We start from the raw sequence: 134,292 nt of genomic DNA, 5'->3' as shown, positions 1-134,292 counted from the left end.
TGTATTTTAAAGCAAAGGCATCACTTTGCCAACGAAGGTCCCTAATGTCAAAGGTGTTGTTTTTCCACTAGCAGGTAGAGATGTGAGAGCTGGTGCATAAACAAGGCTGACCATGGAAGAATTGATGCTTTTGGATTGTGGTGATAGAGAAGAATCTTGAGAGTCCCTTGGACAACAAGTCAATCTTAAAGGAAATCAACCCTGAATATTCATTGGAAGAATTGATGCTGATGCTGAAGCTCCAATACTTTGGCCAATTGATGCAAATATCGGACTCATTGGAAAAGACCTTGATGCTGGAAAGATTGAGGGCAAGAGAAGAAGGGGGTGACATATGATGACATGGTTACATAGCATCACCGACTCAATGGACATGAATTTGGGCAAACTCCAGGAGACAGCGAAGGACAGGGAAGCCTGGCATGCCACAGTCCATCAGGGTGCAAACAGGTGGACACCACGAGCGAGGGAACAGCAGAATACATATACATATATCCATTCTTTTTAAGTTTTACTTTCCCCATATAGCTCATTAGAGAGTATTTAGTAGAATTCCCTGTGCTATATAGTAAGTCCTCATTACTTACTGACTTTATATATAGTAGTGACATGAAGTGAAAGGTATGTTAATCCACATCTCCCAGTTTATTCCACCTCCTCTCACACCCTGATAACCATACCTTGTTTTCTATGTCAGCACCTCTATTCCTATTTGTAGAGAAGTTCATATGTACCCTTTGTTTAGATTCCACAGATAAGCGATACCATAATGTATTTGTCTTTCTCTTCTGTCTCTTGTTGGTAGAAAAGCTGAAGTCTCCCAGCCTCCCGTGAAACACAAGAGAAAGGCTCAAGCACCTATTGGTTAGGAAAAAGAACCACAGACTCAGTGTCTGATGCACATTTCTGAGTTCTTTTTTAAAAACATTTGTTGATTTGACTGCTTTAGGTCCCATGACTTCATGGCAAATAGATGGGGAAACAGTGCAAACACTGACAGACTTTATTTTCTTGGCTCCAAAATCACTGTAGATGGTGACCACAACCATGAAATTCAAAGATGCTTGCTCGCTGGAAGAAAAGCTATGATAAACCTAGACAGAGTATTAAAAAGCAGAGACATTACACTGCCGACAAAGATCTGTATAGTTAAAGAAATAGTTTTTCCAGTAGTCATATATGGATGTGAAAGTTGAAGTATATAGAAAGATGAGAGCCAAAGAATTGATGCTTTTGAACTGTGCCGTTGGAGAAGACTCTTGAGAGTTCCTTGGACAGCAAGGAGATCAAACCAGTCAATCCTAAAGGAAGTCAACCCTGAACATTCATTGGAAGGATTGATGCTGAACCTGAAGCTCCAATACTTTAGCCACTTGATGTGAAGAGCTGACTCATTAGGAAAGACCCTGATGCTGGAAAAGACTAAAGGCAGGAGGAGAAGGGGACGATAGAGTACGAGATGGTTGGATGCCAAAGCTGACTCAATAGACAAGAGATGGAGCAAGTTCTGGCTGGTGGTGGAGGACAGGGAAACCTGGCTTGTTGCAGTCCATGGGGCTGCAAAGTGTGGGCCATGACTGAGCAACTGAACAATAGCATCATAAGCAACCACCTAATGCTACCATTGCAGTAGGAATTTTCTCTGTCTTAGGGCTATAAAACTTGGCTGCAAGCCTGGGAAAGCATTCTACTCTCCCTTGAGCCGACCCACTGTGCTAACACTGTCATCCAGTCTAATAAACTTTATTCTCCTCCCTTTGGCCTCACGTCTGGAAGTCCTTTTTCAAGCTGTGCATGGACCACGACAGTCACTCTGAAGCACTGGCCTGTCTTATGGGGGACAGAGTGAGCTTGAACTCGACCACACCACTAAACTTAAAACACACCCATACACCACGCTTGGGGCTCAACCAGAGGCTCCCACCTGCTTCTTCCCACAACTCTCCTGCAGACCTCAACCCTTATCCAATGAGCCCATATGTTTCACACTAAGACCTGAGCCTATTAATAACCCTGTCTCTACATCCCACACATCTGTGTACAGCACTCCTGTTATCCTCTACCCAATTCTAGGACAACCTCCCTTCTCCAATTAATTTTAATTAAGACAACCCATTCCTACTCAACTACATCAAAGCTCCATTAGTTGGAAGCATTTTCAACCGATTTCTTATCTCTGACAATATTCCACTTAACAACAGTCCCACAAATAACTGGGCCTCATTACTTGAAGATAACTGCTCTTTGCCCCCTGCCCCACGTAATCATATCAGGCTTGAGTCTAGCACTGGCAGTCAACCTCAATGCACAAAGTCTAAAATTATCCTTCAAATGTCTTCGAATTCTCCAGTCGGTTAGGATATTCTCTTATTATTACATACCACTTTCCATCGCACTTGTCAGCAATGCAAAGTCAGCCACTGGGCTTCATATCACTGGAAAATATGCAACCAAAACCCACTTCTTTAATTCAAAGAAAATTGCCAACACTAGTATCAGACCAAAGGGGCTCCCCAGGTGGCTCAGTGGTAAAAAATCCGCCTGCCAATGAAGGAGATGCAAGAAAAGGGGGATCCATGCCCGAGTCGGAACATCCCCACGATTAGGAAATGGCAACCTACTCCAGTATTCTTGCCTGGGAAATCCCATGGATCGAGGAGCCTGGCCGGCTACACTCCATGGGATCCCAAAGAGTCAGACAAGACTGACCACAGAGAAGATTCCTATTTCTCTTTGAGTCTAGTGCTCATACCAGTAAGTAGCAGCACTGAAAATAATTTACTAAAATGAAGGGCCGTTGTAGTCGATTTAGTACCCTGGTCATATAAACCAGAAAGAGACAGTAAATGGCTCCCTAACATTGAGAAAAAATTCCAGCTCCACCAGCAGTCCCAAAGCTGAAATTATAAACTAGTTCCTGAACACGTGTTTTCGGATATTTAAAAAATTATCAAGTGCCATGTCATAAATAAAATGACTTTTTCCCTATAAATTACTAGGTATTTCGTACACTATATGCGTTACCTCAGGATTTTACACCAAAAGGAAATCAGACCCCCGGGCCTCTCACGACCACATCAGAACTGACTTGGGGTGGAGGAACGGGCTGGGGAACAGGAAGGCCCGAGGTGACCCGAGACCACAGATATGGAGGAGAGCGGGTACCCCAGGCGCACGTTAAGAAAAATACAACATAAAACTACCTCACGATTCCCAGGGCAACCGCACCTACCAAGAGTCGGCTTCGGAATTTGCTGTAAACTCTCCTGCGTCGTTTAGAGCCGCGATAGACTTCTCAGCCAGAGGTCGGAGACTAAAGCCACAGCGAGGGGCCGAGCATACACCTTTCGCCAGCGTCTGGGCGTGTGAGGGGCGGGGCGTAGGACGACACCAACGTCTAGGCCTGTGAGGGGCGGAGCCGAGCGGGGCCGGGCGGAGCCGAGCGGGGCCGGGCGGAGCCGAGCGAGACCGAACTGGGCCGAAATGGACCCAGCCGGGACTACCCGGACCGAGCGGAGCCAGGAGGACACTCGCACACGTCCACGTTTATTTCCCAAGGCATCTTGTCAGTGTTGAGAAGTACTTGAGGGCTTCCTGGTGGCTCAGACGGGAAAAGAATCCGGCTGCAATGCGAGAGACCTGGGTACCATCGCCGGGTTGGGAAGATCCCCTGAAGGAGGGCATAGTCATCCACTTCCTGTTCTTGCCTGGAGCATCCGGATAGACAGGAGCCTGGCGGGTAAGAGTCCATAGGGTTCCAAGGAGTCGGGCACGACTGAGCGACTAAGCACTCACACACGCACAGAGACGGTTTTACACGGCTTGGGTTGCACCATAGATTCTTCATTAGTTTAAATAACTGTAACAGTTTTAAGATAAAAGCGTAAAATTCTGTGGGATAATTACGTTGGAAACCAAGAAAGCTGCCTCTTAACAATAGAATTTCTGCGGATGAGGCTGAAGAGATTCAGAGGTCTGGAAGCTGAAACCTGGTGTGGCCGCAGGGCTGGGGGGTGCGTGAGGGTTGATGTGAGGCGGTCGTTGGTGGTGGGGGGTTGATGTGGGATGGTGGCTGGACCCAGGAATATTCCTGCGATTAGAATTAAGTACTTTTAAATAAACAAGAACTGGATTTGTGTAGGAAAGACAAGCTAGAATGTGAAACACACAACTCTTCGAACTATTTCCTACTAACACCTATAAGGAGAAAAATGTCTTGACATTCCGCTTCTTCAAGGATCAAGTTTAGTAGTCACTGCAGTGGCCCACCTACAGTGCACCCTGAGGGGAATGCAGGACGGAGTAAAGCAGGCAGCGTTCTGTGGTTTGGACATTCTAGCCTTGTTAGACCAGGAAGGGCCGCTTGGGCCCATCCTCCTCCTCAGCAGGTATCGATGTTTGGGGGAAATGGCAACCCACTCCAGTATTCTTGCCTGGAGAATCCCATGGACGGAGGAGCCTGGTGGGCTACAGTCCACCGGGTCGCAAAGAGTCGGACGCGACTGAGAGACTTCACTTTCACTCCTGGTTTCAGATCACCCAGTTATTTGTTGAGGACACCAAATTTTATTTGGCACTATATTTACATAGCTCCCCCACCCCCGCCCCGTTAAAAGATACACGAGGATCCTGGTTGAAAGACACGGATTTCCTCAGTTGAAAGACACTTAGTGGCACCTCCCTGGTGGTCCAGTGGTAAAGAATCCACCCGCCAATGCACTGGACACGGGTTTGATCCCTGGTCTGGGAGGATACCACGTCTCTCGGAGCAACAAGCCAGTGCAACACAAGTACTGAGCCTGTGCTCTAAAGCTTGCGTTCTGCAACAAGAGTAGCTACAGCAGTGAGAAGCCTGCACACAGCAACTAGAGAGTAGCTCCTGCTGGCTGCAATGAGAGAAAGTCCACGTGCAGCAAAAGCAAATCAGCACAGCCCGAAACAGAAAAGACATTGAGTACTGTGCACTGACCAAAACAAGGAGGGTCAGGACTCCTGTCTGCAAGCAAGCCCCTGCCAAGTTTATGTATTTTATGTACAGAATTCATAGCCCCTGGTACAGCCAAAAAGAAATTTAAAAACTTATTAGAGAAAAAAATTTTCTGTAAAAAGAACTACATTCTTTTTTATAAAAAGTGTTTCTGTTCCATGCTTGTAATGACTTAGCTTCAAATATGTTTGAGATAAACTTGTTTACATCAAAATATATAATACTTAAGTCAATACGTCTCAGTGGAATGGAATGTCAAAATTACTAGATGATCATTTGATGGTAATTAGGCAGTTTACTTTTTAAAAATCTGGATGTATTTTCTTCCTTTTCTTTGTTGTTTCAGAAAGCTCTGTCAGATGTGGACAACAAAGCAGAATGTAAAATAGAAAGTCTTGAGAAGACAAAGTTTATTTTCACCAAAATCATCAACTTTGCACCACTTATAAATATTTCTATAAATATTAACGTACGGAGCTCAAGTCCTAAAGGAAATTTCTTCATTTTCTTATGTGCATTTTAATCTTACACATCTCAAAATAACCCACAAACTAATGTATTTGATAGTGTAAGGCAGGGAATACATGTAAATTAGACATTAAGTCACAACATGTGGACAGAAAAAAAAAAAAGGTAAGGAAAACCTATTGAAGAAACAAAATAGCATGGCATGATTTGAGAGGCAAGCATTGAAACATATATATTACCATGTATAAGATAGCCAATGGGAGTTTGATGTATGATACAGCACCCAGACCCACTGCTCTGTGAAGAACTGGAGGAATAGGGTAGGGAGGGAAGCGGGTTCAGGAGGGAGGGAATATATGTATGCTTATAGCCTATTCATGTTGGTGTACTGCAAAAACCATCACAATATTGTTAAAAAACAAAGAAATTTTACTACAGCTGACACTGAACTATGGATCACATTACTTATTTCTATAATGTGACATCAACAGTTTAATATCCTCTGGGTAACTGGACTTCTATTTAGTATTTATTACCTAATATTTCCAAACATATAATGTTCATTCAGTTCAGTTCAGTTCAGTCACTCAATTGTGTCTGACTCTTTGTGACCCATGGACTGCAGCACAGGAGGCCTCCCTGCCATCCGTCACCAACTCCCAGAGCTTATTCAAACTCAGGTCCATTGATCGGTGATGCCATCCAACCATCTCATCCTCTGTCGTCCCCTTCTCCTCCAGCCTTCAATCTTTCCCAGCGTCAGGGACTTTTCCAGTGAGGTGCTTCTTCGCATCAGGTAGCCAAACTACTGGAGTTTCAGCTTCAGCATTAGTCCTTCCAATGACTATTCAGGACTGATCTCCTTTAGGATGGACTGGTTGGATTTCCTTGCAGTCCAAGGGACTCTCAAGAGTCCTCTCCACCACCACAGTTCACAACAATCAATTCTTTGGCGCTCAGCTTTCTTTATAGTCCAACTCTCACATCCATGTATGAGTACTAGGGAAACCATATGTTTGATTAGACGGACCTTTGTTGGCAAAGTAACGTCTCTGCTTTTTAATATGCTGTCTAGGGTGGTCATAGCTTTTCTTCCAAAGAACAAACGTCTTTTAATTTCATGGCTACAGTCACCATCTGCAGTGATTTGGGAGCCTAAGAAAATAAAGTCTGTCATCGTTTCCATAGTTTCCCCATCTACCTACCCTGAAGTGATGGGAACAGATGCCATGATCCTAGTATTCTGAATGTTGAGTTTTAAGCCAACTTTTTCACTCTCCTCTTTCATTTTCATCAAGAGGCTCTTCAGTTCTCCTTCACTTTCTGCCATAAGGTTGGTGTCATCTGCGTATCCGAGATAATTGATATTTCTCCAGGCAATCTTGATTCCAGCTGGTGCACCATGATCGGCAAGTCTCATGATGTACTCTGCATATCCTTTAAATAAGCAGGATGACAATATACAGCCTTACGTACTCCATTCCCGATTTGGAACCAGTCTGTTTTTAAATGTCCATTTCTAACTGTTGCCTCTTGAATAGAGATTTCTCAGGAGGCAGGTTAGGAGGCCTGGTATTCCCATCTCTTGAAGAATTTTCCAGTTTGTTGTGATCAACACAGTCAAAGGCTTTGGCATAGTCAATAAAGCAGATGTTTTTCTGGAACTCTTGCTTTTTCAGTGATCCATTTGATGTTGACAATTTGATCTATGGCTCCTCTGCCTTTACTAAATCCAGCTCGAACATGTGGAAGTTCATGGTTCACGTACTGTTGAAGCCTGGGTTGGAGAATTTCAAGCATTCTTTCACGAGTATGTGAGATGAGTGCAAATGTGTGGTAGTTTGAAGATTATTTCGCATTGCTTTTCTTTGGGATTGGAATGAAAACTCACCTTTTCCAGTCCTGTGGCCACCGCTGAGTTTTCCTAATTTGCTGGAATGTTGAGTGTAGCACTTTTAGGATTTGCAATAGCTCAACTAGGTGAGTGATTACACCATCGTGGTTATCTGGGTATTGAAGATCTTTTTGTATAGATATATAATGTTCACTAGGCTACTGTAAAAATACCTTAGGCAAAAGATAGTAAATAGTAATTTATCTGTTTAGTAACATAGATAAATAGTAAGCTACTACCGTCTTCAACAACCATATGAACAATGGAACATATGTGTATCATGCAAGAATGTTATAAATTCATAGCATGTGTAAACATTCATTGTTTTCTTAAACAGTCTCACTGTGGTTTTTCGATGTTTGACTACTGACTCCTTTAGACTTTAAAAACAACTGCTTCCTGTGCTGCCTATGTAAAGAACTATATAAAAAAGATCTTCACAACCCAGATAATCACAATGGTGTGACACCAACCTACAGCCAGACATTCTGGAATGTGAAATTAAGTGGGCATTAGGAAGCATCACTATGAACAAAGCCAGTGGAGGTGACAGAATTCCAGTTGAGCTATTTCAAATCCTAAACGATGATGCTGTGAAAGTGATGCACTCAATAGGCAAATTTGGAAAACTCAGCAGTGGCCACAGGACTGAAAAAGGTCTGTTTTCATTTCAATCCCAAAGAAAGGCCATGCCAAAGATGCACAATGCACTCATCTCACATGCTAGTAAAGTAATGCTCAAAATTCTCCAAGCCAGGCTTCAACAGAATGTGAACTGTGAACTTCCAGATGTTCAAGCTGGTTTTAGAAAAGGCAGAGCACCCAGAGATCAAATTTCCCACATCCATTGACTCACCAAAAAAGCAAGATACTTCCAGAAAAATATCTATTCTGCTTTATTGACTATGCCAAAGCCTTTGATTGTATGGACCACAACAAACTCTGGAAAATTCTTCAGGAGATGGTTATACCAGACCACCTGACCTGCCTCTTGAGAAATCTGTATGCAGGTCAGGAAGCAACAGTTAGAACTGGACATGGAACAACAGACTGGTTCCAAATAGGGAAAGGAGTACGTGAAGACTGTGTATTGTCACCCTGCTTATTTAACTTATATGCAGAGTACATCATGAGAAATGCTGGGCTGGATGAAGCACAAGCTGGAATCAAAATTGCCAGGAGAAATATCAATAACCTCAGATATGGAGATGACACCACCCTTATGGAAGAAAGCAAAGAACTAAAGAGCCTCTTGATGAAAATCAAAGAGGATAGTGAAAAAGTTGGCTTGAAACTCTACATTCAGAAAACTAAGATCATGGCATCTGGTCCCATCACTTCATGGACAATTAATGGGGAAACAGTGACAGACTATTTTCTTGGGCTCCCAAATCACTGCAGATGGTGACTGCATCCACAAAACTAAAAGACACTTGCTTCTTGGAAGAAAAGTTATGACCTGTCTAGACAGCATTTTAAAAAGGAGAGACATTATTTTCCAATAAAGATCCATCTGGTCAAAGGTATGGTTTTTCCAGTAGTCATGTATGGATGTGAGAGTTGGAATAAAGAAAGCTGAGGGCCAAAGAATTGATTGTTTTGAACTGTGGTGTTGGAGAAGACCCTTGAGAGCCCTTTTGACTGCAAGGAGATCCAACCAGTCCATCCTAAAGGAGATCAGTCCTGGGTGTTCATTGGAAGAACTGATGTTGAAGTCGAAACTCCAACACTTTGGCCTCCTGATGTGAAGAATTGACTCACTGCAAAAGACCCAGATATGGGAAAGATTCAAGGCTGGAGGAAAAGGGGATGACAGAGAATGAGATGGTTGGATGGCATCACCGAATCAATGGACATGAGTTTGACAAGCTCCAAGAGTTGGTGATGGACAGGGAAGCCTGGCATGCTGCAGTCCATGAGGGTCACAAAGAGTCGGACACGACTGAGTGACAACTGAAGTGAACAGCTTGGAAGGCTACCATGCTTCGATTCGAAAGCTTCAGCAGTTAACAAACATTTTCATAAGAGTTCAACGTATGGCTTCATTTGTCTCAAAATCGAAACCAAACTTTGGGTTTGGTTCCATCTTGTTCTTTCAGTGACTGCAAAGTAACAAGAACCAACATTTTGGGGACTGAATATATGAAATTTCTAGTTTATCAAACAAAAAAAGTTCCCATCATATAGTGTGGATTCTAAACTATTTCCAGGTCTTCCCTGGTGCTCAGTGGTAAGGAATCTGCCTGCCAAAGAGGAGACATGGGACAGATCCCTGATCTGGGAAATTCCTACATACTTTGGAGATATGACTATATGACCAATAACAAGTGAGTAACAAAAAATAATTTATTTCAGAATGCTCCCAGCTCAAAAAGAGCTATCACTTTTAACCTATTTCCAAAGTTTTTTATTTCCTAATTTTTGCACATTTATTATTCCTATTTTCACTTCATGTAAATTAGGCACATGCTATTAGTTTCATTTTGGCACAAGAGGACAATTGTTTCGTTATGGACAGAGTGTGGTGTAATAACTCAAGTGCAAAGTATTAGTATATAATCCCAAAATTGTCTATTGTGTGATGTCAGTAGGAAAAGAAATTCTACATTCTTTCTACCTGGAGAGCCTTTGGTGCATTCCTCATTTCTGTTATGAAGTTATTGAGGTGGCAAAAAACTGTGTTGTTGGAAGAAACATGATCTATTCAGGGTTATGGGAAAAACGATACAAATTTCATTAGATCACAAGACTTAGGATACATTCTGAAGAAAACAGAGGTACAACATAAATGGCAGCAATCAATGATGAAACAGATACACACGCCACCCTCTGGTTCATTTGATTCCATTTTCTTCAATTTCCAAGAATTATATGCAATGGCAATCGCCTGTTAAGGGAGAAAATGACCAGCATCTCCCTGCTATAATTTCTCCCACGTAATCAGTCTCCAGTAAACTGTCAACTCTCCTCCCATGAAAAGCTGAAGTTCCTTAATGTCCAGCCTGCTCTTTCATGGTCAGATGGTACAGCATTCAGTCCTATAACCATGGTGGCCTGTATACAGAAGGGCATCCTGGACATAATGAGCATGCTGAGTCATGTCATGGTTTGACATGGTTCACAGTCCCTCACTGATCCTAATTCACACACCATTGAATTCGATATTTTAGTGTCCCTGTTTACCCATGAAAGATGGATATTAATGAACCACACCTAATGAAGTCTGCCCCTTCATCTTACTGCTTTCTTTGCAGAAGCCATCATGAAAGTCCCTAAGAAAGCTATAAAAGCTTTCAAACCTTGCAGACATGCCATAAAAAATAACGTCACCTTCTCAAGAAAACTTAAGTAATTAAATACATACTGAAGATTAGTGATCATTTCCACAGGTCATGAAGTTTCAACATACTTAAAATAATTATACTGCCATAACACAGGTTAATTGTTGGAAAACTAAAGATTTATTTATTCCTAAAATGAGTCATCTCGTGTGATCTGTTGTAAGAACTGTCCCAAAATTTTACGAAAGTCATTACAATTCTAAGAATTCTCCCCAATATGAATTTTGGGGGGAATCTTGAGGAAATATGTTTTCTTAAATGTATTTCCAAATTCAGTGTATCTGTAGTTTCTGACCTGCATAAATCACACCCAAGGTGTGAATATCTCATGAAAAAATTCATTACTTCTGTAAGCTTGCCCTCTGAGGTTCCATCGTTTTGATCTTTGGGTTAAGGCTTTAGTGTGCAAATTGCTTCTATGTGGTTTCTCTGAAACATATATTCTAAAGTCTAGTGCACTCTGAAGCCTGCAGAAAGGCATTCCCCATCCAATTCCAAGACTCCTCTTTACTATGGAGCCTTGTCTAATACTTCATCTCAAGCTGAAACTTTCTCCACCTCCATTGCATTTGTAAAGCATTGCTCCAGAATGTTTCCCAACTTGGATGTTTGGGTGAAATTCTTTCAAAAAATATTGTATTTGTGTGGTTTATATACAGGATCTATGTTCTTAGATACCTAAAGAGGGAGCAGTGACAACTGACAGAAAGTTACATTTCTAAGTATAAAGTATTTGCTGAACACTGAGTTGTGCCCCTAAAAGCCTTGCCACATATTCTGCACTAGTAAGCTTCTCTGTAGTATGGATGATCCGATGGTTGGTGAGATGTGACCTCGAGTAAACGTTTTACATACTCATGTCACTTGTAAGCTTTCTCTCCAAAATGACTTCTTTACTGAAGCCTGAATTCAGATTGTTGCTGAAAAACCCGACATACTTATTCCATTGACACAGTTTTTACCTACTGTGAATATTCTCAAGAAGCCTAAGGTGTAAACAAAATGCCTGGCCACACTGATTATCTTTGGAAGTCCTCTTGAGTATGGGTCACCTGATGTATTTTTAGGCCTGTATGCCACCTAAAGGATTTGTCACACTCATATTTGTAAGATTTCTTTGCATTATGAATTCTCTGATGATGGGAATGATCAGCCCGTTATTGAAATCCTGGCTGCACATGATTTCCTCCACTGGAGATTGACTGTGCTCTGAATGCATGGAATCTCGCCAGTAGGCATTTTCTCATGTTTTGTAAAAAACTGAATGCCATCCAAAAGACAGCACATACACTACCTGGGTAAGATTTAAATTCAGAATTAATTACCTGAGGATTAGTTAGATCTGAATACAGAATCAAGCCTTTGCCACATCAACCACATTTGTGCAGTTTCCTCCAATTTGACTTTTCGGAAGGTCAAAAACTTCACATACTTTACTGCAGTCACTACATTTGTATGTTTCCACTGCAGTATTGATTCTCAGATGATCTGGAAAGTCATGCCTTGTGACTGCAGGCTTTTTCATATAAATTCCATTTATGTGGCTTCTCTCCTGTATGAACTGCCAAATGGTCAGTTAAGGCTGAACATGAACTAGAAGCTTTGCCACATTCATTTGTACGCTTTCTATACAGTATGAATTCTCTGGTGAATTATAAGTCCTGAACTCAGATTAAAGGCTTTGCCACACTTATTACAGTTGCACTAAATTGCTTTTCACAATTGTTCCATTTGTAATAGTTTTCTCCACTATGAATTATCTGATGCTTCCTATGATGGTCATTTTAAGTAAAACACTGGCCACATTTCTATGCTTTCTCTCCTGTATGAACTACCTGATGGTGAGTTAAGGCTGACTAAGCACTAAAGTTTGTAACCATTGTTTCAATTGCAAGGTTTCTCTCTAATATGAATTCTCTGATGAAACACAAGGTTTGTATTTAGATTACAAGCCTCAACATTGAGATTACATTTATGTTATCTCTCCAGTATTAATTCTCTGATGAATTCCATGTTGTGCACTTCAAGTAAAGGATCAGCTACACACAACACATTTATATGGTTTCTCTCCAGTATGATTTTGGATAAACTGCAAGCTTACCAATATGACTAAAGGCCTTGCCACAGACAACACATTCATATGCTTACTCTCCAGTAAGAATTCTCCGATGAACTGCAAGTTTTGCAGTTTGACTAAAGGCCTTGCCACAAACATCTCTCGAATATGAGTTCTCCAGTGAACTGCAAAGTAACAGCTGGAATTGAAGACTTTGCCCCATAGGTACATTTCTACGCTTTCTCTCCTGTATGAACTGCCTGATGGAGAGTTAAGGATGACTGTGCACTAAAACCTTTGTCACTCTTGTTAATTTGTAAGGTTTCTCTGCACTATTTCTTTGATGAACTGCAAGGGCTGATTTGAAACTAAAGACCTTGCCACATACATCACATTGATATGCTTTCTATCCAGTATGAGTTTTCTCATGAGATGTAAGGCTTCCTTTTACTCTAAAGGCCTTGCCACATATATCACATTTATATGGTTTCTCTCCAGTATGAAGTCTCCAATGAATTGCAAGTTGTCTGTTTCGAGTATAGCCACGGCCACATATATTACATTTATACGGTTTTTCTCCAGTATGAAGGATCTGATGAACTGTGTGGCTTTCTTTGCGAGTAAAGGCCTGTCCACAGAGATCACACTTATATGGCTTCTCTCCAGTATGAACTCTCTGATGAATTCCAAGTTGTGATTTTTGAGTATAGCCACGGCCACACACATCACATTTATATGGTTTCTCTCCAGTATGAAGTCTCCAATGATGTGCCAGCTGTCTGCTTCGAGTATAGCCACGGCCACATATATTACATTTATACGGTTTTTCTCCAGTATGAAGGATCTGATGAACTGTGTGGCTTTCTTTGCGAGTAAAGGCCTGTCCACAGAGATCACACTTATATGGCTTCTCTCCAGTATGAACTCTCTGATGAATTCCAAGGTCTGACTTTCGAGTATAGCCACGGCCACACACATCACATTTATATGGTTTCTCTCTAGTATGAAGTCTCCAATGAATTGCAAGTTGTCTGCTTCGAGTATAGCCACGGCCACATACATCACATTTATAAGGTTTTTCTCCAGTATGAAGGATCTGATGAACTGTGTGGCTGTCCCTGCGAGTAAAGGCCTGTCCACAGAAATCACACTTATATGGCTTCTCTCCAGTATGAACTCTCTGATGAGTTCCAAGGTCTGACTTTCGAGTATAGCCACGGCCACATATATCACATTTATATGGTTTCTCTCCAGTATGAGTTCTTTGATGAACTGAAAGGTAACACCTGGAAGTGAACATTTTGCCACACAAATTACATTTAGATGCTTTCTCATCTGTTTGAACTGCCTGATGTTTATTTAAGGATGACAGTGCAAAAAAAAGTTTGCCACAGTTGTTACATTTGTAAGATTTCACTTCAGTATGAATACTCTGATGAATTCTAAGTTGTCTCTTTCCAGTAAAGCCACAGCCACATACATCACATTTATAAGGAGTCTCTCCAGTATGAATTCTCTGATGAATTACAAGTTGTGACTTTCGAGGATAGCCATGGCCGCACACATCACATTTATATGGTTTCTCTCCAGTATGAAGTCTCCAGTGAACTGCGAGTTGTCTGTTTCGAGTATAGCCACGGCCACATATATTACATTTATACGGTTTTTCTCCAGTATGAAGGATCTGATGAACTGTGTGGCTTTCTTTGCGAGTAAAGGCCTGTCCACAGAGATCACACTTATATGGCTTCTCTCCAGTATGAACTCTCTGATGAATTCCAAGTTGTGATTTTTGAGTATAGCCACGGCCACACACATCACATTTATATGGTTTCTCTCCAGTATGAAGTCTCCAATGATGTGCCAGCTGTCTGCTTCGAGTATAGCCACGGCCACATACATCACATTTATAAGGTTTCTCTCCAGAATGAAGGATCTGATGAACTGTGTGGCTTTCTTTGCGAGTAAAGGCCTGTCCACAGAGATCACACTTATATGGCTTCTCTCCAGTATGAACTCTCTGATGAATTCCAAGGTCTGACTTTCGAGTATAGCCACGGCCACACACATCACATGTATATGGCTTCTCTCCAGTATGAACTTTCTGATGAATTCCAAGTTGTGACTTTCGAGTATAGCCACAGCCACATATATCACATTTATATAGTTTCTCTCCAGTATGAAGGATTGGATGAAGTGCCCGGCTTTCTTTGTAAGTAAAGGCCTTTCCACACACATCACATTTATATGGTTTCTCTCCAGTATGAGTTCTCCCATGCTTTTGAAGGTGTGCATTGTGCTTAAAGCAGTGGCCAAATACATCACAGTTATATGTTCTCTCTCCAGCATGAACTCTCAGATGAATTTGAAGTGCTGTGTTCTGTTTAAAGCTGTGGCTACATACATCACATTTATACGGTTTCTCTCCAGTATGATTTCTCTGATGAACTACAAGGCTCATATTATCACTAAACCCCTTGCAACATAGGTCCGCTTTATATGGTTTTCTTCCTGTATGGATTCTTTGATGTCTAGTGAGTTCTGAGTGCTGAAGAAAGGTTATGCCACACTCACTACTTTTGTAAGATTTTTTCTTATGTCCTTCCTGGTCTGGGGCCTGTTCTGAGGGATGCCTAACAGCACACTCATTTTTATGAGAAATGCCTTTGCAGACATTATGAGTTCTCTGAGGTGGCAAAACTGAGGCATTACTGTTGATATTCATCACAACTTGACTACATTCACAAATTGTCCCTTCAGACTGAAGCATCTGCAATTCATGATGAAAGTTTGATCCCTGCTTTTCAACATGCTTTTTTCCTGCATCATTTCTACTCTGATGATCTTTTCCATCAGTGAGATTTTTGTTATGGGATATAGATATTCTGTTGTCTCTTCTTTCATTATCTGTCCACACACTCTCGAAACCATCCACAGTTTCCTGTATCTTCCTGAGGGAAAAATCTTTACTTTCATGAGTTTTGGCTCTCCCAAATATCACTCTTTGAAAAATTTCTCCTTTTCCACTGTTTCCTTTTGCTTGTAATTTCATGGTCATATCTATACAAGACACATCTACAAGATATAAAGAACCATAGGTATCCTATTAATCACAATTCATAAATAAATTTTTTCCTGTTGAACACATGATATTATACCAAAAGTCCTACCCATACTAAACTGTATTATGAATCTAATGATGAACTTAAAAACATAAGGAACATTATCAGAATATAACTCTTTAAAAAAAGAAAAGAGCGATCACACAGAATTCAAATTAATTTTAGGGTACCCAAGTTTGAAAGACACAATCAGGAAAACATTCATTTTATGCAAACCCATGTCAGTTCTCAAAGAAAAAGATCTTTTCTCACCACGATCTCAAAGCTTGTTCTACTTGGTAGTAAACACACTTCTGTCTCATAATTGAGGATAAAAAAATAGTAAAAATTCCACGGATGGGGAGATTGGCGGGCTACAGTCCATGACACCACAAAGTGTCAGATAGGACTGAGCGATCAGCAAGAAAGGATCAACAAGGCAATACACTGTAATGGTAAATAATCTGAGGGAAGCATTCTAACGAATACTGTAAAACATAAATGGCAGTTGACAACTGTTCAACAAATACTGCATAGTGAAAATAAAGAATTTGTTAAAACAGCCCCCCTCTCCATCAGGGCTTACGAGATTTTAGTTCCCTAACCATGGATTAAACCCAGGATCACTGCAGTGAAAGTGCTGAATCCTATCCACTGGACTGTCAGGGAATTCCCTAAAATAATTTTTACAAAAAAGAACACTTTTCTAAATACTTCCTATAAATCTATAAGGAAACAGACGTATAGACATTTTATAACAAGAAGTGGTTCATGTCATACTGTGTAAAACATGAAGACTGTCATCTTTAAATGACAAAGAATTAATAAATGAAACAATCTGTACTTAAATAACAGCCACTCAATATAGCAATTGCCCATCTATATAGTATCATTTACTTACTCGGTTCATCGGCTCTAAGATACATGTAAAGGAACAAGCTTTAGGGCGTTTCTTATGGCTAAGAGGTAAAGAATCCACTATAAAAGAGTAAAATTATTTGAAAATTTATTAACTAGAGTCAGAAACAAACTCTTGGGAAGGAAATGTAAACTAACAATATATAGGATGTAATGCAGAGAACAGACATGTCATAATAACCATGCTGCTGCTGCTGCTAAGTCACTTCAGTCGTGTCCGACTCTGTGTGACCCCATAGACGGCAGCCCACCAGGCTCCCCCGTCCCTGGGATTCTCCAGGCAAGAACACTGGAGTGGGTTGCCATTTCCTTCTCCAGCGCATGAAAGTGAGAAGTGAAAGTGAAGTTGCTCAGTCGTGTCCAACTCTCAGCGACCCCGTGGACTGCAGCCTACCAGGCTCCTTTGTCCATGGGATTTTCCAGGCAAGAGTACTGGAATAGGGTGCCATTGCCTTCTCACATGAAGTAAATATACATTTTAAGCAAAAGTAACCTTTGAGGCCAGACATCCTGGAATATGAAGTCAAGTGGGCCTTAAAAAGCATCATTACGAACAAAGCTAATGGAGGTGATGGAATTCCAGCTGAGCCAGTTCAAATCCTGAAAGATGATGCTCTGAAAGTGCTGCACTCAATATGCCAGCAAATTTGGAAAACTCAGCAGTGGCCACAAGACTGGAAAATGTCAGTTTTCTTTCCAATGTCTCTGACTTTACTAGAGTTGGTATCATTCCCTCCTCCAGGGGATCTGCCCAAGCCAGCAATTGAACCCACATCTCCTGCATCTCCCACACTGGCAGGCACTTCTTAACCACTAGAGTCATCTGGGATCCCTGGTAAAGGTTAACTTGAAGATTTTCTGTAAGCAGGGCTTTTTAAGAAGCTAGCTGTTTTTATTCCATATGCAAAAAGAAATGGTTTTGTACTTTAAAAAAAAAAAGGAAAAATCATTTTAACCAGTTTTCTCCAGAGTCTAAATAATATCACAGCAATCCCTGTGTGAAAAAAACTTATCTTCCCTTTCTATAGTCACAGTTTTATATCTAAAATACAGAGCAAACAGTGCTCAAATTGACTGTGATTAACAGGGGCAGACGGATGATAAAAATCATAGATTGTCCATCTGGGGAGATGGGGGTCTTCATTTGATCAGAAGAATCTGAAGGGGTAAAGAAACTTGCTAGAGTGGGGGCAGGAGTGGGGGAAGCTGGGCTCCCCCTCCCCACTGAGAGACAGGGGAAGTTAGAAGAGGACTAGCTGATGGGGAGGGAGACAGAGGGGTGGGAGGGGTGAAATGCCACAACAGCAAAGAGATAACGGAGACAGAAAGGGCAGTGGGGGACACTGTTAAGAGATGTGGGCCAGCTCAGGAGACAGCCCACTTAAAAAATGAGAATTTGATCAGCTAATAGATAATTTGACATTGTAATATGGACAACCATCGTCACTAACCGCATAATTCTGTTTCCAGTTGTGACTTCTCTTCAGACAATTTTAAGATCGTTTTATGTACCTCATGTACTTCCTTGGTGGCTCAGCTGGTAAAGAATCCTCCAGCAATGAAGGGGAGACCTGCATTCAGTCCCTGGGTTGGGAAGATCCCCTGAAGAAGGGAAAGGCTACTCACTGCAGAATTCTGGCCTGGAGAATTCCATGGACTCTATCGTCTAGGGGGTCGCAAAGACTTCGAAACGACTGAGCGAGTTTCCCTTTCATTTTATGTACCTCATGGTAGGAGAGAGAAGGATCCAGCCTCTCATCCAGCATGGCAGATTCTTATCCTTTCTCAATAGGCGAGAGTCACAAACATTCAGTAACTTCTAAAGGTACAGCCCTCTTTAATTTAAGGTTCCAATTCTCACACCATCCAGTGAAGACGTCCCATGTATCAGCTAACTAGTAGTAAGGCAAATCTTCCTATTAGGGAATAAAAACTTCCTCAACCTTAACCTCTTTCTTCTTATAGAGTGGCATTTTTGTCTCACAAATACTGCTCACAGGGCCAATTAAAGTTTTGCCAAATGTTGTCACTTTCGTCTCAAAGATGTGTTAACAAAATAAGCCACTGGTTCTGTAGAAATAAATAATACAAATACTTATTATAGAATTATCAAGCTGACTTTCAATATGCTAACATTAAAAGAAAAAAGAAGTAGAAACACAGCAGAAGATATATCACCAAATTGGGTTCTGACCAACATCCAGACTCAAACAGTGCTGGAAAATCCCAGGACACAGCCCATCTGGAGACTCAGTGGGGAAAAAGTCCCAGCCAGCATGTTACGGTCATGGGTGAGACTAAAAGATTGCAGTTTGGGGTTCCCGCTTATAATCCCAGGATGCTAACTATATTCATCAGCAATCTGTGAGCAAATAGCAGCCTTGGTTGCATGTTAATGCTATTTGTTTGTCTTACAAAACTTACAATGCTGCTAAGCCTGTGGCTGAGTAGGCTAGGGCCCCTCCAAGGGCTCAACAATCTCAAGATTTGTCCCCTATCTTATCTCTGGTGCTGCAAGCCTTGCACTCACAGCAGGCAGTCAGGGCAGTGTCCAGGCAGGTTAGAAGCAAGCTCAGAGGCCTGCTTTAGAGAGGACCTAGGCCCTGTGTCTCCTGCATTGCCAGGTGTAGAATTCTACATCTTTTGTCATCCAAGAAGTGATGGACATTTTGGACAGACAGAAAAATATTCACAAGTTAATTTACTACAGGAAACAGTATAATATACAGTATAATATGCAGATACCTGGGCTTCCCCGGGGCTCAAAGGTAAAGTATCCACCTGCCACCCAGGAGATGTGGGTTCAACCCCTGTGGGGGAAGATCCCTCTGGACAAGGGCATGGCAACCCACTCCAGTACTCTTGCTGGGAGAATCCCATGGATAGAGGAGCCTGGAGGGCTACAGTCCACTGGGTTGCAAAGAGTCAGGCACTACTGTACCAACTGAGCACACAGGCATGCATGCATAGTTCCTTTCCAAGAACTAGTGAACCAAGAACACAGGGGTAGAAAACTGGGAATTGGATATTTTAAACTTCGAAATCAGCTTTATAAATACTCAAGCTGTGGAGAAACTTGTGTTATCACACAGTAGGCAGATCACCTGAAGAAAGGACAAGGCTATGAACTCAGTCAAGCACAACAGGAGCTCCCAAGAGACACAGAGGGAAAACGCAGAGATACCCCCAAACCAGATTCCAACTTCTCAGGGAGGTGATCCTCACCCACAGACAGTAGGTTCCTATAGGTCTCCTCCATCACGTCCCGGTACAAGGCCCTCTGAGCAGGGTCGAGGCATTCCCACTCCTCTGGAGTGAACTTGATGTCCACATCCTCGACAGTCAACTGTGTCTGAAATGAAAGTACATTTCACTAACAGGCACTGAGGAGGATTCTTATTTTCACATGAAATGAGAAGAGGTTAGAGGGGTAATGATCAATTCAGGTAATTTCCCTGTTGTTTCATAAGGCTATGACATCTTCCAATCAACATGAATTTGTCACTTTTATGGATAATTCATGCAGAATATACAAATAAAATTCATTCAGTGAGTTGTCTATACAGAAGTGTTACACTCTACACACTGAGGGACATTCACTATCTAGATGAGTTACAAGACTGGTGTCTTCAGAGACGACAAAGTTCACACCAGCTTTAAAGAACACATATTGTGATGATTATGACATCATCACACTGATGACAGGTGTTTCAACACTTCCTACACACTAAGCATTACTCTAAAGACTCTGCACCGATGAACTTATCATCAACATAATAGCACGTTAGAGAAAGATCTGTGTCCATCTGACTAGGGAGAAAACTCTGTCATTCTAAGAAATCGCTCAGATCAAAAAGTTAAGAAATGAGGCAACAACACCTGAGGTCAGGTGGTTGGGACTGACAACTGAACCTAAGGAATCAACAAGTTAAGTATCAGAGCAGGAAAGTGCATCCAGAGAGAGTTCCCTGAGAATACCTGAAATAAGTTCAAGAAAGCTTAAGTGCAATGGAGCTGTAGAATCCCAGATCTTTTGTCAACCAAGAAAAGATAGACATGATAGATGGACAGAAAAATATTCACAAATCAATTTACTATCTACCTCCTTCTGAATGCACAGGGAACATTATAATATACAGTATCTTAAGTAGGTATCTGGGTTGCCCTGAGGCTCAGTGTAAAGAAACCACCAGCAATGCAGGTGACGTGGTGTTGATATCTCCGGTGGGGAAGATCCCCCTGGAGGAGGGCAGGGCAACCCATTCCCGTATTCTTGCCTGGAGAATTCCAGGGACAGAGGAGCCTGAAGGGCTATGGCCCACTGGGTCACAAAGAGTCAGACACGACTATAGGATAAATGGTCACTGTACAGGGTCACCCCCTCTTCCCTCCAACCACACAATGTCAATACTCTTACTACTATTTCCATCATTCACATGATGAAGTAGAAAAAACTTAAGGAAATGGAAACCACTTAAGATACAAGTGCAACTGCTACAAAGCATAAAACATGTTTATGAGATGATGTTCTGTAATAAAAGCATGGAATTACAGACCCATGCACTCATGCATGCAAATGTAAACACACAACTGGTTGAAACAAGGAAGAATTGTGTTTACTTTTTCTTTCAATCCAAATTTACTGAGTTTCAACGTGGGCCCCAAACTGGGAATACAGCAGTGAACATAATAGAGCTTATGGTCTAGCAGCCAGCCACCCAATTACATCCATAATTTTAACATTACTATTGCAACATGTGCTCTGAAACAGGCCTGGTGCTAAAAGAAGATTTATCAGAAAGTCTTGACGTACATCAAGAAATCAGACAAGGTCTCCGTGAGGAGGAAACACTTGGATTGGCAAGGTGGGAAATGGAAGAGTGTTGCAAGCAGAAAGAACAGGCTGAGTGCCAGCTCTGAGGCAGGAAGATATTTAGTGAACAGAAAGCCAGCCAGTCTGACTGGGACACGGGGAACACAGAGGAGTGATGCCAGGTAGAGACTGCTTTCTACAAGGTCTTTGGATTTAGGACTTTATTCCAAAAGTAACTGGAAGTCACTGAAGAATCTGTAGGAGGTCAATCAGAGATTTAAATTTGTTTTTCAGAGCTCACTCTGCTGTGTGTGGAGGTTGCTGCTCCTTAGTCACTCAGTCGTGTCAGATCTTTGCGACCTCATGGTAGCCCACCATGCTCCTCTGTTCATGGGATTTTCAGGCAAGAATACTGGAGTGAGTGGCCATTTCCTACTCCAAGGAGATGCCTTTTGACACATTCTGGGATGATACTCCCATTTTCTTTTATTCACGTGTATTTCCGCATCTTTGGGAAATTAAAAATGCATCAATTTGTACTTCAGTAATCTGTCCCCATTCTTTGTCTTTTCTAAGTTATTTATTTTAGTTTTGCGGGGTTTGTTGCTATGAGTGGGCTTTCTGTATTTGCAGCTGCAGTGCACGGGCTTCTCACTGCAGTGGCTTCTCTTGTTTTGGAGGACAGGGTCTAGAGTATGTGAGTTTCAGTAGTTATGGCTCCCAGGCTCCAGAGCTCATGCTCAGTATTTGTGGCACATGGGCTTAGTTGCTCTGAGGCATCTTCCGGGACCTGGGATGGGACCCGTGCACTGTACATTAGCAGGCACATTCTTAGTCACTGTACCACCAGGGAAGTCGTCAACATTATCTTACACTAGCTCAAAAAAATGAAAATACAAGCAGAAAATAATATACAGAAGATTTATTCTAACCTCTATAAAATAGCTGTATGTAAAAATAATATGAGGGCTTCCCTGGTGGCTCAGTGGTAAAGAATCCACTGGCAGTGCGAGGCACAGGTTTGATCCCTGGTTCGGTAAGATCCCACATGCCAAGGGGCATCTAAGCCAGTGAGCCTCAATTTCTGAGCCAGAGCTCTAGAGCCCAGCAGGTGAAACTACTGAAGCCAGCGCGCTCTAGAGCCTGGGCTGCAAGAAAAGAGAAGCCACCATAATGAGGAGCCCACACACCTCAACTACAGAGTGGCCACCACTCACCAGAACTAGATAAAAGCCACTGAAGCAATGAAGAGCCAGTACAGCAGAAAAGTATATTTAAATATAGTAATATTATCTTTTTCTTAATGTTATGTATGTAGTTATTAACAAAATCCAAATTTTATCTTTTCATTCCATGACCAAATATTGCATCAAGATTAGGAAAGTTGGGGGAATTCCCTGTCGGTCCAGGGTTTAAGATCGCGCACTTCCACCACACAGTTTCAGGTTCAATGCCTCCTCAAGGAACTAAGACCCTGCAAGCTGCATCGTGTGGCCAAAAAGGAAGAATAAATAATTAGCAAACTATATTTCATAGTTTAAATTAGATGCTGTAATGAAACACTCTCTAGCCCAGAGGTCTCTTTCTGAACTTTTCATTTCACTCCCAAACATTTAAGATTTTCAAGGAGGTCCTCATTTAGTTTTAAATGTACTATAAAAAGTAGGATTGATTCCCCTTCATTGGACTCATTTCCAGATTTTGGCACGTATTATGCATTTTAATACCTTACATCTATGTGGAGCTTCATTACCCTGGTTGACAGAGAGCAGACAGGGCATCCAGATGGGCCCTAAGCAATCCCTGCTGCCCAACAGCACTGAGACCCCATCTCTAACCTGTGGGTGAGAAGCCCTGCCCAGGACGGTGCCCAGGGGAGCCTCCTCACAAGGGCCAGGTCACCGGGTCATGGAGACACGGGATCTAAGTGGAGACGACAGGCCCTGAGGGAAGGCTCTGGGTGAGTGCGCTTGTACAGGAGTCAGACAGGACACTCCAGAGTCAGACACGATTAGCAAGTCTGACTTAGCAGAGAAGGGCATTTCAGAAAGGACAGACTGAGTATCCACTGAGAATATGAACTTACCTGAGAAAGAGCCATTCCTGACACGTTTTCTTTCACCTTCCTCCTCTTCTGGGCTTCTTCCTCAGCTAACACGAGTCTTCAGAGGAGTGTCAAGAAGGTGGAAAACATGCTATTTAATGCTTAGAGTCAACACATCCCCTTCCTGAGCCCCAAGCACACACACAGGGAAGCCCTCACCATGAGGATCAGACAGTCCCCTAGGCCCACTGTCTCAGGAGGGACTCAGGACAGTCAACTCCTGCACAGAGTCCAACACGGGACTTTCCCACACTTGCCCTCGGATCACACTCCCCTCCTCGTGAGGCCTCATGCACACAGCAGCAGGGGCACCTCCGCTGACCCTATGATGCCCTTCAGGTCACACAGCAGGCCCTGGTCCAGCCCCACTCAGAGCTGAGCACCCTCCCCTCCCCCAGGGCCTGATCTCAGTCTCAGAAGTGGAGGCTAAGAGCCCTGGTGCTCAATGCAGGATTCAGATCGGAATCATCTGCGGCCTGTGAACATTCCTGGGGCAAGGCCCAACACGAGATCCTGAGGAGCATGTCTGATGGGGGAGGGGTACAAAACATGCCCTGGCAAAATGCCTCACGATCTCATGTGAAGCCTGTGTTGAACACCACTCAAGAAGTCAAGTCCAGCCTACCTCCCACTTTCTTCTTTTCCAGCCTGACTGACACAGAACGGACTAACAAGAAGGGATGTGTATACATACCATGCACGATGTGACCATGTGACACATGTCTACACTGTGAAATATTTATCACAATCCACGAACCAACACATCCATCACCTCCAAATTCCCATGTTCTGTGTGTGGTGACAACACTGACGATGTACTCTCCTGACAAATTCCCAGCATGCAGTAACAGAATAGGATTAACTACGGTCAGCGTGCTGCACACACCTCCCCAGGATGCCCTCATTTTACAACTCAAAGTCTCTGCCTTTTGACCAACATCTCCCCATCTTCCCCACCTCCCAGCCCGATAACCACCATCCCAGTGTCTGCTACTAGTGGTTTCACTTTTTTACATTCCACATATAAGCGATATAAGCGAGACCATACAATCAAGTCTTTTCCTATCTGCCTTAATTCACTTAGCATAATATTTTCTACATTAATCCAAGTGGTCCCAAGTGACAAAAATCACCTTTATGGGTGCTTGTCATTATATACGTGTTTGTGTTTCTCTGAGTGTATGCTACTGTTAGGGGATTGCACTGATTGAAACCTCCCACCCTGGCCAGGGACCATAGTAACTATTCGCATGAGTTGTTTTACAACAGGCAGTCCTGGTAAGGAACAGGGAACTAATAAGCCTCTACCAACCAAAAGAGTTCGAGAAAGGTCAAAAGGAGACACCACCTGTCCAACCACCTCCCAGAATCCTTCTCTCTGGCATCCATCTTGGCTGAACAAGGCGTGCACCACCAGGAAGGACTCTGAGTCAAAATGATTGGCTAAAGACAACCTGGAAGCTAACCCCATCACCATAAAACCCAAGACTGCAAGCCATGTGACAGAGCAGTTCTCCTGGGTTCCCTTACCGTATTGCTCCTCCACCCGGGTGCCCTTTCCCAATAAAATCTCTTGCTTTGTCAGCACGTGTCTCCTCGGACAATTCATTTCTGACTGTTAGACAAGAACCCAGTTTCGGGCCCTGGAAGGGGTCCCCCTTCCTGCAACACTACCAACCAGGACTTCTCTGGTAGCTCAGATGGTAAAGAATCCGCTGCCAATGTTGGAGACCTGGGTTTGATCCCTTGGCTGGGAAGACGCCCTGGAGAAGAGAATGGCAGCTCACTCCAGTATTCCTGCCTAGAGAAAGCCATGGAGAGGAGCCTCGCAGGCTACAGTCCATGGGATTGCAAGAGTCAGACACGAGTGACCCCAGCCAGTCCCCAAACTGTTATCTCCAAACTCTAATAATAAAAGACAGATGTGTAGGCTGATGCACATATCTGAATTTGACTTCAATATCTTCCACAGAAACACTCCAAGTTTTGTTTAACTTCCAAATGCATCTGAAACCTTCTTCATGGTCAACTCAAATATAACAGAAAATACCAAAGGTAACCCACAAAGTGATCTCTAGGGTTTTACTGACAGTTATTCTATGGGTTGCATACTTAATTCTCGCCCTCCCTAAAGACCACAAAAAATCCACTGTGTGGAGGGGGTGCTGTGGGGCACCTCCTGGATCCCGCCCCCCTTCTCTGGGACCACTGTGCGCATCCTCCTGCACCCAGACCTCCCTGTGGGCTCAGCTCAGGCCTTGCTTCTAACACACTGCAGGGTAACATTCTTCTTCCCAATCCCACATCCTTCCTTCCTCCAAAGGTGTGATCACGAGATTCCCAATTAAACCCAGGCACGCAAACCTCAGTCACAGCATCTGTGTCCCAGGAAAACTGAGCAAAGACACTGGCACACCCACCATTCCACACAGCCCACAATTAGCCGTGAGCCCACGTCCAGGGCCTCCAACTAGAACCGAGACCACCTTTGTCAACAGGTCCACATGCCCCGTGATCCCACAACTATGCTTGTCTCTCTCTCTCACACACACACACCACTCATCAGGTTCATTAAAAGGTGCACTCCTGCTCTCACAACCCTCCTCGAGACCCCGACGAGCTCTCCCTCACTTTCTCCCATTTTTCTACCTCTTCTCCGTGCACAGCTGAACAAGAGCAGAGACCTCTAGGCGTGGGCATTGCAACAGAAATGTGCCCTAGCTGCAAATCCAAGGACACTGGGCACTCAGTATGGAGACCAAGAAGCTGGTCCTCTTGGGGAAACCACTCAGCAACAAGGACATTATGTAGTTGAGGGATGGCTGGACTGAGTTCAGTAAAGAAGTCACAAGGAGAGAGAGGCCCCAGTCTCACTGGCTCCTGTTCTCCCTGCTCATAGCTAACTGGAAGATACCCCAGCTCATTAAAGGGGGGAGGGTGGTTTGGGGATACGGAGGGATCTTAAGGGATACTCCCTTAAGATACTGACCTGTCTAATCACAGGAAACTCAGCATCTACTGCTGAGCAGATGAACTGCTAGAAGGCAAAGCTGCTGTTCAAGATGGCAACTGGTCCCTGGATGGACAGAGCCTAGAAGACCTGGGGACTGCAGTGAGCAGTGACACAGTGGACTAAAACATGGGGATACCTCAAGACACTAGATCTGCCAGGCTCTTTAGGATTCCAACATCTGTTTTCTTTTGAGTAATTAAGTCTCTACACTGGGTAAGGATCAATCAGAGTTGAAATGTCCAGCACAAATATGGGGGCCATCATCACCAAGTCTATAATCTCCATCATCCCTGAGGATTCTTCAGCCCAACCCACAGTCCCAGTCCTCTCCCCTAGAGTGAGATGCTGCAAGCATCCTGGGAGCAAGAGGAGTATGGTGAACACTTCAATGAGGGGTAAAGAGGAAAGACTGCAAATAATTAAAGGAGAAGGGCATATCTGATGAGGGTAGCTAATACAGAAGCAGTAAACCTGGTTAACATGACAGAGAATATCAGAAGTAGATGGGGAGACCTCTCTGGCCTAGACCTGAAGGAACAGAAAGAGCAAGGGCAACAGTGATATAATGACCAAAGGCAGACGTAGTAACTAATATCTGAGACAGAGAAGGTTTTGGTGTTTACGAACAAGGACTAAGTGACTTTGACCAGGACAGACTGACCATGAGAACAGGGTCGGCTCCCAGAATGAGGCTGGAGACCCCGGCAAGAGGTGGGAGGCCTCCCTACAGATTGGCCTTTATTCACAGAAGATGAAGAAGGAATTCACAGGGCCTGGACTCCATCTTAGCCCTGTCTGTGCTGGTCCTGCTCAGCTGCCTCTCCAATGGACTCTGAACTCTCTGCTTAGTGCCTATGGGAACAACAATGGAAGGATAAGACCCCCTCCGAACAGGGGAACCTTGAAGATCTTATCCAGGTTACCTCTCACCTAAGAGAAAACATACTCTAATCACCCCTGCCTCCGGACAGTATCTATCGGAATGTAACCACAGGCTTATCGGTTATTAACTGGTTGGAATGTAACCGTGGGCTTATTGATTATTTACTGTTTGAACACATAACACGTGAATGATGGGGTTACTGTGATTGTATTTACCCTTCCTTTCTAAGTGTCAAGAAATTTCGGGTGGTGGGTTCGGACATGTACACATAGGGTATAAAAGATTTTCACAAATGCTGGTCGGGTTCCTTGGCTAAGAGCAGACTCTGTCTTGGGCCCACGGGTGTAAGAAACTGCACGCCACTATCTGCATTGTCCTTCTGAGTGAGTCTGTTTCCCAGAACGCGTGGCTCTAACAAAGACAGCTCATGATTTCCTCTCAGGCTCTGAACCGATGTTCCTGCCGCCATCCTACTGTTGTCCTTTTTCATTTTGGAAGACTGGGACCCATTTCAAGTTCTAATAACAAGTGGGCTCTCCCTCCAAGAAGAACTGCCACAGAGTCACACATCCAATTTGGCCAATCACTTCAGGGGTTACTGTTGCTCAGCTTCTGGACCTGAGGAAGCATCATCAGATCAAATCATAGCTTACTAGTTACTAGATCACATAAAAGAGAGGAAAATGGAGTATCAGACTAACTGCTTAAATTAGGTCGTGACTCTTAATATAAAAGATCACTGACACCTTTATGAAATATTCATGAAAATGGTCTACAACTATTTATTAGTTACCAAAAAATGTTTTCAAGATATAAACAAGAAACATCAAATGGGCCTCTAATAAATGTGAAACAAACCTAAAGTGAATCAGCTTATTAAAATTTTTTTCATTGAAGAAATCTGGTATAAAGTATAAAAATAAACTCAGAATATAGAATATTTAGAAAAGAATGACATGAATTAATTACAGGAGTCCACCAAATCTTATTTCAGAAGTGGATAATTGTTTACAAGAAGGTAGGTATTCAATGAACTAATCTTTATCCCAAGATACAAAATAATGAAATATAAAGAAAGGAGAAAGTAAAAGTAAAACCATCACAAAGAATATTTTTAATGTGCCTGGAAAAGGCATCATATAATAAGACATGTAGTAAGTCAGTTCTTGCCCCACTTCGCTTCATAACCTCTACTCTGCACCAGGAAAAGCGAAGGGGTTGACTCACCTCTGAGAGAATCAAGTCACTGCCACAGACCCCACCTCTATAGCCTCTGCACAGGATGTTATCTTTTAATACAGAAAATTACCACACACACAAGCCTTACAAACAGTTTTGCAATTCTCATTTTCATCTGTGTAATTTAAAAAAGTGTTTTAAACTAAGTAGATTTTAAAGCCAAAAATCAATGTATCACGACTTAATAATCCTTATCCAATCGATGCAGCACTCGTCTGGATCTAGTCCCCTCCCCCACCTGCACACTAGTTGTTTCCCCCTCATTTTGTTTATGTTTCCCTACTTCTTTCTCCGTCTCCCTTCCTCTTCCCCTCTGCTCTCCTGCTATGCCTGTCCTCTACTTCTTCCCTGCCTCCCATCCAGCCTCTCTCTGCCATCTGTTCCCCGTCAAGATGCTTTATCTCAACCTCCCTGGTGATCCTCAATCTCCATATTTCTGCCTTTCTTCCTCCATCTCTGCCCGCCCTTCCTCCCAACTCTCTGGCACCCCCACGTGGCTACGCTTCCTCTCAGTTTCCTTTCTCAGCTCCTCCAATCACTAGGCGTCCCCTTTCTCTCCCAGCAGGATATTGCTCTGTAAGCCAAGGTCCCAACTCTTGTATCCCCTTTGCGGGCTCTTTGTGTGAACTGCCTCTCCACTGTTGCCCTCTTTGGGACCCCTGATTTACAGTCCCTTTCCCTTGAAGGCTATAGAAGGGGGCGGCAGAGGATGAGATGGTTAGATAACATCTCTGGACTCAACGGACACAAATCTGACCAAACTCGGAAAGACAGGGGTCGTAAAGACTCGGATTGAACACCACCACCTCCCTACCTTGCTCACCTTTAACTCTCAGGAAATTCTGCTTTTCTGTAAACTTTTCCCCTAACCGCTACCTTCAAGGCCGATTCTTTCTCATGCTGTTGTCTCTTCACAAGTTCCTCACCAATCCTCTTCATTGCCATCGCTTCTCCCTCATGCTTTTCTCAATTAAATATTTCTCTAGGAGTCGCTGCTTCTACTGCTTCTGACCACCCCCCAGCCTCCTATTTGCAGGGATGGCGACTGAATAAGAAGCCCCACTCCCGTAAGAGCCAAACTGAATCGGAGGGAATTTGGGACGTAAGAACCTCGGGTGTCACGTGGCTGGCGCAGGTCACCTCCCCCGACACGGCTCAGGGCAACGTCCTTATGAAGGCAAGGCCTGTGGGGCGGAAGGACCCGCCTGAGGAGACTTGAGGTGAGAAGGTCTGGGAGGGAAGGGGTCTCAGCATATAGGCGGGCTCTCCAGAATCCCAGGACCGAGGAAGGGGGTGGTCGGCGCAGCTAGGGGCCGAGAGGACGAGGCTGGGGTCCGCGGAGCTAATAAACCCACCTCGCCGAAGAGAGTTGTATGCGGTGTAGGAAGGCAGAATGGTCAGTGAGGTCAGTACATGGTTTAAAGCAGGAAAGAGGTGCGAAACGCAGCGTCTCTGTGGACAAAAAGCTGGAAGCGACTTCAGAGCGACTTTAAAGCAAAATGGAGGCGCCCCTTTGCCGGGCACCAAGACGTCTGAACTTGCTGGGGATGGTGGGACGGGCGCAGGGATTTAGAGTCACTAGCGAAGCTGAGGCTTGGGGTACTGAGGAAAGCAGACTGCAGGCCGGAGGTTTGATTAGAAAGAGAGAAACTCACGCTGAGCTGAGAGACCTCCACTTGCCGCGCTTTGCTTCCGGATTTGGGGGACGCCGCGCGCACGCGCAGTGAAAGGGCGGAGCGGCCTGGGGGCGGGGACTCAGAGCCTGGTCGTCGGGGGGCGGGGCGTTGAGCGAAGCCGAACGCGCGTGGGGACTGCGGGAGCGTGGGGAGGGGCTTCGAGGCGTGGGGAAGGGCTCCGCGCGCAGTGGGCGGGGCGGGGCGGGACGGCGAGGAGAAACAATTCATTCTTGTAGTCACCTCTGAAGGTGACTGCAGCCGCAGTATTAAAACAGGCCTACACCTTGCAAGGAAAGTTATGATAAAACCAGACATTGTATTAAAAAGAAAAGGTATATATAATTCCAGAATACCTAAAGAGTGAGACGCAATTTTGAAACCTATCATAGTCATTGCATTTCTAAGTATAAAGTGTTTGGTGAACCCTGAGTTTGAAGCAGTACCTAAAGGCCTTGCCACATTCTGTACACTAGCAAGGTTCTCGTTGGGATGGATCCTCTGATGGTTGGTAAGGTGTGACCCTGAGGTAAAGGTTCTACACACTCATGTCACTTGTAAGCTTTCTCTCCAGAATGAGTTCTTGACTGAATCCTGACTTCAGATTGTTGTCTAAAACCCCTGATGCAGTCATTTCCTTGATGTAGCTTCTACCGAGGGAGTATTCTCAGAAAGCCGAAGGTGTAAACAGCTGAAAAGCCTGGCCACGTTGATTGCATTCGGATGGTCTCTCCAGTATGGATCAGCTGATGTCTTTTTAGGCCTGAATGCCACGTAAAGGATTTGCCATACTCTCACATTTGTAACGTGTCTCTATATTAAATAATCTGATGATGGGAATGATCAGCCCATTACTGAAGCTCTGACGACACACAGTATATTTATGATTCCCTCCAATCTAGACTGGAGGGATTGACTGAGCTCTTTATGTATGGCTTCTCACCAGTACGGATTTTGTAAAAACACATAACACATGCACTATGTGGGTAAGACTTCAATTCTAATTAATTATCTAATGGTTAGTTACGTCTGAACACAGAATCAAAGCTTTGTCACACCTAGCACATTTCATGTGGTTTTCTTCAAGTTTGACTTTTCTGAGTGTCAAAAAGTGGATATACTTTACTGCATTTACTACACTTGTAAGTTTTCATTGCCATATGGATTCTCAGATGATCTGCAAAGTTATTCCTTGTGACTGAAGGGTTTGTCACATAAATTAGATTTATGTGGTTTCTCTACTCTAGGAACCACCTAACGGTCAGTTAAGGCTGAGCAAGCACTAGAAGCTTTGCCACATTTGAATGCTTTCTATACAGTATGAATTCTCTGATGACTTATAAGGTCTGAACTCAGATTAAAAGCTTTGCCATACTCATTACACTTGCACTAAATGTGTCTCACAATTGTTCTATTTGTAATATTTTTCTCCACTATGAATTATCTATGATTTCTAACATGGTCATTTCAAATATAGTGCTGGCCACATATATCACATTTCTACGCTTTCTCTCCTACATGAACTGCATGGCAGTGAGTTAAAGTTGACTGTTCACTAATATGTTTGGCACAATTGTTACATTTCTAAGGTTTCTCCCCAGTATAAATTCTACAATGAACTACAAGGTTTGCATTTAGATTAAAGGACTTGCCACTGAGATCACATTTACATGGTTTCTCTCCAATATGACTTCCTCAATGAACTGCAAGTTTTCCAATATGACTAAAACCCTTGCAACAGATATCACATTTATATGGTTTCTCTCCGGTATGAATTCTCTGATGAACTGTAAAGTGAGAGCTGGAACTGAAGACTCTTCCACAAAACTACATTTCTATGCTTTCTCTCCTATAGGAACTGCCTAATGGTGAGTTAAGGATGACTGTGCAATAAAACATTTGTCACAATTGTTACATTTGTAAGGTTTCTGTCCAGTATGAATTCATCCATGAACTGCACAGCTTGATGTTTGACTGAAGTCCTTTCCACACACACCACATTTACACAGTTTCTCCCCAGTATGATATCTCTGATGAACTGCAAGCTTTGCAGTTTGATTAAAGCCCTTGCCATACAGAACACATTTATATGGTTTCTCTCCAGTATGAATTTTCTGATGAAGTGTAAGGTTTCCATTTACACTAAAGGGCTTGCCACATACATCATATGTATGTGATTTCTCTCCAGCGTGAACCCTCTGAAGAACTGCAAGTTTTGTGCTTCGACTACAACCATGGCCACACACATCACATTTATATGGTTTATCTCCAGAATGAGCTCTCTGATCAACTGCAGAGTAATACCTGCAACTTAAGAATTTGCCACATAAATTACATTTACATGCTTTCGCTCCTGTATGAACTGCCTGATGTTTAGTTAGGATGACCGTGTACTCAAACTTTTGTCACAATCGTTACATTTGTAAGGTTCCTCTCCAGTATGAACTCCTGATGAATTCTAACATATTCCTTTCGAGTAAAGCCATGGCCACATACTTCACATTTATAAGGATTCTCTCCAATATGAATTCTTTGATGAACTGAAAGGCTTGCATTTACACTAAAGGCCTTGCCGCACACATCAGTTGTATATGGCATCTGTCTAGTATGAATTTTCTGATGAACTGAAAGGCTTGCATTTATACTAAATGCCTTTCCACACACATCACATTTATATGGCTTCTCTCCAGTATGAAATCTCCGATGAATTCCAAGTTGTGACTTTCAAGTATAGCCACGGCCACATACTTCACATTTATATGGTTTCTCTCCAGTATGAATTCTCTGATGATTTTGAAGGTGTGTATTCTGTTTAAAGCAGTGGCCACATACATCACATTTATATGGTTTCTCTCCTGTATTTCTCTGATGAACTGCATGGGTTGCATTATCATTAAAGGCCTTGCCACATATGTCACTTTTATATGGTTTCCTTCCTGTATGGATTCTTTCCTGTCTAGGGAGTTTTGAGTCTTGAAGAAAGGTTGGGTCACACTCATTAGGGTTTTTATTGTGTGCTTCCTGGTCTGGTGCCTGTTCTGAGGGATGCGTGACAGCACTCTCATGTTTATGAGAAATGCCTCTGTGGACACGAGTTCTCTGAGGTGGCAAACCTAAGGTTGATACTCGTCACAACTTGACTATATTCAAATATTGTTCCTTCAGATTGAACTATCTGCAATTCATCTTGAAAGCTTGATTCATGCCTTTCAATGGGCTTATTTCCTGTACCATTTCTACTCTGATGATCTCTTCCATCAGTGAGATTTTTGTTATGGGATATAGACATTCCTTTGTCATTTCTTTCATTATCTGTCCACAGACTCTCAAAATCATGCATAGCTTCCTGTATCTTCCTGAGGAAAACATCTTTGGTTTCATGGCTTTTGGCTCTTCCAAACATCAGTTTTTGAATAATTTCCCTTTTCCACTGTTTCCTTCTGCTTGTAATTTCTTAATCATATATATTTGAGACATATCTGCAAGATACAAAGAACCATAAGTATCCTAATAATTAAATTCATAAATAAGCTGTCTCATGTTGAACACATGATATGATACTGAACTCATACCCATCCTGAAAAGAATTATGAATATTCCCAAAGATCTTAAAAACATAAGGAACAATAAAGGGATTGATCTCTGTTCGTTTCCAAGGCAAATCATTCAATATCACTGTAATCCAAGTCTATGCCCCAACCACTAATGCCAAAGAAGCTGAAGTAGAATGGTTCTAAGAAGACTTACAAGACCTTCTATACCTAACAGCAAAGAAACAATGTCCTTTTCATCATAGGGGACTACAATGCAAAAGTAGGAAGTCAAGAGATACATGGATAACATGCAAGTTTGGACTTGGAGTACAAAACGAAGCATGGCAAAGGTTAACAGAGTTTTGCCAGTAGAAAGCACTGGTCATAGCAAACACCCTCTTCCAACAACACAAGAGAGGACTTTACACATGTACATCACCAGATGTCAATACCAAAATCAGATAGATTATATCCTTTGCAGTCAAGGATGGGGAAGCTCTATGTGGTCAGGAAAAACAAGACTGGGAGTGAACTGTGGCTCAGATCATGAACTCCTTATTGCCAAATTCAAACTTAAATTGAAGGAAGTAGGGAAAACCACGAGACCATGCAGGTATGACTTAAATCAAATCCCTCACGATTATACAGTGGAAGTGACAAACAGATTCAAGGGATTAGATCTGATAGAGTGCAAACTAATTAAGGACTGAGGTTCATTACATTGTACAGGAGGCAGTGATCAAGACCATCCCCAATTTAGACAGCATATTAAAAAGAGACATTACTTTTCCAATAAAGGTCTGAGTATAGCTTTGACTAGACGGACCTTTCTTGGCAAAGCCATGGTTTTTCCAGTAGTCGCGTATCGATGTGAGATTTGGACCATAAAGAAAGCTGAGTGCCGAAGAATTCATGCTTTTGAACTGTGGTGTTGGAGAAGACTCTTTGAGATTCCCTTGGACAGAGAATCAAACCAGACAATCCTAAAGGAAATCAGTCCTGAATATTCATGAGAAGGACTGATGCTGAAGCTGAAGCTCCAATAGTCTGGCCACCTGACACAAAGAGGTGACTCATTGGAACAGACACTGATGCTGGGAAAGATTGAAGGCAGGAGGAGAAGGGGAAAACAGAGGATAAGATGGATGGGAGGTATCACCAAATGGGTGGACGTGAGTTTGAGAAAACATTGGGAGTTGGTGATGGACAGGCTAGAGCCAGTGCTTCACAACAAGAGAAGCCACTGCAATGAGAAGCTGTGTGCCCCGCAACTAGAGAGTAGCTGCTGCTCACCTCAAATTGAGAAAATGATGCAAAGCAATAAAGACCCAGTACAGCCAAAAAGAAAAGACCCTGCCTTTGGGTCTTTGAGTGACACAGCACCACTGGAAGGTGGTATACATTTCACACGTTAAAGAATGTAGGAGGAAGCTGGGGAGAAGAATAATATCCTGTGAGAGTTCACAAACACTGAACACGTGTTTTCCCACAGAACATCCCATTTGGAGTTTCCCAAACACTATGAATGGTGTGGCTTCCTCTCTCTCTTTGTGAGATCTGACCTTTGATCACACTGTTGATACCTTACAACTCATCAGGTTTCCGGACATTTGCACCTCATTCTCCACAATCCAGGGATCTTCCTCTGCTACAAAAATAGAGGTGAGATTCAGATCAGATACAGAAATTCTTGCTCAGAAGAAATGCCATGAACTGTGGCTTCTTCCAAAATCCAACCTCTCCTTTTTAACTAAATGTATGTTACTTTCAATACTTCCGTTTATTCATTTATTTATATTGGTTATGGTGAGTGTTCATTGCTGCTTGGCCTTTACTCAAGGTTTGGCAAGTGGGGGTTACTCTCCAGTTACAGCACTCCACTTCTCATTTGCTGTGGCTTCTCTTGGGTGCATGGGCTTTGGAAGTTGTCCCCTGTGGACTCAGTAGTTGCAGATTCCGGTCTCTAGAGTGCTGGTTCAGTAGCTGTGGTACACTAGCTTAGCTGCTCTGTGACATGTGGGATCTTCCCAGACAAGGGATTGAACCCATCTCCTGAAATGGCAGGGGTAGAATCGCAGCTCTTTTATCAGCCAAGAAGTGAGGACATTATAGACAGAAAAACTCTTCACAAATTAATTTACTATCAGCCTTCTTCTGAATGCACAGGGTACAGCATAATATACATGAATATGCAGTCATTCCCTGCATGGGGAAGAACCCCGTGGACGAGGGGATGGCAACCCACTCCAGTATTCTTGCCTGGAGAATTCCACAGACAAAAGAGCCTGGAGAGCTATGGTCATTGGGTCCCAAAGAGTCAGATATGACTGGAGTGACTGAGCACACACACATGCAGATATGTAATTACTTTCAAAGAACTAGTGAACCAAGAACACAGGGGAAGGAAAAGGGATTTGGATATTTCAAAGTTTGAAATCAGGGTTACTTACAAATGCTCAAGCTGTGGAAAAACTCCTTGTATATCACACAGTGGGCAGATCACCAGAAGGAAAGACAAGCTTATACTGATGCCAATCATGAGCTTTTTCACCTCTGAATCAACAAGGCTGTGAACTCAGTCAAGCAAAACAGGAGCTCACAAGAAGCACAGAGGGAAAATGCAGAGATGCCCCAAACCAGATTCCAACTTCACAGGGAAGTGATCCTCACCCACAGACAGCAGGTTCCTATAGGTCTCCACCATCATGTCCCGGTATAAGGCCCTCTGAGCAGGATCAAGGCACTCCCACTTTTCTGGAATGAATTGGATGTCCACATCCTCGATGGTCAACTATATCTGAAATGAAAACACATCTCACCAACCAGCCGTGAGGACGGTTCTTATTTTCACACAAAAGTAGAAGTAAGAGGTGTAAGGATCAATTCAGTGGAAGTAATATTCTGATAGATCTATTAAAAGCTATTTGGAACACACTGTTGGTCTCTAATTTCCTGCTTTTTCATAAGACTATAATATACTCCAATCGACATGAACTTGTCACTTGTGTGGACAATACATGAAAATGTATTATGCATTATGCCCAATGTCCGAATCCCCGAGCGGGAAGAGAGAAGTCCTCCAAGACAATGCAACTCGCAAAAAGGGAAGTTTATTGCTGACTTGAGTCAGGGCTCCTGCCGCATCCAACGCAGTGGTGCGGGGTCAGAGAGCCCCAAGCCCAAGCTGTTACACAAATTTATAGGGTGAGCACACGCCGTTGGTAGTTGGTTTAAGCGGATTGGTCAAACACACTCAAAACTTTCGTGCACGTGGGACTTTCCCGGGGGTTTCTGCCCCGTTCCTAATTGGCAAACAGTGGTCAGTGTTAAGCTGATTGGTTGTATCCAGTTGGCCTGATAATCTTACCACCCAGAAGTAGGAAGGCCTACTCCTAATCTAAGCTGCCTGCCATGGCGTTACTTCTGCTCGCCTCACATTACCCCCTGTCTGTTGTTCAAGTAGAGGAATCTTCCTCTTTTCCATCTTGGGCCACTGGCTGATATTGTCGTCTCAACACCATAATCTGAATGGTTTAATGGTTTACTAGTCAGTTTAAAATACATGGGCCAAATGTGAGTATCAATAATAGCACTATAAGTGGACCCAGGAGGGTGGAAATTAAGGTAGTCAGCCAAGGGGAGCATTGAAACCAAGACTCAAACCATCTCTGCTGGGCTTCCTGTTCTCTCTTTCATTGCGCCAGTCCCTCTCTCACTTTTGCCATAGATTCTCTTACCACTCCTGTATGGTCTGCATAGAAACAACATTCTTCTCCCAGAGCCACGCAGACCCCACCCTGTTGGAGAAAAATCAAGTCTAATCCTCTCTTATTCTGCAAGACCACCTCAGACAAGGAAGTCAAAGACTTCTCTAAGTGACTGATTGATTCTTTTATGTGAGTTATATCTTCATCTACAGTGGCTCGTAGGGAGGAAAGCCCTTGGCCTTGCAGAGATAGTGAAGCTTGGTTAAATTGCACCCGTATCTGAGGTACTTGGCCGTGGGGATTGCGCCACACTCAGGGCTACCAAATCTCTGTTTCCTACGTCCCATTCCCGGGGCCCATCACAAGAGGTTACACAGCTCCAGCTCCTGCAATAATAGCTTTCCATGCCACCGTAGGTTTTCCAGTTATTTCTTATGTTGCCCGAGCATGCGAAGAACCCCTCTTGGCCGAGTTTTCTACTGGTCCCTATGGCCCCCCATGGCCCGAATTGTGGGTGTTTCCCCCGGGGTCCTTCCCCAGGGAAGACTCCCCTCAGATCAAAGTAAAGGTCTGGCCACCAGGTGTTCTGAGGGTGGACTCCTGAGGTTTCGTTGAGCAGCTCATGGGTCTGCCCGTCGCTGAGTTTCCAGGTGATCGACTAGTCGCTCCTGGGTCGATAAGGGCAGCCATCAACAGGAGAATTAGGAGGGCTCTCGGTGGACGAGTTTCAGCTTCAAAGGATTTGACGGGTGAGGACTCGCCTTCCATTCTGCTCGCGCTTTTTCTTGTTCTTCCAGTGTGGCTTGTCGCACGTGATTGCAGTGAACCCAGGGTCCAATCCCGTCGACCTTGACAGCGGTAGGAGTGGTAAGGAGAACAACATAAGGGCCTTTCCATCTAGGTTCTAATACTTCAGATTGGTGCCGTTTTACCCAAACCCAATCACCTGGGCCAATATTATGTGAGGGGATGGCCCCCTTATTTTGACCCTCGTGTATCTCTCGAATCAATTTCCAAACATGGTTATGCACCTTACTTAATGCCATCAGAGTTTGCTGGAATTGTCCCAAAGTCCTGCTCCTGCCAGCCCAAGACTGAACAAGGTTGCTATGGTGATCGCACTGATTGGCTCTCTCTTTTGTCTTAGCATTTCCCGGTCCCAATGTGAGTACATAACCTCTTCAGAGTGGTATAAGATTTTTGGCCTTACAGCAACCAAGACACAGAGGGAGTGGCAGGCATTTTCCTTTGAAAATAGGACACACAGGAGGAGGTCTTCCATACAGAATCTCAAAAGGGGTAAGATTCAGCTTATAAGGGGTGTTGTGTGCCCGAAAGAGTGCGAAGAGAAGGAGGGTCACCCAGTCCCCGCCAGTCTCTATTGCCAACTTTGTCAAAGTTCCTTTTAGGATCCAATTCATTCTCTCAACCTGTCCTGAGCTCTGGGGATTATATTCACAATGTAACTTCCATTTTGTCCCCAGAGCTTGGGCCAGCCCTTGTACAATCTGGCTCACAAAGGCAGGTCTGTTATCAGAGCCCATAGTCACTGGCAGCCCGTACCTAGGCACTATCTCCTCTAAGATCTTTTTATCAACCACTATTGCTGTCTCTCCCTTAGTGGGGAAGGCCTCCACCCACCCGGAGAAGGTATCTACCAGAACCAACAGATAGCAGTACCCGTACTTGCCTGGCCTTACCTCAGTGAAATCTATTTCCCAGTGTTGCCCTGGCTTTTCCCCTCAGTACCTCGTTCCCGTGTGCTGCTTCTTCTCTGCCCTCATTAGCTGGCACGCTTTGCAAGCCTGAATTATCTCTCATACAGTTGCATTTTGTCGAGGGAACCTCAGGCAGGCCGTCTGGAGAAGTGTTAGGGTCCAAGTCCATCCGTGACTGTCATTCTCCCAGGGTCAAAATGAATCTGAACATTAACTTTAGTCAACAAGTCTCTTCCAAGTAGAGGGGCTGGGCATTCTGGTATCACCAAAAATGAATGGGATACCTGGTGGGTCCCCAGATCTACTTTTCTTTCTGTGGTCCAACAATATCTTTTTGTCCCCGTGGCTTCTTGCACCAAGCTGGTTTTCTTAGACATTGGTCCCAGTTTTTGATTTAAAACAGTGTTGGGCACCAGTATCTACCATGAAGCCAACAGGTTTCCCCTCCACATGTATGGATACCCAGGACTCGGGGAGGGGTGCCAAGTCTTGAATCCCCTAGTCACTGTCTTCCCCCTCATATAGAACTCAAGTTCCAGGGGAGATTCTCTCTCTCTGGGTCGTTCCTCTCCTCGGGTCCCTCTTGGGCACTCGTTTTTCCAGTGCCCCTGTTCTTTGCAGTAGGCGCACTGATCTTTCTTTAAGGCCTGCCTTTTTGGTTTCTCTTTTTCTCCCATCCAGGGGTCTCGAGGTTCCCTCAATTCTGTTCCAGCCTTTATCCCCGCAAAAAGAATCTGGGCTAGCTCCCTCTGGTTCTTCCAGTTTTCCCTCGCTCTATATTCTCTATCTTCCTTCCTGATCTTCTCAGCTAATTCCCTTTCCTCCCGTCGAATTCGTTCTTCCCTTTCTTCTGGGGTCTCCCTATTATTAAATACCTTTTCAGCTGCTTTCAGTAAATCCTGTATCGTCTGTTCTCCCAATCCCATCTATCTTTTGTAATTTCCTCCTAATATCTGGGGCTGCCTGATTTACAAACGCTAACAGAACTGCAGCGTGTGACTCCTCAGCCTGAGGGTCCATAGGTGTATATCACTTGAAAGCTTCCATCAGCCTCTCTAGGAAGGCTGCCGGGCTCTCAGTGGGCTCTTGCCTTACTAAATTTACCTTTGCCAAATTTGTCAGCTTTCTAGCTGCGGCCCGCAGGCCTGCCATCACAGTCTGGCGGTACACTCAAAGACACTCCCTACCTTCCGCTCGCTCAAAATCCCAGTTAGGCCACAACAGAGGAAACCCCTCGTCCACGAGATGAGGCTGGGCGGTTGGCCTCCTGTCGGCCCCCGGGACCCATTTCCGCACCTCTGCCAGAATTCACTCCCGTTCTTCTGTGGTGAAGAGCACCTGCAACAGCTGCTGACAATCGTCCCAGGTGGGGTTGTGAGTGAACAAAATGGAATCTAAGAGGCCAATGAGGCCTTGGGGTTTCTCTGAGAAAGGAGGGTTTTGGGTCTTCCCATTGTACAGGTCACTCGTGGAAAAGGGCCAGTACTGATAGGTTCGCTGTCTGTCCGGGTTAGCTGGTCCCACTCAGACAGGGAGCACCTGAACAGTGGATGAAGGTAACTCTGGGTCCCCAGGGTCTTGCCCACCCCTATCTCCCCTAGTTCTCCCCCGGGTCCCCAATGCTGGTCCCCCCTCATGGTCGGTTCCCATTGGCCCTCCTAGTCCTCTCGGTTCACCCGTGGGAGCTTCTCACCTCAGAGGGAATTGCAAGGGGGGCACATATGGCGGAGGCCTCATCTCCGTTTCTAGATCTATCAGGTTTGGATAAGATGATTCCTGAAAAACTAGTTTTGGGTCCTCTTTCTTTTTGGTTTTCTCCGGGGGGGGGGGGGGGGGGTCTTCATCACCAGGACCAGTGAATTAGAAGAGCTAGGAGGTTTGTGAACGAAAGGTTTTAACCACTTAGGCGGATCTTCCACTAGATCCTGCCAAACCATGACATAGAGGACCTGATCCGGATGGCCCCAGGGATCCGGAGCCATAATCTTCTCCTTCACAGTGTGTATGATAGATGGTTGAAAGGTGCCTTCCGGAGGCCATCCAACCTGGAAGGCGGGCCACTCTGCAGACTTTTCTTGACTAGCAAAGACAAGTTAATGGGCCCTGGCCCTGACATCTGAAAAATGGTCAGTCATGAGGGAAAGTGGGGTAGATTCCCCCGGACCCATGGTAAGAGAACAATGCACCAGAAGAGAACAAGACCAGAGACAATGCCGGCACACACACAAACACGGAGAGTCAAAGACAAACACACGGATAGACAAACGTCGGCCGACAACACAGCGCTGGGTTTTCGGGCCCCCTTAGTTTCCTTGCCTCCTGGTACTAGGTTCACCTTACCGAATGGCGTCCACTGCTCACCAAACTCGGGATCAGGAGAGGAACTCTCCTTCCCGCAGAGCCGGCTGCCTTCCAGCACGCTCGCTGGCCTCGGTCTTGCACCGGCTGGAACGTCCAGTCCATTCCCAACCCTCTATAGAAAGCTTTCTCCTGTGCCAGATACCTTCCTGCTTCACAGCAGGGCCTCGGATTTACACTGGACTTTCCTGTCCTGCCTGAGCACCGGTGCTATTATCTATCCTTCCCCTCTGTCCTGGAAGTGTTCTCTTCCCCCAGTCAAGGGATCCCGGATGAGCCCCCAAATGTTATGCCCGATGTCTGAATCCCTGAGTGGGAAGAGAGAAGGCCTCCAAGACAATGCAACTCGCAAAAAGGGAAGTTTATTGCTGACTTGAGTCAGGGCTCCTGCCGCATCCAACACAGTGGTGCGGGGTCAGAGAGCCCCGAGCCCAAGCTGTTACACAAATTTATAGGGTGAGCACACGCCGTTGGTAGTTGGTTTAAGTGGATTGGTCAAACACACTCAAAACTTTCGCGCACGTGGGACTTTCCCAGGGGTTTCTGCCCCGTTCCTAATTGGCAAACAGTGGTCAGTGTTAAGCTGATTGGTTGTACCCAGTTGGCCTGATAATCTTACCACCCAGAAGTAGGAAGGCTTACTCCTAATCTAAGCTGCCTGCCATGGCGTTACTTCTGCTCGCCTCACAATACAAATAACATTCAACAATGAGTTGCCCCTGTAACAAGGAGTTTCCCCTGTAGAAGGGTTACATTTTACACATGGAGTGACATTTAATATCTAGCTGAGTTACAACAAGAATGGTATCTTTAGAGATGACAAAGTCCACAGTGGCTTTAAAAGAACACCAGATCTTACATGTGAAGATGATGACACTATCACACTGACTATAAGGGTTTCAACACATCCTACACACTAAACATTATTCTAAACACTTTACACATATGATCTTGTCATCAACATAACACCACATTAGAGAAAGATCTGTGTCCATCTTATGAGGATAAAACTAGGTCACTCTAAGAAATTGCTGATCCACAAGTTAAGAAATGAGGCAACAGCCCTTGAGGTCAGGTGGTTAAGCCTGACAAAGAATAAAAAGCTAAGTAACAGAGCAGGAAAGTGCATCCACAAAGAGTTCCCTAAGAATACCTTAAACAAGTTAAAGAAAATTGAAATGCAATGGAACGGTATAAATAGTCACTGTATAGGGTCACCCTCTCCCCCTGAACCCACATGTCAATAATCTTACTACAATTTCCATCAATCATGTGATGAGGTAGAAAAAACTTAAGGTCATGGAATACACTTAAGATACAAGTACAAATGCTACAAAGCATAAAACATATTTAAGACATGATGCTTTGTAATAAAACCATGGATTTACATAACCATGCACTCATGCATGCACATGTAAACACACAACTGGTTGAAACAAGGAAGACTGGTCTTTATAGTTTATTCTTTCATTGAATCAAAATTTACTGAGCAACAACTCTGTTCCCCAAACTTGGAATACAGCAGTGAACATGGTGGAGCTTACAATCTGCCAGCCAGTCAGCCAATTATATCCATAATTTTAACATTACTACTGTAATAAGTGCTCTGAAACAGGCCTGGTGCTAAGGGAAGATTTAACAGAAAGTCTTGACCTACATCGAGAAGTCAGACAAGGTCTCCGTGAGGAAGAAACATTTAGGATTAGCAACATGGGAAATACAAAAGTGAGGCAAACAGAGAAAACAGCCTGTGTGCTGAGTCTGAGGCAGGAAGATATTCAGTGAACAGAAAGTCAGTCAGTGTGACTGCAATGTGGGGAATAAAGAGGGGTGATGCCAGGTAGAGGCTGATTTCTGAAAGGTTCTGCAAGGTCTGTAGATTTAGGACTTTATTCCAAAAGCTACTGGAAGCCATTGAAGAATCTGCCGGAGGAAAGTTAGACACTTAGATTTGTTTTTAAGAGCTCACTTGACTGAGTGTGGAGGTTGCTGATCAGTTGCTCAGTCGTGTCAAAGTCTGCAACCCCACAGACTGTAGGCGCCAATCTCCTCTGTCCACAGGATCTCCCAGGCAAGAATACTGGAGGGGGTGGCCATTCTCTTCTGGAAACAGTTGCCTTTTGACACATTCTGGGATGACACTCCCATTTACATTTTAAGCATGTATACTTCCACATCTCTGGGACATTAAAAATGAATCAATTGCACTTCAGTAAGTATGTCAACATTCTATTTCTTCCCTCAAGCTTATTTATTTTGGTTATGCTGGGTCTTCGTTGCTGTGAGTGGGCTTTCTCCAGTTGAGGCTGCAGTGTATGGGCTTCTCACGGCAGTGCTTTCTCTTGTTTTGGAGCACAGGCTCTAGAGTGTGCAGACTTCAGGAGTGATGATTCCAGGCTCTAGAGCACAGGCTCAGTAGTTGTGCCACATGGGCTTAGTTGCTTTGAGGGATCTTCCTGGACACAGGGTGGAACGGTGCACCCTACTTTGGCAGGCACATTCTTCTCCACTGTACTGGGAGGAGTCCTCAACATTATTTTATACTAGTTCAAAATAATAAAAAGTAGTATAAGCATAAAGTAACATACAAAAGACTCCAACTACAATCTTTATAACATACCTATATTTAAAGGTAATATGAGGGCTTCCCTAGTAGCAAAGTGGTAAAGAATCCATTGGCCAGTGCAAGAGACACGGCTTTGATCCCTGCTCCAGTACGATCTCATAGGCCTAGGGGTAACTAAGCCCATGAGCTTCAATTTCTGAGCCAGGCTCTAGAGCCCAGAAGATGAAACTACTGAAGCCAGCCTCCTCTAGAGCCTGTGCTACAAGATGAGAGAAGCCACCACAATGCCTGCACACTGCAACTAGAGAGTGGCCATCACACAGAACTAGATAAAAGCCACTGCCACAATAAAGAGCCAGTACAACAAATAAATATATTTTTAAAAGAGTAATATGATTTAATACTTAAAGTTAGGTATCCAGTTATTAACAAAAACCAAAGTTTATCTTTTTATTCCATGAACAAAATATTGCATTGAGATTAGAAAAGTTGGGGAATTTCCTGGAGGTCAAGTGGTTAAGTACTCATATTCTATCACAAAGCTTCAGGTTCAATTCCTACTCAGGGAACTAAGACTCCACTAGCTGCATCGTGTGTCCAGAAAATAAAATTAAAAAAAAATGTTGCTTTCATAGTTTCAATTAGATGGTATAATGAAACACACCCTAGCCTCGAAGTCTCTTTCTGAACTTTCCATTCCATTCCCAAATCCTTAAGATTTTCAAGGAGGCTCAATTACTTTTAAATGTACTACACAAAGTCAGAACTGATTTTGCCTTAGTGGCCTCTATCCCTATTTTACAATATACTGTGCATGTTAATACCTGACATTTACCTGCAGCTTCCTTACCCCGGTTGACAGAGCAGACATCGCATCCAGATGGGCCCTAAGCAATCCCTGCTGCCCAACAGCACTGAGACCCCGTCTCCAACCCATGGGTGAGAAGCCCTGCCCAGGACAGTGCCCAGGGGAGCCTCCTCACAAGGGCCAGGTCACCAGGTCATGGGGAGATGGGATTTAAGTGGAGACGACAGGCCCTGATGGAAGGCCCCGGGTGAGTGTGCATGTACAGGAGTCAGACAGGATACTCCAGAGTCAGAGAAGATTAGCGAGTCCAAAGACAGGTATTTCAAGAAGGACAGACTGAGAATCAACTGAAAATACAGTAAGAAATATTTCTTACCTGAGAAACAGCCATTCCTGACTCCTGCTTTTTCCCCTCCCTCCTCTTCTGGGCGTCCTCAGGAAACAGGAGTCTTCAGAGGGGTGTCAAGAAAGTGGAAAACATGCTGTTTAATGCTTAGAGTCAACACAGCCCCTTCCTGTGTCCCAACCACACACACAGGGAGGACCTCACCATGTGGAACAGACAGTCCTCTGTGCCCACTGTCTCAGGAGGGACTCAGGATGGTCAACTCCAGCACAGAGAACAACACGGGCACTTTCCCACACTTTCCCTGGCATCACACTCCCCTCCTGGTAAGGCCTCATGTGCATCGCAGAAGGGGGCACCTCAGCTAACCTGACGCCCTATTCACTGCCTCTTCTCCTGGCACGGCTGAACAAGAGGGCTAAAGAGCAGAGACTACTGGGCGTGGGCACTGCAACAGAAGCACGCACAAGATGTAAATCCAAGAACACTGAGCATTCAGAATGGAGACAAGAACTTGGTTCTCTTGGGAAAACCTGTCAGCTGCTGTGGACTTTATGCAGTTGAGGGATGGTTGGTAAAGAAGTCACAAGAGAGAGGTCCCATCTCACTGGCTCCTCTTCTCCGCGACCACAGCTCACTGGCAGATACCTCAGGTCATTAAGGGGGTGTGCAGCTGTCAGATGGGGAGGTGTTTACTTCATATGCATTTAACTTCCATACCTTCTGGCCACTCTAATCACAGTAAACTCAGCATCCCCCGCTCTGAGTAGATGAACTGCTGGAAGGCAAAGCTGCTGTCCAAGATGGCAAACGGTCCCTGGATGGACAGAGCTTAGAAGACCTGGGGGCTGCAGTGAGCAGTGATACAGCAGACTAAAAACACGGGGACACCTCAAGACACTAGATCTATGGGGCTTTTCAGGATTCCTCACATCTTTTTTTTTTTTTTTTCCCAGTAATTAAGTGACCACATGGGGTAAGGATCAATTAGACTTGAAACATCTAGAACATATATAGCAACCATCATCACCTACCCTGTCCCCCTGTCTCCCCTGAGAATTCTTCAGCAGAACCCACATTCCCAGTCCTCACCTGCAGAGTGAGATGCTCCAAGCATCCTGGGAGGAAGAGGAACACGGGGCATCCTTCAATGAAGGGAAAAGAGGAAAGATTACAAATAATTAAGGAAGAAGGACATCTCTGATGAATGTGATTAATATAGAAGCAATAAATCTGGTTAACGTGACAGCAAATATCAGAAGGAGATGGGGAGACCTCTCTGGCCTAGACCTGAAGAAACAGAAAGAGCAAGAGCCACAGTGATATAACAATCAAAGATAGGAGAAAAAACTAAGATCCAAGACAGAGAAGGTCTTGGTGTCTATGAACAAGGACTAAGTGCATCTGAGCAGGACAGACTGACCATGAGAATGGGGTCGGCTCCCAGGATGAGACTGGAGACACTGGCAGCGACCTGAGGAGTCAGGATGCTGCTCTGAGGACACGGGGAAGCCAGTGGAGGTGGGAGGCATCACTTCACATTGACCTTTATTCACAGAAGATGGCTCATGATTCTCTCTGACTCAGCCTATGTTCCTGCCTCAATCCTACTGTTGTCCTTGTTGCATTGTGGAAAACTGATTCATCTCAAATTCTAATGACAAGTAGCAACTCCCTCCAAGGACTGCCACACACAGTCACACACCCAATTTGGCCAATCCTTTCAGGACTCACTGTTGCTCAGATTCTGAACCTGAGAAAACATCATCAGATCAACTCATAGCTCACTACTCACCAGACCATATGACAGAGAGGAAAATGGACTATCATACTACCTGCTTAAATTAGGTCTTGATTCATTAAAAAAAGATCACTGACATCCTTACTAAGTACTCATCAAAATAGTCTATATTTATTAGTTATCAAAAAACATTTCCAAGATATAATGTAAAGAGAAGACAGCAAAAGGGCCTCAAATAAACGTGTAACAAACCTAAAGTTAATCGGCTTATTAAAATTTTTTTCATTGAAAAATGTCGGTTAAAAGTGAAAGAAAAAAATGTTAATGTAGCATCTTTAGAAAAGAATGACTTGAACTAATTATAGGAGACCACGAAATCTTGTCAGAAGCAAATAGTTGACAAGAAAGTAGGTACCAAATGAACTAATATTTAACCCAAGCTACAAAAAGAATTAAATGCAAACAAAGGAGAAAGCAAAAATGAAAACCATCACTAAGAACATGTTTAAAGTTCCTTGAAACGGTATCATGTAGTAACAGAGTCTGTCAATTCTTATACCACTTCTCTCCCACAACCTGTACTCCACACCAGAAAAGGGAAGCAGGTGACCCACCTCCGAGAGTCAAGTCACTGCCTTACCCCCCAGTTCAACAGACTCTGCACATGGATTTTATCCTTCAATATAAATAATTATAACACCCATAAGCCTTACAGACCGTTTAGAAATTCTCATCTTCCTCTGTATAATTTAAAGGAAGAAGATTTAAATTTATTTGACTGTAAAGCTAAAAATCAATGTATCATGACTTAATAATCCTTATCCAATCGATTCAGCACTCTTCTGGATCTAGTCCCCTCCCCCACCTGCACACTAGTTTCCACTTCATTGGGTTTATCTGTTTCCCTATTTCTTTCTCCATCTCCCTTCCTCTTTCTCTCTGCTCTCCTGCTGTGCCTGTCCTCCTGTCTAGTTCTTCCCTGATTCCCATCCTGCCTCTCTCTGCCATCTGTTCCCCATAAAGATGCTTACTCTCCAATCTCCCTGATAATCTAAAATCTCCATGTAATTTTGCCTTTCTTCCTCCATCTCTGCCCTCCCTTCCTCCCAACTCTCTGGTACCTCCAAGTGCAATGCTTCCTTTCAGCTCACTTTCTTTCTCAGCTCCTCGAATCATTCAGTTCAGTTCAATTGCTCAGTCGTGTCGGACTCTTTGCGACCTCATGGAGTGTAGCATGCCAGGCTTCCCTATCCATCACCAACTCCCAGAGTTTGCTCAAACTCATATGCACCCACTCAGTGATGCCATCCAACCATCACATCCTCTGTCGTTCCGTTCTCCTCCCGCCTTCAGTCTTTCCCAGCATCAGGGTCTTTTCTAAAGAGTCAGCTCTTTGCATCAACTGGCTAAAATATTCGAGCTTCAGCATCAATTCTTCAAATGAATATTCAGGATTGATTTCCAGTAGGATTGAGTGGTTTTTATCTCCTTGCAGTCCAAGGGACTCTCAAGAGTCTTCTCCAACACCAGAGTTCAAAAGCATCAATTCCTCCATGCTCAGCTTTCCTTATGATCCAACTCTCACATCCATACATACCTTACTGGAAAAACCATGGCTTTGACTATATAAACCTTTGTCGGCAAATTAATGTCTCTACGTTTTAATACGCTGTCTAGGTTGGTCATAGCTTCTCTTTCAAGGAATAAGTGTCTTTTAATTTCATGGCTGCAGTCACCGTCTGCAGTGATTTTGGAGCCCAGGAAAATAAAGTGCATCGCTGGTTCCATTCACTAGGAGTCCCCTTTCTCTGCCAGCAGGATATTGTCTGTAGATCAAGGTTCCAACACTTGTATCCCCTTTCCGGGGTCTCTGTGTGAACTGCCTCTCCCCTGTCCCCCTCTTTGGGACCGCAGATTTACAGCCCCTCCTCCTTGAAGGCTATAGAAGAGGGCAGCAGAGGATTAGATGGTTAGATAGCATCCCTGGCCTCAACACCACCTCCCTATGTTGCACACATACCGGAGACCTTGATTTTCTCTAAACTTCTCTCCTTTACCCACCGTTACCTTCAAGGCCTATGCTCTTTCATGTTGCCATCTCTTCCCAAGTTCCTCACCAGTCCCCTTCGTTGCCATCGTTACTCCATCATGCTTTCTTCAATTTCTAATTCTCTCGGAGTCTCTCTGCTTCTCCTGACCCTCCTGGCCTCCTATTTGCAGGGATGGCGACTGAATAAGAAGCACCCACCCGCAAGAGCCAAATTCCAGAGTGTGGTATTTGGGACACAGAACCATGGGTGTCACGTGGCTGGGCCAGGCCACCTCCACCCACACGCAGTCGGGATAACGCTCTAAGAAAGGAATGCCTGAGGGGCAGAACTACCGGCCTGAGGAGGAGCGACGACTGAGCGGCTGGGAGCCTGGGGGTCTCAGGAGCGGGACGGGCTCTCCAGAATCCCAGAACCGGGGAGAGAACCGGGCCTCTCCGGGAGCGGGGGCCGGCGCGGCCTCCAGGGATCGAGAGCGCGAGCCTGGGGACCGCGGAGCGAATAAACCCACATCGCCCAAGAGAATTTCACGTGGTGCAGGAAGGGCAGAGGGGTCAGTGAACTCAGAAATTGGTTTTCAGCAGCAAAGAGGTGCGAAACGAGGCGTCTCAGGGACCAAACGCAAGCGTAAGCTTCAGAGCGACTTTAAAGCAAAATGGAGGCGCCTCTTCGCCACACAGGAACATCTGAATTTGCTGGGGGTGGTGGAACGGCCGCGGGAATCTAGATTCAATAGCGACCCTCAACTCACATTACAGAGGAAAGCTAACTATCAGAAGAAAATTTGACAAGAAAGAAATTCACTTCGCGCTGAGACCTCCGCTCGCCGCTCTCTGCTTCCGGGTGTGTAACGCTGTGCGCATGCGCAGTGAAAAGGCGGAGCTTCCTGGAGGCGGGGCCGAGCGGAACCCAGCGGTCAGGGGCGAGTGACTGAGAGAAGTCAGGCCTGCGTAGGGACAATGGGAGGGTGAGGCGGCCGGGGCCTCACTGCTGAAGGTGGCTGTAGTCAGGAAATGAAGACAGCCTGCTCCTTGAGAGGAAAGGTATCATAAAAGTAGACAGTGTATTTGAAAGCAAAGGCATCACTTTGCAAACGAAGGTCCCTAATGTCAAAGCTATTGTTTTTCCACTAGCAGGTAGAGATGTGAGAGTTGGTCCATAAACAAAGTTGACCAAAGAATTGCCTTTGGATTGTGGTGATAGAGAATCTTGACAGTCCCTTGGACTGCGAGTTCAGTCCTGGGTGTTCATTGGAAGGACCGATGTTGAAGCTGAAACTCCCAATACTCGCCACCTGATGCGAAGAGCTGACTCATTTGAAAAGACCCTGATGCTGGGAAAGATTGAGGGCAGGAGAAGAAGGGGACGACAAAGGATGAGATGGTTGGATGGCATCACCGACTCATAGACATGAGTTTGGGTAAACTCCGGGAGTTGGTGATGTAAAGGGAGGCCTTGCGTGCTGCGGTTCATGGGGTCACAAGGAGTCGGACACAACTGAGCGATTGAACTGAACTGTTGGATCATTGTAAAAGCAAGAGAGTTCCAGAAAAATATTTACTTCTGCTTTACTGACTATACCAAAGCCTTTTGATTGTGTGGATCACAATAAACTGTGGGAAATTCTGAAAGAGATGGGAATACCAGACCACCTGACTTGCCTCTTGAGAAATCTGTATGCAGGTCAGGAAGCAACAGTTAGAACTGGACATGGAACACCAGACTGGTTTCAAATAGGGAAAGGAGTATGTGAAGACTGTATATTGTCACCCTGCTTACTTAACTACATGACTACATCATGAGAAATCCTGGGGTGGATGAAGCACAAGCTGGAATCAAGATTGCTGGGAGCTGCTGCTGCAGCTAAGTCACTTCAGTCGTGTACGACTGTGTGAACCCACAGACGGCAGCCCACCAGGCCCCCCCGTCCCTGGGATTCTCCAGGCAAGAACACTGTAATGGGTAGCCATTCCTTCTCCAATGCATGAAAGTGAAAAGTGAAAGTGAAGTCACTCAGTCGTGTCCAACTCTTCGAGACCCCATAGACTGCAGCCTAACAGGCTCCTCCGTCCATGGTATTTTCCAGGCAAGAGTACTGTAGCGCATTGCCATTGCCTCCTCCAATTGCCAGGAGAAATATCAATAATCTCAGATATGCAGATGATAGCAGCCTTATGTCAGAAAGCGAAGAACTAAAGAGGCTTTTGATGAAAGTGAAAGAGGAGTGGAAAAGTTGGCTTAAACTCAACGTTCAGAAAACTAAGATCATGGCATCTGGTCCCATCACTTCAGTGCAAACAGGTGGGGAAACATTGCAGTGACAAACTTTATATTCCTGGTCTCCAAAATCACTGCAGATGGTGACTGCAGCCATGAAATTAACAGACGCTTGCTTCCTGGAAGAAAAGTTATGACTAACCTAAACAGCATTATTAAAAAGCAGAGATGTTACTTTGCCAACAAAGATCTGCCTAGTCAAAGCTATGGTTTTTCCAGTAGTCATGTATGGATGTAAGATTTGGACGATAAAGAACACTGAGCACCCAAGAATGATGCTTTGAACTGTGGTGTTGAAGAAAACTCGAGAGAGTCCCTTGGAATGCAAGGAGATCCAACGAGTCCATCCTAAAGAAAACCAGACCTGAATATTCATTGGAAGGATTGATGCTGATTCTGAAAGTCCAATACTGTGGCCACCTGATGAGAAGAATGGACTCATTTGAAGAGACTCTGATGCTGGGAACAATTGAAGGCAGGAGGAGAGGATGTCAGAGGATGAGATGGTTGGATGGCATCACCGAATCAATGGACATGAGTTTGACAAGCTCCAAGAGTTGGTGATGGACAGGGAAGCCTGGCATGCTGCAGTCCATGGGGTCGCAAAGAGTCGGACACAACTGAGCGACTAAACGGAACAGCTTGGAAGTGTGCCTTGATTCAACTAGAAAGCTTCAGCAGTTAACAAACATTCTCATAAGACTTCAACGTATGGATTCATCTGTCTCAATATTCAAACCAAACTTTGGGTGTGGTTCCACCTTCTTTCAGTGACTGCAAAGTAACAAGAACCAACATGTTGGGAACTGAATATAGGAAATTTCTAGTTTATCAAACCATAAAAATTCCCATCATATAGTGTGGATTGTAAACGATTTCCGGGTCTTCCCTGGTGCTCAGTGGTAAGGAATCCGCCTGCCAAGGAGGAGACATGGGACAGATCCCTGGTCTGGGAAATTCCTACATGCTTTGTAGATATCCCGTGAGCCACAACTATATGACCAATAACAAGTGAATAATAAAAAATAATTTATTTCAGAATGCTCCCAGCTCAAAAAGAGCTATCACTTTTAACCTTATTTCCCAAGTTATTTCCTAATTTTTGCACAGTTATTATTCCTATTTTCAGTTCATGTAAACTAGGCACATGCTATTAGTTTCATTTCGGCACAAGAGGACTCAGGAAATATAACTGCACCGTTATGTACAGTGTGGAAAGAATAACTCAAGTGCAAATTATTAGCATATAATCCCAAAATTATCTATTGCTTGATTTCATCATGAAAAGAAATTCTACGTTCTTTCAACCTTGAGAGCCTTTGGTGCGTTGCTAGTTTCTGTTATGAAGTACTGAGGTGGCGAAAACTCTGCTGTTGAAAGAAACATGATCCATTCAGGGTTATGGGGGAAATTATACAAATTTTATTAGAGCACAAAACTGCAGAAAACAACGGTACAACAGAAATGGCAGCAATCAATGATGAAACAGATACACACGCATACTTTTCTGGTTCTTTTGACTCAAGTTTCTTCACAATAGCTTTCCACAAACATTGTATTAGTGTGGTTTATCTCCAGCATATATGTTCTTAGATACCTAAAGAGTGAGCAGTAATTGTCACAACTGCCATAATATTTGTGTTTCTAAGTAGAAAGTGTTTGGTGAACACTGAGATAACAGGGAGTACCTAAAAGCCTTGTGCCATATTCTACACTGGTAAGGTTCTCTCTACTATGGATGATGTGATGGATGGTGAGTTGTGATCCCAAGTTAAGGTTTACATACTCATGTCACTTGTGAGCTTTCTCTCCAAAATGACTTCTTTACTGAAGCCTGACTTCAGATTGTTGCCTAAAAACCCTGACACATTTATTATTACAATGATACAGTTTTTATCTAGTGTGAATATTCTCAAGAAGCTTAAGGTGTAAACAAAAACCCTGCCCACATTGATAACATTTGGAAGGTCTCTCAAGTTTGTGTCACCTGATGCCTTTAGGCCTGAATAGCACCTGAAGGAATAATGAATTTTCCTGATGAAGGGAATGATCTGCCTGTTATTGAAATCCTGGCCACAGACATTATTATTTCCTCCACTGGAGGGACTGATTGTGCTCTGAATGTATGGATTCTTGCCAGTAGGTATTTTCTCATGTTTTGTAAAAAAATGAACACCTTCCAAAAGACTTACCACATGCATAATGTGGGTAAGATTTCAATTCACATTAATTACCTGAGGATCAGTTAGGTATGAATATAGAATCAAAGCTTTACCATATCTACCACATTCATGCAGTTTTCCTCCAGTCTGACTTTTCTGAAGGCCCAAAACTTCATATACTTTCTTCACTCACTAGATTTAGAAGTTTTCACTGCACTGACTCTCAGATGATCTGCAAAGTCATTCCATGTGACTGCAGGCTTCGTCGTAAAAATCCCATTGATGTGGCTTCTCTCCTGTATGAACTGCAAAATGGTCAGTTACAGCTGAAAGTGAACTACAAACTTTGCCATATTCATTTTTACGCTTTCTATACAGTATGAATTCTGATGAATTATAAGGCCTGAACTCAGATTAGGGGCTTTGCCATACTCATTACAGTTGCACTAAAATGCTTCTCACAATTGTCCCATTTTTAACAGTTTTCTCCACTATGATTATCTGATGCTTCTTATGATGGTCATTTCAAGTAAACCACTGGCCACATACATCACATTTCTATGCATTCTTTCCTGTATGAATTGCCTGATGGTGAGTTAAGACTGGCTGTGCACTAAAACTTTTGTCACCATTGTTTCACTTGTAAGGTTTCTCTCCAACATGAATTCTCTGATGAACTGTAAAGTTTGCATTTAGATTACAAGCCTTGACATTGAGATCACATTCATGTGTTTTCTCTCCAGTATGAATTCTCGGATGAATTCCAAGTTGTGCACATCAAGTAAAGCATCAGCCACACACAACACATTTATACGGTTTCTCTCCAGTATGAATTTTGGATAAACTGCAAGCTTACCAATATGACTAAAGGCCTTACCAGACAACACATTCATATGCTTTCTCTCCAGTATGAATACTCCAATGAATTGCAAGGTTTTCAGTTTGACTAAAGGTCTTGCCACATACATAACATTTATATGGTTTCTCTCAAATATGAGTTCTCTAATGAACTGCAAAGTAACAGCTGGAATTGAAGACTGCCACATAGATGCATTTCTATGCTTTCTCTCCTGTATGAACTGCCTGATGGAGAGATAAGGATGACTGCACTAAAAGCTCTGTCACCATTGTTAATTTGTAACATTTCTCTGCAGTATAAATTCTTTGATGAAATGCAAGGGTTGATTTGAAACTAAAGACCTTGCCACATGCATCACATTTATATGCTTTCTATCCAGTATGAATTTTCTGATGAGATGTAAGGCTTCCTTTTACTCGAAAGGCCTTGCCACATACATCACATTTGTATGGTTTCTCGTTGGAATGAATTTTCTGATGGTATGTGAGGCTTCCATTTAAACTAAAGGCCTTGCCACACACATCACATTTATATGGTTTCTCTCCAGTATGAATTTTCCGATGAGTTGTAAGGCTTCCGTTTATAGTAAAGGACTTACCACATACATCACATTTATACGGTTTCTCTCCAGTATGAATTTTCTGATGTGATGTAAGGGTTCCGTTTACTCTAAAGGCCTTGCCACATACATCGCATTTATATGGTTTCTCTCCAGTATGAATTTTCTGATGAGTTCTAAGGCTTCCGTTTACACTAAAGGCCTTGCCACATACATCACATTTATATGGTTTCTCTCGGCAATGAATTTTCCGATGAGATGTAAGGCTGCCATTTACTCTAAAGGCTTTGCCACATACATCACATTTATATGGTTTCTCTCCAGTATGAACCCTCTGATGAACTGCAAGTTGTGTGCTTCGAGTATAGCCACGGCCACATATATCACATTTATACGGTTTCTCTCCAGTATGGAGGATCTGATGAACTGCATGGCTTTCTTTGCGAGTAAACGCCTGCCCACACACATCACATTTATATGGTTTCTCTCCAGTATGAGTTCTCTGATGAACTGTAAGGTAACACCTGGAACTGAAGACTTTGCCACATAAAGTACATTTACGTGCTTTTTCATCTGTATGAACTACTTCATGTATTTTTAAGGACGCCCGAGTAAAAAAACGTTTGTCACAGCTGTTACATTTGAAAGGTTTCACTTCAGTATGAATTCTCCGATGAATTCCAAGTTGTCTGTTTCCGGTAAAGCCACGGCCACATACATCACATTTATACGAATTCTCTCCAGTATGAATTCTCTGATGAATTACAAGCTTTGACTTTCGAATATAGCCACGGCCACATACATCACATTTATATGGTTTCTCTCCAGTATGAAGGATCTGATGAAGTGCATGGCTTTCTTTGCGAGTAAAGGCCTTTCCACACACATCACATTTATATGGTTTCTCTCCAGTATGAACTCTCTGATGAATTTCAAGTTGTGATTTTCGAGTATAGCCACGACCACATACATCACATTTATATGGTTTCTCTCCAGTATGAAGGATCTGATGAAGTGCATGGCTTTCTTTTCGCGTAAAGGCCTTTCCACACACATCACATTTATATGGTTTCTCTCCAGTATGAGTTCTTTGATGAACTGCTAAACAACACCTGGAACTGAACATTTTGCCACACAAATTACATTTACATGCTGTCTCATCTGATTGAACTGCCTGATGTTTATTTAATGATGATAGTGCAAAAAAAAGTTTGCCACAGCTGTTACACTTGTAAGATTTCACCTCAGTGTGAATTCTCCGATGAGTTCTAAGTTGTTTCTTTCCAGTAAATTCACAGCCACATACATCACATTTATATGGCTTCTCTCCGGCATGAACTTTCTGATGAATTCCAAGTTGTGACTTTCGAGTATAGCCACAGCCACACACAATACATTTATATGGTTTCTCTCCAATATGAATTCTCTGATGAACTGCTAAGTAACACCTGGAACTGAACATTTTGCCACACAAATTACATTTACATGCTTTCTCATCTATTTGAACTGCCTGATGTTTACTTAAGGATGACAGTGCAAAAAAACGTTTACCACAGTTGTTACACTTGTAAGATTTCACTTCAGTATGAATTCTCCAATGAGTTCTAAGTTGTCTCTTTCCAGTAAAACCAGAGCCACAAACATCACATTTATAAGGATTCTCTCCAGCATGTATTCTCTGATGAATTACAAGTTGTGACTTTCGAGGATAGCCATGGCCACATAAATCACATTTATATGGTTTCTCTCCAGTATGAGTTCTCTGATGAACTGTTAAGTAACACCTAGAACTGAACATTTTGCCACACAAATTACATTTACATGCTTTCTCATCTGTTGGAACTGCCTGATGTTTATTTAAGGATGACAGTGCAAAAAATCTTTTGCCACAGCTGTTACATTTGTAAGATTTCACTTCAGTATGAATTCTCCGATGAGTTCTAAGTTGTCTCTTTCCAGTCAAGTCACAGCCACATACATCACATTTATAAGGGTTCTCTCCAGTATGAACTCTGTGATGAATTACAAGTCGTGACTTTCGAGTATATCCATGGCCACACACATCACATTTATATGGTTTCTCTCCAGTATGAAGAATTTGATGAAGTGAACGGCTTTGTTTGCGAGTAAAGGCCTTTCCACACACATCACATTTATATGGTTTTTCCCCAGTATGAGTTCTCTGATGAACTGCTAAATAACACCTGGAACTGAACATTTTGCCACACAAATTACATTTACATGCTTTCTCACCTGTTTGAATTGTTTGATGTTTATTTAAGGAAAACAGTGCAAAAAAACATTTGCCACAATTGTTACATTTGTAAGATTTCACTTCAGTATGAATTCTCCGATGAATTCTAAGTTGTCTCTTTCCAGTAAAGCCACAGCCACATACATCACATTTATAAGGATTCTCTCCAGTATGAATTCTCTGATGAATTACAAGTTGTGACTTTCGAGGATAGCCATGGCCACACACATCACATTTATATGGTTTCTCTCCAGTATGAAGTCTCCAATGAATTGCAAGTTGTGTGCTTCGAGTATAGCCACGGCCACATACATCACATTTATATGGTTTCTCTCCAGTATGAAGGATCTTATGAAGTGCATGGCTTTCTTTGCGAGTAAAGGCCTGTCCACACAGATCACATTTATATGGTTTTTCTCCAGTATGAAGGATCTGATGAAGTGCATGGCTTTCTTTGCGAGTAAAAGCCTTTCCACAGACATCACATTTATATGGCTTCTCTCCAGTATGAACTCTCTGATGAATTTCAAGTTGTGACTTTCGAATATAGCCACGGCCACAGACATCACACTTAAATGGTTTCTCTCCAGTATGAAGGATCTGATGAAGTGCACATCCTTCCTTGCGAGAAAAGGCCTTTCCACACACATCACATGTATATGGCTTCTCTCCAGTATGAACTCTCCGATGAATTCTAAGTTGTGACTTTCGAGTATAGCCACGGCCACATACATCACAATTATATGGTTTCTCTCCAGTATGAAGGATCTGATGAAGTGCACAGCTTTCTTTTCGAGTAAAGGCCTTTCCACACGCATCACATGTATATGGCTTCTCTCCAGTATGAGTTCTCCCATGATTTTGAAGGTGTGTCTTGTGCTTAAAGGAGTGGCCACATACATCACATTTATATGGTCTCTCTCCAGTATGTACTCTCAGATGAATTTGAAGGGCTGTGTTCTGTTTAAAGCTGTGGCTACATACATCACATTTATACAGTTTCTCTCCAGTATGATTTCTCCGATGAACTGCAAGGCTCTCATTATCATTAAAGGCCTTGCCATGTATGTCAGCTTTATATGGTTTTCTTCCTGTAAGGATTCTTTGATGTCTAGTGAGTTCTGAGTGCTGAAGAAAGGTTATGCTACACTCAGGAGTTTTGTAAGATTTTTTCTTGTGTCCTTCCTGGTCTAGGGCCTGTTCTGAGGGACGCATAACAGCACTCTCACGTTTATGACAAATGCCTTTGCAGACACTATGAGTTCTCTGAGGTGGCAAACCTGAGGGGCTACTGTTAATATTCGTCACAATTTGACTACATTCAAAAATCGTCCCTTCAGACTGAAGCATCTGCAATTCTTCATGAAAGCTTGATCCGAGTCTTTCAACAGGCTTATCTCCTGCATCATTTCTATTCTGATGATCTTTTCCATCAGTAAGATTTTTGTTATGGGATATAGATATTTCATTGTCACTTCTTTCATCATCTGTCCACAGACTCTCAAAACCATGCACAGTTTCCTCTATCTTCCCGAGGAAAAAATCTTTGGTTTCATGGGTTTCAGTTCTTCCAAACATCACTCTTTGCATAATTTCTCCTTTTCCACTGTTTCCTTTTGCTTGTAATTTCTTGGTCACATGTATATGAGACACATCTACAAGATATAAACCATAGGTATCCTATTAATTAAAATTCATAAATAAATTCTTTCATATTGAACACATGATATTATACCAAAAGTCATACCCATTCTGAACAGAATGAAGAATCTTCCCGATGATGAACTTAGAAATATAAGGAACATTTACAAAGAAATAGAACTCGTTAAAAAAAGAAGTGATCACACATAATTCAAATTAATTTTAGCGTAGCCAAGTTTCAAAGATGCAATCAGGAAAATATTCATTTTATGCAAACTCATGTCAAGTCATAAAAGAAAAGGTATTTTCCTACCATGACCTCAAAGCTCATTCTACTTGGCAGTAAACACACTTCTGCCTCATAATTGAGGAGAAAAAACACTAAAAATCCATGGATGGGAAGATTGGCAGGTTACACTCCATGAGATCACAAAGAGTCAGACAGGACTCAGAGGGACTGAGCAGCAAGGATCAAAAAGGCAATACCCTGTAGTGGTAAATAATCCAAAGGAAGCATTCTAACAAATACTGTAAAACATAAATGGCAGTTGACAACTGTTCAACAAGCACTGCATAGTGAAAATAAAGAATCTGTTAAAACAGCTCCACCACCCACCCCCTCACTCCCCATCACAGGGCTTATGAGATCTTACTTCCCTGACCATGGAATAAACCCTGGATCACTGCAGTGAAAGAGCTGAATCCTGTCCACTGGACTGTCAGGGAATTCCCTAAAATAATTTTAAAAAGAAAAGAAAGAACACTTTTCTAAATACCTCCTATAAATCTATAAGTAAACAGACATATAGACATTTTATAACAAGAAGTTGTTCATGTCAGTTATACTGTGTAAAACATAAAGACTGTCATCTTTAAATCACAAAGAATTAATAAATGAAACATTCTCTACTTAAGTAACAGCCATTCAATATAGCAATTGCCTATCTATACAGAATCCTTAACTTACTTGGTTCATGAGCTCCAAAAGACAAGTAAAAGAGCAAGCTTTGGGGACTTCCTTATGGCTTAGAGGCAAAGAATCCGCTATAAAAAAGGAATATTATTTGAAAACTTATTAACTAGAGTCAGAGACAAACTCTTGGGAAGGAAATATAAACTAACAATATACAATATGTAATGCAGACAAAGGGACATGTCACAATAACCATGACATGAAGTAAATATACATTTTATGCAAAAGTAACCTTTGAGACAAATTACTTGATGGTCCAGTGGACAGCATTACGTGCTTACACTGTAGGGTTACAGATTCCATCCCTGAATGGAGAACTACGATTGCATCTGCCACATTGTTCAGGAAAAAAAAAAAGTAACTTCTGACTTTTCCAGTAAAACAGTCAAAATTATATGACACCTAAGAGCATGAATTAACTCAATTTTAAAAATAAAGGTAGTGGATTCACAGGGTTCATGTACACAACCCCATGGTACATGAAAGGAATGAGTAAGCAGGACTGAAACCCAGACCTACAGATTCATACATGTTCTTAACCACCAGGGCCCACTTGGGCAGAGCAGATTACAAAAGGTTACAGCAAACTCTAGGAGTTTAAAAAGATACGGTCAAGTGAGACACATGAACTGATCTGCGTAACTACGTAACTGCGTAACTTACTCAGCCATCTCACCTATGAATGGTTTCCGAGGTACCACTCCCCCCATATCAATCCAGGTCGTGTCCTGAAAATATGCTTCAGTGGATGAGCATGGGTCATTTTGTACAGTATGAGCAAGGAGGGAACATGCAGCCTGATTCATATATGCATCACGTGCAAGACTGGGGATCCAAGAGAGGACCTCAACGTCCACTGTCCTTACAGGTTTCCTGAGTTACAATCATAGAAGATCCAAACCACATTCCTGTTACACACACCCCTGAAGGTTGTGGTAAAAGCAGTAACAACAGGAATAGCTGAGGGCTCTGAACAGGAAGACAGGTTAAGGGCAGCTCTGTGTAGGATCTGAGACACCAAATGCAATCGAAGAGCTGACAATCTTTCCCCTTCTTCCAGTGAGGTCTCCCAAGTGCAGCAAATAGGAAGAGAACCAGGCTGGCTCCAAGGATTATGGCTCTGGAGGTGTTACTGTTGCTCTACATGGACCAAAAAGTGGACATGCCATGGACTCCAGCACAGAAGGGGGACAAAGAGGAAACAGATCCCTTTGAAACACCTCATTACATGCTCCCAAAGTGAAGCAACAACATTAACAGGAGTCAAATGACACACTGCTAAAGATCATATAAAAACTACACTTTGGGACTTTTTCCCCTGGAATCCAATTTCCATAAACCTCTCATTCCTTTTTTTTTCCCCCTTAAATCACTTTTTTCATTTATAAACAGCCTACTTGTAAATAAGACCTAATTTCTTTCTCCCTAATAAAATATAATTTTCATGTAGGATTCAGACAATTTTCACGTGGGCTACAGGTTGAATATCTACAATCAGTCTCCTCGTCTCTGCATTTGCTGAGATAAGAGATAGCTAGCCTCCAGCTGAGGAATCTATAGGAATCTATAACAAAAACAGGGTAAATAGCCAGTCTTGGTCTCTTACCTCAAGGGAATAAACATGGCAAGGACAAAGAAAGCAAAAAACCCTGTCTATTAAGGGAGACACTACACATGTGCAGAAAGGTTAGTTGAGGTCAAGTCAGAGGATAATTCCAGGCTATAATGAGCCTTGGTCCTCCCAGAAGCCTTCACCTCGAGACTCATCTTGGCTAGGGTATGCGTCCGCACCCCAGGAGAGAGTGCTGAGACAAATTAACCAGAGGGGACAAAAGAAGGTGACTGGCCCAAGGGGACACGAAGACCTGGAAAACTGTACCTTTTTGAAGAATTGACACTTCCCAAAGGTGGGGCTCTCTCTCTGAGCTAGCCCATGCACCTTTCTGCATGTATGTTTCCTTTCAATAAACTTTTCCCTTTACTCTTTATTTTGTGCCTCTTCATCTGAATTCATTCTTGACTAGGCAGTCAAGATTAGGGACCTTAACCCTATCTGTTTGCTGCTGTGGTCCAATGGTCAGGACTCTTGGTCTGGGAAACAAAGACATTGCTTCCAGCTTCCACTCACTTCCACTCACTGCTATGAGCATCTAAACTCAATTTCACTTCTCATACCTTTTTTACTGAGAACACCCACCTTACTTTCCTTAAGCAACCATGAACTGTGCTTTCTATTAGCATTTTCTAGATTGGTGAACAAAAATACCAGTGATAGCTTCTAAAAACATTTGCTTTCTTATAGACAGCATCTCAGGATACTCATCAATAGTCCTAAATCTCTCAGTGTAATACAATAGAAGTATTACACAATGTAGATGACTGAAGACATGTCTTAATTAGATGAGCAAACATTAATACTAGATATTTAATACTGAATATTTCTCAGTTCACGTGAACCTGATTTGTATGCACTTACTGTTTTTAAAAAAATTTTATTTGTTATTTTTGGCTTCAACAGATCATCGTCGCTGATCCATCTTTCTCTCCTTGTGTTGAATGGGGACTACTCTCTAGTTGTGGTGCATGAGCTTCTCATTGTAGTTACTTCTCTTGTGGACCACAAGTGCTAGAGCATGGGTGGTTCAGTGGTGGTGCTGCACAGGCTTAGTTGCTCTGCAGCATGTGCAATCTTCCCAGACCAGGGATCAAACCCATCTTCTGCACTGGCAGGCGGATGCTTTACCACTAAGCCACCAATGGTAAGCCAAGTGCTTACTTTCTTTTAAAGCCAATTGAGTAAGAGCTCATTTACAAATAAACCTCAGCAACATTATCCAAAATCAAAGACATACATTGAGACATGCATAAATCCAGACAGATTTAAAATGTCTCTCTGATGCTACTGGAGTTGACTGCAGTTGCCTCCTCCAGGGGATCTTCCCTAGCCAGGGATTGAACCCACAACTCCTGAATCTCCCACACTGGCAGGCAGCTTCTTTACCACTAGAGTCATCTGGGATCACTGGTAAAGGTTCACTTCAAGCTTTTCTGTAGGCAGGGCTTTTTAAGAAGCTAGCTGTTTTTATTCCATATGCAAAAAGAAATGGTTTGAACTCTCAAAAAAAAAAAATAATAATAATAATTTTAACCAGTATTCTCCAGACTCTAAAGAATATCACAGCAATCCCTGTGTCAAAAACATTATCCTCCCTTTCTATAGTCACAGTTTTATATCTAAAATACAGATCAAATAGTTCTCAAATTGACTGTGATAACAGGGGCACATGGATGATGAAAATCTTGGATTGTCCCTCTGGGTAGATGGGGGTCTTCACTTTATCAGAAGAATCTGAAGGGATAAAGAAATTTGCCAGAGTGGGGACAGCAGTGGAGGAAGCTGCCCCCCAACCCACCACCGAGAGACAGAAGTTAGCTTCATCAGGGGACTAGCTGATGGAGAGGGAGACAGAGGGGTTGAGAGGGGTTAAAGGCCACAACAGGACAAAGATAACAGAGACACAAAGGGCAGTGGCAGACACTGTTAGAGCTGTGGGCCAGCTCAACGGAGAGCCCACTTAAAAAGTGAGGAGCTAATCAGCTGAAATATAATTTGACATTGTATATATAGACAATCATCCTCACTAATTGCACAATTCTGTTTCCAGGTGCAACTTCTTTTCAGACAATTTTAATTTACCTTTATCTACCACGTTACTTCCCTGGTGGCTCAGCTGGTAAAGAATCCTCCTGCAATGAAGGGGACACCTAGGTTCAATCCCTGGGTTGGGAAGATCCCCTGAAGGGAAAGGTTAACCACTCCAGTATTCTGGCCTGCAGAATTCCATGGACTCTATATTCCATGGGGTTGCAAAGAATCCAACAGGACTGAGAGAGTTTCCCTTTCATTTTATGTACCTCATGGTAGGAGAGAGAAGGATTCAGACAGGATCCAGCAGGACACATTCTTATCCTTTCTCAACAGGTGAGAGTCACAAACATTCAGTAACTTCTAAAGGTACAGCCCTCTTTAATTTAAGGTTCCAATTCTCACACCATCCAGTGAAGATGTCCCATGTATCAGCTAACTAGTAGAAAGGCGAGTCTTCACATAAGGGAATAAAAACTTCATCAACCTTAACCTCTTTCTTCTTACAGAGTGGCATTTTGTCTCACAAATACTGCTCACAGGGCCAATTAAAGTTTTGTAAAAGTTGTCACTTTTGTCTCAGGTTCAAAGATTTCTTAACAAAATTAGAGACTTGTTCTGTAAATAAATAATACAAATACTTATCATAGAATTATCGAGCTGACTTTCAATATGCTAACAATAAAAGCAAAGAGAAGTTGAAACAGCAGAAGATACATCACCAAATTGGGTTCTGACCAACTCAAACAGCACTGCGAAGTCCCAGGACACAGCCCATCTGGAGACCGAGTGGGGAAAAGGTCCCAGGCAGTGTGTTAGGGTCTTGGGTGAGACTTCAAAGAAGGCAGTTTGGGGTTCCCCTTTAAATCCCAGGACGCTATCTGTTATCATCAGCAATCTGTGAGCAAATAGCACATCTGTTTTTCTGTTAATGCTATTTGTGCTAAAAAACCTATAATGTTGCTAAGCCTGGGGCTGAGTAGGCCAGGGCCCCTCCAAGGGCTCGACAACCTCAAGATGTGTCCGTTATCTTATCTCTGGTGCTGCAAGCCTTGCACTCATAGCAAGCAGTCATGGCACTCACAGTCAGGGCAGTGTCCAGGCAGGTTAGAAGCAAACTCAGAGGCCTGTTTTAGAGAGGACCTAGACCCTGTGCCTCCTGCATTGCCAGGTGTAGAATCCCATCTCTTTTGTCATCCAAGAAGTGACGGACATTTTGAACAGACAGAAAAATATTCACAAATTAATTTACTATGTGCGTCCTTCTGAATGCACAGGAAACAGTATAATATACAGTATAATATGCAGATACCTGGGCTTCCCCGGGGCTCAAAGGTAAAGTATCCACCTGCCACCCAGGAGACATGGGTTTGACCCCTGTGGGGGAAGATCCCCCTGCACGAGGGCATGGGAACCTACTCCAGTACTCCTGCTGGGAGAATCCCATGGACAGAGGAGCCAGGAGGGCTACAGTCACTGGATCGCAAAGAGTCAGGCACGATTGTAGCAACTGAGCACACAGGCATGCATGCATAGCTCCTTTCCAAGAACTACTGAACCAAGAACACAGGTGTAAAAAACAGGGAATTGGATATTTCAAAGTTCGAAATCAGCTTTATAAATACTCAAGCTGTGGAAAAACTTGTGTATCACACAGTGCGGAGATCACCTGAAGAAAGGACGAGCTTAAACTCCTGATGCCAATCACAAAGTTTTTTCAAGTCTGAATCAACAAGGCTATGAACTTAGTCAAGCACAACAGGGGCTCCCAAGAGACACAGAGGGAAAATGCAGAGATATCCCAAACCAGATTCCAACTTCACAGGGAAGTGATCCTCACCCACAGACAGCAGGTTCCTGTAGGTCTCCTCCATCACATCCCAGTACAAGGCCCTCTGAGCAGGGTCGAGGCATTCCCACTCTTCTGGAGTGAACTTGATGTCCACATCCTCGATGGTCAACTGTCTCTGAAATGAAAGCACATTTCACTAACAGGCGCTGAGGAGGATTCTCATTTTCATATGAAATGAGAAGAGGTGAGAGGGGTAAGGATCAATTCAGGTAATGTAATATTCTGATAGATCCATTAAAAGCTATTTGGAACAAACTGTGGGTCTCTAATTTCCAAGCTGTTTCATAAGACTATGATGTCTTCCAATCAATATGAATTTGTCACTTGTGTGGACAACACATGAAGAATATACAAATAAAATTCATACAGTGAGTAGAAGTGTTACACTGTACACACAGAAGGACAATCACTATCTAGATGAGTTACAGCAAAAGACTGCTGTCTTCAGAGACGACAAAGTCCACAGCGGCTTTAAAAGAACACACACTGTGATGATTATGACATCGCACAGGTGTTTCAGCACTTCGTACACACTAAGCATTACTCTAAAGACTTTACACAGATGAACCTATCATCAACATGACAGTATGTTAGAGAAAGATCTGTGTCCATCTGAACTGGGGAGAAAACTGTCATTCTAAGAATTCGTGCAGATCAAACAGTTAAGAAATGAGGCAACAGCACCTGAGGTCAGGTGGTTGGAAGTGACAACTAAACCTAAGGAACCAACGAGTTAAGTACCAGAGCAGAAAAGTGCATCCAGAGAGTTCCATGAGAATACCTGAAATAAGTTCAAGAAAGCTGAAGTGCAATGGAGCTGTAGAATCCCAGATATTTTGTCAGCCAAGGAAAGATGGACATGATAGATGGAAAGAAAAATATTCACAAATTAATTTACTATCTACCTCCTTCTGAATGCACAGGGAACACTATAATATGCAGTATCATAAGTAGGTATCTGGGTTGCCCTGAGGCTCAGCAGTAAAGAATCCACCTGCAATGTAGGGGACATGGTGTTGATATCTCTGGGGGGAAGATCCCCCTGGAGGAGGGCATGGCAACCCATTCCCGTATTCTTGCCTGGAGAATTCCAGGGACAGAGGAGCCTGAAGGGCTATGGCCCGCTGGGTTGCAAAGAGTCGGATACGACTATAGGATAAATGGTCACCTAATAGGGTTACCCGCTCTTCCCTCCAACCACACAATGTCAATACTCTAACTACTATTTCCATCATTCACGTGATGAGGTAGAAAAAAACTTAAGGGAATGGAAAACACTTAAGATACAATTTCAACTGCTACAAAGCATAACACATGTTTATGAGATGATGTTCTGTAATAAAAGCATGGAATTACAGATCCATGCACTCACCCATGCACATGGAAACACACAATTGGTTGAAACAAGGAAGAATTGTGTTTATTTTTTTTCTTTCAATCAAAATTTACTGAGCATGAAGTCTGGGTCCCAAGCTGGGAATACAGCAGTGAACATAATGGAGCTTATGGTCTAGCAGCCAGCCACCCAATTACACCCATAATTTTAACATTACAACTGCAATATGTGCTCTGAAACAGGCCTGATGCTACAAGATTTATTGGAAAGTCTTGACCTACATCAAGAAATCAAACAAGGTCTCCACGAAGAAGAAACACTTGGATTGGCAAGGTGGAAAATGGAAGAGTGTTGCAAGCAAAGAGAACAGCCTGAGTGCTGGCTCTGAGGCAGGAAGATATTTAGTGAACAGAAAACCAGCCAGTCTGACTGGGACACAGGGAACAAAGAGGGGTGATGCCAGGTAGAGGCTGCTTTCTACAAGGTCTTCAGATTTAGGACTTTATTCCAAAAGTAACTGGAAGTCACTGAAGAATCTGCAGGAGGTCAATCAGAGGTTTAGATTTGTTTTTCAGAGCTCACTCTGCTGTGTGTGGAGGTTGTTGTTGCTTAGTCACTCAGTCGTGTCAAATCTTTGCAACCTCATGGTTTCCCACCATGCTCCTCTGTTCACGGGATTTTCAGGCAAGAATATTGGAGTGAGTGGCCATTTCCTACTTCAAGGAGATGCCTTTTGACACATTCTGGGATGATACTCCCATTTGCTTTTATTCATATGTATTTCATAATCTTTGGGACATTAAAAATGAATCAACTGTACTTCAGTAATTTGTCCACCTTCTAATTTTTTAAAAGTTAATTATTTTGGTTTTCCTGGGCCTTTGTTGCTGTGAGGAGGCTTTCTGTATTTGCAGCTACAGTGCACAGGCTTCTTATTGCAGTGGCTTCTCTTGTATTGGAGTACAGGGTCTAAAGTGCGTGGGTTTCAATAGTTATGGCTCCCAGGCTCTGGAGCTCACGCTCAGTGGTTGTGGTGCATGGGCTTAGTTGCTCTGAGGCATCTTCCTGGACCTGGGATGGGAGCTGTGCACTGTACATTGGCAGGCACATTGTTATCCACTGTACCACCAGGGAAATCCTCAACATTATCTTATACTAGTTAAAAAAAATGAAAAACAAGCAGAAAATAATATACAGAAGATTTATTCTAATCAGTATAAAAATACCTGTATTTACAAATAATATAAGGGCTTCCCTGGTGGCTCAGTGGTAAAGAATCCACTGGCCAGTGCAAGAGACCCAGGTTTGCTATCTGGACCAGTAAGATCCCACATGCCAAGGGGCGACTAAGCCCCTGAGCCTCAATTTCTAAGCCAGAGCTCTAGAGTCCAGTAGGTGAAACTACTGAGGCCAGCGTACTCTAGAGCCTGTGCTGCAAGATAAGAGAAGCCACCACAATGAGAAGCCCACACACCACTTCTAGAGAGTGGTCACCACTCGCCAGAACTAGGTAAAAGCCACTGAAGCAATGAGGAGCCAGTACAGCAGAAAAGTATATTTAAATATAATAATATGATATTACCATTAATTATATGCATGTAGTTATTAAAAAAATCCAAACTTTATCTTTTTATTCCATGAGCTAATATTGCCATCAAGATTAGGAAAGTTGGGGGAATTCCCTGTCAGTCCAGGGTTTAAGATCTCCAAGTTCCACCACAGGGTTTCAGGTTCAATGCCTCCTCAAGGAACTAAGACCCTGCAAGCTGCATCGTGCAGCCAAAAAGGAAGAATAAATAATCAGCAAACTATATTTCACAGTTTAAATTAGACGCTGTAATCAAACACTCTCTATCCCTGAAGTCTGTTTCTGAACTTTCCATTTCACTCCCAAACACTTAAAATTTTCAAGGAGGTCCTAATTTAGTTTTAAATGTACTATAAAAAGTCAGGACTGATTCCCTCTCATTGGCTTCTTTTCCAGATTCCAGTACGTACTGTTCATGTTAATAAATACCTCACATCTACGTGCAGCCTCTTTACCCCAGTTGACAGAGAGCAGACAGAGCATCCAGATGGGCCCTAAGCAATCCCTGCTGCCCAACAGCACTGAGACCCCGTTTGCAACCCGTGGGTGAGAAGCCCTGCCCAGGACGGTGTCCAGGGGAGCCTCCTCACAAAGGCCAGGTCACCAGGTCACGGGGACACGGGATCTAAGTGGAGACGACAGATGCTGACGGAAGGTTCCGGGTGAGTGCACATGTACAGGAGTCAGAGAGGATACTCCAGAGTCAGACACGATTAGCGAGTTCAGAGAAGGGCATTTCAGGAAGGGCACACTGAGAATCCACTGAGAATATGACCTTACCTGAGAAAGAGCCATGCCTGACTTGTTTTCTCTCATCTTCCTCCTCTTCTGGGCTTCACCCTCAGGTAAAGTGAATCTTCAAGGCATATCAAAAATATGGAAAACATGGTGTTCAGTGCTTAGAGTCAACACACCTCCTTCCCGAGCCCCAACCTCGCACAAAGGGAAGCCCTCACCATGAGGAACAGACAGTCCCCTGTGCCCACTGTCTCAGGAGGGACTCAGGACAGGCAACTCCCGCACAGAGTCCAACACAGGACTTTCCCACACTTTCCTTGGATCACACTCCCTGCCTCGTGAGGCCTCATGCACACAGCAGCAGGGGGCACCTCCGCTCACCCCACAATCCCCCTCAGGTCACACAGCAGGCCCTGGTCCAGCCCCACTCAGAGCAGAGCGCCCTCCCCTCCCCCAGGGCCTGATCTCAGTCTCAGAAGTGGAGGGTAAGAGCCCTGGTGCTCAATGCAGGATCCAAATCGGAATCATCTGCGGCTCTGTGCACATTCCTGGGGCGACACCCCCACATGAGATCCTGAGGAGCATGTATGATGGGGGAGGGGTACAAAACATGCCCTGGCAAAATGCCTCATGATCTCATGTGAAGCCTGTGTTGAACACCACTCAAGAAGTCAAGTCCAGCCTACCTCCCACTTTCTTCTTTTCCAGCTTTACGGACGTAGAACGGCCTATCAAGAAGGTGTTGTGTATACATTCCATGCACGTTGTGTCCATGTGACACATGTGTACACTGTGAAATATTTATCATTAACCACTAACCAGCACATCCATCATCTCCAAATTCCCATGGTTTGTGTGTGGTGACAACACCGACGCTTTATTCTCCTGTCAAATTTCCAGTAACATAGGATTAACTAGTCAGCATGTTGCACATACCTCCCCAGGATGTACTCATTTTACATCTCAAATCTGTACCTTTTGACCAACATCTCCCCATCTTCCCCACCTCTGAGCCCCAGATAACCACCATCCCACTGTCTGGTACTAGTGGTTTTCACTTTTTCACATTCCACATAATGGAAGCACATATTGTATCAGTCTTTCCCTGTCTGTCTTGATTCACTTAGCACAATGCTTTCTACATTCATCCAATTGACCCAAGTGACAAAAATCGCCATTTTTATGGGTGCACAATATGTCATTATATATGTGCGTGTTCGCTTGGGTGTATGTTACTGACCTAGAACCTGGGCTCTTTAATCAACAGCATTAGTTAAGAGATCAAAGGAGAAATTCAGGGAAGGCTTTATTTTGACTCCTGCTGCAGTAAGGTGGAGCTAGAATAAGAAGTATATGACCAACCGACAGTCCTAGTGCCCATCCCACAGTCCTAGTCCTCACCCCGAGAGTGAGATGCTGAAAGCATCCTGGGAGGAACAGGAACACAGTGCACCCTCCATGAAGAGAAAACAGAAACCACTCCAAATAATTAAAGGAGAAGGGCATCTTTGATGAGGGTGATACAGAGGCAGTAAACGTGGCTAAATTGACAGCAAATATCAGAAGAAAAAGCGGAGACCTCGCTGGCCTAGAGGTGAAGGAACAGAAAGAGTGAGAGCCACGGTCACGATTTAATTACCAAAGGTAGGAGAAAAACCTAAGATCTGAGACAGAGAAGGTTTTGCTGTTTATGAACAAGGACTAAGTGAATGTGAGCAGGACAGACTGACCAAGAGAATGGGGTCGACTCCCAGGATGAGGCTGGAGACCCTGGCAGCGACCTGAGGATGACAAAGGGCTGTGGAGCCACCTGAGGAGTCAGCATGCTGCCCTGAGGACATGGGGAAGCCAGTGGAGGTGGGAGGCCTCCCTGCAGATTGACCCTTATTCATAGAAGACGGCTCATGACTGTCTCTCTGACTCTGAGCCTATGTTCCTGCCTCCATCCTACAGTTGTCCTTTGAATTCTGGAAAACTGGGATTCATTTCAAATTCTAGTAACAAGTGGGAACTCCCTCCAAGAAAAACTGCCATACACAGTCACACACCCAATTTGGCCAATCATTTCAGGAGTCACTTTTGCTCAGCTTCTGGACCTGAGGAAGCATCATCAGATCAACTCATAGCTCACTAGTTACTGGATCACATAAAAGAGAGGAAAATGGACCATCATACTAACTGCTTAAATTAGGTCTTGATTCAATAAAAAAGATCACTGACATCCTTACTAAGTACTCATCAAAATAGTTTACAACTATTTACTAGTTACCAAAAAATGTTTCCAAGATATAACACAAAGAGAAGACAGGAAATGGGCTTCAAATAAATGTGAAACAAACCTACGTTAATCAGCTTATTAAAAATTTTTTCATTGAAAAACTCTGATGCAAAGTGGAAAAAAATAAAAATCAATTGATAATATAGCATATTTCCAAAAGAATAACATGAACTAATTTCAGGAGACCACCAAATCTTTTCAGATGTCAATAGTTGTTTACGAGAAAGTAGATATTGAAATGAACTAATCTTTATCCCAAGCTAAAAAAAGAATTAAATGTAAACAAAGGAGAAAGCAAAAAGGAAAACCATCACTAAGAACATGTTTAAAGTTCCTTGAAAAGGTACCAAGTAGTAACAGTCTGTCAATTCTTTAACCACTTCTCCTCTCCCACAAGCTCTACTGCACTCCAGGAAAAGGGAAGCGGGTGACCCACCTCTGAGAGTCAAGTCACTGCCTTACCCCCAAATTCAACAGACTCTGCACATGGATGCTACCTTTCAATACAAATAATTACAACCACCACAAGCCTTACAGACAGAAGTACTGCAATTCTCATCCTTTGTATAATTTAAAGGAGCAAGATTTAAATTTATTAGACTTTAAAGCTAAAAATCAATGTATCACATCTTAATTCTTTATCCAATCGATTCAGCACTCTTCTGGATCTAGTCCCCTCCACCACCTGCACACTACTTGTTTCCACTTCATTATCTGTTTCCCTATTTCTTTCTCTGTCTCCCTTCCTCTTCCCCTCTGCTCTCCTGCTGTGCCTGTCCTCCTGTCTACTTCTTCCCTGACTCCTATCCTGCCTCTCTCTGCCATCTGTTCCCCATAAAGATGTTTTCTCTCCAACCTCCCTGATAATCCAAAATCTCCATGTATTTCTGCCTTTCTTCCTCCATGTCTGCCCTCCCTTCCTCCCAACTCTCTGGCATCTCCAAGTGCAATGCTTCCTTTCAGCTCACTTTCTTTCTCAGCTCCTCCAATCACTCAGTTCAGTTGCTCAGTCAAGTCAGACTCTGGCATCCCATGGACTGAGGCATGCCAGTCTTCCCTGTCCATCACCAACTCCCAGAGTTTGCTCAAACTCATGTCCATCCAGTCATCCGGCCCCTTCTCCTCCCACCTTCAATCTTATCCAGCATCAGTCTTTTCCAATGACGTAGTTCTTCTCATCAGGAACCCAAAGTATTGAACCTTCAGCTTGAGCATCAGCCCTTCCAATGAAAATTCAGGACAGATTTCCATCAGAATTGAGCCGCTTGGTCTCCTTGCAGTCTAAGGGACTCTCGAGAGTCTTCTCCAACACCACAGTTCAAAGCCATCAACCCTTTGGCACTCAGCTTTCTTTATGGTCCAACTCTCACATGCACACGTAACTACTGGAAAAACCATAGCTTTGTCTATAGACTTTTGTCGGCAAAGTAATGTCTCTGCTTTTTAATACGCTGTCTAGGTTGGTCATGGTTTTTCTACCAAGGAGCAAGCATCTTTTAATTTAATAGTTGCAGTCACCATCTGCAGTGATTTTGGAGCCCAGGAAAATAGTCTGTGACTGTTTCTGTTCACTAGTAGTACCCTTTCTCTGCCAGCATGATACTGTCTGCAGGTCAAGGTTCCAACTCTTGTATCCCCTTTGTCAGCTCTCTGTGCGAACTGTCTCTCCCCTGTCGCCCTCTTTGGGACCGGTGATTCACAGCCCGTCTCTCTTGAAGGCTATAGAAGGGGGCGGCAGAGGACAAGATGGTTAGATAGCATCCAGGGACATGAATTTGAGCTGACTCTAGGAGATACAGGGGTCGCAAAGACTCAGACTCAACAACACCACCTCCATATGTTGGTCACCTTTAACTTTCCGGAGACCCTGCTTTTCTCTAAACGTCTCTCCTTTACCCACCGTTACCTTCAAGGCTCTTTCGTGTTGCTATCTCTTCGCAAGTTCCTCACCAATCCTCTTCATTGCCATCGCTTTTCCCTCATGCTATTTTCAATTTGCTATTTCTCCTGACCCTCCTGGCCTCCTATTTGCAGGGATGGCGACTGAATAAGAAGCACCCACCCGCAAGAGCCAAATTCCAGAGTGTGGTATTTGGGACACAGAACCATGGGTGTCACGTGGCTGGGCCAGGCCACCTCCACCCACACGCAGTCGGGATAACGCTCTAAGAAAGGAATGCCTGAAGGACAGAACTACCGGCCTGAGGAGGAGCGACGACTGAGCGGCTGGGAGTCTCAGGAGCGGGGCGGGCTCTCCAGAATTCCAGGACCGGGGAGAGAACCGGGCCTCTCCGGGAGCGGGGGCCGGCGCGGCCTCCAAGGGTCGAGAGCGCGAGCCTGGGGACCGCGGAGCGAATAAACCCACATCGCCCAAGAGAATTTCACGTGGTGCAGGAAGGGCAGAGGGGTCAGTGAACTCAGAAATTGGTTTTCAGCAGCAAAGAGGTGCCAAACGAAGCGTCTCATGGACCAAACGCAGGCATCCGCTTCACAGAGACTTTAAAGCAAAATGGAGGCGCCTCTTCGCCACACACGGACATCTGAATTTGCTGGGGGTGGTGGGACGGGCGCGAAGATTTCGATTCAGTGGCGACCCTCAACCCACATTACAGAGGAAAGACAACTGAGAGAGGAAGACTTGTCTAGAAAAAGAGAAACTCACTTTGCGCTGAGACCTCCGCTCGCCGCTCTCCGCTTCCGGGTGTGTGACGCTGTGCGCACGCGCAGTGAAAAAGCGGAGCGGCCTGGAGGCGGGGCCGAGCCGAGCCCAGCGGTCAGGGGCGCCAGCGGAGAGAAGTCAGGCCTGCGTAGGGACAGTGGGAGGGTGAGGCGGTCGGGGCCTCACTGCTGAAGGTGGCTGCAGTCAGGAAATGAAAAGACGGCCTGCTCCATGAGAGGAAAGGTATCATAAAAGTAGACAGCGTATTTTATTTAAAGCAAGGGCATCACTTTGCCAACGAAGGTCCCTAATGTCAAATGTGTTGTTTTTCCAGTAGCAGGTAGGGATGTGAGAGCTGGTCCATAAACAAGGCTGACCACAGAATTGATGCTTTTGAATTGTGGTGATAGAGAAGAGTCTTGAGAGTCCCTTGGACAACAAGGGGATTAACCAGTGAATCCTAAAGGAAATCAACCCTGAATATTCACTGGAAGGATTGATGCTGAAGCTCCAATACTTTGGCCAACTGATGCAAATATCGGACTCATTGGAAAAGACTATGATGCTGGAAAGATTGAGGGCAAGAGGAGAAGGGGGTAACAGAGGATGGTTAGATAGCATCACTGACTTAATGGACATGAATTTGAGCAAAGTCCAGGAGACAGCGAAGGACAGGGAAGCCTGGCATACCACAGTCCCTCAGGGTGCAAACAGGTGGACACCACTGAGCGAGGAAACAACAGAATACATATACATATATCGATTCTTTTTAAGGTTTTTTTCCCCATATAGCTCATTATAGAGTATTTAGTAGAATTCCCTGTGCTATATAGTAGGTCCTCATTACTTATTGACTTTATGCATAGTAGTGAGATGAAGTGAAAGGTATGTTAATCCACATCTCCCAGTTTATTCCTTCACCTCTCAAGCCCTGATAACCATACCTTGTTTTCTGTCAGCACCTCTATTCCTGTTTGTAGAGAAGTTCATTTGTACCCTTTGTTTAGATTCCACAGATAAGTGATACCATGTGATATATGTCTCTTGTTGATAGAAAAGCTGAAGTCTCCCAGACCCCCATGACACACAAGAGAAAGGCTCAACCACCTACTGGTTAGAACAAAAGAATCACAGACTCAGCGTCTAACGCACATTTCTGAGTTCTTTTTTAAAAACATTTTTTGATTTGACTGCATCAGGTCCCATGACTTCATGGCAAATAAAAGGGGAAACAGTGGAAACAGTGACAGACTTTCTTGGCTCCAAAATCATTGTAGATGGTGACCATAGCCATGAAATTCAAAGACGCTTGCTCACTGGAAGAAAAGCTATGACAAAGCTATGACAAACCTAGACAGAGTATTAAAAAGCAGAGTCACTATACTGCCGACAAAGGTCAGTATAGTCAAAGATATAGTTTCTCCAATATTCATATACAGATATGAGAGTTGAAATATACAGAAAGATGAGCGCCAAGGAATTGATGCTTTTGAACTGTATGTTGGAGAAGACTGTTGTGAGTACCTTGGACTGCAAAAAGATCCAACCAGTCCATCCTAAAGGAAATCAGTCCTGAATATTCATTAGAAGGACTGATGCTGAAGCTGAAACTCCAATACGTTAGCCACTTGATGCGAAGAGCTGACTCATTAGAAAAGGCCATGATGCTGGTAAAGACCGAAGGCAGGAGGGGACGACAGAGGATGAGATGGTTGGATGGCAAAACGGACTCAATGCACAAGATTTTGAGCAAGTTCTGGTGTGATGGTGGAGGACAGGGAAACCTGGCTTGTTGCAGTCCATGGGGTTGCAAAGTGTGGGCCACGACTGAGCGACTGAACAACAACAGCATCATAAGCAATCACCTAATGCCACCATTTCAGTAGGAATTTTCTGTCTTAGAGCTATAAAACTTGACTGCAAGCCTGGGAAAGCATTCCACTCTCCCTTGAGCTGACCCGCTGTGCTAACACTGTCATCCAGTCTAATAAATTTTATTCTCTTCCCTTTCGGCCTCATGTCTGGAAATCCTTTTTCAAGCTGTGCACGGACCATGACAGTCACTCTGAAGCACTGGCCTGTCTTATGAGGGACAGAGTGAGCTTGAATTCGGTCACACCACTAAACTTGGAACACACCCATACGCCACGCGTGCGGCTCAAGCAGATGCTCTCACTTGCTGCTTCCCACAACTCTCCTGCAGACCCAACACTCCCCTCCAATTTCTCCCATTTTCACCAGTTTTCGTGTGCAGTTGAGCAATAGGGCTACACGGCAGAGAGCACTGGGCATGGGCATTGCAACAGAAACACACAAGCGGCAACTCTGAGGACACTGGGCACTCAGTACAGAGACCAAGAAGCTGATCCTCCTGGGAAAACCTGCCAGCAACTGGGGACATCTCAAAGTTTAGGCCCCTGAGATTTGGTTGGATTGAGCTCAGTGAAGAAGTCACAAAAAGAGAGAGGCCCCAATATCACTGCCCAGTGTCCTCCCCCACTCAGAGCTAAATGGAAGATACCCCAGTTCTTTAAGGATGTGGGGGGGGGGGTCTCCTTTATACCCCCTTAGAGTCCAAAGCTTCTGGCCACTCTAACCACAGTAAAATCAGTATACTCTGCTCTGAGCAGATAAACTGCTGGAAATAATGCATTTCCCCACAACAGCCCTCATATGAAATCTCCCATTAACAGGAATACCATTCCTCAACAGGCTTCTACTCTACAGATCTTTTATTCAATCCACCCACATGTTGCAAACCAAGACCTGAGCCTATTCATAACCCTGTCTCTACATCCCATACAACTGTGTACAGCACTCCTGTTATCTTCCCAATTCTAGGAAAACCTCCCTTCTCCAATTTTAATTAATGAAGACAACCCACTCCTACTCAACTCCATCAAAGCTCTATTAGCTGGAAGCATTTTCAACCCATTTCTTATCTCTGACAATATTCCAGCAACAGCAGTCCCACAAATAACTGGGCCTCATTACTTGAAGGTAACTGCTCCTTGCCGCCCCCCCACCCCCCGCCCCGCTCCCCATAATCATATCAGGCTTGAGTCTAGCGCTGGCAGTCAACCTAATACACAAAATCTGAAATTATCCCTCAAATGTCTTCGGAATTCTCCAGTCTCTTAGGATATTTTCCTACTATTATACATCACTTTTCACCACGCTTGTCAGCAATCCCAAAGTCAGCATTATCCCCACTGGGTTTCATATCACTGGAAAACATGCAACCAAAACCCACTTCTTTAATTCAAAGAAAATTGCCAACACTAGTATCAGACCAAAGGGGCTCCCCAGGTGGCTCAGTGGTAAAAAATCCGCCTGCCAATGAAGGAGATGCAAGAAAAGGGGGATCCATGCCCGAGTCGGAACATCCCCACGATTAGGAAATGGCAACCCACTCCAGTATTCTTGCCTGGGAAATCCCATGGATCGAGGAGCCTGGCCGGCTACACTCCATGGGATCCCAAAGAGTCAGACAAGACTGACCACAGAGAAGATTCCTATTTCTCTTTGAGTCTAGTGCTCATACCAGTAAGTAGCAGCACTGAAAATAATTTACTAAAATGAAGGGCCGTTGCAGTCGATTTAGTACCCTGGTCATATAAACCAGAAAGAGACAGTAAATGGCTCCCTAACACTGAGAAAAAATTCCAGCTCCACCAGCAGTCCCAAAGCTGAAATTATAAACTAGTTCCTGAACACGTGTTTTCGGATATTTAAAAAATTATCAAGTGCCATGTCATAAATAAAATGACTTTTTCCCTATAAATTACTAGGTATTTCGTACACTATATGCGTTACCTCAGGATTTTACACCGAAAGGAAATCACACCCTGGGCCTCTCACGGACACATCTGAATTGACTTGGGGTGGAGGAACGGGCTGGGGAACAGGAAGGTCCGAGGTGACCCGAGACCACGGATATGGAGGAGAGGGGGATACCGCAGGCGCAGGTTAAGAAAAATAAAACATAAAACTACCTCATGATTCCCACGGCGACCGCACCTACCAAGAGTCGGCTTCGGAATTTGCTGTAAACTCGCCTGCGTCGTGTAGAGACGCAAAAGACTCCTCTGCCCATGGTACGAGACGAAAGCCCAGCGAGGGGCGGAGCGTACGACACTCACCTGCCTCTGGGTGTGTGAGGGGCGGGACGTAGTACACTCTCCTACGTCTGGGCGTGCGAGGGGCGGGGCGTATGACACCCACCCTGCGTCTGGGCGTGTGAGGGGCGGGGCGTATGACACCCACCCTGCGTCTGGGCGTGTGAGGGGCGTGGCGTAGGACACGCCTGTGTCTGGAGTTGCGAGGGGCGGAGCCAAGCGAGGCCGAACTGGGCCGAAGTGGACCGAGCAGGGACCAGCTGGACTGAGCGGGGCCAAGAGGACACCCGTACGCTTCTACGTTTGGTTCCCGAGTTACCTTGTCAGTGTTGAGAAGTACTTGAGGGCTTTCTGGTGGCTCAGACCGGAAAAGAATCCGTCTGCAATGAGGGAGACCTGGGCTGGGAAGATCCCCTGAAGGAGGGCATGGTCATCCACTTCTGTTCTTGCCTGGAGAATCCAGATAGACAGGAACATGGCGGACTAAAGTCCATGGCGTCCCAAGGAGTCTGGCATGACTGAGCGACTAAGCACTCACACACGCCCACAGAGGGTTTTACACGTCTTGGGTTGCACCATAGTTTCTTCATTAGTTAAATAACTGTAACAGTTTTAAAGTAAAAGCGTAAAATTCTGTCCGGTAATTACGTTTGAAACGAAGAAGGTTGCCTCTTAACAATAGGATTCCTACGGATGAGGCTGAAGCGATTCAGAGGTCTGGAAGCTGAAACCTGGTGTGGCCGCAGGGCTGGGGGTGCGTGAGGGTTGATGTGAGGCGGTCGTGGGGGTGGGGTGGGGGTTGATGTGGGATGGTGGCTGGACCCAGGAATATTCCTGCGATTAGAATTAATTGAAGCCGTTTAAGAAAAGAAGAACTGGATCTGTGTGAATGACTAGAATATAAAGCAAGCTAGAATATAAAGCACACAACTCTTAGAAAGGGCTACTTCATACTAACACTTTTAGGGAGAAAAATGTCTTGACATTCCACTTCTTCAAGGATAAAGCTTATTAGTCACTGCAGTGGCCCAGCGACAGTGCACCCTGAGGGGAATGCAGGACGGAGAAAAGCAAGCACCGTTCTGTGCTTTGGACATTCTGGCCTTGGTAGACCAGGAAGGACCGCTTGGGCCCATCCTCCTCTTCAGCAGGTCCAGATAAGTTTGGGGAATTGTCTCCTGGTTTTCAGATCACCCAGTTATCGGTTGAGAACACCAAATTTTATTTGGCACTATATTAACATGCATAGCCCCCCACCCCTACCCCCCCCAGTTAAAAGATACACGAGGATCCTGTTTGAAAGATACTGGGATTTCCTCAGTTGAAAGACACTTAGTGGCACCTCGCTGGTGGTCCAGTGGTAAAAAATCCACCTGCCAATGCACTGGACAAGGGTTTGATCCCTGGTCTGGGAGGATACCACATGTACAGGAGGAACAAGCCTGTGCCACACAAGTACTGAGCCTGTGCTCTAAAGCCTGCGTTCTGCAACAAGAGTAGCTACAGCAGCGAGAAACCTGCACACAGCAACTGGAGTGTAGCTCCTGCTGCCTGCAACTAGAGAAAGTCCACGTGCAGCAAAAGCAAATCAACATAGCCAAAAAAATAAAGATATTGAATGTTGTGGACTGACCAAAAAAAGGAGAAGCAGGACTCCTGTCTCCAACCAAGCCCCAGCCAGGTTTATGTATTTTATGTACAGAATTCATAGCCCCTGCTCACAGCAAAGAGAGAAAAGCCAGCACAATAATGAAGACCTAGCACAGCCAAAAATAAGTTTAAAAAATTATTAAAGAAGAGAGAAAAAATGTCCTGTAGTGCGAACTACATTCTTCTTTATAAAAAGTGTTTCTGTTCCATGCTTGTGATGACATAGCTTCAAATGCGTTTGAGAAAAACTTGTTTACATCATAATATATATTACTTAAGTCAACACTTCTTTAATGGAATGGAATGTCAAACTACTAGATTTGATGGTAATTAGGCAGTTTATTGTTTGTTTAAAATTTTGAATATATTTTCTTCCTTTTCTTTGTTGTTTCAGAAAGCTCTATCAGATGTGGACAACAAAGCAGAGTGTAAAATATAAATTCTTGAGAAGAGAGAGTTTATTTTCACCTAAATTATCAACTTTGCACCACTTATAAATATTTCTATGTGTATTAACTGACTGAACTCATGTCCTGATGGAAATTTGTTCATATTTATAGGGCACGTACTATGTCCCCTGTGATTGTCTTATGTACATTTTAATCTTACAGGTCTCAAAATAACCCACAGACTAATGTATTTGATAGCCTAAGGTAGGGAAGAAATGTAAATTAGACATTAAATCTGGGTCACAGTAATAGCTTATGGTGTTGGATTCTTGATCTCTGAAGAAGATTTAGCTTTGGCACCAGGGACCACACTTGATCACTCAAGAGCTTTTGTGTCGCAGAGTTTTATTAAAGTCTGAAAGGGGCAGAGAAAGCCTCTGATATAGACATCAGAAGAAGGCAGAGAGTGTCCCCCTCACTAGTCTTAGCAAGGGAATTATATATACTTTTTAATTAGTTATTACAATAAATAAAAAGACTGTCTCAAGTTTGTGAAAATTTTACCAGACCCACTCCCACAATTTACATTTTAGGATAACAGGATTAGAACTTAACAATAGAAAGATCCTACCAGATCCACTCCCATAATATACATTCTAAAATATCAGGATTAGTCAGAAGGTTTTCAGGAAGGAGAAACTAAAAAAAAAAAAAAAGAAGAAAAAAAAAGGAAGGAGAAACTGTCCTCAAGCAGGATACATTGTTGTTATATAGTCCTTAGTACAGAGTTTAAACTGAGTTGTGTAATCATCAGTTCCAGGCTTAAAGAAAAAAAGCAATTTTATGTGACTAAGACTAAGGAATGTGTGTGTGGGGGGGGGGGGGGGAGTTTGTCCTTTCCTCCTTCTGGAGAATTCCAGACCCCTATCTCCTTCTTGAGAACCCCAGACCCCTTTCGCCTCCTCGGGGACCCCAGACTTCTTATCAACCTGCCTAGGAATTGACTCTTTCATTCCCCCCTTTTCTTTTAGGAGAATTATGATGCCAAAGGTATGGGCATCGTTTTCATTCCATAACTACTTCCTGCTGTGATGGGGCACTGCCCCTAAATTGTTGAGGCAACATATTCTCCTAAACCTTATATTGAAGGTCTCTGATCCAGTGGCCCCAAGTTATAGTTGGAGGAGTCTGTGGCACTCCTAGGAGCCTGAACAACCATTTGTAGTTTAAAAGTTTTCAAAAGGTTAGAAACAAATCCAGTTACACAGTTACAGATGCAGGGAGCAAACAGTAAAGACAGAACAATTAGAATTATTATGATTAAGATAGTTTTCCACCATGGGGAGCTGGTTAACATTTCCCAAAGTGAGGTGACTGAGGCTTCAGGAGAATCCATAGCCGGAATCATCTTGTTCATGTGTTTAGTAAAGTGAGTAACATTAGTGCTCATATTGGGTATGAATAATGGCACAAGTTCCTCCTGTGCAGCCCTTAGAATATCTAAGTCCAATCTGTTTTGTAAAACCACTTTTCTAATTTGTATTTGTTCAGCATTAAGGGCTGAAAGTTAGCCAGAGTATCAGCTCTTAGCATAACATCTGATCTATGGTTCCCAGAGAGAGAACCACTATTTCAGCCAGGTAATTATACTGGTGAAATATTTATTTTGCCCCATGAGTTTTAAGGTTTGGCAGATTAGTAGGCTTCTCTGGAAGCTCTGAAAATATGAAGCCAAGGGTAAAAGCTAGACCTAGGGCACATCTCCCTATCCAGCCATGTTGTGACTCAAGGACGAACAAGTAGATAACCAAGGAGGGTATTGGAATGCAGGAATGGAAAAACCAGACCCTTATCATCCTTCCCTCCCATCCCCAATGTGTAACTATTAATGGAACAGTATAACCTGTTCCCCTCCTACCTCATAGGGAGGAGGTGTTTGCCTTATTCTTCCCACCACCCAGTATAGGGGCCTCATTCAATCAGCAAATGACCTACAAGACCCTATCCCACTCCTTGTACCCTGGGTATAAAAGTGGACTAAGGGCCCCCATTCAACGTGGGTTCTCCCTTGAACTAGCCTGATGTTCTTACAGTGTCTCCCACTCTAATGAACTTTATTTTTCTTTCACTCTGTCTCATGTCTGGAAATTCTTTTCCAACCCGCGCCCAGACCATGACATTTTTGGTGGCCCGTATGGGGATCTTGGGGTCTCTTCCCCACCTCCTCACTTCTCCTTTCTCATAGGGACCCTCTACCAACAGGCAAGTGCTGTGGAAGCAACTAAGAAACTCTGGCCAGGATTACCCTCTGGTGTGTTCTAAAAGCCCCACTGCTCACTGCACCCCAGCAGCTGCTGCCTGAACGGGTGAGGGTCTCTCCTTTGTCTTCTTTCCAACTGAGGACTAGGCCAACCAATATTGTGTGGGCACGGGTCAGGCACTTAAGAGTCATTAGGGCGCCTGCCACGTGAAGACTCCTGTGTGAGGATAAGGGGGACACGGAATGGATCGGTCCACAGGGTCATCCGCCGCCAGCAAGACAACTTCTGTGCGCCGTGTAAGGCACATAATCGTTGAAGCAAAACAGAGACCAACATCCCCTGGCCACCACCTCCCCGATAGGATTGTAAGGTGAATCCCTCAGACTTCTTCCCTGTCACTTTGACTTCTTTCCCTTTCAGACAGGATTGACTTACAGGAGCCTAGATGTTGCCTCAAAATAGGAAAAGGAGTACGTCAAGGCTGTATAATGTCACCCTGCTTATTTAACTTATATGCAGAGTACATCATGAGAAACGCTGAGCTGGATGAAACACAAGCTGGAATCAAGATTCCTGGGAGAAATATCAGTACCCTCAGATATGCAGGTAACACCACCCTTGTGGAAGAAAGTGAAGAGGAACTAAAAAGCCTCTTGATGAAAGTGAAAGAGGAGAATGAAAAAGTTGGCTTAAAGCTCAACATTCAGAAAACAAAGATCTTGGCATCCGGTCCCATCACTTCATGGCAAATAGATGGAGAAATAGTGGAAACAGTGGCTGAGTTTATTCTTTTGGGCTCCAAAATCACTGCAGATGGTGATTGCAGCCATGAAATAAAGAGACGCTTACTCCTTGGAAGGAAAGTTATGACTAACCTAGACAGCATATTAAAAAGCAGAGACATTACTTGGCCAACAAAGGTCTGTATAGTCAAGGCTATGGTTTTTCGAGTAGTCATGTATGGATGTGAGAGTTGGACTATAAAGAAAGCTGAGGGTTGAAGATAAAGGAAATCAGTCCTGAATATTCATTGGAAGGACTGATGTTGAAACTGAAACTCCAATACTTTGGCCACCTGATGCGAAGAGCTGACTCATTTGAGAAGACCCTGATGCTGGGAAAGACTGAAGGTGAGAGGAGAAGAGGATGACAGAGGAGATGGCTGGATGGCATCACGGACTCAATGGACATGAATTTGAGTAAACTCTGGGAGTTGGTGATGGACAGGGAGGCCTGGCATGCTGCAGTCCATGGGGTCACAAAGACATAACTGAACGACTGAACTGAAGTGAACTGAAGATATTGCCTCTGAGCCATCCCAAGAGTGCTTTCCACGTTTCAGGGAATCGCCAAATGGTGAGTCACCTGGTTGCTCCCAGGAATCTCTGTCTTTCCCTGACTGGGTCACATGGTGCCCTAGCTGCACGGTTCTCAGGGGTCACCTCTCACTGTTGTATGAGACTGCTGGGACGGTTGGCCGTTTTGTGCCATTAGTTGCACGGAGACGTCATGAGACAAAAAGGGACGCCTTTTTGCCAGTTGGTGACTCTCAGTACCCCCGATCTATGGCATACAGGCAAAGGATGGCTTCTGGTATATCTTCAAAGCCTCTCTCAGACTCACCCCATGGCTATATTCTCAGAAACTGGAAAATTTTGACCGTGTAAAAGGCCTGGCCACAATACAAACTGGGGGATCCCCCCCAAAAAAACTGGCCTCTGAATGGCACACCAGCTTTCGTCAAAAGCAGGGAGAGGACTCAGAATTGCCTTACGTTCAGGCCTTCGTGGCCCTCAGTCGGAATCTGGGTTTGAGGGACTCGTGCCTCATGTCTTTCTGTTGCCTCCCTGTCTCCTATCCCCCTCTGTCTCTCTCCATCAGATTTCCTAGATGACCCCTGCTCTACCTTTCATATCCACATGGTCTCTAGGAAAGGATTCTGAGGTTCCCTTTGGTCCAGGTCTTTCTTCTATACTCAAATGCCTGAAGGATCAAAAATTCACCTAACAATCTAAAGAATCCCCTTCTAACTATGCTTATCTCTCAGGTGGAGAGGGAACCAGATTTCCCCCACTCCCAAACATCCTAAAGAATTCCCTTCTGACTACTCCTGTTTCTCAGGGTGGGGAAGGACCAAGCTTCCCCCACTCCTGCAAATTCCCTTAACCCTTCAGATTTGTCTGATAGGACAAAGATCTCAGTTCCCACCAGAGGCACAATCCAAGATTTTTATCAGCTGATCTGCCCCTGATATCAGAGTCAATTTGAGCACTATTTGGTCTATATTTTAGCTATAAAATTATGACTACAGGAATGAAAGATGACTTTGACACAGGATGGCCATGATATTCTTTAGACTCCGGAGAAAGTTGGTTAAAATGAAAATTTTTTTTCTTGGAAACTGCAAAACTGGTTCTTTTTGTATATTCAGTTAAAAACAAATAGCTTGTTAAAATGCCTTCCTAGGGAAAAGCTTGTTGTTAGCCCTTTCCATGTCCTTGAAATACATTGCCCACTTTGCCTGAGACCTCAGCTTAGGGCAAATTAGAACTTCAAGCCAAAAAAAAAAAAAAAAAAGGTGGGTGGGGGAGCATCAAACGTTTTAAATCTCAAGTGGAAAACTTTGAGATCTGTCTGTCTGTCTGGATTTATGTGTGTCTCAGTGTGTGTCTTTGGCTTTTTTTTTTTTTTTTAATATTGCTGAAGTTGTAAATGAGTTCTAATTTAGTTGGCCTAAAGAAAAGTAAGTGCTTACAAATCAGACAATTCTAAATACAAGATAAATTAACCTAAATGAATATCAGATTCATGTGAACTGGGAAATATTCAATATTAAATATCTAGTATTAATGTTTGCATGCTAATCGAATATAGACACCTTAGAAAGCATCACTACAAACAAAGCTAGTGGATGTGATGGAATTCCAGTTGAGCTATTTCAAATCCTAAAAGATGATGCTGTGAAAGTGCTGCACTCAATATGCCAGCAAATTTGGAAAACTCAGCAGTGGCCACAGGACTGGAAAAGGTCCATTTTCATTCTGATCCCAAAGAAAGGCAATGCCAAAGAATGCTCAAACTACTGCACGATTGCACTCATCTCACACAGTAGTAAATTAATGCTCAAAATTCTCCAAGCCAGGCTTCAGCAATATGTGAACCGTGAACTTCCAGATGTTCAAGCTGGTTTTAGAAAATGCAGGGGAACCAGAGATCAAATTGCCAACATCCGCTGGATTGTTGAAAAAGCAAGAGAGTTCCAGAAAAACGTCTATTTCTGCTTTATTGACTATGCCAAAGCCTTTGACTGTGTGGATCACAATAAACTGTGGGAAATTCTGAAAGAGATGGGAATACCAGACCACCTGACCTGCCTCTTGAGAAACCTATATGCAGGTCAGGAAGCAACAGTTAGAACTGGACATGGAACAACAGATTGGTTCCAAATAGGAAAAGGAGTATGTCAAGGCTGTATATTGTCACCCTGCTCATTTAACTTACATGCAGAGTACATCATGAGAAACGCTGGGCTGGAAGAAGCACAAGCTGGAGTCAAGATTGCTGGGAGAAATATCAATAACCTCAGATATGCAGATGACACCACCCTAATGGCAGAAAGTGAAGAGGAACTAAAGAGCCTCTTGATGAAAGTGAAAGAGGAGAGTGAAAAAGTTGGCTTCAAGCTCAACATTCAGAAAACAAAGATCATGGTATCTGGTCCCATCACTTCATGGGAAATAGATGGGGGAACAGTGGAAACAGTGTCAGACTTAATTTTGGGGGGCTCCAAAATCACTGCAGATGGTCATTGCAGCCATGAAATTAAAAGATGCTTACTCCTTGGAAGAAAAGTTATCACCAACCTAGACAGCATATTAAAAAGCAGAAACATTACTTTGCCAACAAAGGTCCGTCTAGTCAAGGCTATGGTTTTTCCAGTAGCCATGTATGGATGTGAGAGTTGGACTGTGAAGAAAGCTGAGCACCGAAAAATTGATGCTTTTGAGATGTTGTGTTGGAGAAGACACCAACTGTGGTATTAGAGAGTCCCTTGAACTGCAAGGAGATCCAACCAGTCCATCCTAAAGGAGATCGGTCCTGGGTGTTCACTGGAAGGACTGATGCTGAAGCTGAAACTTCAATACTTTGGCCACCTTATGCAATGAGTTGACTCATTGGAAAAGACCCTGATGCTGGGAGGGATTGGGGGCAGGAGAAGAAGGGGACGACCGAGGATGAGATGGCTGGATGGCATCACCAACTCGATGGACATGAGTTTGAGTAAACTCCGGAAGTGGGTGATGGACAGGGAGGCCTGGCATGCTGCAATTCATGGGGTTGCAAAGAGTCGGACACAACTGAGCAACTGAACTGAACTGAACTAAAGAGTCATTAACATTAAGCATAATATTTTCATTGTGCCTAAGTTTATTATGAGTTAAATACTGTTATATTGTTATATGTGTTACAAGTTTGTCAGCAAGGAAAGTACCTCGAGTGAAGAAACTTCAAAAAAAAAAAAATGTAAATGAGATAAGAGCTTTTAAATAAACTCTATTAAGAATAATTGTACTTTAGAAATGTCTGTCTAAAACAGCCTCTCTAGATTTTGGTAACCTGAAATTTCTAGGGTTGTGCTAAACTAAGTGACGAAAGTTTATTGAATAGCTAGTTCATTTCCAAATATAATAAGATCTTGAAATATTAATTACTAAACACTAACTTCCTCTTACGGAGAAACTAAAGATTTTGGACTATTCATGAATAATGTTTGATGCCATCCTGAGATGTTCTCTGTAATAAAAAAATTTTTTTTTTTTTTTTTAGAAATTATCACTGGTATTTATGTTCACCGATCTATAGAATGATATTATAAAGGTCAGTTCTTGGTTGCTTAAGGAAAATATGTGTGTTTTCAGTAAAGAAAGTATGAGGAATGAAATTACATTGTATGAAGGGAAAAGGAAGTAGGTCTGACTTACAGGTGGCTGTTTCAGGATGGGAGAACAAAGTAATGGGTACAGAAATTGATAAGAAGGTTTCACGGAAAGTGTACCCCAAGGGAAGAGTTTTGTGCATAAATACAAGCTTTCTTGAGATGTTGAACTGCCTTTGATAATGGATTTTAAGTTTCTTTACCTCTGAAGTGATCTGTTCTATGTTTACCTTTGAAATCTTCTTTGTTACTTTGGCTCAGTGAATATATTGTTTCACAGTGATCTATATGATTCTATCTGACTTGAGTGTTATAAACCCTTCTGATATTTATTGAAAACATTTCCTAAATCATTTGACTTCTAGCTAATTTTGGATGCTTCAGAGGGCCCCTGAAACATCCCAAAGAGAGATATTAAACTACCTGAGTTCATTTGACATGTTAAATTACATGGGAAGTATTGTTGGAGGAGTGATGAATCTTCTCAGCCTATATTGTATGGCTGATGTTACTTATATAGATATCCTAGAAATTACCAAAAAATAAGCCCTCACAGATAGACTTTTGCTATCCTGATGTCCTTAAAACATGGCAACAGTCTACTCCTAAGTTGGGCATTAAAAATGTGTGAGCAAGAGCTATAATCAAAGAGTCAGGGCTATGGGAAATCCAAAGATGGCCGCTTGGATTTTCCCAGTTCCCTGACAAATCTCATTTTTTTTTTTTTTTTTCTGATGGGTTAAAGCCTTCCCTGGCTACAGGGTTAAAGCTCTCATAATGAAAAAATTATGTTTCACTGAATATTAAGCTTTGTTCATTGTTAAACCAAGTTTTTAGTTTCTTTAATTAAGGTCTAGTGTTTACTAAGACTCACTTCTGAGATAGTTACTTGTTATGTTACATTGCTAAAAGATTTAATTAAGTTATTAAAAAGGACACGCTAAGTTTGTTTCTAAAGCTTATCTCAGGAAGCAATCTTCAGATAAAGATCAGATGCTCCATGATGTACCATCAGGAGATTAACACCAGTTCAGTTCAGTTCAGTTGCTCAGTCATGTCCGACTCTTTGCGACCCCATGAACCGCAGCATGCCAGCCCTCCCTGTCCATCACCAACTCCCAGAGCTTACCCAAACTCATGTCCATTGAGTCGATGATGCCATCCAACCATCTTATCCTCTGTTGTCCCCTTCTCCTTCTGCCCTCAATCTTTCCCAGCATCAGGGTCTTTTCAAGTGAGTCAGCTCATTGCATCAGGTGGCCAAAGTATTGGCGTTTCAGCTTCAACATCACTCCTTCCAACGAACATTCAGGACTGATTTCCTTTAGGATGGACTAGTTTGGTCTCCTTGCAGTCCAAGGGACTCTGAGTCTTCTCCAACACCACAGTTCAAACACCAGGGTATAGTCATTTAATAAATGAAGTCAGATAACCTGGGGTATACTGGGCTCTACCTAATGAAAGTTCTTGACTTATCATTCTTACTTATGACCTGACTAATAACTCCTAGCTTATAGCTATATTATTTTCTATGTCACTTGTTTCAGAAGATTGTTTCTTACATTACTAAATGTGTGACTGAGTCTGTGATAAAATGTTGATATGCAGTTCCATATGCTATCAATGATTATAATAATGTAACTCTAGATATAGGAAGAAGCAAGAGGGAATATTTTCCTGGACCAAGAGGTTAGTAAGACAGGTATGGTCCAGAGACTTTTGCTACTCGCAAGGCCTGGTCCAATAATAGCACACTGAGTTGCCTGTCAATGGAATCTTCATTAGACTTGGGAATGAGCATTCCCAGCACCGCGGGACACAATGGCCATGAAATGCCCCCAAAGCATCGTAAAATATGTGGATCCTGCTGATTGGAAGTTGGCACTTGCCAGCTGCCTCTACAGAAGATTACATTGTGACCACCACAAGCTGCTAACCTTCAACATCCCCTGAAAGGAGTTCAGGGTGAGATCAGAAATAAGGCACTCTGTGCTCTGAGCAAAACCCACAAGAACTGGCCTTCAGACAGTCAGATGTTTTCAGGTAAAGATTTTATGAGCCCAAATTCTTGCATCTTCTCATACCTAGACAAACACTAACGTCACAAACAAATGTTTAGTCCTGATTCTCCTTACTAGCCCCTGAGCAACTTTTCTATTTCTATTAATCATTGAGCCATGTACCTTTAAATTTCTTGTTAAGTTTGTTTCTTCTAGAATACAGCAAATCTCCAAGTGATTGTTTGACAAGAATATTCCCTGGCCAACACCCAGACAATGCCGAAACAAGCCACCTTATCATTCCATGGACTCTCATCTCCCTCCATAAATGCACCCTGACAGAGAGCAGGCAAAGGGAACCCAGAGCCTCATGTACAAGCCTCACTTGTACAGCCTGAAGAAGCCAGAGTGGTCATCACCCCTTTTCCCCTGAGACTGCGTTCCCAAATGCCTGAGAAGGGAAATAGGTAGACAGTTAGACATGAGCAGGGTATCAAAGGGGGCCAAAGAATTGTCCCTAAAAATAAAGAGAGGGATGAATGTGGTGATCCAAGGACAAAAGAGCAGATAACCAAGGAGGGTCTTGGAATGCAGGAATGGAGAAACCAGATCCTTATCGTCCTTCCCTCCCCCATGCTGTAGCTATTAATGGAACAGTATAAACTGTTTCCCCTCCTACCCCATAGGGGGGGAGGTATTTTGCCTTACTCTTCCCCCCACCCAGTATACGTGCCTCATCCAGTCAGCAAATGACCTGCAAGACCCCTATCCCACTTCTTGTACCCTGGGTATAAAAGTGGACTAAGGACCCCCATTCAACATTCAATGCTGGTTCTCCCTTGAGTTGGCCTGCTGTTCTAACAGAGTCTCCCACTCTAATAAACTTTATTCTTCTTTCATTCTGTCTCATCTCTGGAAATTCTTTTCCAACCCGCTCCCGGACCATGACGCCTATCCAGCCAGGGGGAAGCCACGCCCATTGGTAAGAGCCACATATCCAGTAGGTCCTATTTGGTGCAAGCCAGTGTGACTGAGGGATCCAGTCCCAATCAGGGCCTGGCCAGGCAAAAGGAGGACCTGAACTGGGATTGGAAAACACAGGAATGATTACATTGCATATTTCTTGAGAAAAAAAAATCCCAATTGTTTCTAATGATTATAATTAAGTTGTTGGCTAACTTCTGGGGTTGGCTCTATTTGTTCCCTGCATATGGGAGCATTAGATAGTAGGCATCCCTTTTTAGGAGTTAACCATATGACCTCATCCCATATTTGATAAACACCAGGTAGAAAACCACCAGATATGGACCCATTTACTTTCTTATGTGCAGCAAAATAATCATTAAACCAAGGTAATGTATAATCAAAGTTGAAAGTCACACTGTGCCCATCGCTAAGGCACAATATGCTATACCAGTCCATCTTAGGCTTGTTAGATGTCATCACAGAGTTGAAGAAAGTCCTTTCCTTGAAGTAGAGAAAACCACCATGGGAAGACTTCAATTGATGAGGAGGGAAGTGCTCTGCAGACCCAGCAATTAGACAGATTGTGGAATGCAGGATAGGAATGAGTCCAGGACAGAAAGGCGTTGTCTTGAGGGTCAAAGGCAGACTCGGGATTTTTGGAGTCAGCAAAAGCAAGCCCACCTAGATTCTCAGGCCCATCTTGATTCCTGGCTCAAAGAGTGGCTAGTTTGACTCAAAGGCTGAGTCAGGAGTTAACCTCCTGTAATGTCTGTAATGTCTGTTGAAAAGCTAAAAGCTGAGTCACATAGTTAATTTTAAGGTTTCAGGATCTGTGCATAAAAACAGTCTGTCAGAATGCCTTCTTAGTGGCAGTTCAAGTCCTCATTAAAGTTAAGGGTCATACTTTAAACCAACTGTCTAGTGTTTCCTGAGTTAGTTTACACAGATGCCTCTTAATAATGCCATTAGCCTTTTCAACTTCTTCTGAAGATTGGGGTCTCCAGGAACAGTGTAAGTGATATTCTATTCCTAGAATTTTTTGACAACTCTTGAGTTATAGCAGCTTTAAAGATGGAGCATTGTTGCTCTGAACTTTAGAGTTTAAGATCCCACTTACCTCATGAGAAGTCAGTACAGTAAAATTTCACCCATTAGTAAACTTTTGAGCTTTATGCATTAGCAAAACAATAGTAACAATTACCCTTAAGCCATGTGGCCATAGCCTGTTTTTTTTTTTTTTTTAGTAACAAACTCTGATCCTGTGGGCAAGCTCAAAGTGACAGCCTGCAAGAGAACAGTTTAAAGAGACTTAAAAGCCTTTTGAGTCTCTAGGGACCAAACCAGCTTGTTGGTTTGGGCCTGCTGAGTCCCAGTTATAAGTTTATATAAAGGACAGGCAAGTCCCCATAACCTGGAATCCAAATGTGGCAGTAGCCTGTAATGCCCAAGAATCCTCTCAATTGTCTTAAAGTCATAGGTAGAGGATGATCTAATATAGCTTTAACTCTAGAAAGCATCCTTCAAATCAATGATTGAAATATATTTGGCTCATCCAGACAGCCCCATTACTGTAGTGGATCAGGAGGAAAGCAGACCAGGGGCTTTAATGAGCAGAAAGTTGCCCTGTTGTCCAAAAGAAAATCGACTGATTGGCCCTCTACAGTTATTAATACCCAGGATTCCCCAGGTGTTAATAGGTTGGGAGCTTGTGTGCGGACCCCTGGGCACTTTCGGTCCCGGTTTTCTTGAGAGTCCAACCCCTGGGACCTAAACCTCGGAGGGCAGTCTCTTCTCCAGTGTGGTCCCTTGCAGACTGGACATGGGGCTGGGGGCAATCCCGCTTGAGATGTCACTCCTTCCCATAGTAATAACAAGCCCACCCCTTTCACCTGGGCCCCTCTGGGCAATTTTCTCAGGCTATTTCAGAGCAGGTCTAACAGCCATTGTTGGAGCTTCAATCTTTTGCCTGGTTCTTTTTTTCCTCCTATTTTCCTCCTTGTATTCTCTACCATAATATACCGTCTGAGCCAGTTGCAACAGATTATCTAAAGACTGATGTGGTCCATATGCCTGTTTTCATAAATTACAGCGGATATCTGGAGCAGACTGAGTGAGAAATCTATCTTTTAAGATCATTTCCCCCTCTGTAATTTCTAGATCAGCATCACTAAACTTGCGGAGAGCCTCCCATTAGTCTATCTAGGAATTTACCAGGACTTTCTTTCTCTCCCTGTTCTATGTCAAATAACTTAGCATATGTCAGTCTTAGCACGTGCTCGCTTGAGTCCATCAAGAATACATCTGACAAAGTGGCTCTGTTATAGGAACTGCTTGGCTCCTAGTAGGAAGGAGAGCTATTTCATGTTCCATCTTTCCCTTGTTTTATGTTCAAGCCATTCATCTCCAAAAGTAGCAGCTTCTCCAAAACTTAAGTTTTCAAGTCAGGAGTCAGTGTCTGTCCCAAGACATATATTACATTTCTCCAAGTAAGCTCATAAAGTAAAGTTAGTCACTTAGAGTCTTCTATGTACTTTTTGGATCCTCTCGATAGTCTCGACTGCAATTGATACTGTTTGAATTTCTACCAAGACTGAGGCAACCCCTCCTGGAAGGGTGCCCTGACTCTCAACCTGTCCAGTTGGGAGTCCCAGATACAGGGGCAAAGTAAGAGGACAGGAGGGAGCTGAAGGCTTCACACCCAAATCTGCACTCTTAGGACATAAGTCTGGAATGTCTCGCAGACAGATAAAGAGCAACACATATGGCACTTCTACCCATTTCTCTTGTTTTCTACCAAACCGGTCTAGTAAAACAGTATCGTAATTAAGAGACCCTTCAACAGGCCAGTGTTCTCCATCTTCCAAAGGATACCGTGGCCATTCAGTATCACAGAAGATCAGGCATGTCTTTTTTAAACTCTGGAGATCAAACTTGTCCCACTTTTTAAAATACATTTTAAAAGATTGGTTATGGAGCTGTTAGCTCCCATCTGTGAGAGAGAAAAAAGCAGCATCCACAGCCGTGGCTTCTTTCCACCAGAAGCGTCCCTCCCTGCTGTAGATGGGGGTGGAGACAGACTCTCCACTGAAGCTTTCCTTCCCTGGTCAGACTTAGTCTGTCCCTTACTAATGCAGGCATCTTACTCGTCCCTCCCAGTTCTACCACCTAGGCGGACTGGAGATGCACTAGGGGTAGACCTGATGGCATCCCAGGTTGATTTTCAGTTCCTTACCACCAAGACCGTTCTTTGATTTGCCAGAGTAGTTTCCCAGAATGCTTCCCAAGCTAGGACTACTAGGGGAAGCATCCATCTTACATGTGCCCAGGCACATTCCTGAGTACAGTCCTGACCACAGTACAAGTGGTGAGTCATAAAGGGATGAACAACAACCAAGATGTCCCTTCTGAGTGTCACCATGCCAGTACATGTGATAGCAAAAGAGGTGGTGGAGGGTGGCCAGCGAGGAAAAAGTGATTTTTGTCCTCAAGCTACTAGGGCCAATCCTTCCAGTTCATTCCCAGATTCCACAAAAGGAATATCTAGGGAGTTGAGACAAAAGCCACCAGAGAGCTTCCTCTGACCCACTAACAGTTACCACTACCAAAGGAAGAAGCCCACTGTACTTCCAATCTGAATAGATCCTGCAATTCCCGATCTGTGTCCTCAAAAATCTCATGGTCACTAGCAGCGCTTCTATCCATATATATAGGAGGCACAGCCCTGACAAAGACTCATTTTTAGGTCGCTGGCCCCTTAAGCAGTCAGGCAAGAGAGTGACCTCTAGCCTGAGAGACATTCCTGGAGCTAGAGTCCCACCTTGCTCCGTACGTGCTCCTAGTAACTTTCAGTCCACATGCTTTGCCCATCTCTGGCCTCTCCCTTCCCAGGGATGTTGGGTGTCTCTTGGCATTGGCAGCTCGGTACAAACCCTGAGAAGGCTCCCCTTTTGGGGGCTGCCTTCAGTCATTACGAGACACCGCCAAACCACAGAGCAGGGCTCATCACTTTTCGTCGCGCAGAGTGTGTCATTCATTCACACAAGCACCTTGTAGAGTTAGTAAGGTAAGGCAGAAAATGTGTATACTGAGAAAGCAGAAAGTCTAAAGCTCTGCGCGTTCTTACCTTGTCCTGAAGATCCCGGACGAGGCTTATTCACTCAAGAGCTTTTGTGCAGCAGAGTTTTATTAAAGTATAAACAGGGACAGAGAAAGCCTCAGACATAGACGTCGGAAGGGGGTGGAGAGTGTCCCCCTTGATAGTCTTTAGCAAGGAAATTATTTACTTTTTCAGTACAGTTCAGTCGCTCAGTTGTGTCCAACTCTTTGCAACCCCGTAGACTGCAGAACGCCAGGTTTCCCTGTCCATCACTGCCGGGAGCCGGCACATGAGATCCCACCCATGACAAGGTCATGAGGGAGAAAATCTGACAGGCAAGGCAGATCAGGTTTTCAGGGGTTTCAAAAAGGCCAGCTCACGAGATCCCACCCATGACAAGGTCATGAGGAGAAAACCTGACAGGCAAGGCAGATCAGGTTTTCAGAGATTATGAAAAGCTGCCCCCGGCGCTCACCTTAAAGATGATATCTGTCTTTCTGATGCTTGTTCTAATAGACTACTCCCTAATTTCTGTGACACAGGCAGAAGGCCGTCCCCGATCTCTTTCCAAACAAGAATCAATTTAGAACTCTAATCAATAAGTTTCCCGGGGGGTGGTATTTTATGAGATTATCCAGGGTGAAAGGAGTGTTTTAATTTAAACTCCTTTGCTGGTATTTTAGTTTGTTTGGCAAATGCATTTATGCATTGGTACTAATTTGCATGACTGCTCATAATACCCTAATCATAAAACAACATAAAGAACCTGATCATATAAAGGCCCTAATAGACATAGAGCCTTTTTGGGGGGGGTAAAGGAGTCCTATTAGAAAACATAAGAAAAATTATTCTAAAGGTGGTTATTGGGTTAACATTTGCTTGCTGTGTTTTTGCTCTTAATGTGCTAAGGTTGTGTTATAGAAACCATTGTTAATATAGTTAAAGATGTAGAGAAATAAGAACTTAGCCCTAGTGTGGTAACAATGAGATGGTTGTTAATTGTCAGCCAGGAGTGCTAGGCAGAAGCTCCCTCGCCAAAGTCGCAGAGTCAGTGTGGGGTAAACTTCTTAGATAAACGCAACTGACAACTTCAGAAGGATTAATTTTTGTGTTAACAAAGTTATACTTCTACTCTGTACTGTTGCCCTATGAGACTGCTACCTTTCAGTTAAGGTCACCATAGAAACAGAAAATAGGTTTACATTCACCTGACCTGCATAAAATGTTAATAGGCCCCAAGGCCAGAAGATAATGTACAAGACCCTCACGAACAAAGAAGTATGCAGAAAACACCCTGGTTTCGTGAAGGACAAGCTGACGTAATGTTAAACTATCTTCCCCTTAGAAATGTACTAACTTAGGGTATAAAAGCTACTGTAAAAAAGAAAGCATTGCCAGACTCTGCTGCAAACACCCCCGTCTGGTCACTCTCTCTCTTTCTCTTTCTCTATCTCTCCCTCGCAGACTTGGCCCTATCAAGGCTAGTCTCACGTGTCTTCTCTCTCTCTCGCCGACGCCGTTCATCCTGAGGGTACCCCCTGGATCCTGCTGAGGCTGGACCCCGGCACATCACCAACTCCTGGAGCTTACCCAAACTCATGTGCATCAAGTCGGTGATGCCATCCAATCAGTTCATCCTCTGTCGTCCCCTTCTCCTCCCACCTTCAAGCTTTCCAACCATCAGGGTATTCTCCAGTGAGTCAGTTCTTCTCAACCGGTAGCCAAAGTATTGGAGTTTCAGCTTCAGCATCAGTTCTTCCAATGACTATTCGGGACTGATTTCCTTTAGGATGGACTGGTTGGATCTCCTTGCAATCCAAGAGACTCTCAAGAGTCTTCTTCAACACCACAGTTCAAAAGCATCAATACTTCAGCGCTCAACTTTCTTTTATAGTCCAACTCTCACATCAATATATGACTACTCGAAAAACCAGAGCCTTGACTATACGGACCTCTGTTGGCAAAGTAATGTCTCTGCTTTTTAATATCCTGTCTAGATTGGTCATAACTTTTCTTCCAAGGAGTAAGCGTCTTTTAATTTCATGGCTGCAGGAACCATCTGCAGTGATTTTTGAGCCCCAAAACATAAAGTGTGTCACTAATTCCATTGTTTCCCCATCTATTTGAGATGAAGTGATGGGACCGGATGACATGATCTTAGTTTTCTGAATGTTGAGTTTTAAGCCAACTTTTTTGCTCTCCTTTTTTTCTTTCATCAAGAGACTTTTTAGTTCTTCTACACTTTCTGCCATAAGGGTGGTGTTACCTGCATATCTGAGGATATTGATATTTCTCTCAGCAATCTTGATTCCAGCTTGTGCTTCATTCAGCCTGGCATTTCACATGATGTACTCTGCACATACGTTAAATGAGCAGCCTGACAATATTCAGCCTTGATGTACTCCTTTCCCAATTTGGAACAGACTGTTGTTCCATGTCCAGTTCTAGCTGTTACTTCTTGACCTGCATACAGATTTCTCAGGAGGCAGGTCAGGTAGTTTGGTATTCCCATCTCTTGAAGAATTTTCCAGTTTGTTGTGATCCACACAGTCAAAGGCTTTGACATTGTCAATAAAGTAAAAGTAGATGTTTTTCTGGAACTGTCTTGCTTTTCCCATGATCCAACAGATGTTGGCAATTTGATCTCTGGTTCCTCTGCCTTTTGTAAATCCAGCTTGAACATCTGGAAGTTCACGGTTCACATACTGTTGAAGCCTGGCTTGGAGAATTTTGAGCATTACTTTGCTAGCATGTGAGATGAGAGAAATTGTGCAGTAGTTTTGAGCATTCTTTGGCATTGTCTTTCTTTGGGATTGGAATGAAAACAGACCTTTCCCCGTCCTATGGCCAATGCTGAGTTTTCCAAATTTTCTGGCATAGCGAGTGCAGCACTTTTACAGCATCATCTTTTAGGATTTGAAATAGCTCAGCTGGAATTCCATCACCTCCATTAGCTTTGTTTGTAGTGATGCTTCCTAAGGCCCATGTAACTTTACATTCCAGGACATCTGACTCTAGGTGAGTGATCACACCATCGTGGTTATCTGGGTCATGAAGATCTTTTTTGTATACATCTGTGTATTCTTGCCACCTCTTAATATCTTCTGCTTCTGTTAGGTCCATATCATTTCTGTCTTTATTGTGCCCATCTTTGCGTGAAAATATTCCTTAGTATCTCTAATTTTCTTGAAAAGATCTCTAGTCTTTCCCCAAAGTCTGAGTGTCAATGGTGAGAGGACAACAGGAAGACTGCCAACCCCAGGTCCTCTCTTGCTCTGTGATATTGACACACAGGACTCAGTTTCTCTGTCTGTTTAATGGGGACAATATCAACCAGAAGCAGATAATATTCAGTGCACTTGAGATCCTCTGATGGAACTCCTAAGGAAAAAATTCAAAGCCCACAGTGTTGAACAGACTCATTTCCAGGTGAAGAGCACAGCGGAACCCTTGCTGTGCCCAGGAGAAGGGGCTCCCCTTTGTGGCTCTCCTGAGCGTCCTCCCTCCAGGTGCCTTCCCTGCAGCGCGGATGCAGGAGGGTCTCCTACCCCTACCTCAAACCACAGGGAGGGCGTTGTCCTCATAACTGGCCCGCCAGTTGATGCAAAACCACGTGCTCATAACAAACAGTTCTCCTGGGAGCTTGTTTCAATAGCCTTCTTAGTAGCAGTCTGGGGACCCGCCTGGAGTTCCTGAAAAGGTCCTTTGTTTGCTGACTTTGTTTCAGAGTCGCTGAGGAGGTAGGCATGCCTGGGCCAGAGGGGAAGAGAGCGGGGATGCCTGGGCTCCACCCTTGTGTGCCTCCTCTGAATGCCCCCATACATCCCTGCCTCTTCCTCCTAATGCTTCACCCTTAAACGCACTGCCCAGGGTCTCAAGAGACCTCACTCCTCTTTCCCCATCCACTGCAGAAGAGGGTTCCCCATCCTTTGAACTGAAAAGCCATCTCAGATATCCAGCGTCACATACCCAGAATCTCTGGATGGAAGGAGCATCATGGCTTCATTAAGTCCGACTCCTCGCATCATGCCCACATTTCACCTGAATTGTCACCTGTTTTTCCCATGGACAGAAGAGCCTGGTGGGCTACAGTCCATGGGGTCGCAAAGAGTCAGACACGACTGAGCACATTGAGCAAGAGAGTTTCCCTAAGTGGTACAGGGAAGGAAAGCCCATAGGTGCATGTCTGATGATTCACAGGTCTCTGAGCAGCATGGTATCATGGAAGGACCAGAGGCTTGAAAGTCGGGCAGTACTGGCTTCAAATCCCAGCTCTGTGATGTTGGTGTGGGTGACCGCCCCTCTCTGTGCCTCCTTTTGAGGTTCATTGTGAGGATGATATAGCAAAGTAAAGTTTTGCATCATGCTTGAATCTCAAAAAAAAAAAAAAAGAAAGAAAAAGAAAAGATCTCTAGTCTTTCCCATTCTATTGTTTTCCTCTATTTCTTTGCATTGGACACTGAGGATGGATCTTATCTTGTTTTCTTTTGAACTCTGCATTCAAATGGATATATCTTTCCTTTTCTCCTTTGCCTTTTGCTTCTCTTCTTTTAATAGCTGTTTGTAAGCCCTCCTCAGACAACCATTTTGGCTTTTTGCATTTCTTTTTCTTGGGGATGGTCCTGATCCCTGCCTTCAGTTCAATGTCACGAACCTCCATCCATTATTCTTCAGGCACTCTGTCTATTAGATCTAGTCCCTTAAAACTATATTTCTCACTTTCACTGTATAATCATAAGGGATTTTATTTAGGTCATACATGAAGGCTGTAATGGTTTTCCCTACTTTTTTCAATTTCAGTCTTAATTTGGCAATAAGGAATTCTTAATCTGAGCCACAGTCAGTTCCTGGCCTTGTTTTTGCTGACTGTATAGAGCTTCTCCATCTTTGGCTTCAAAGAATATAATCAATCTGATTTTGGTATTGACCATCTGGTGATGTCCATGTGTAGAGTCGTCTCTTTTTTGTTGTTGGAAGAGGGTGTTTGCTATGACCAGTGTGTTCTCTTGGCAAAACTCTGTTAGCTTTTGCCCTGCTTCATTCTATACTCCAAGGCCAAGTTTGCCTTTTACTACAGGTATTTCTTGACTTCCTACTTTTGCATTCCAGTCCCCTATAATGAAAAGGACATCTTTTTTTTGGGTGTTAGTTCTAGAAGGTCAAGCAAAAATAATTCCCATCATATAGTGTGGATTCTAAACTATTTCTGGGGCTTCCCTGGTGGCTCAGTGGTAAGGAATCTGCCTGCCAAGGAGGAGACATGGGACAAATCCCTGGTCTGGGAAATTCCTACATGCTGTGGAATTATCCTATGAGCCACAACTATTTGACCAATAATAAATGAATAATAAAAAATAAATAATCTATTTCAGAATGCTCTAGGTTAAAAAAGGGATCTTAAATCTATTCAGGGTTATGGACAAATGATACAAATTTAATTAGAGCACAAGACTTAAGCTACATTCTGAACAAAACAGAGGCACAACATAAATGGCAGCAGTTAATATGAAGCAGATACACACTCATACTTTTCTGGTTCTTTTGACTCAATTTTTTTCAAGAAAACTGCTTGAAAAGTTTCAAGAAAACTTCAATTTCCAAGAATAAGTTTCAATTAATCATTTATATGCAACAGCAATTGTCAGTGAAGGGAGAAAATGACCAACATTTTTCTGGTACAATTTCTCCCATGTAATCAGTCCCCAGTAAGCTGTCAACTCTCCTCCCATGAAAAGCCGAAGTTCCTTAATGTCCAGCCTGCTCTTTGCATGGTCAGATGGTACAGCATTCAGTCCTATAACCACGGTGGCCTGTGTACAGAAGGGCATCCTGAACATAAAGAGCATGCTGAGTCATGTCATGGTTTGACATGGTTCACAGTCCCTCACTGATCCTAATTCACACTCCACTGAATTTGATATTTTAGTGTCCCTGTTTACCCATGAAAGATGTATATTAATGAACCACATCTAATGAAGTCTGCCCCTCATCTTACTGATTTCTTTCCAGAAACCATCGTGAAATTCTCTAAGTTTTCAAACCTTGTGGAAATGGCATTAAAAAATAATGCTGCCTTCTCAAGAAAACTCAAGTAATTAAATACATACTGAAGATTAGGGGTCATTTCCAAAGGTCACGAAGTTTCAACATACTTAGTATAATTATACTGCCATAACACAGGTTAATTGTTGGAAAATTAAAGATTTATTTATTCCTAAAATGAATCATCTCATGTGATCTGTTGTAAGAACTGTCCCAAAACTTTATGAAAGTCATTACAATTCTAAGGATTCTCCCTAATGTGAATCTTGGGTGGAATCTTGAGGAAATACGTTTTCTTAAAAGTGTTTCCAAATTCAGTGTATCTGTAGTTTCTGACCTGCATAAATCACCTCATTATGCCCAAGGTGTGAATATCTCATGAAAAAATTGATTACCTGTGTAAGCTTGCCCTCCATATAAAACCTCTCACGTTCCATCGTTTTGATCTTTGGGTTAAAGCTTTAGCTTGCACATTACTTATGTGTGGTTTCTCTGAAAGACATATATTCTGAAGTCTAGTGCACTCTGAAGCCTGCAGAAAGCCCTTCTCCATCCAATTCCAAGACTCCTCTTTACTATGGAGCCTTGTTGTCTAATACTCCATCTCAAGCTGAAACTTTCTCCACCTCCATTGCATTTGTAAAGCCTGGCTCCAGAATCTTTCCCAACTTTGATGTTTGGGTAAAATTCTTTCCACAAATATTGTATTAGTGTGGTTTATCTCCAGGATATATATTCTTAGATGCCTAAAGAGTGAGCAGTAATTGTGACAACTGCCATAATAGTTGCATTTCTAAGTATAAAGTATTTGGTGAACACTGAGATACAGGGAGTACCTAAAAGCCTTGCCACATATTCTACACTGGTAAGGTTCTCCCTAGTATGGATGATCTGATGGTTGGTGAGATGTGACCCCAAGTAAAGGTTTTACATACTCATGTCACTTGTAAGCTTTCTCTCCAAAATGACTTCTTTACTGAAGCCTGACTTCAGATTGTTCCCTAAAAACCCAACACACTTATTACATTGATACAATTTTTATCTAGTGTGAATATTCTCAAGAAGCCTAAGGTGTAAACAAGAAACCTGGCCACATTGCTTACATTTGAAAGGTCTCTGGTGTATGGGTCACCTGATGTCTTTTTACACCTGAATGCCACCTGAAGGATTTGCCACACTCATATTTTTAAGGTTTTTCTGCATTATGAATTCTCTGATGATGGGAATGATTAGCCCATTACTGAAATTCTGGCCACACACATTATATGATTTCCTCCACTGTAGTGATTAACTGTGCTCTGAATGTATGGATTCTCACCAGTATGTATTTTCTCATGTTTTGTAAAAAACTGAATGCCTTCCAAAAGCCTTACCACATGCGTTACGAGGGTAAGATTTCAATTCAGAATTACCTGAGGATTAGTTAGGTCTGAATACAGAATCAAGGCTTCACCACATCTACCACAGTTTTCCTCCAGTTTGACTTTTCTGAAGGCCAAAAACTTCATATACTTTACTGCATTCACTACATTTCTAAGTTTTCACTGCAGTATTGATTCTCAGATAATCTGCAAAGTCATTCCTTGTGACTGCAGGCTTTGTCATATAAATTTCATTTGTGTGGTTTTGTTGCAGAAACCAGTACTCGAGAAACCAAGCACCACACTCAGAGAGTTGGAAAACTCAGGTTTATTACATCGGCGGGCCCAGAGGTTTTAACACTCTAAGCTTTGAACCTTGAACAAAGGGGTTAGAGTTTTTCTACATGGACAGGCATGATTAAATAGGTTTGCAGGGGCTAGGGCAATTGCAAAGAGCAGGACAAGGGTGAGAGAGATAAGCTCCAGTTCCTAGTACTGTGACTCCCCACTTTCTGAGACCTACATGATGTACACTTTGCAAGGAGAAAGCTGAGTTACAAAGGCAGGAGGAGAAAGAGGTAAAATTTTAACTTTTCCTCTTCATTGCCCCCTCTTGATGCTTCTATCACTCATTGTACAAAACATCATCTCGTGTTTGGTAGGACATTCAGAGCTCTCCATCATTTAGGGGGGCTATATTGAGCTATTGCCATTTGTAACTTTATGGATTCTTTCCGAGAGGCTATGAACTGTGTAATTGCATTGAGAATCCAAGGGCCAAACAAGAGCGCCACAAAGAACATGAAGAGAGGACTGGTTAAAGGGAGAAGCCACGATGCCCAGCTCCAGATATTGTTCCAGTTAGCCCAGGAATTCGCTAGTTCCTGTCTCCTTTTAATGATTCATTCCCTTAGCTGTTGGGCTATGTCCCTGACTATTCCTGATTGGTTTACATAAAAGGAGCATTCTTCATTCAAGGAGAGGCAGAGTCCTTCCAGTTCATCAGTCAGAGTCAGCCCTCTCCTATTCTGTGAAACCACCTCGGCCAGGGAATCTAGTTGGTCCTGTAAGGCCACTAAAGATGTGGCTACTCTCTCAATGTCATCTGTGAAGTCCTTGGACAGTGTATGGTAGAAGGTGGTTAATGAAGCAATTCCTCCTATTCCCATACCTATCCCAACCATAATTTCCAAACCAACCAGTAGGGGTATAAACCAGATGGCTCTTTTTGACCATGGATGTGTTGTCAGAGGTACGACGAGAGTCTGGTTGTTAGGGACAATATTCATCCGGGGAGTGAGGAAAGCTAAGTGCAGATACCCATCCAATTGATTGGTAGACATAAGTAAGCATCTGTCCCACAAAGAAAAGGCCTTGATGGGGGCAGCACCATATTGTGTTTGTGGGGGGACGAGTTAGTCATTCATCCATGATTACATTGGTCCCTGGCTAAACTGCCTACAGGTTCAATTCCTCCATCATTTGTAAAGCATTCTGGAACCTTTTTAGTTAACTCAATTGCCCTTTAGACTGGCCCTTGTAAGGGTGGATCTATCAGAGTTTCCATGGCTGTTGCAATATTTAATGGTACTGGTGTAGCTAAATACCGTGGAGCTCCTAAGGACAAGCAAAGCCAGCAATCCCTGGCCAGCTGGGGGTTGGTGTCATGTAGAAGGTGATGAGTTGCATTGAGAATCTGGTAGAGATGAAGGTCTAAGAGGGAGTTAACTCTGTAACCGGGGTCATACTGCCAATAGGCAGAGCCTGATTTTTGGGGCAAAGTTGGTCTGTGATTTCATTTGTCTGCATTATTGTCCCAGTCCAGTAGGTTTTTCCATTTATTTGGCAGACAGACACCTGTTCTGAGTTGTAACATCTGCATGGCACTTGGGGGTATACAGAGGTGCAAGGGCATGGTGGCAATGCCATGGTGTCAGAATACCGCCCAGGGTTTGGATCTTCTGGTGGGGGAAAGGTAGCAGCAGTGGGGGGCATAACTGGGAAACATTTTTGGCATCAGGCCAATGGATATACATTACATGGTTATGAAGGCAGTAAGTGATTGGCCTATGGGATTGGCTATCTATACATTGTTTTAGCTGATGGTTAAGTAAGGGATTTTCCAAGGGTTGACTGTAATGTTGACAGGTGCATGATGGATAAGGAACGGCACTATCTGTTACAGCAAGAGACATCATAAAGCTGCAAAGCAGCCCACACATAACAGGTAACTGAGCAGTAGTAAAAGGTTTTCTCTGCATCTTTGGGTTGTCATAGCTATAGTAACTGAGCGTATCGTGAAGAGGGGTCAGCTATACCGTGGAGCAATTTAGTTAGTAGGGAGAATTGATCATAAGAGATATCTAATAAGAATGAGGCTTCCCACTATGGTGAGATAACAGAGCGCTAACTGCAGCTGCTGACCCAAAGCCCAGTCCTGGGCTGTGACTGAAGCCAGTCCTGTAGCAAAGAGCACAGCAATAATACCAATCAGGGATAGAGGCCAGGGTTGACAATAAACATCCATTGATATTTTGATAGCCAGATCCTTAAGCTTCTGCCATGCGTTGACCAAACAGCTGCCAGAGTGTGGCTGGAGCAAGGCTGAAGAAGCCTCAAGTTTCTGCCTTGCATGGACTAGTCAGCTTCTGAAGTAACTAGAGCAGGGCTCAGCATATTTTGTGTGTGAGTGCCATTGTTCTTGGAACCAGACCTTGAGGGGATTTTCAGGGTCCCAAACTGTTTTCCAGGTGTCCTCATTACAGGAAGCCGCTGCCTTCTTGACTCTGGTGTTGTGGATCCAAGGGATGATGCCTGTAACTTTAACAGCAGTAGGGGTTGCCAGGACAACCGTGTGAGGGCCTGTCCCAACTTGCTGAAGTGATTCTTTTTTTCAGTCTTTAACCCATACCTCATCTCCTGGCTGATAGGGATGAACCCAATTGCCCAAAGGAATGGGTGTCCTTTCTAAGGTTTCTCAGGCAATATGGTGGAAGACTTTTACCAGGACCTGGAGGTGTTGGGACATCTCCAGGTCAGCTAGTTGTTGGGGGTTTCCCTTGAGTTTTCCTATCACTGGGGGTTTTCTCCTGTATAAGATCTCAAAGGGAGAATAGAATGAGGACTCAGGGTGCATCGGGCTTGGAGTCAGGCTGGGGGGTAACATGTCCATCCAAGATAACTGGCCTCTTGACTGAGTTTAGGTAATGTAGTCCTGAGTGTACAATTCATGCATTCAACTTTCTCTGATCTCTGTGGCCTGTAAGCAGTGTGAAGCTTCCACTTGATTCCCAGTGTCCTGGATAGAGTTTGGATTATCCCAGACACAAAAGCTGGCCCATTGTCAGACCCTATGAGAGAGAGGCAGCCCATATCTCAGGATCATGTCTCTTAGTAAGGCCTTGTTTATTTCTCGTGCCTGTTCAGTGCGTGTAGGGTAGGCTTCAGCCCAACTCGAGTAGGTGTAGACTACCATAAGGAAATACTTATAGCCCCTATAGGGCTTGACTTCAGTAAAGTCCACTTCTAGATCTTCAAATGGCAGTGTCCCAACTGTCAGCACCCCTGGGTTGGGTCTAGGTTGTTGCCTGGCATTGTTTTGCACACAAGTCACACATCTAGCACTGATCTGGGAACACAGGGTTGGGAGCTTAGGAAAGAAATAGTAGTGGCTCAGTAAGCTCTCCAGCGCAGTTTTTCCTAAACGAGTTTTCTCATGATGTTGTTTTTCCAGCTGGATTTCTATATTGCTGGGGACAAAGAGTCCTTGGTCTGGGAGCTTCTACCAGCCCTCCTTTTCTTTTATTCCTCCCTCATTTAGAGCCCATTGATCTTCTTCCTTGGTCTATCTCGGGGATGGAGGCAATTCTGGTGCCAAGAGGGCCTTAAAGATTGACTTGGGGCTCACTGTGGGTCTCAGATGGGTTGCTGTCTCCTTGGCAGCCTGGTCAGCCAACCGATTTCCCTCGCTGACTGGATCAGTTCCTCGCTGATAGCCTTTACAATGGATGACTGCCACTTGGGAAGGCTTCTTAGACTGCTTCTAACAGCTGAAGGATTTCTTTTTTGTTTTTTAATCTCCTTTCCTCCCACTGTCAATAGTCCCCTTTCTTTATAAATGGCTCCACGTACATGTAAAGTAGCAAAGGCATACCTTGAATCAGTTGACTCCTTTCCCTTAGGCATGTCTTAGTGCCTGGGCGAGTGCCCATAGCTCAGCCTGCAGTGCTGACCACGCTTGTGGAAGGCCTCGGCCTTCACTATCTCGTCAGTTGTCGTTATGGCAGAGCCTGCTTTGTGCTGCCCGTCTTGGATGAAACTGCTTCTGTCAGTGAACTGTTCCAGTTCTGGGTTCTGGAGGGGAGTGTCCGTCAGGTCCAGCCTGTTCAAGTAAATTTCACCTATGAGCTCCTTACAGTTATGATCGGGGGTTCTCGCTTCTGTAGGTAAAAAGGTGGCGGGGTTCAGTGTCCCCACAGTCTCAAGTTGGACCCGTGGGTTTTTGCAAAGCAGTTCTTCATAGTGAGTCATCCTGGAGTTGGTCAACCACTTATGCTCCTGGCTGTTCATCAGGGCAGTAACAGCATGTGGAACGTTTATATTTATATCTTGTCCTAGAGTAAGCTTATCTGCTTCTCTGACCAAAACCACAGTGACAGCTAATGCCCGGAGGCATAGCGGCCATCCTGCTGCCACTGGATCCAGTGGTTTGGACAGGTATGCGACTGGGCGCTGCCATGGCCCAACTGTTTGTGTGAAGACCCCCAGTGCAGTGTGATTTTTTTCATGTACAAAGAGGTTAAAGTCCCGTGTCACATCCAGCTGCCCTAATGCTTTATCTCCTTAAAGGCCTTTTCCTGTTCAGGTCCCCACTCCAGGGGGTCCTTATCAGACCCTGCTGTGGCTTTAAACAAAGGCTTGGCAACTTCAGAGAAACCCAGTATCCAGACCTGGCAGAATCCAGCAGCCCCGAGGAACTCACTGATTTCTTTTTGCTGTTTGGCCGAGCTGTTGAACAGATGGCTTGCTTTCTCTCATGCCCTTTTCCCATGATGCCTTGTGCCCTGTGGTGGAGAGTAGAGCCAGCAGGGCTCTGGGGCCTCCAGCAGTCCCCTGGGTGGGACTGGCTAGCAACAGCTCATCCACGTACTGGAGTGGGGTGCAGTTGAAAGTTTCTCCAGGAAATGCAGCAAGGTCCACGGCCAGGGCTTCGCCAAACAGGGTAGGTGAGTCTTTGAAGCCTTGTGGCAGTCGGATCCAAGTCAGCTGTGTCTTTCTCCCGGTGTGTGGCTCTTCCCATTAAAAGGCAAACAAGGACTGGTTGATTAGTTGGTCGGAGGCAGAAGAATGCATCCTTGAGATCTAGGCAGGTGAACCAGCTTGTTTGAGCTGGTAAAAGACTCAGGAGAGTGTAGTGATTTGGGACCACTAGGTGGATGGTGACCACTGCATTGTTGACAGCGCAAAGGTCAGCAGTGGGCGGGGCTGTAGTCGTTCCGTCCAGACTTTTTGACTGGTAAGAGCGGAGTGTTCCAGCGAGACAGACATTCGATTAGGATCACGGCATCTCGTAGGCGCTGGATGTGGTCCAGAATTCCCAGGCCTGCTTCCTGTGGTACTGGATATTGTTTCTAACAGGAGTGGCTTCTGGCCTCAGGTCCACTACAATGGACATATAGTTTCTGGCCAAACCTGGGCCCCTGATGCCCAGACATCAGGGAATTCTTTTAGCAGTCTGGAGGGATTTATTTGTTCCCTCCCCAAAGAATAGAGATACCACTCATCTTCCCTGGGCCCGGGCACGGCCATCATCAGAGCCGACTGGCTCCCCAAGGTCAGGCTTGCAGGCTTTCTGGGGGCAAAGGTGATTTCTGCCCTCAGTTTTGTCAGTAGGTCTCTACCTAGCAGGGGAATGGGGCATTCCGGTAAGTAGAGAAATTCATGAGTCACCAGGTGGCTCCCTAACTGACACAAATGGGCCTTGCAAAATGAGCAGGCTGCTATGTCCCCTCTGGCCCCAACAATAGTTGCTGTTCGGCCTGTGAGGGGAGCCACAGGTGTGATTACCATGGAGTGTTCAGTTCTGGTATCCACCATAAAAGTCATTGATTGGCCCCTTACTTTCATCGAGACTGTGGGCTGCCAGGGGCCCAGGATCAGGGAGCCCGGTCTTTCCTAGTCTGATTCTGCTCCAGCCAGGCCGAAAAGGTTTTGGACAGTTGGCTCAGGCTGGAACCTTTTTATGCTGGGTCGACTGAACTTCTTGGATCCTTTAGAGGTCCCTCTGCAATGGGGGCACTCATTCCTCCAGTGTCCGGTCTCTTTGCAATGGGCGCACTGGTCATGGCACAGAGGTGGTCTCTTCTTAGTTTCCGCTGCTAGCAGGGCTGCTTTCTGTTTCATTTTTTTACCTGCTTCTTTTGGGCTTCACGGTCTCAGTTCACAAAGACTTTATTTGCTATCTCCAGGAGCTGTGTGGCATTCATACCAGCTGAAGCCTTCCAGCTTTTGGAGCTTTCGTTGGATGGCTGCGCAGGATTGAGCCACAAAGGCAGTGTTAATCATCCATTGATTCTCAGCTGTCTCAGGGTCAAACAGGGTCTATGTCTGGAACACTTCACAGTCTTTCACAGAAATTCGTGGGGGTCTCATTCGCTTTTTGGATTATCATTGTAATTTTGGACATATTGGTGGGCTTTTTGGCTCCCACTTGAAGTCCATGTAGAAGGGCATCACGGTAGCGATCCAGGGTTTCTTGTCCTTCTCTGGTGTTGAAATCCTAATTAAGTCTCATCTCTGGCATTGCTTCTCATGCTCATCCTTCTACATCTAAGCCCTCTGCGGGGGCTTGTCTTCAGAGCCATTTTCAGGCTTCTTTCGAGATGCGTCCTCCTTTCCTCAGCGGTGGAGAAAGCCATAAGGAACTGATAACAGTCGTCCCATGTAGGCTGATTAGTGTGGAAAATGGACTCCAGGAAGTCAATCATAGCCTGTGGTCTATCAGATACACTAGGTTATGGTGTTTCCAGTTTAGGAGATCAGTAGCACTGAAGGGCTGGTAATAGAAGATGAAGTGACCAGGCTGGACTAAGCCATCCTTGTCCACTTGTTGAGGACCTTGATTTTCTCACAGCAGCATCTGATGGGCCGTGGTCAGCTGGTTAGATTGTTTGGCCGAGCAAAGCTGCTTCCCTACTGGCTCAGGGCTGGAGTCTTGCTCATGAGGTGATGTGGGGGGACACGGAGGGAGGTGGACTGTCTGGCAATGGGTCCGGCACTAGCTGTGGCAGGGTTTGGGGAGTCAGGGCAATGTATGGTGGGGGCAGTAGTGGGTGTTCCACTGGATCTCCCTGGAATGTAGGGGTTTTTTGCTGCTTCTTTCTTTTTTCTGAATGGTTGGCCACAAATACCCTATTCTGTCCCTGTATGTTTGTGCAAAATCTTGCCCACGGGTCCAGGGTTTGTGCTATTAGAAGCCAGGAGTGTGTGTATGGAAACTGATCTGGATGTCCTGGAATCACAGTGACTACCTGGTGCACTGCTTAGATGGTGGGCAGGTTGAGAGTGTCCTCTGGCAGCCATCCAATGTCAAAGGATGGTCAATCAAGCTCACATAAGTTATTAAGCTTCGTGAGGGTCATCTTGACACTGTAATCTCCTAAGAAGCCCTTCTTAAAATTCTTTATCATGCAGTCTAAAACTGTTGGCTTAAAGGAACTCCTACCCATGTTGACCAATGTAATCTACCTCACAGTGTTTTGAAGAAAACTAATCTCTTAGATGTCAGCTCAAGCAGTCAGTCAACAGAATAACCGGTAACCAATAATTTCTTCCTCCCTGTGTATCCCACCCCAAGTCGGTGGCACAAAGACAAACAAGGGTGGGTGCCCCCTCAAAAGAGGAGACTATTCGGATTGTTGTTTGGCTGCGTCCCCGGGGGGAACTTAGGTGCCTCTTAGCATTGGTGGATCAGTATAAACCCCTGATCCGGATGTGTCTCGCAGGGAGGGACAGTGTCCCCAAGAGGCAGACACCGCCTTGAGCCATATGAGGTCGCCACAGAACTGCAAGCTAGGGCCCACTCAGACTCCATAGCCATGAAGGCCGTGAAGCCACACAATCGAGCCTGAAGCACCAGCGAATCAGGTCGAACAGTCGTTCATTCATTATTTGTCCACCTGGCTGCTCTCCCGAGGGAGATTTAAGACACCTCTTACCACTGGCAGGTGGGTATAAATGCCTGACCCAGACCAGCCTCACGGGGAGGGATCAAATCCCCTAGAGACTGGCACCACCTTTCAGCCTTATGAGGTCATCAGGGAACCACAGGTTTTGGACCCTCTCAGGCTCCATAGTCTGAGGACTGTGGAGCTCACTTTTACTTCCTTCAGTCAGCAATCATGCATACACAATCACTCAGTTTACCACAATACATCCCTTTCCCCAAGTTCCCAGGTCTCCCTATCTGATGCTCCATTCCCAAGGAGGTGATCAGCTTCCTCTTCTACCCATTGGGGTAGGACCTCCTGACTGGGGACCAGCCCTGGGGCCTTACCTTACCCTGTGGCTGTTCCTGGTGAGTCCGGTTGGGGTTTGGCCATCTGGAGTCAGAATGCCAGTCCGAAAGAGAACCTGGAATACCATGAGGTGGTGCGACTCCTCATTCAACTTCAGGCTCCTCTGCTCTGACCCAACCAAGCCACCCGTCTGGCAGCTCAAGGGGCCAGTGTGGGTGGAACCTCGCTGGGGCCTCCAGAAATGCTGCAGAAACCAGTACTCAAGAAACCAAGCACCACACTTGGAGAGTTGGAGAACTGAGGTTTATTACGCTGGTGGGCCCAGAGGAGTTAACACTCCAAGCTCTGAGCCCCGAACAAAGGGGTTACAGAGTTTTTATACAGGGACAGGCATGATTAAGCAGGTTTGCAGGGGCTAGGGTGAGTCCAAACAGCAAGACAAGGGTGAATGGGATAAGCTCCAGTTACTAGTATTGTGAGTCCCCACTTTCTGAGACCTACGTGATCTAGACTTTGCAAGAAGCAAGCTGAGTTAGAGGCAAAAGGAGAAGGAGGTAAAATTTTAACTTTTCCTCTTCAGTTTCTCTCCTGTATGAACTGCCCAATGGTCAGTTAAGGCTGAACATGAAATAGAAGCTTTGCCACATTCATTTCATTTGTATGCTTTCTATACAGTATGAATACCCTGATGAATTATAAGGCCTGAACTCTAACTAAAGGCTTTGCCACACTCATTACATTTGCACTGTTTCTCACAGTTGTTCCATTTGTAACAGTTTTCTCCACTATGAATTATCTGATGCTTCCTATGATGGTCATTTCAAGTACCAGCCATACATCACATTTCTATGCTTTCTTTCCTGGATGAACTGCCTGATGGTGAGTTAAGGCTGACTGTGCACTAAAACCTTTGTCACAACTCTTACATTTGTAAGGTTTTGATAACTTATTGTGACTAGTGTGGGATTCATGATCTCCAATGAAGATTTAGCTTTGGGACCAGGGACCAGGCTTGATCATTCAAGAGCTTTTGTGTAGCAGAGTTTTTAAAGTGAAAAAGGGACAGAGAAAGCTTCCAACATAGACGTCAGAAGGGGGATGGAGAGTGCCCCCCTGCGAGTTTTAGCAAGCTGTTTTATGTTGGTTAGAAAGTTATTCATCAGATAAGAGCGACACCTCAAGGCTGAGGGAGTTTCAGCAGGCCCCTTTCCCACAATATGCATTTTTGAGATAGGATGGCAAAAATTTTGAGATAGATGTGTCATCCCCCAGCCATAAAACAACTGATACAAATACTGTTTTGTTGAGCTATCATCAGCCCATGGTATGATGACAGTCAAATTTGATGACAGTCTTAGGAGGGATCATTTTGAAGAAAGGCCAATTCCAAAGCAAATACATAGTTTCATTAACATAGCTTAAGAAAAACATTTCCGTAAGAAAAATGCTTGAGGTTTAGCTCGAGATTAGAGAAAAATTAAGTTCAGGGGGAACCAGGTGTCATTATAGCAACACAGAATTTTAAGAGAGACTTGCAGCCTATTTCCTCTGTTTGGAGACCCCTGTCCTTCCTGCATGTTACCCTCTCAGTTTCTCTCCAGAATGAATTCTTCGATGAACTGCAAAGGATGAAGTTTGTCTAAAGGCCTTTCCACACACAACACACTTATATGGTTTCTCTCCAGTATGAATTCTCCGATGAACTGCAAGGCTTGCATTGAAACTAAAGACCTTGCCACATACTTCACATTTATATGGTTTCTCTCCAGAATGAGTTTTCTGATGAGATTTAAGTCTTCCATTTACACTAAAGGCCTTACCACATACATCACATTTATATGGTTTCTCTCCAGTATGAATATTCCGATGAGATGTAAGGCTTCCATTTACACTAAAGGCCTTGCCACATACATCACATTTATATGGTTTCTCTCCAGTATGAACTTTCCGATGAGATGTAAGGCTTCTATTTATACTAAAGGCCTTGCCACATACATCACACTTATATGGTTTCTCTCTGGTATGAACTTTCCGATGAGATGTAAGGCTTCCACTTATAATAAAGGCCTTGCCACATATGTCACATTTATATGGTTTCTCTCCAGTATGAACCCTCTGATGAATTGCAAGTTGTGTGCTTCGAGTATAACCACGGCCACATACTTCACATTTATATGGTTTCTCTCCAGTATGAAGGATCTGATGAAGTACATGGCTATCTTTGCGAGTAAAGGCCTTTCCACACATATCACATTTATATGGTTTCTCTCCAGTATGAGTTCTCTGATGAACTGCACAGTTACCCCTGGAACTGAATATTTTGCCACATAAATTACATTTACATGCTGTCTCACCTGTATGAACTGCCTGATGTATATTTAAGGATGATAGTGTAAAAAAACGTTTGTCACAGCTACTACATTTGTAAGGTTTCTCTTCAGTATGAATTCTCCGATGACTTCCAAGATGTCTCTTTCCAGTAAAGCCACGGCCACATACATCACATTTATAAGAATTCTCTCCAGTATGAATTCTCTGATGAATTTCAAGTTTTGACTTTCGAGTATAGCCACGACCACATACATCACATTTATACGGTTTCTCTCCAGTATGAAGGGTCTGATGAACTGCAAGGCTTGCATTGAAGCTAAAGGCCTTGCCACATACTTCACATTTATATGGTTTCTCTCCAGAATGAGTTTTCTGATGAGATTTAAGTCTTCCATTTACACTAAAGGCCTTACCACATACATCACATTTGTATGGTTTCTCTCCAGTATGAATTTTCCGATGATATGTAAGGCTTCCATATACACTAAAGGCCTTACCACATACATCACATTTATATGGTTTCTCTCCAGTATGAATATTCCGATGAGATGTAAGGCTTCCATTTACACTAAAGGCCTTGCCACATACATCACATTTATATGGTTTCTCTCTGGTATGAACTTTCCGATGAGATGTAAGGCTTCCACTTATAATAAAGGCCTTGCCACATATGTCACATTTATATGGTTTCTCTCCAGTATGAACCCTCTGATGAATTGCAAGTTGTGTGCTTCGAGTATAACCACGGCCACATACTTCACATTTATATGGTTTCTCTCCAGTATGAAGGATCTGATGAAGTACATGGCTATCTTTGCGAGCAAAGGCCTTTCCACATGTATCACATTTATATGGTTTCTCTCCAGTATGAGTTCTCTGATGAACTGCAAATTTACCCCTGGAACTGAATATTTTGCCACATAAATTACATTTACATGCTTTCTCACCTGTATGAACTGCCTGATGTATATTTAAGGATGACAGTGTAAAAAAACATTTGTCACAGCTACTACATTTGTAAGGTTTCTCTTCAGTATGAATTCTCCGATGACTTCCAAGATGTCTCTTTCCAGTAAAGCCACAGCCACATACATCACATTTATAAGAATTCTCTCCAGTATGAATTCTCTGATGAATTTCAAGTTTTGACTTTCGAGTATAGCCACGGCCACATACATCACATTTATACGGTTTCTCTCCAGTATGAAGGGTCTGATGAAGTGCATGGCTTTTTTTGTAAGTAAAGGCCTTTCCACACACATCACATTTATATGGTTTCTCTCCAGTATGAAGCATCTGATGAAGTGCATGGCTTTCTCTGCGAGTAAAGGCCTTTCCACACACATCACATGTATATGGCTTCTCTCCAGTATGATTTGTTCGATGAACTGCAAGGCTCACATTAAGGGCCTTGCCACACACGTCATCTTTATATGGTTTTCTTCCTGTATGGATTCTTTGATGTCTAGTGAATTCTGAGTCCTGAAGAAACATTATATCACACTCATCACATTTGTAAGATTTTTTCTTCTGTGATTCCTGGTCTGGTGCCAGTTCTGAGGGATGCATAACAGCACTCTCATGTTTATGAGAAATGCCTTTGCAGACACTACGAGTTCTCTGAGGTGGCAAACCTGAGGCACTACTGTTGATATTCGTCACAATTTGACTACATTCAAAAACTGTCCCTTCAGACTGAAGCATCTGCAATTCATCATGAAAGCTTGATCTGTGCATTTCAACAGGCTTATCTCCTACATCCTTTCTACTCTGATGATCTCTTCCACCAGTGAGATTTCTGTTATGGGACATAGACATTCCTTTGTCACTTCTTTCATCATCTGTCCACAGACTCTCAAAACCATGCACAGTTTCCTCTATCTTCCCGAGGAAAAAATCTTTGGTTTCATAGGTTTCAGCTCTTCCAAACATCACTCTTTGCAAAATTTCTCCTTTTCCACTGTTTTCTTTTGCTTGTAATTTCTTGGTCACATGTATACAAGACGAACCTACAAGATATAAAGAACCATAGGTATCCTATTAATTACAGTTCATAAATAAATTCTTTCATGTTGAGCACATGATATTATACCAAAAGTCATACCCATCCTGAACAGAATTATGAACCTTCCCAATGATGAACTTAAAAATATAAGGAACACTAAAGGAATAGAATTCTTAAAAAACAAACAAACCAGCAATCACATAGAATTCAAATTAATTTTAGGGTAGCCAAGTTTCAAAGACACAATCAGGAAAACATTCATTTTATGCAAACTCATGCCAGGCCTCAAAGACAAAGGTATTTTCCCACCATGACCTCAAAGCTCATTCTACTTGGTAGTAAATACACTTGTGTCTCATAATTGAGGAGAAAAATAGTAAAAATCCATAGACAGGGAGATTGGAGGGCTATAGTCCATAAGATCACAAAGAGTCAGACAGGACTGAGGGACTGAGTAAGCAAGGATCAAAGAGGAAATACAGTGTAATGGTAAATAATCCAAAAGAAGTATTCTAATGAATATTGTAAAACATAAATGGCAGTTGACAACTGTTCAACAAATATTGCATGGTGAAAATAAAGAATTTGTTAAAATGGTCCCCTTGCCCCTCCACATCATGGGGCTTATGAGATCTTAGTTCCCTGACCATGGATTAAACCCAAAATCACTGCAGTGAAAGTGCTGAATCCTATCCACTGGACTGTCAGGGAATTCCCTAAAATAATTAAAAACAAACAAAAAAAAAGAAAGAAAGAACAGTTTTCTAAATATGTCTGATAAACCTATCAGTAGATAGACATACAGGCATTTTATAACAAGAAGCGTTTCATGTCAGTTATACTGTGTAAAACATAAAGACCGTCATCTTTAAATAACAAAGAATTAATAAATGAAACATTCTCTGCTTAAATAATGGCCATACAATATTGCAATTGCTATTCTATACAGTAACCTTAATTTACTCAGTTCATTGGCTCCAAGATACATGTAAAGGAACAAGTTTTGGGGCCTCCCTGTGGCTTAGAGGTGAAGAATCTGCCTGCTGATGCAGGGCACACACCTGATCCAGGAAGTTCCCATATGCCTCGCAGTAACTAAGCCTGTGGGCCCCAACTGAAGATCCTGTACTCTCAAGTTTGGGATTCACTACTGAACACACGTACAGAGCCCATATACCACAAAAAGAGAAAGCACTGGCATGAGGGGCCCGCGCATGCAACTAGAGAGTAGCCCTTACAACTTATGCCGAAGCTGAAATTCCAATACTTTGGCAACCTGATGCAAACAACCAACTCATTGGAAAAGACCCTGATGCTGGGAAAGATTGAAGCCCAGGAGAAGAAGGGGATGACAGAGGTTCAGCTGGTAAAGAATCCTCCTGCAATCTGGAAGTCTGGGTCTGATCCCTGGGTTGGGAAGATCCCCTGGAGAAGGGAAAGGCTACCCACTTCAGTATTCTGGCCTGGAGAATTCCATGGACTCTATAGTCTATGAGGTCGCAAGGAGTCCAACACGCCTGAGCAACTTTCCCTTTCATTTTATGTACCTCATGGTAGGGGAGAGAAGGATCCAGCCTCTCATCCAGCAAAGCAGATTTTTATCCTTTCTCAACGGATGAGAATCACAAACATTCAGTAACTTCTAAGGGTACAGCCCTCTTTAATTTAAGGTTCCAATTCTCACACCATCCAGTGAAGGCATTCCATGTATTAGCTAACTAGTAGAAAGGCGAATCTTCACATTAGGGAATAAAAACTTCATCAACTTTAACCTCTTTCTTCTTAGAGTGGCATTTTGTCTCACAAATACTGCTCACAGGGCCAATTAAAGTTTTGTAAAAGCTGTCACTTTTGTCTCAGGTTCAAAGATTTGTTAACAAAATAAGCCACTCATTCTGTAGAAACAAATAACACAAATTCTTATTATAGAATTATCTAGCTAACTTTCAATATGCTATCAATAAAAGCAAAGAGAAGTAGAAACAGCAGAAGATACATCACCAAATTGGGTTCTGACCAACATCCAGACTCAAATAGTGCTGGGAAGTCCCGAGACAAAGCCCATCTGGAGACCCAGTGGGGAAAAGGTCCCAGGCAGCGTGTTACATTCATGCATGAGACTTCAAAGATTGCAGTTCTGGGTTCCCATTTATAACCCCAGGGCACTAACTGATATCATCAGGAACCTGTGAGCAAATAGCAGCTCTGGTTGCATGTTAATGCTATTTGTTTGTCTTACAAAACTTATAATATTGCTAAGCCTGCGGCTGAGTAGGCCAGGCCCCTCAAGGGCTCAACAATCTCAATATTTGTCCCCTATCTTATCTCTGATGCTGCAAGCCTTGCACTCACAGCAGGCAGTCAGGGCAGTGTCCAGGCAGGTTAGAAGCAAGCTCAGAGGGCTGCTTTAGAGAGGACCTAGACCCTGTGCCTCTTGCATTGCCAGGTGTAGAATCCCACCTCTTTTGTCAGCCAAGAAGTGATGGATATTTTGGAAGGACAGAAAAATATTCACAAATCAATTTACTATCTGCTTCCTTCTTTTTTTTTTTTAATCTGCTTCCTTCTGAATGTACAGGAAACAGTATAATATACAGTATGATATGCATATACCTGGGCTTCCCCAGTGGCTCAAAGGTAAAGTATCCACCTGCCATGCAGGAGATGTGGGTTCTATTCCCGTGTGGGGAAGATTCCTCTGGAAGAGGGCATGGCAACTCACTCCAGCATTCTTGCTGGAAGAATCCCATGGACAGAGGAGCCTGGAGGGCTATGGTCACTGGGTCGCAAAGAGTCACACATGACTGTACCAACTGGGCACACAGGCATGCATGTATCTAGTGCCTTTCCAAGAACTACTGAACCAAGAATACAGGGGTAGAAAATAGGGAATTCGATATTTCAAAGTTCAAAATCAGCTTTATAAATACTCAAGCTGTGGAAAAACTTGTGTATCACACAGTGGGCAGATCACCTGAAGAAAGGACGAGCTTAAACTCCTGACGCCAATCACGAAATTTTTTGAAGTCTGAATCAACAAGGCTATGAACTTAGTCAAGCAAAACGGGCTCCCAAGAGACACAGAGGGAAAATGCAGAGATATCCCAAACCAGATTCCAGCTTCACAGGGAAGTGATCCTCACCCACAGACAGCAGGTTCCTGTAGGTCTCCTCCATCACATCCCAGTACAAGGCCCTCTGAGCAGGGTCGAGGCATTCCCACTCCTCTGGAGTGAACTTGATGTCCACATCCTCGATGGTCAACTGTGTCTGAAATGAAAGCACATTTCACTAACAGGCGCTGAGGAGGATTCTCATTTTCACACAAAATGAGAAGAGGTGAGAGGGGTAAGGATAAGTTCTGGTAATGTAATATTCTGATAGATCCATTAAAAGCTATTTGGAACAAACTGTGGGTCTCTAATTTCCAGGTTGTTTCATAAGATTATGACATCTTCCAATCAATATGAATTTGTCAGTTGTGTGGACAATACATGAAGAATATACAAATAAATTCAATCAGTGAGTTGTCTATGCCGAAGTGTTACACTCTACACACTAAGTGACATTCACTATCTAGATGAGTTACAGCAAGACTGATGTCTTCAGAGATGACAAAGTCCACAGCGGCTTTAAAAGAACACACACTGTGATGATTATGACATCATCACACTGATGACAGGTGTTTCAGCACTTCGTACACACTAAGCATTACTCTAAAGACTTTACATGGATGAACTTATCATCAACATAACAGCACATCAGAGAAAGATCTGTGTTCATCTTACTTGGGAGAGAACTTTGTCATTCTAAGGAATTGCTCAGATCAAACAGTTAAGAAATGAGGCAACAGCACCTGAGGTCAGGTGGTTGGGACTGACAACTCAACCTAAAGAATCAACAAGTAAGTACCAGAGCAGGAAAGTGCATCCACAGAGAGTTTTCTGAGAATACCTGAAACAAGTTCAAGAAAGCTGAAGTGCAATGGAGGTGTAGAATCCCAGATCTTTTGTCAGCCAACAAATGATGGACATTATAGACAGAGAGAAAAATATTCACAAATTAATTTACTATCTGCCTCCTTCTGAATGCTAGGGAAGAGCATAATATACAGTATAATATGTAGGTATCTGTTCTTCCCTGGAGGCTTGGCAGTAAAGATTCTGCCTGCAATGAAGGTGACATGGGGCTGATGTCTGCATGGGGAAGATCCCCCTGGAGGAGGGCATGGCAATCCACTCCTGTATTCTTGCCCGGAGAATTTCAGGAACAGAGGAGCCTGAAGGCCTATGGCCCATTGGGTCGCAAAGAGGCAGACATGACTATCAGATAAATGGTTACTGTATAGGGTCACCCCCTGTCCCCACCAACCCACATAATGTCAATAATCTTACCACTATTTCCATCACTCATGTGCTGAGGTAGAAAAAACTTAAAGCCATGGAAAACACTTAAGATACAATTGTAACTGCTACAAAGCATAAAACGTATTTATGAGATGATGTTCCATATTTATGAGATGATGTTCCATAATAAAACCATGGAACTACAGATCCATGCATTCACACATGCACACATAAACATACAACTGGTTGAAACAAGGAAGAGTTGTCTTTACTTTTTTCTTTCAATCAAAATTTACTGAGCGTCAAGTCTGGGTTCCAAGCTGGGAATACAGCAGTAAATGTGATGGAGCTGACAATCTAGCAGCCAGCCACCCAATTACATCCATAATTTTAACATTACTATTGCAATATGTGCTCTGAAACAGGCCTGGTGCTAAGAGAAGTTTTAACAGAAAGTCTTGACCTACATCAATAATCAGACAAGGTCTCCGTGAGGAAGAAACACTTGGATTGGCAAGGTGGGAAATGGAAGAGTGTTGCGAGCAGAGAGAACAGCCTGAGTGCTGGCTCTGAGGCAGGAAGATATTTAGTGAACAGAAAGCCAGCCAGTCTGACTGGGACACAGGGAACAAAGAGGGGTGATGCCAGGTAGAGGCTGCTTTCTACAAGGTCTTTGTTAGGACTTTATTCCAAAAGTACCTGGAAGTCACTGAAGAATCTGCAGGAGGTCAATAGAGGTTTAGATTTGTTTTTCAGAGCTCACTCTGCTGTGTGTGGAGGTTTTTGTTGTTTAGTTACTCAGTCATGGCAGACTCTTTGTGACCTCATGGTAGGTAGCCCGCCATGCTCCTCTGTTCATGGGATTTTCAGGCAAGAATACTGGAGTGGGTGTGTTATGCCCGATGTCCGAATCCCCGAGCGGGAAGAGAGAAGGCCTCATGCAGATTCATATGTGGTAACACTCTGAGGGATGCAGCTCCCAAAATGTATAAGGAAGAAGGCTTAAAGGCGTTCTACAAGGGGGTTGCTCCTCTTTGGATGAGACAGATACCATACACCATGATGAAGTTTGCCTGCTTTGAACATACTGTTGTTGATTCCGTGGTGTCTGTGTTGCATAAAGAGAAGGGTAGCAATGCCTCTCAGGTCCTCAAGAGACTTGGATTTAGAGGTGTATGGAAGGGACTCTTTGCCCACATCATCATGATCAGCACTCTGACTGCACTATCTATGATTCTGTGAAGGTCTACTTCAGGCTCCCTCGCCCTCCTCCCCCTGAGATGCCAGAGTCTGAAGAAGAAGCTTGGGTACACTCAGTAGATAAATGAAAGCAAATATGGACTGAATCTGCGTGTTGATCAGTGTTTGAGGAAAATACAACTGGACGAGAGATAATCCAGGCTTGCAAAGCGTGAACGAGGTACCGAGGGGAAGAGCCAGGGCAACACTGGGAGATAGATTTCACTGAGGTAAGGCCAGGCAAGTACAGGTATCACTATATGTTGGTTCTGGTAGATACCTTCTCGGGGTGAGTGGAAAGGAGAGCTTAGAGGAGATAGTGCCTAGGTACGGGCTACCGGTGACTATGGGCTCTGATAATGGACCTGCCTTTGTGAGCCAGATTGTACAAGGGCTGGCCCAAGCTCTGGGGACGAAATGGAAGTTATATTGTGAATATAATCCCCAGAGCTCAGGACAGGTTGAGAGAATGAATCAGAACGAAGTTGGCAATAGAGACTAGCGGGGACTGGGTGACCCTCCTTCCCTTCGCACTCTTTCAGGCACGTAACACCCCTTATAAGCTGCCCTTTTGAGATTCTGTGTGGAAGACCCCTCCTGTGTGTATTAGAACCTAGATGGAAAGGCCCTTATGTTGTTTTCCTTACCACTCCTACTGCTGTAAAGGTCGACGGGATTGGACCCTGGGTTCACTGCAATCACGTGCGGCAAGCCACACTGGAAGAACAGGAGCAGAATGGAAGGCAAGACCTCACCCGTCAAATCCTTTGACTCGTCTGCCGGGAGGTCTCCTAATTCTCCTGCTGATTATTGCAGGAGCTGAAGCTGTGTAACCTCTTGTGATGGGCCCCGGGAATGGGACATAGGAAACAGATATTTGGTAGACCCGAGTGTGGCACAACCCGCAGGGCCAAGTACCTCAGATATGGGTGAACCAAGCTTTACTATCTCTGCAAGGCCAAGGGCTTTCCTCCCTACGAGCTGCTGTAGATGACTTGAGTTTTCTCCAACAGGGTAGGGTCTGTGAGGTTTCTATGCAGACCATACAAGAGTGGTAAGAGAATCAATCAGTCATTTAGAGAAGTCTTTGACTTCCTTGTCTGAGGTGGTCTTGATTAGAAAGAGAGAACGGGAAGCCCAGTACAGATGGTTTGAGTCTTGTTTTCAACTACCTTAATTTCCACCCTCCTGGGTCCACTTATAGTGTCAGCGGCCCAAGATGGAAAAGAGGAAGATTCCTCTACTTGAACAACAGACAGCGGGGAATGTGAGGCGAGCAGAAGTAACGCAACTTAGATTAGGAGTAGGCCTTCCTACTATCAGGCAGCTTTCGCTTAACAATGACCACTGTTTGCCAATTAGGACCAATTAGCTTTCACCGATGTTTGCCAATTAGGAAATTAGGAACGGGGCGGAAACCCCCAGGAAAGTCCTGCGCGCGCGCGAAAGTATTGACCAATGAAATTGCTTTGCAAACGTGTAACCAATCCACTTCTCACCCTATAAATTTGTGTAACAGCTTAGGCTCGGGGCTCTCTGAACCGCACCACTGTGTTGGTTGCGGGCGGAGAGTCCTGGCTCGAGTCAGTAATAAACTTCCCTTCCTGCGAGTTGCATTGTCTTGGAAGCCTTCTCTCTTCCTGCTCGGGGATTTGGACATCGGGCATAACAGGTGGCCATTCCCTTCTCCAAAAAGATGCCTTTTGACACATTGTGGGATGATACTCATGTCTTCTTTTATTCATGTGTATTTCAGCATCTTTGGGACATTAAAAAGGAATCAATTGCACTTCAGTAATTTGTCAGCATACTCTGTCTTTTAGAAAGCTTATTTATTTTGGTTTTGCTGGGTCTTTTGTTGCTGTGAGCACACTTTCTGTACTTATGGCTGCAGTGCCCGGGCTTCTCATTGCAGTGGCTTCTCTTGTTTTTGAGCACAGGCTCTAGAGAGTGTGGGTTTCAGGAGTTATGGCTCCTGGGCTCTAGAGCACAGGCTCAGTAGTTTTGGTACACAGGTTTAGTTGCTCTGAGGCATCTTCCTGGACCTGGGATGGAACCCGTGCACCCTACATTGGCAGGCACATTCTTAGTCACTGTATCACCAGGGAAGTCCTCAACATTATCTTATACTAGCTCAAAAAAAAAAAAATATTAATACAAGCAGAAAATAATATAAAGATTTAAAAAATAATATGAGGGCTTCCCCTGTGGTGCCTGATCTGGTAAGATCCCACATGCTGAGGGGCAACTAAGCCATGAGCCTCAATTTCTGAGCAAGAGCTGTAGAGCCCAGCAGGTGAAATTACTGAAGCCAGCACGCTCTACAGTCTGGGTTCCAAGATAAGAAAAGCCACTGTAATGAGAAACTCCTACACTGCAACTAAACAGTGGGCACCACACACCAGAACTAGATAAAAGCCACTATAGCAATGAAGATCAGTACAGCTGACAAATATATTAAAAAAAATAGTAATATGATTTTATCCTTAACATAAGGGATGCAGTTATTAACAAAATCCAATGTTTATCATTTTACTCCATGACCAAATAGTGCATGAAGATTAGGAAAGTTGGGGGAATTCCCTGTCAGTTCACTGGTTAAGATCCCACACTTCCACCACAGGGTTTCGGGTTTAATGCCTCCTCAGGGAACTAAGACCCTGCAGGCTGCATCATGTGGCCAAAAAAGAAGAAAAAATAATTAGTAAACTATATTTCATAGTTTAAAGTAGACGCTGTAATGAAACACTCTCTAGATGAGAGGTCTGTTTCTGAACTTTCCATTCCATTTCTAAACACTTCAGATTCAAGGAGGTCCTCATTTAGCTTTAAATGTTCTATAAAAATTCAGATCTGATTTCCCTTTATTGGCCTCTTTTCCAGATTTTAGCAGGTACTGTGCATGTTAATATCTCACGTCTAGTGTGCAGTTTCCTGACCCTGGTTGACAGAGAGCAGACAGCGCATCCAGATAGGCCCTAAGCAATCCCTGCTGCCCAACAGCACTGAGACCCCGTCTCCAACCCATGGGTGAGAAGCCCTGCCCAGGACGGTGCCCAGGGGAGCCTCCTCACAAGGGCCAGTTCACCAGGTCGTGGGGAGACGGGATCTAAGTGGAGATGACAGACCGTGAGGGAAGGCCCCGGGTGAGTGTGCATGTACAGGAGTCAGACAGGACACTCCAGAGTCAGACACGAGTGGCGAGTCCAGAGAAGGGCATTTCAGGAAGGCAGTGTGAGAATCCACTGAGAATATGACCTTACCTGAGAGAGAGCCATGCCTGACTCCTGTTCTTTCCTCTTCCTCCTCTTCTGGGCTTCCTCAGGCAGCACAAGTCTTCAGAGGTCTATCATGAAAGTGGAAAATATGCTATTTAATGCTTAGAGTCAACAAACCCCCTTCCTGAGCCCCAAGCACACACACAGGGAAGCCCTCACCATGAGGAACAGACAGTCCTCTGTGCCCACTGTCTCAGGAGGGACTCAGGACAGTCAACTCCTGCACAGAGTCCAATACGGGACTTTCCCACACTTTCTCTCGGATCACACTCCCCTCCTGGTGAGGCCTCACGTACACAGCAGCAGGGGGCTCCTCAGCTGACCCCACGATGCCCTTGAGGTCACACAGCAGGCCCTGGTCCAGCCCCACTTGGAGCAGAGCACCCTCCCCTCCCCCAGGGCCCGATCTCAGTCTCAGAAGTGGAGGCTAAGAGCCCTGGAGCTCAATGCAGGATCCAGATCGGAATCATCTGCAGCTCTGTGCACATTCCTGGAGCGAGGCCCCACACGAGATCCTGAGGAGCATGTCTGATGGGGGAGAACTGACTAATGAAAGGGTTATGTGTACATAAACCATACACCCTGTGACCATGTGACACATTTGTAAACCGTGAAATATTTATCACAAACCACTAACCAACACATCCATCACCTCAAGTTCCCATGTTCTGTGTGTGGTGACAACACTGACGACGTACTCTCCTGACAAATTCCCAGCATGCAGTAACAGAACAGGATTAACTATGGTCAGCATGCGGCACACACCTCCCCAGGACGCACTCATTTACTCATTTCACAATTCAAAGTCTGTAGCTTTTGATTGACCAACATCTCCCCATCTTCCCGACCTTCCAGCCCCAGATGACCACCATCCTACCCTCTGGTACTAGTGAGTTTCATTTTTTTACATTCCATATAATAGAAGGACATAAAATACCAGCCTTTGCCTGTCAGTCTTAATTCACTTACCATAATATTCTCTACATTCATCCAAGTTGTCCCAAGTGAGACAAATCTCCATAATTGTTTACAAGAAAGTCGCTATTGAACAAACAAATCTTTATCCCAAGCTAAAAAATAATTAAATGTAAAGAAAGCAGAAAGCCAAAAGTAAAACCATCACAAAGAACATGTTTAAAGTTCCTTGAAAAGGCATCATGTAGTAAGAGTCAGTCAGTTCTTGCCCCGTTTCTTCTCTCGCATAACCTCTACTCCTCACCAGGAACAGGGAACGGGGTGATCCACACCTGAGAGAATCAAGTCACTGCCCTAGCCCCCACCTCAACAGGCTCTACACGTGCATGCTCTTTTAGTACAAATAATGACAAAATACACATGCCTCACAGACAGAAGCTTTACAATTCTCATTCTTATCTGTATAATTTAAAGAAGCAAGATTTACATTAGATTTTAAAGCCAAAAATCAATGTATAATGACTTAATAACTCTTACACCACCGCTTCAGCACTCTTCTGGATCTAGTCCCCACCATCACATGCACACTAGCTGTTTCGACTTCATTTGGTTGATCTGTTTCCCTACTTCTTTCTACATCTCCCTTTCTCTGCTCTCATCTCTGCTCTCCTGCTGAGCCTGTCCTCCTCTCTACTTCTTCCCTGCCTCCCATCCCGCCTCTCTCTACCATCTGTTCCCGTCAAGTTGCTTTCTCTCCAGCCTCCCTGGTGATCCTCAATCTCCCTGTATTTCTGCCTTTCTTTCTCCACCTCTGCCTGCCCTTTCTGCCAACTCTCTGGCACCCCAAGTGACTATGCTTCCTTTCAGCTCGCTTTTTTTCTCAGCTCCTCCAATCACTAGGAGTCCCCTTTCTCTCCCAGCAGGATATTCTTGCTCTGGGCCCAACTCTTGTATCGCCTTCCCGGGCTGTCTCTGTGAACTGCCTCTCCACTGTCGCCCTCTTTGGGACCCCTGATTTACAGCCCCTCTCCCTTGAAGGCTATAATAGGGCGCGGCAGAGGACGAGATGGGGAGATACCATCCCTGGACTCAACGGACATGGATTTGAGAAAACTCTGGGAGATACAGAGCTTGCAAAGAGTCGGAATGAACAACCACACCTCCCTATCTTGCTCACCGTTAACTCTCCGGAGATCCTGCTTTTTTCTAAATTTCTCTCCTTTCCGCACCCGCTCCCTACAAGGCTCATTCTCTTTCATGAAGCTGTCTCTTCCAAGTTCCTCACAATCCTCTTCACTGCCATCGCTTGTCCCACATGCTTTTCTCAATTTTCCATTTCTCTAGGAGTCACTGTCTCTGCTTCTCCTGATCCCGCCTTCCGCCCACTATTTACAGGGTAGGAGACTGAATAAGAAAGGCCCTCCCACAAAAGCCAAATTCCAGCGCCTGGTATTTGGGACCGAAGAACCATGGGTGTCACGTGGCTGCCTCAGGTCATCTCCCGCCACCAGGGGTCAGGGGAAAGGTCACTCTGAAGGGCAGAAGGACCGGCCTGCGGAGACTTAAGGACAAAGGGTTGGCAGAGACTGGGGTCTAAGGAGCGGGGCGGGCTCTCCAGAACCCCAGGACCGGGGAGAGAACGCGGCCTCTGCGGGAGCGGGCCGGCCGGCGAGGCCTCCAGGGCCCGAGAAGGAGAGGCTGAAGAACGTGGAGCGAATAAACCACCTCGCCTAATAGAATTGTATGTAGTGCAGAAAGGGTAGAAGGGTCAGTGAGGTCAGTAAACAGTTTTAAGCCGGAAAAAGGTGCGAAACGCAACGTTTCAGCGTTCCAAAAGCAGGAACCGGCTTCAGTGCGGACTTTAAAGCAAAAGGCAGGCGCCCCTTCGCCGCTTACCGAGACGTCTGAATTTGCTTGGGGTGGTGGGGCGGGAGCGGGGATTTAGAGTCAGTAGCGACCCTCAGGCCCGGGATACAAAGAAAGGAGACTGCGAGAGGCAGGTCCGACTCCAAAGTCAGAAACTCACGCTAAGCTGGAACCTGCACTCGCCGCTCTCCGCTTCCGCGGGTGTCACTGTGCGCGCACGCGCAAATAGCTGAAAGGCCTGGAGGCGGGGGCAGGCCGTCAGAGGGTGGGTGGTGGAGAGAAGCCTGACCAGCATAGGGCCTTTGAAAGGTGAGGCGGAACCTCGCTGCGCGGCGGGGCGGGTCGTCTCGGCGCGGAAAGAGGGGCAGGGCGGAGCTACTCGGCGGGGAGGGCGGGGCGACTCGTCGCGGCCCGAGGGGCGGGGCGGGGCGGAGCGTCCCGTCGCGGTGGGGCGGGGCTACTCGGCCCGGAGGGGTGGAGCCACTCTGCGAGGCGAGGCGGGGCGGGGTGGGGCGAGGCGGGGCGGGCGGAGGAAATAGTTCAATACTGTAATTACTGCTAAAGGGGACCGCAGCCAGGAAGTAAAAAAACAACTGCTCCTTGTAAGGAAGGTTATGATAGAACTACATCGTGCATTAGAAAGCAAAGGGATCACGTTGCCAAAAAATGTCCCTGTAGACAAACTATGGTTTTTCCAGTAGTCAGCCTGGGGTGTGATTTAAAAAGTGATGTCAGAGTTGGTCCATAAAGAAGGCTGAGCATAGAAAAATCGATGCTTTTGGATTGTGGTGCTGGAGATCAGTCTTAAGAGTCTTTTGGAGAGCGAGGAGATCAAACCAGTCAATCCGAAAGGAGACCAACCGTGAATATTCATTGGAAGGACTGGTGCTGAAACTGAGGCTCCAGTACATTGGCCACATGATGCAAATATCGGACTCATTGGTAAAGAACTCGAGGCTGGGAAAGATTGAAGGCAGGAGGAGAATGGAATGATAGAGGATGAGACGGTTAGATGGCATCACCAACTCAATGGACATGAGTTTGAGCAAACTCCAGGAGATGGTGAAAGACAGGGAAGCCTGGCATGCTGCAGCCCACGAGGCTGCAATGAGTCAGTCATGACTGAGCGACTAAATAACAGTAACAACAACACATCACTGATAGGACATAGACTGGGAATTTGTGGAGTGTGTGTCTGGTTTTTTCCCAGGGAAACAGGGGGCCTAGTGGGGGGTCTCAAATCAGTGATAATGGGGAAGGGTGGCTCTTGGCAGTAAGCCTTTTCCTGGAAGGGAAGTGAAGTCGTAGAATTCTTTAATCTTTGCTCTTGTCCATAATTACAGGATCTGAAGTAAGCTTCAACTCTGTCGTCATAAGCTATAATACCAAGAAAAGTCAAGAAGATAAATACACATGTAATAGTTTAAAAATGGAACCTTAGGAATATTAACCCAATAAAAATAAAACAACAAGAAAGGCCTGAGAACCTCGGTGTATGTACCTTAGAACGTCGGTGAGGGGCCCTGCGTGTTCCTTTGGGCTGTGCTGTGCTAGTCCTATCACATCTTAGAGACATCAGTACGTGTTGAAAGACGTTCCTCTGAATCAACAAGTCAGAGGTTTGGGTTGAACCAGAACCCGGAGGTTATACTGATGCCAAAATCTTGGCTCTCTGTGCACAAATGTCGAATGGAAGTACTTGAAATACAGAGACAGAGTTATGGAGGAGTAAGAGTGGCTTTATATATGTGCAAGTCTAAAAGGGAACACTTTAGGCCCCCTCTCTGGTGAGTAGGGAGAGGTTATATCATCTGCTAGGGATATATGCTAAGGATCAAGGCAGTAACAGTCTTGTTTTCTTGTTTCCTCTGCAAAGTTGTAAAAGGATGGGGTTGGTGGCAAGATTAAGTTTTGTGCAGGATCTTAGGTGGTCTCCTAATCAGGCAGTGGTAAAGAATCCACCTGCCAGTACAGGAGACTTGGGTTCCATTCCTGGGTCGGGAAGGTCCCCTGGGGGAAGAAATGGCAACCCATTTTGTGTCCATTGGGTCACAAGAGAGTTGGACACGATTGTCCCGGCGTGAGCCTCCTTCTTTGATTAGCAACTGTTCTGCCCTTTGGAACTCACAGAAGGTCATGGAGACTGCAGTCCTGCCTATAAGAAATGGGAACCAAAAAGGCCTCTGTGCCTGGGAGACCCACAGGGCCCTGCTCTGCAGCGTCAATACTAGGAAAAATATTTTCCATTTTGCCATTTCTCTGGTGATCGCAAGAAAAAAAGTTTTTGCACAGCACCCTGGATATTATGTGTATTATTAGACAGTAATGAAATATCATACTGATGTAACTAAATTATCCCCTCATCCCTTTTACCAGCTGTGCTCTGGTGAAGAAATAGCTGGTGAGAATAAGCTTTTCCTCATTAATAAAGTGAAAAAGAAGTCGGTAGTTTTCTGTGCCCTGAGAAAGAAAGCTGCATGTGAATTGTCCACGTTCCCCATGCAGACAGTACACACAGATGTGGACAGATGTGGTGTTACCTTAAAACGTTTTGGCCCAGACACCTGAGGGGAAGTCTTCACGAAATTCCAAGAGTAGATGTACTGAGGATTTAGCACATATGAAGAAGTAACACAAACTGAACTGAATTATCCAAGAAATACTCACCATTGTTGGGAAAACAAACACGAAAGTGAATGGGCCTGGAAATTATCATACTGAGAGGGTAACATGCAGGAAGGTCAGGGGTCTCCAAATGGAGGATATAGGCTGCAAGTGTCAACGTTTTTTATCTTTCTCTAAGCGGCAGGAGGAGGAAAGAAACTACAAGTGTTAGATATTTTTCCCTTCTCTATTCGAAAGTTTAATTCTGTATAGGAAGTTTCTCTTAAAATTCTGTGTTGCTATGATGAAACCTGGTTCCACCTGAACTTAACTTTTCCCAAACCTTGAGCAAACCAATGCATTTTTTTCTTATGGAAATGTTTTTATTAAGCTAAGTTAATGAACTATGTATTTACCCTAGACTCTTTCTTCAAGTTGGTTTGCTTAAGAGACTCAGAACCGATAATGGCTCAACAAACCAGTATGTTTTACTCATACAATTGTTCTCCTAATCTATGTTAATGAAACTATTTATTTGCTTGGAAATCTGCCTTTCTTCAAGATTCATGTCAATTGTTTTATGGCCCAGGACAACTCACCGTGTGCCAATGTTATCTCAAAATGCATGTTGTGGGTGAGGGGCCTGGTGCCAATCTCTGAGTTTTGAGACATTTCCTTTCTCCAATTAGCAGCCTTAGCAGGCTGCCAAGAATCTCAAAGTTGCTGAGCCGTGAAAGACTCCGGGATTCTTGGGTCTAGAGGAGAGGAATTCAATCTGGGGCCAATGATGAGGTTTTATTGCTCAGAGCTTTTGTGTAATAAAGTTTTATTAAAATATAAAAGAGATAGAAGGCAATGGCACCCCACTCCAGTACTCTTGCCTGGAAAATCCTATGGACGGAGGAGCCTGGTAGGCTGCAGTCCACGGGGTCGCTGAGAGTCAGACACAACTGAGCAACTTCACTTTCGCTTTTCACTTTCATGCATTGGAGAAGAAAATGGCAACCTACTCCAGTGTTCTTGCCTGGAGAATCCCAGGGACAGGGGAGCCCGATGGGCTGCCGTCTATGGGGTCGCATAGAGTCGGACATGACTGAAGTGACTTAGCAGCAGCATATTTGGAATCTGCAAAAAGATACCAATGAACTCATTTACAAAAGAGAAACATCCGATTGTATAGCACAGGGAGCTCTGCTCAATGTTATGTGGCAGCCTGGATGGGACAGGAGTTTGGGGGAGAATGGATACATGCATATGTGTGGCTGAGTCCCTCGATTGTCATTTATCCCGACCCCTTAAAAGATCTGAATCCTCTTGGGACCCAGCAGTACCCTACACCCATACCCACCTCACCGCCCAGTATAAATCCACCTCACCCTGCCTGGTCTTTGCTCTTTTATTAAAATTTGAAAGGAGTAGGGTAGGTTCACAATGTTGTGTTAGTATCAGGCATAGAGCAAATTGAATCAGTTATATTTTAAAAATTATTAGACAAAAAAAAAAATCTCCTTTAATGAGAAAGGAGATTCTTCTTTATAAAAAGTGTTTGTTTCATGCTTGTGATGACATACCTTCAAATACTTGAGAAAAACTTGTATAGTAATACATATAATTATTATATATATAATCATTATAAATAGTAATTAGTTATATAATAACTATATAATAATATATAGTTGTCAATATTTCCTCAATGTACCAGTGCCAGGGAAGTTCCTCAGTCGTGTCCGACTCTTTGCGGTCCATGGACTGTAGCCTACCAGGGTCCTCCATCTATGGAATTTTCCAGGCAACAGTACTGGAGTTGGTTGCCATTTCCTTCTCCAGGGGATATTCCTGATCCAGGAATCCAACCCAGGCCTCCCGCATTGCAGGCAGACGCTTTACTGTCTGAGCTACCAGGGAAGCCCAATGTAATGGAACGTCAAATTACTGTATTTGAGGGTAATTAGGCACTTTACTTAAAAAAAATTGTAATCTATTTTTCTCTTTTCTTTGTTGTCTGGAAGCATTGTCACATGTGAACAACAAAGCAGAGTGTAAAATATAACGTTTTCAGAAGACATTAGAATTTATTTTCACCAAAATTATCAACTATGCACTACTTATAAATATTTCTGTGTATTAACTCAAGTCCTAAAGGAATTGTCTGTCTTCACAGTTATAGGGTGCCTACTGTGTCCTGTCATTCTTATGTATGTGCATTTTCATGTTCTAAAAGGCTCAAAACAACCCACGGACGTGGATTTGTGAGAGTAAGGCAGGGAAAAAATGTCAACTAAACATTAAATCTTGGTCACAACATGCGGACAGAAAAAATTACGCTCAGGAAAAACTATTGAAAAAACAAATAGGGTGGTGTGATTTGAAACAATAGCACAGGAACATATATTGCCATACGTAAAACAGATAGCCAGTGGAAGCAGGCTATGTATGAAGCAGGGCACCCAGAGCCAGTGCTCTGTGAAGACCTGGACAGATAGGGTGGGCAGGGAGGTGGGTTCAGAAAGGAGGGGACATATGTATGCCTACGGCCAATTCGTGTTGATGCAGAGCAAAAACCATCACAATATTGTTTAAAAAAAAATCTGTTTTTAAATACATCTAAGAATGATGGGAGGGATTGGGGGCAGGAGGAGGAGGGGACGACAGAGGATGAGATGGCTGGATGGCATCGCCGACTTGATGGACATGAGTTTGAGTAAACTCTGGGAGTTGGTGATGGACAGGGAGGCCTGGCGTGCTGTGATTCATGGGGTCGCAGAGTCGGACAGGACTGAGCAACTGAACTGAACTCAACTGAAGAATGAACAATGGAGCATTTTACTTAATTCTATAATGTGACATCAAGAGTTTAATATCCTCTGGACTTCTATTTATTACCTAATAAATATTTCCGAACATTAGTGTTCCTAATATTCTTAGGCTAGTGTAAAAATGTCACAGGTAATAGATAGTAAATAGCAATTTATCTGTCTAGTAAAATAGATTAATAGTAATTTATACCATCTTCAACACCATATAGAACAATGGAAAATATGTGTACAGCAGGAAAAGGAATGTAATAAACTCAAAGCATGAGTAAACATTCAGTGTTTTGTTAAACAGTCTCAGTGTTTTTTTGATGTTTGCCTACTGACATCTTTAGACTTTATTTGGTGCCATCTTGTTCCAGCGGGTGACTGCAAAGTAACAAGAACCGAAATGCTGGGGAGTGAATATATGAAATGTCTAGTTTAGCAAACAAAAAAAGTTCCCATCATATAGTGTGCTTTCTATATTATTTCCAGGGCTTCCCGGGTGGCTCAGCAGTAAGGAATTCGCCTGCCAGTGCAGTAGACAACAGACTGATAATTCCTGGTCTGGGAAATTCCCATATGCTGTGGAGTTCCTGACCCCATGAGCCACAATTATTCAGCCAACAATAAATAAGCAAAAAAAACCATCCCCCCCCCCCCAAATGCTCCAAATTCCAAAAGACACGTCACTTTTACCCTTATTTCCAAACATTTTTATTTCCTAATTTTTGCATGTTTATTATTCCTATTTTCACTTCATGTAAATCAGGCACATACTTTTAGTTTTATTTGGGTACAAAAGATAACATTGGGAAATATCATATAGTGCACATATAAACGGGGGGGGGGGGTAGGTTTTACAGGGTCAGAATCTATAATTCCTCCCCTGTGGACAAAATGTGGAGAGAATAACTCAAGTGTGTATTGTTAGTATATAATCCCAAAATTGTCTATTTGATTTCATCATGCAAAGAAATTCTTAAGAGATTCTTTCAACTGTGACTGTCTTTTCTTTTTTTATAATTTTTTTCCATTTATTTTTATTAGTTGGAGGCTAATTTACAATATTGTAGTGGTTTTTGCCATACATTGACAGGAATCAGCCATGGATTTACATGTGTTCCCCATCCTGAAGCCCCCTCCCACCTCCCTCCCCATCTCATCCCTCTGGGTCATCCCAGTGCACCAGCCCCAAGCACTTGTCTCATGCATCCTACCTGGACTGGTGATCTGTTTCACTCTTGATAATATTCATGTTTCGATGCTGTTCTCTCAGATCATCCCACCCTCGCCTTCTCCCATACAGTTCAAAAGTCTGTTCTATATATCTGTGTCTCTTTTTCTGTCTTGCATATAGGGTTATCGTTACCATCTTTCTAAATTATATATATATGCGATGGTATACAGTATTGGTGTTTATCTTTCTGGCTGACTTCACTCTGTATAATGGCAGTCTCTGGCGCATTGCTAGCTTCTGTTATGAAGTACTGAGGTGGATTAAAACTGTGTTGTTAAAAAAAAAACAAAAACTGTCTTGTTGGAAGAAACATGATCCATTCCGAGTTATGGAAACAATGATACAAACTTTATTAGCGCACAAGACTTATGATACATTCTGAATAACACAGAGGCACACTGTAAATGGCAGCAGGTAATGATGAAGCAGATACACACCCATCCTCTTTCTGGTTCTTTTGATTAACATTTTTCAAGAAAACTGCTCTCTTCAATTTCCAAGAATAAGTTTCCATTAATCATTTACATACAATAGCAATTGCTAGTTAAGGGAGAAAAGGATCACCATTTCCCTGGTACTATTTCTCCCACACAATCAGTCCCCAGTAACCTGTCAACTGCCCTCCCATGAAAAGCTCAAGTCCCTCAATGTCCAGCCTGCTCTTGGCATGGTCAGATGGTAGAGCATTCAGTCCTTTAACCACGGTGAGCTGTGTACAGAAGGGCGCCCTGAACATAAAGAGCATGCTGAGTCATGTCATGGTTTTACATGGTTCTCTGTCCCTCGATGATCCTAATTCACACACCATTGAATGTGATATCTTAGTGTTCCTGTTTTACCAGGATAGATAGATATAAATGAACCACACCTAGTGAAGTCAGCCACTTCATCTTACTGATTTCTTTGCAGAGACCATCATGAAAGTCTAAGAAAGCTTTAAGAATTTAAAACTTTAAGGAAATAAAGAACAATAATGTGACGTTCCCAAGAAAATTCAAGTGATTAAACACACTGAAGATAATGGGCCATTACCACACATGTGATTAAGTTTCAACATACTTAATTATTCTGCTGTAATATCGTAGGTTAGTGCTGGAGAACTGAAGATTTATTCCTCAAATGAATTCTCTCTTCTATGATCTGCTGTAAGAACTGTCACAAAAGATGGCCAAAGTCATTACAATTGTAAGGATTCTCTCCA

General features: G+C 43.8%; 4 protein-coding genes across 5 annotated transcripts in view; all 4 read right to left on the bottom strand.

The window, feature by feature from the left end:
- Window positions 1-3,275: 3,275 nt before the first annotated feature.
- On the bottom strand, window positions 3,276-36,730 carry LOC133055173 (zinc finger protein 239-like). Its single transcript, XM_061140611.1, has 4 exons — window positions 36,694-36,730; window positions 30,473-30,579; window positions 13,308-14,094; window positions 3,276-3,499 (listed from the first exon to the last, which is right to left on the bottom strand). Exons 1-4 carry the CDS (start codon window positions 36,728-36,730, stop codon window positions 3,276-3,278), a joined length of 1,155 nt encoding a protein of 384 aa, XP_060996594.1.
- A 16,273-nt stretch (window positions 36,731-53,003) lies between these two features.
- Window positions 53,004-109,683, bottom strand: LOC133055172 (zinc finger protein 845-like). Its single transcript, XM_061140610.1, has 6 exons — window positions 109,680-109,683; window positions 106,152-106,395; window positions 74,141-74,281; window positions 69,243-69,318; window positions 65,527-65,653; window positions 53,004-59,081 (listed from the first exon to the last, which is right to left on the bottom strand). The coding sequence occupies exons 1-6, from the start codon at window positions 109,681-109,683 to the stop codon at window positions 54,985-54,987; spliced, it is 4,689 nt and encodes a 1,562-aa protein (XP_060996593.1). The 3' UTR covers window positions 53,004-54,984.
- Window positions 109,684-110,775: 1,092 nt separating this feature from the next.
- LOC133054771 (zinc finger protein 665-like) lies at window positions 110,776-126,644 on the bottom strand. 2 transcript variants are annotated; one of them, XM_061140079.1, is made up of 4 exons: window positions 126,613-126,644; window positions 123,657-123,739; window positions 117,952-118,078; window positions 110,776-114,812 (listed from the first exon to the last, which is right to left on the bottom strand). In XM_061140079.1, exons 2-4 carry the CDS (start codon window positions 123,669-123,671, stop codon window positions 112,051-112,053), a joined length of 2,904 nt encoding a protein of 967 aa, XP_060996062.1. In that variant the 5' UTR covers window positions 123,672-123,739; window positions 126,613-126,644; the 3' UTR covers window positions 110,776-112,050. The 2 variants fall into 2 exon arrangements, with proteins under 2 accessions (XP_060996062.1, XP_060996061.1); XM_061140078.1 differs by having other exon boundaries at window positions 126,483-126,632.
- Window positions 126,645-134,211: 7,567 nt separating this feature from the next.
- LOC133055171 (zinc finger protein 239-like) overlaps window positions 134,212-134,292 on the bottom strand; it is a 3,184-nt gene continuing 3,103 nt past the window's right edge. The window contains exon 2 of the mRNA XM_061140608.1: window positions 134,212-134,292. This exon is cut by the window's right edge and continues 2,869 nt beyond it. The gene's annotated coding sequence lies outside the window, so the exon portion shown is untranslated.

Source organism: Dama dama, chromosome 4, assembly GCF_033118175.1.
Source record: "Dama dama isolate Ldn47 chromosome 4, ASM3311817v1, whole genome shotgun sequence".
In the NCBI taxonomy this organism is placed as follows: domain Eukaryota; kingdom Metazoa; phylum Chordata; class Mammalia; order Artiodactyla; family Cervidae; genus Dama; species Dama dama.
This window is presented reverse-complemented; position numbering and strand designations above follow the sequence as displayed.

Excerpts from the sequence above, each read along its gene's own strand:
- LOC133055173 (XM_061140611.1), bottom strand. The coding sequence starts at position 36,730 with ATGATGGTGGAGACCTATAGGAACCTGCTGTCTGTGG. Across the intron at positions 30,580-36,693 it reads TAGGAACCTGCTGTCTGTGG|GCTCTGAGTCCCCGCCCCCA; the intron begins GTGAGGATCACT and ends CCCGACGACCAG. Across the intron at positions 3,500-13,307 it reads TGGAGAAAAACCGTATAAAT|TCCCGGCTGGGTCCATTTCG; the intron begins GTAATATATGTG and ends CGGTCCGGGTAG.
- LOC133055172 (XM_061140610.1), bottom strand. Across the intron at positions 74,282-106,151 it reads AGCTATGGGCACTCGCCCAG|GCCTGACTTCTCTCCGCTGG; the intron begins GCACTAAGACAT and ends GTCCCTACGCAG. Across the intron at positions 69,319-74,140 it reads AGCGGAGGTCTCAGCGCAAA|ATTCACTTTACCTGAGGGTG; the intron begins GTGAGTTTCTCT and ends TATGCCTTGAAG.
- LOC133054771 (XM_061140079.1), bottom strand. Across the intron at positions 114,813-117,951 it reads CAGGAACCTGCTGTCTGTGG|GTTCGTCTTGTATACATGTG; the intron begins GTGAGGATCACT and ends TATATCTTGTAG.